The sequence below is a fragment of the Helicoverpa zea genome, chromosome 31 (assembly GCF_022581195.2).
Source record: "Helicoverpa zea isolate HzStark_Cry1AcR chromosome 31, ilHelZeax1.1, whole genome shotgun sequence".
Lineage (NCBI taxonomy): Eukaryota > Metazoa > Arthropoda > Insecta > Lepidoptera > Noctuidae > Helicoverpa > Helicoverpa zea.
Window position 1 is genome coordinate 15,038,766 of NC_061482.1, and position 118,868 is coordinate 15,157,633.

A 118,868-nucleotide genomic window follows, 5' to 3' on the forward strand; every position below is an offset into this window, starting at 1 on the left:
GTTGCTAGCTTTGGTTTGATGTTGTTAAGATGTTTATTTTTTACACGCTTAAATTAGCTTCACTCGTAACTATGTATGTAAGAAAATCTTGGAATCTTAATTTGACCCACTTCCCGGTCTCCGGTTAGTAAAAACACGCTTTAAAAAAAAAACAGTTTGATGAATGAAAGCGTGGAGCGTCTTGTCCAAAAGGAGTAAAGATTAGATACCTAGGTACATAAACGGTCCACGCATTCTTTCATCAAACGTCACAAAACGTCGCGAGTAACCGCGCGTGTAATCTGCTAGTATGAAACCGTTCTTATGGATATCCATCTTTATTTAAGTTGTAGCAAAGCTAATTATAACTTGAGATATCAGTGATGTAGTTGGTTTTAGTGTTTGACTTTGAGAGTTGATTTAAAACTAGAAAGGCTGAATGTATTATCTACTTACCAAGATATAAATTACTTACAAACTTGTATTCCGTAGGTACTCGACAATATTTGGACCAGCGAATGCTACCCTCGACATTACGTTAAATATTAAAACTGGCTATATTAAAGGACAAGGGGCAAGTTGCATGGGATTTGGTACCTGGTCCAACAGTAACGTATGATATATCATTAGAAAGGTATTTACGTGAACAATAATAAAAACGATGAGGCTTGCCTCAATTAGCTGCCCGGTCCGAGTAAAGAAAGAAATTGAATCGACATAGAAATAAGTATGTTATCCATATCATTATGCAAATTCATTAAGAGGCGTATGCTGGCGTTGTAATCATTATAAACTCAGTTAATTGACATCTTAATTGTTTGTATTTGTACATGATACATTCTATTATAGATAACTAGCGTCCCGCCCCGGCTTCGCACGGGTTAACAGTATTTCCCCACTACTTAATGGAGGTAATTATACATTAATGGAGGTTACCTTACTCTTCAATCACTCTATCTATTTAAAAAAAACCGCATGAAAATCGGTTGCGTAGTTTTGAAAATTTAAGCGAACAAAGGGATACATTGACAAAAAAGCGACTTTATTTTATACTATGTAGTGATCTAAAGGTTGTAATAGTCTGTGGAGTCATACCAAGGAAACACAATCGTCATCTGATTTGACAAAAGTTCAAAACATTTTTATTCGTCTTTTTCAGAAGAAATTCATCAATAAGACATCTCCTCTTGAGGAGCAATATTGAATCGTAATATGTACTATGTTAACATCAACTGCGAATTCTCGTTGTGTTCCTAGGTCGTTACCAGTTTTATAATTATATTTACATTTACATATTTACAAAAATAAAAAAAGGGGAAAAATTCAAACTAGGTATGTCAAAATATTCACCAGTTTTATTGGTTACAGTTGGATTTAAGAATTACAGCTATGATAATGATTTATGAGCATTCTACATTATATTCTTCGTTGTCACACGAAATGGACAAGGATTTGGGACTATAAGACTATTTTTTTTATAGTCGTCATAGTAAACATTTTTTGCCTTGCCAAGACCTACGCAATGGTACTATAATTAACACTGTTGGACAGGGTACCAAAACGCCCATCGTCGTAGTTAGCAATAGGAGGATATACATAGGATTGTTACTGAAAATGTACGTAAATAATACATGCTTTAATAAATGTAATGATAATACATAACTAAAGGTGAACAATCTTGATTAGACTTTTTGAAAGTCTGTTTAAAAATAAAATATGACTGAACATCAATCTTTAAAACTATGATAAGATAAAGATAAAAGATAAACAATTAGTTCAAGTAGCATCAAGATTGTTTACATTTAATTAAGTGCTGTCTAACTGCGGATTTGTATAACCTATGTAGGTATCCATTGTTGAGCGTTTATAGAGTATTTTTGCCATTAATAAATAGTTATACAAAAAAGGATTTTTTGTTGTCGTTTTGTACGTACCTAAAGGCTCCGAAACTACTGAACCGAAAAAAAAAACAAAAATTCCTTCAGTGTTAGATATGTATCATAGACTAGGTACTCATTAACTTCAGCAGTTCTTCCACCTACCATCTCAATAAAGTTTCTCGACGGCTCTTCTCCCTGAGACCATTTTTTTGTATCCTTGTGCATATTCAGTGTGACGTTTCTTAGCTGCTTGCAAAGTCCTCTTTGAAATAAAAACATTACACTTTGACGTTGTAGGTAAAGAACCAACCTCTCAAGTATGAGTGCGTGGGTTCGATTCCAGGTCAGGCAAGTACCAATGCAACATTTCTAAGTCTGTATGTACTTTCTAAGTATATCTTGGACACCAATGGCTGATAAAAAGGTGAAGGAGAACATCTTGAGGAAACCTGGACTATTAAGTCTGAAATCACCAACCCGCATTGAGCAAGCTTGGTGTTTGACGCTCAATCCTTCTCCGTGTGAAAGAAGCCTGTGCCCAGCAGTGGGCGATAAAAAGGCTGTTGACTACCGTTTTTGCATGGTATAATGAGAGGGTTACGTAAGTATACGTTCGGAATGTACTAGCTGGCTGCAGCTCAATGTTCAACGACAAAATCGATGAGCAGCAGATGTGACTGAGTGCCAACACTCTGCTGTAACTGACGCAGTTACTCCACTCACACCTCGTTCGTGACTAGACCAGTATTTTTCATATTTAATACAGGAATAATCTATACAGGAATACTTTTTAACCAGTGAGCTTTCACAACTATAGTGAAACAAGTTTCCTAATTAGTATTAGTAGTAGTATTTTCATGGTCACGATGAAGCGACCGGTCACCACGATTATGTTGTACTACGGTTGTATTCTGTATATCAGGTGTATCTTACCTAATCACATTGAATCCTATATATATATACTTTATGATATTCCATGGAGAATTGTAAAAAAAAATTACCGAATCCATTGATTCTTTGTTAAAAGTTTTTTAAACTAATTATGCAGATCTATATCCTTCTCCCGTGTCTAAGCGACCTCCCCTCTAATTTGCAGCTCAAACGGTTCTGCTATTCTTGAGTTGAAATGTGTAACTAATATGACTTTCTTCTATATCTATACATACCTACATAAAGAGGCATATCATTTCTAAAAACCAGTAGGATTTCTCGTTATAGTAACTTCATTAAGATAGTTTCGTAGCACGCACTCATTTTGTCGTAGCGATTCGTAGCACGCTCGTAGCAAGATGGCTACAACGATATTGTCTATTACGATAATAGTTTTGAAGGTAATTATGGTGATATTCAAAATATGTATTTTTTATATTATTATCCTTAATAAATTAAAATGGATGGGCAATAAAATAAAACAATAATTCAATTTTAGAAAGTTTACTGCAGGTCGAAAAGGCATTGGGGGAACATTAAAGCAACCATACATCGAACCTGCGGCCTTACGGCGGCCGCGTATTTACTATTAACATCTTACTTACACTCCATACCGTATGCAATGTTGAGTGGGTCACACACCTTCACACTGGAAGTACCACAAAGTTGAACTCAAAGGGAATTTCAATAATTTTGAATACAGGGATCGATCTCAGATCGTGCCTTTGTTGCATGATATATGTTGCATAGTTATAGACTGCCTCGCCCCCCGATACACGATGAAACTTTACTCGACTTACAAACCAGTTCAAATACCACACCTCTCGGGTTTTACATCGCACCCAGCGGGCAAACAGTCGAACCCATTAAAATGTTAAACAAAAAACGCACAGTTTTGTGCCAAACAATTTTAAGTTTCCAAGCAAACTTATATCAAATTAAAAGTCTAATTTTTTGTTGTAAATTTTAAAGCCCTTGATTGCTACTGTATTGCTCTAGCAAAGGCTTTCAAAGAGTTTCTAACTCTAATAATAACGTTTATAGGCAGTGTGGCGCTGGCTGCAACATGCTATATCAACAAGGCTGGTACGCAAAGCTGATCACTTTAAAAACAAAACGTGGCAAGTCATTGTGTACATAGTAAAGTTCGCCTAACTTTTGTTACAGTAATTTACGGTACTTCCAGTTTAAATACATGCCATAATGTATATACATGATACATAATATAAACGTTAACTTGGATTAGTAAAAAACGGTCAACATTTTTGAAAAAGTCCTTTCGAAAAGGTTATATAACAAGTTATTTTGATCAATGATTTGAATAATGTGCCAATAAAGTGTGATATTTTTTATAATTTTATAATATTGTGTTCAAAATTGCATACGTTATCTACCTTCAACTACAATCTCGTATAGTAATAGTTATAATAGTCTTTAAACAGTAGGTATAAATATTTGAGTACTAATTGTTTCTATTATACTATATACGTCCGATATGCTGAGATTACGCGAATTATTGCATTCACTGTAGTAGATTTATCTTTTTTAGGCCTCAAGTTTTACTTTGTTGTATATAAAACTCCATAGAGTTATTTAAAATAGCGTATGCGCAGATAGTACGATTCGATTGGTACTACTGATCTATTTTGTGCACTGCCTTCATGGTCGGGAATGCAGGGAGTGGCCCATACGATTAAATCTGTCGAGAATAATTTTGACCTTTTTTATTGACTAGATATTTGATAATTTTATATATGACATCAATTTTTGTTTCCTCCTAGAGCGTTGTAGAACGTTATATCTACATCACACTGCACTCGTCAAATCGAGACGGCTGTTCTTAGGTCTCATACCCAGTAATGACAGTAGCTATTTACGATTTTTTTATATATTTAGTTCTAATGTAGTTTTTTCATCAAAATGTATTTATTTTAATTTAGATATACGATAGGTACGGGGCCACGACCTAATTTGATAGACATAAACTTACGAAAATGAAACATATTGTAATTTGAGTAAAGTGAAATTCAGATAATCCCAGCAGACGAACGAGTTAACTATCAATTCAGTTCTCTAAAGATAAAAGCAACACTTAATATTGTATTCGATATAGTGTAGGTAGTAATTGTAGGTATCACAAACAACTATAAGTTTGTAGTAAAGTTACAGTCAACATTATTAATCTGTGCATCATTTGATACAGTGATTATATTAAATCTACACAGAGTGCTACGTACCTCTCATTTTTTTGTATTTTTCAGCATTTTTTATTTCATGAAACGTGGTTCAACCCGTAAAAACAACGTTTAGCAACGATCTGTATTCGGAAACGAACAAGTCCTCGAACTCAGGCAGAAGAGGCGCAATCCAAAATGACTGTAATGACCTTCCGTTTTTACGGGTTTACAATAGAATGTATAACTAACAATTATATAGAATCATGATATATTTATTAAAATAACACAACACATGAATCACATCGTTAAACAGCTAATAACTACATGGTTAACATTTATCTACGTACGTTGATTAATCGTTTAAATTCAATATTAAATTGTGTAACTATTGTTAACATAATTAATGTTAAACATCTACGTGGTACATTCAGATGTAATAAACGTTTATATATTTGTCATATTCACCCAAATTTCCTAGAGCCAAAAGCTTTCCCTACGGTGATCTGACGCGACCACGTCTGCGTCTATTGCTGTTTATACTTTAAACCATTTCCAATAAGTATCAACCCCTGAAAGGAACATGTAGTTGTCAAGTGGTACAAAGCTGAAATTATTTGGCTTAAGAAACATGAAATGACTGTTACTGATCACGGAGGACATTCAATCATAATGAGGATCAACACGATGAGACAATTGTTATGATAAAATATTAAAACGGTAAACAACTTGAAGACTAAGTAGACCGTTTAGGTCATTATAAAACTACTCTACATAATATAAATTAAGGTGATATTTTCTAAATTTCGACTTAATGTGAGGCCGCTTTGAATTTTGCTTTACCTATACATACTCATAAATAGCTAGAGAGTGAGCCAAAAGCGGGAGAAATGAGTGTATTGTCTCATCACGAGTGTATAAGTATGAGGATGGGTTTGTGCTTCACACCCGACCGCTGCTTGATGTGATGCAGCGGGCGACCGGTGTCGGGGTCGCAGGTGAAGTCAACGAAAGAGAAGCTAGTAACACCCTGTATCTTCCTAATCCTACCGTCCGGCGAGGAACACCGACAAGCGCCGCCGCGTCACGTGCGCTGCGCGGGTGTTCCGCGCCGGAGCTTAGTTACACCGCCACGCGCGCGCTGCACTCGCCGACGGCGCGGGCCCGCGACCTGCAGGCTGCTGACCGTCGCCCAGTGAGCACGCTGCGTCACTCTAACATACGCCTCTAACATACCCTCTATTTGCAGGTACTAGAACGTGCTCCTGTACTTATTCATTAGTAATAAGTATATTAGCTATATACAGTACAATCTACATGTCCCGACCGTTCCTCTACGCATAACGGATCACCGACAATTTTATTCGTAAATTTTTAATTCCCAAGTTCCATTATAAATTCTTATAAACAATACAAAAATTTCACATCCAGATATACTAACATCAATAAACATTGGCTATTAAAACATCTAGTACAATTGATATTTTACTAGATAAATAAACATTTAGATCTAATTTAATATTTTAATAAATTTGAATATTTGGGATAGATCGCATAGAGGTAACATTTAGCGACACCATTGAAAACGAATATAGTGTGAATACACACATAAAAACATGTTCATCGAATAATTTGTAGATAGGATAATATAATACTGCGTTAGTAGACGCTCGCCGCGCGAGGAGAAGTCTGATAGCAGAGAAACGGTCTAATGTAGACGATCGAGTCGATCGGTGGTCGGCCGGCATCGTAAAGAGGATGCGCTGGCGACGAGTTAGGCCTTAAGCGTTGGACTCCTTGAGGTCGGTGAGCCGCGCCAGCTGCGCCGGCTCCAGCTCGTCGGGGATGGAGGCGCGGCCGCCGCGCGGCGCCGCGGGCGGCGACTGCGGCGCCGTGGGCGGGCCCGACGCCACCGACGCGCCGCCCGACTCGCCCTCCGACGCCGTGGAGCTGGACTGCGGGTGCGGCGCTGAGTCGGCCGGGCCCTCGTCCGAGTCGCGCAGGCACACCGCCGTCTGCTCCGACAGCGACGACTCGTCGTCCTCGTTCTCCTCGCGCTCGGCCTCTGGCAGCGCTTCGGCGTCCGCTTCGGCTTCGGCCTCGGTCTCTGGCGGAGGGAAGGGCTGGTCGGGCTCCTCCACCATGGGCGTGGCTGCGGTGATCACGATCTGTGCCACGCCCAGGCCGCAGTCTTCTGCGGTCTGTTCAATCTGCACTGCCTGGACCGGCTCCGGAATGTCCTATGGGGCGGAAAAACAACATAAGTGTCATAACACCACAAGAATGTACTTAGCAGAAAGGGAAGTTTGAAAGTTCCGGATCGTAGAGTACTCGATTTGAGAAAAGGCATTCCGATAGTGAATTCAACTCATGCATCGAAGCGACATGCTATGATGACGTGAGCTACAGAAAGTAAGTAGTTAAACTGGACAGTTGGTAAAGTAAGTTTAAACAAGAATCCGTTTCACTTATGATTCCTGGAATAGAGAGTAGTATAAGTGAAACATAAAACAAACAATAGCCACAAGCTACGAGTGTGAGCTCCAACAAGCAACAAGTAGGACATGTACATAAGGTAGAAAGGGATAGATTTGTATGATGGGCTCAAACCTCTTCCCAGCATTCACCGACCACTTCGTCGACTGAGGCATGAAAAAGAATTCACACTCAGTTAACACTAATACATAAACACATCAATGTAACAAGTTACAATACATCTAACAATATATTTCCTATGACATCAATAGATTACACCAAAAGCTACCAATATAAACTTTATGGCGTTTCTGTAATGAGTAATTAAATGTACTTGATTATTCACACAGTTCATAATTTTATTACCCCTAAATTATACATTATTCAAATATATCACAAGTTTTCACTGTGTAAGAATCTTTTCAATATCCCTGTGAAAGTTGTTTTACTGTTTACAATTATTAGTTGATGTAGCCTCCCCATGACAATGAGTAACTTACCGACGATAGTAACGGAAGGGGCCGCGAACTGCGTGCCGTAGTGCTCTTGCTGGTTCCTACTAAGCTCAAGGTTAAAGCTGAAGTCAGGCTGGCTGTCCATGGAGTCGCCGAGGTCGGGGGGCGGCGGCGGCGGCGGCGCGTCCGGGGGCGCTCCACCTTTGGTATTGTTGTTGTCATTCGCGATCTCTACGTACGAACACATATTTCAGCAACCAAGTGCAAATTTTGACATGCATGCCACCGCAGTGACCGAACCAATTCAAAGTACAAGTTGACACCGACACCTTCAAGTTTGATTTAATTGCTCTATTACTTCGTGAAGTCTTCAACTTATTAAAACAATCAGTGCGCGACTTTCAAAGTGCAGCGATTAAACTTAGTTTATGGAAGTTGTTTCTGAACGAGTCGATGCCAAGCTGCCGCAGTGCTGTACAATATTCTGTTTACATATAAAAGCGTTATTTACATTTTGAGAGAACATATTTTTTTAGGTTTTGTTGTCAAGTAAGGGGTTCCGTTGACACTTGAATCATGGACCTCTAATTTATGCTCATTTTCTTTGGAGCTATTAAAAAAAGGAGTATGGAGTAATACTTACACACTAACTCCAACATCCATTCATAAGAGCTTTTTTTTGCCCCATAACCAAAAAGCTCATCAAAGATTTCTAAACGCTTGACATGAAGTTCCAATTATCTGATAATTTTAGGCAAAATACTTAAAGTAATATATAGTATTTTTACAAATTCATAATTATTCTGAATCTCTATGTATATACATTAGTTATTTCGTGCAAACATGCAGTATCGTGACGATGTGGTGTCTGACCTAGCGACTAGCCGTGCAACATGCCAATTGGGAACTACACTGTACATCATATATCACTATTTCAGCACCTATACCACCAATAGTTGTTACCAATGTTTGCCATTAAACTATCTACTCATATTCACCAATATTTGTAGTCAATATTGGTGCTCAATCACCAACTATAACTAACGTAGGTGCTGAAAAAGCAATGATATTTTTTAACCCAATCCGCCAAAGCTACCATGTTTTCTATGGCACGTTTTATTTTAATTCAATCGTTTGAAAGGGGACAAGTTTACGATAATGTATGATATGCAATCGACTATAGCTTCTGAATTAATTAGTTGTAAATTTCACCCGCGATTGCTAAGTGCCTGTCACCTAAACCTCAGCTCATATTATAATCTTGCTGTTAAGCCTGTAGTCTGAACTAATAAAAAATATATTTGGCCCTGAACCCCCACTTTTCGTGTTGGCGGGTATCCTAATACAACATTTTTTCCACTATTTATTTGTACACTACACTTTGTAGGCGTGATTGATATACATATTGGTACCAAATTTCAGTTCTTTGGTGCTAACCATCACGGAAATTAAGCGCTGACGAACGGACGGACGTACTACAGAACCCTAAAAAATCAAAATCGGGTTACCCCTACAATGTAAAAAAAACTCACAGTACGAAAATTATATTTCATTTATAAAATTGGTTCAGATGTTTCTTAAACATTATCATTTTATTATGCCATCACTTATTTCGCAAAACGGCAATAAAGCAAAAAAAAACTTTCTTTAAAAGAGGTATTTCCATAATAATACTGCATTGTGTAATTTCCCGTAGGTACAAAAACAGATGAAAGCATATAATTACGTATGTATTTCCAAATGGAAAATAGAATGCAACCGTCAATTTGTGCGTCACATTTTACATGTCAAAGTTGGAACCTGAATATTTTATACGTTTTTGATTTATTGGTCATTTCTTGTTAGACTGACAGTCTACTGCGACGTTTTATGAATTCATTTTCAATGTTTTCCGTGATTGTAACTTAGGAACGGGATATTTGTTCAGTATTTCTCTTGTACCTACATGATTGTTCATTATTTTACCAAATTATTGTAGATTGCAAAGCAGCTATAGACTCTCTCAGATCTCAAGATCAAAATTTAAAAGTCTTCTATACAAGAAACCACGAACACTTGAAATAAGTGCTAAGAAATGTTCCTCCTTCATCCACTAACTCACATCTCGTAGTACCTGAATATCCACATTGACTTCCCACGCGGACCACTAGCTGCTTAACGCTAGAAACTTCAAGCTTAAGTCTTGGCCCTAGATTTAGGTCGTAGGCCCTACCACGGCCAAAGCCTATTGATTTATTTTATTTATGAGACGTAGCTTCACAGCTAAAGTACATTACATGAAATCATCATACCAAACATTACGCCAATTATGAAGTACGCAGATGTAACAAATTATACGAATTCGTGGAAAGAGTGACGGATATCAGGTATTATGCAGTATTATTTGATCAGCTGTATAAAGTTGTCCCCATTCACGTGGCTACAGTGTACACATGCTAGCGTGTGCTTACGGTCCTCTGCAGCCGCGGCCTCGGGCGGCGTGTGCGGCGGCGACGCGAACACGGGCGGGGCCGCAGTCAGCGGCGGCCATTCTTCGGCCCCGCTCAGAGGCTCGCCATTCTAGTTACGCGAATTTGTAGTTAACAACGGTTTTGTTGTGTATAAGGTTAAGGAATATATGACAATTTATTTATCCTCCAAACTGCTTATAAGGTAGGTGTCATTAAATGGCCCATTTAGAAGGCAATTAAAGAACACTGGGGTTTCCATTCTATTGAAAATCTCTTCGGGAGGTATGAAAAATAAACCAGTATCAGATCATGCAATAATGACTCTTAATACAGAGCCCAATAAACAAGGTAAGAACGATACAAAATAAAAAAAACTCAACAAGTACTTAAATAAAATTTATATTCTCCTACGACGAAAATATATTACATACTTACATAAAATTAAGAATAAAGAGAATAGGCTCGGAAAAAAATAAGGAGAACATAAAACGAAATGATAAAAATAAGGGTGTATTTGATTGTATATCAGCTGTTAGGACGGCCCACCTCATCGCACTCCTCGACAATGAGCGAGGGGAAGTTGCCCACCACGCCGTTGGCTTCTCCGCGCCACCAGCCGTCGTCCACGGCGTGAGCCTCGCGCGACAGGATGCGGATAATCTACGCATAGTTACAAACATTAATATTGTAGAAACGAGAGACCTGAAACACAAGTACGCGCATGTATGATTTGAATAGGTTGTTCGATGGCAAGAGTCAGTTTTATTATTTTAAAGACGGCTTTATAGTTATTGAATCTGCGTTGTTTGGATAAAATTTCGGTAAAATATTGACATCTCCTTCACGCTTACCTCATTATCTTAAGCATAACCTTCATTAAATTGTCTCACCTGTCCTTCCTCAAGATTCAACTCATCTGGGCATTCAGCATCATAATCATAAAGAGCGAAGCAATAGCCAAGTGTTGGCTGATCAGTTTTCGGCGTCACCACTTTCGAAGTCTCGGCAGTCGGCCATTCGGCGACGAAGCTTTCGGCCTGGGGCTGTTCTTCGGCCTTCGGTTCTTCGGTCTTAGCTACTGGGGCCGAGATCACAGAAATCTGGTCGGGAGACTGGACAACGTCAGCATCTTCTCCCTCCACGGTGTAATCAACCGATGAGAATGAAATCTGGGACACCAGGCCCGGAGCGCCTGAACTGGAGCATGGCTGGTTGTAGAAACAAATGGTACTTTTACTTTCAATTCCAAATTTAAAAAAAGAACTGACCAATTAGCCTTCATTCATTTAAAAATACCAGGTCAGTTTAAAAGAAATTATTCCTATAGTATAAGTAAGTATTGCTCTAGTAAATTCTAAACTTTAAATTAATTACATGTCCGTCAGTTAAAACGAAAAGAAAAACCCCAAAGCCTTGGAACACGGAATAGGGTTGATTGCATTTCATCGATTTTTATCGATATATGGTTAAGTAGCCTTCCATTGGGAATCCTAGCATTCGTTTAGGACAAGCTAGCTGTCACATGATTGTACCAGCACTCATATTATTATGACAGCAAAAATTGTGGGTAATTTTTTCTTCGTGTTACAAGTCATTTGCCATTCTCTTTAATGTCGCTGTGAAATGACCAGTTTACTTTGAGGCAAGACTAATATTGTTGTGACTAAGATGCAATTTATGGACAACTGACGAATGTAAAATACATACTTCAAATAATTTATTGCTTGATTAGAACTTAAACAACTCATTAAAAGACTTTGAAATAATCTACAACATTCTGAAGGCCGAAAAATATTTTCGTCACATCACTAATCTTGACCGTTTCATTATTTATCTATTACATAAAACCACGTCTTGCTTTTAGTAGTAAGTTTAATCCCTGTTCTATAATCTTGTAAATACGTCTATGTACTTTTAGTTATAATATTTTTTTTTCTTTTACTGTCATTGTCGAAGCATTAGAAATTATTCAGAATTCGATGACGTCATATTATTACCTGCTCACGGTCCACATCGAGATAGTTATGAGGTACGTATCCCTCTTCTCCACGGTAGTTCCTGGCCCGAAGCCAGCCGTCTCCGTCACCTTCGCCGACCACCTCCAGCTGCTCGCTCTCAATGATCGACAGTTCATCAGGGTTTTGGGCCTGATGTCAGAATAGTGTGTTCGAGTATTTGAAGTTTTATGAGGATAGTTAGCGATAGTAATGTGGTAAGTTCTCGTGACCTATTAATGTATTTTAAAGGCATTTTTATAAATTTATCGTGGTCGATTTTATTAAGAAAATAGAGTCAAAGCTATTAGCCCTGGTGATAACTAAGTATGTTTCGCGAATTTCATAAGTAGTTATTTTCTAAGACTTCCAAAGGTACAAGAGGTCGAGATTTGATAATATACCTACAGTATTTATCCTTTGAAAATATTGAAGAAACTGTAACTCAGAATAAAGCGAAGGAAAATACCAAGTTAATATCCCACAGTATAGCGAGGATAGTTCAAGCTATTCCCTGAAATAGCTTGCGTGATCGCGTTGTTTAAATTCAGAATTTTTTAAACGGAGTTAAAATTAGGTTCAGTAATCACGACGGCCGATCGGTTCCTGTTCCAGACTAAAATAGCGTGGTTATCTATCAGGCTTTTGTTCTAGCGCTGCCGGTGTAGCGACCCTCGCATACAAGGATAGGATCAGCATTTCCTCATTAACTAAACCGGTGAACCCTTTATGTATGAAACAATTGACGCCGTCTGTATAATAAGCTTATAGGAAATCGACCTCTTTGTTGACGAAATAAGGTCCTATTTTGTTTAAATACTTACGTTTATAACAATGATATCGTCGAAAATAACGAATACTAACACCGCCTACTTAGATTGGAATTTTGAGTATTAAAATAACTATCGTTGGAACCGATGAAGCTAAAAAACGTTTACAAACACATAAAGGAAAATAAACACGAGTTCTCTAACATTCTTTATTCAAAAAATATTCTGAGAATAAAATAGTGGAGCTCTACTTTTCGAAAAACCTTTTTAAAATATTGTTTTATTCATTATCATGATTTGTGACAAAGATAATGAAGTGTACAGTCTCGCCGGTGACCGGCATACGTACCGTGTATGAGTACAGAGCCGTGCATTTGTAGAGGGGAGCCGCCGGGGGCTCAACGGCCGACGCTTCGCCCCCAGTCTCCGGCTCGTCCCAGTTCACTTGAGTCGGATCATCCCAACCCACAGTCAGCTGCTCAATGCGCATGCGATCTTCTTCCAGCATTGCTAAGAAAATATTACATGTATGGTGGTGAAAATATTTAATGTTCTAAAATCGGATAAGCATGGTCGTCTTTTTACTCCTAGTTGCTATAACTTTATACAACAGTGAAATTGGGAAGTTGTCATTTCACCCTCTCGTTTAGTTTTCCAGTACCTCATACCATTGTGAGGCTAATGTCAAAATTCTATCTTCAGTAGACATATCAATAGATAGATCGGTTATTGAAGTGTTTAGTCTATACGACTTACCATCAACATCTTCATCATGTTCATCCTCGTTCTGGGAGCCCGAGGTTGTGCGCTGGTGGCTGCTGGAGGCCACGGCGGCTGATGCTGAAGTTCCCTCACCCTCGGTGTTGTCGCTGTCGTAGAACGAGTCAGAACTCGGCTGGTCCTGGGTTTAGCGTATCACGAATATTAGCTTTCAAATTCGTTCCAAGTTTAAATTGTTTTTTAAGGAATGCGACTGTCTTTTGTTTGTTTTAGAAAAAGTCAATACGTAGTCATTGAGTCACTGGCCACTTTAAAAAAGTTATGTAATTTTTGTGGTTAAGTTTCGAACCTCTGAAGTGGTAGGATAGAATTAAGTTGAATTATGTACCTTAGATTAAAAGGTAATGATAGCATTCTACGGAGATGCAGCTAAAACAAATAAAACTTAACGAAATTAAAATAAATTCTATATTAACGTTGATTAATGCAGTATGATGCCAAAATGCTATAGAAGCCATTGACTTTACAGGTAACTCGCCGAGCGGACTGATAAAGTAATTTCTGAAGAATAAAAAATAAAATAATATATGATTAAACTTATCGAAATAAAGAAATGAAAATTCGCCATGGATATAACCGCTTAGCATTTAAAATAAGCATTAGCTCAGACGATGAATAGCTACCTAACTTTTGAAGCTAAAAACCTAAAAGCTAAAACTTGTAGCACAGCCTATAATAATACTTTCCGGAAAGTAGCCCAGCAGCTGATAAATTATTTTAACTGTAAACGACAACTAAAACTTGGGCCTAAATGATAGATATGCAATATCAATTCATAAATATTAGGTTGCATTATGATAGAAGCGCGCGACCGACGCCGACGGATAACGCATCGGACAAATGCGTCAAGTCAAAGGTTCCAATCTAATAGATGATGATCAGACGAACAGTTGTTCTACAACCAAACTCAAAGTCATAATAAGATAAAACAAAAGAAACAGATTCGTCAATCTTCGGTAATACTCACGGCTGCGCCCGAAGCGTCGGTGCGAACGCTGAGCAAGCTGCTGCTTCTCGGCAAGGGTTCCTGGACAGCCAGCATGTCGACCTCCTTCAGCCACTCGTCCACAGGAGCCCCGCTCACGCGCAGACATTCGAGGCGCGACTCGTACTTGGCTTTCGAAATCTCCGACCGACGGATAGTAGCCCGCAACTCGTCCAAACGAACATCCAATTCGGGACCATTCGGATCATTCGGGTCCACCTTGTCCCAGAAAAGAGGCACAATATTAAATTTGGATACTATATACACTTTTTAAGACTCATGTTTCAATTTAAATTATTTAAAGACTTACGTTTTAATTAAAATGCATAAAATTAAATTGCATCCGAGTCGAAATGTTGAGCGAAAACGTAGTTAGCAAAAACTTAAATTGAAGCGGTAATTTTGGAGTTACTTTTAGAAGGCGAAAAATAAAAATAATATATTTTAATTTTAATTAAGATGTTATTCTAAATCGGGATTAAAAATATGCCATGAGCGGATTCTCAATCCGAAGAAGTATAGCCTGATAACCGCGCAGTAGGCGTGTGGGCCAAATTTGACGTACAGGACGAAAATCAGGCAATTATTCCGAGCAAAGTATGAATATCTCACCCGAAGCTTGGCCTTTAGCTGTTTGGCTAGAGTTAGGACTGCACCCATGGTAACACGTAATTAACGTATTTTTGAATAAATTTAGTTTAGTGGTGATGTTGTCCGCTAGAGTGACGGAGGAGATATGCACTGGGCGCTAGGGAGGGGTATCACAGGCCGCCTACTGACTACCAATGCTAAGGGTAATTGGACTGCATTAACTATTCATTATGCTTTACAGCGGCTCTGTATTGACTGTTTAACACACGATACTATTTGTTTCCTTCGTCTTTATCTTTTTAATTCTTTTTTCTTATAATTACTGTTGAAGATTATAATCAAGGTAGATTTTTTGTGCAATAATTCAAAATTTACTGTGCAACTTCGAGTTTTCCAGATTTCGGGAATCTTATCAAAATATTTTTTCAAGTGTAAATAAGTGTCAACAAATGAGATTTCCTTATTGAAAGGAAAACAAAAATTAGAGCCAACAGCACAATGTAATCTACCTAACACCTAAACAGAGCTGAGGTTGATTTAGCAAAAAAAAAAAATATTTTTCGAATTTTTAAATACTCATTTAAGGAGACAAAAATTTACAAAGGCAATTTACAAATAAAACACCCTAAATCAAATATCACCATATCATATAATATATCTATTCCTTATTCCTAATAACAGTTGCATTATTGATTAAAGACGTCTATCGACAAGGTTTCGATAAAATAAATTCATTCTCTAGTTTTACTATGTTCAATCAATGCTAGCATCGTCATCGTGGTCTGAGTAAGAACAGGTGATGTAACTAACCTTATTATTACTCTGTTATTTGCCGATTAATTTTGCAGAATATAATAACAGGGTGCCGGTCCGTTCATGCATTTGATTTAATATTATATTCATTTAACGTTGTATGTCCGGTTGCTTAAAGTCTAAGGGTGCGTTTAAACTACGTACTCTTTCTTTCCCCATTTATTGAAAAACCAAGAGAGAACAACGAAAGAGATCTGCGCCTGTTTGCAAACTGTATAGCCGTATGCAAATGTTACTCTCGCACTAGCTCTAGTTCAAATGCACCTTAATCAACTTTAGGCCAGCAATACACGTACCGCTTGAAGCAGTCAGAAGCGACAGCTTCAAGCTGTGGACTGCACAGTGAACTGCAGAGTTCTATTGACGCACATACACGAATCGCTCGAGCAATTGCAACTGATTAGGGCGGTTGACAGCTTGAAGCCGTCGCCCCTCACTGCTTCGAGCGGATTGTGTATTGCCGGCTTTAGACCTCAAAATGTGTGTGTTCTCACTTCCCACAACTCACCTTTTGTCCAGCATCACGCATAGCTTGGTAGACGTTCATCTTGCGAGTAGCGTCGCGCACTAGCGAGGTCACGCGCAAGACGCGCGTGGCCCAGCGCCGAGCCTCCTGGCCCAGAGTCTGCGCAACCGACTCGTGCTCGATCGTCACCGTGTCGATCGGATCGTTGTCACACGGCTCGAACTCGTACTGGGAACAAATGGTGGGGATTATCTTGTTGGCAGGAGCAAGATGTGGTTAAAATGTGTAGTTTTGATTTTGATCCCCATCGAAAATATCTACCACTTTCTGTCCAAATGCCGTTAAGCTGGCCAGTGCCTCTGTGAGTGTTTCTAAGACCATATCTGGCAAACTTACAGAATCAAATCCTAAAAGTTTGAACTTTCTCTAAAATAGGTAATGTACAGTAGTCTATTTGTCATAGAGTTTTTTTTCACAACCGATATTGACTCTGTAATTTTTTAGTTAAATGTCCTTTGCGATAATTTCAAAGCGCTTGCATTTATCGACAAAAGAGCAATTCAAAGGGAATCGTTAAATACTAAGGCAATTATTTTCAAAGTAACTACAGCCCGCGTCGGCGCTCGCGAAGGCGATATGATGGCAAAATTGCTAAACTTGCAATACCGTTCATGTATTCATAGTAAGGAAGAAACTTCTAATTGTGTTTGGATAGCCCCAGGATATGTGAGTGCCTTATTTTTCATGTATTCAGAATACAGAAGTACAAGTGTTATGTTTCTATTTATGTTTCTTTAAAATGTGTGTTATGTATGTAACGCTTAACATAAAGATAACTCTGTTGCTTGATCGCTGGGTGACCACTTGATAATTTGGAGTCTATCTATTGGCCCGACATCTTGGCTAAACATTACTGAATTCAAATATTCAATTCCATCGTCCAAAACGTCATTAAAATTAGGTAAGCCATCTCTAAGATTTTTAGCACAAAATCGTAAACACTTATGAATTCTGTAATCTGAGTAGTTATCCCACTTGATAAGTTTTTTTAACATCATCAATTTTCAATAAAAACAGACACGGACTTGTTACTTCATTGTATGTGTAGATAGTACTGTGGGAAAAGGTTACGAGCTTTTATATTATTGCGTTTTTTATTGATTTTAGCAATAAAGTGTCGTAACAGGTAATTTCATTTGTACTATCCTCGTCCTATTTAATATAACAATGTACAGGGCACAGTATAAGCCACTTTTGTCGTAAAAAGGCTATATTATTGGAAGCCACTCATAGTGGTTAAATGTTTGATTTAATTATGAGTCAATGGCTTGCGATATAAACAGGAAATATTCGAATAAGTTCCTCTTTAATCTACGTTTAAAAACGATGTTTATTTTTGAGCAGCGACCATCCAAAAACGTCACGAACCAACTAAGTGTTGCTGAAACTTCTCCAAGTACCAAAACTGTTCAAAAACCTCTGGAAAAGATTTGATAAATGTTACTTATTACCTGGATATGTTGCTTAAGCACTGGGTAGTACAAATACAGGCATTGTAGATTGTACTCCCTTGTCAATTGTTGTGCCTGATCCCTAATCTTTCCGAACGAGTGCTGAGTGGCCGAGCACGTCAGGAGTTCAGTGCGACCCATGAAGGTGAGGAACTCCGACACCTTCTCGTAGACTGCAGCCTCCATGCTCAGCATACAGTTCTGAAGCTCCACCAGGAAGTAGCGGTTCTGGGGAAGAACTTGTAATTTGGATCGGATGTGATGGTTCAAATACACAGTTACAGTTGCAGCCTTTTTATCGTCCCACTGCTGGGCACAGGCCTCCTCTCACACGGAGAAGGATTGAGCTACGCTTACTTGTAATTTAGATCGGATGTGATGGTTCAAATAATGATGTTAAATTAAGTCTTCAGTAAACCTCAGTAATCGGACTAGATCTTATCAAAAGAACATTTCTAATTAAATGTCAAGATTTAAGTCACTTGACTCCTGCGCAGACTCGAGATTATCGGAAACTATTTCTTTGAGAATAGATTAATTACCGACTTCTCGGAAGTCTTGGATAACCAATGCGAAAATCCAAGTAGCTTAGTGGTCCACATTATTTGAAAATCCATAAGAGTCCCTTCACTAACCTGATGTGCATTAGCAGCTGCGATGCTCAGAAGATAATCATTCCTTGCCCCGGTGGACTTCTCCTCAAGCTGATCACGACGTGAAGACACCTTCGCACTGTTCTTCTGCAGCGAAGTGATGGACTGGAAGAAGGAGCCTTTCTTCTTCTTCAATCTGCAAGAAAGTCAAGTTTAAGACAACTGTTTAAAGTTCAATAAAATACATTTGATAAAGTAGATCCTCGATTACTTATGGCGGTAGATACGAACGGTAGAATCCTGTCAAATACTCAATTGATCGGAATGAAAACAGTTAATCTCTTGCTTTTTTACTCTGAAAACAAGACAAATGCCTCTTTCAATTTATGAGATCCTGGAAGCAATCTGTGTTGTGGTACCATGACTATGAATACGAGTCCTGTACTGAATGAAGTGGGTACAAACCACGGGGAAGGAAAGATGAGCGGAGATGCCATAAGACAGGTAGGTCAGGCGCCTTCTTGTAGGATGGTAGGCGTGATTAATTACAAACGTTAGCATTCGCGTTGCTTATCAAATCAAGACGAATCTCTCACAGATTAGTAATGATGCATTGGTGATTTCATTTTTTTTTTAAATGAGCGGGTTTTGAAAAAGCGTTTGAGGACGGAGCAAAATAGGCGGACGGAGCAACATTTTGGCGCGCTACGTTCTTAGGAGATTGTGCGTTATGACATCTCCGCTAGTGGCTTTGTTCTCCATGGTACGGACAAACACATCGTTCCCGATGGAACAAGGACAGCTGTGTGCGTTTGGCTGGACTCCAAGTGCACTGCCGCAACAGGAAGGTCACTCATAGGAATCAATAGAACTTCCAACCTACATTCCTAGATTGGAGTCACGGGACAGTTTTTAACCTTTTTGTTTGGTCAAAACGGGAAAACCATCGGTAGGGTGTTGAAAAGCTATTGTTGGATAAAAAAACGTATTTAATCTGATGCCGAAAATGGTTTGAGCATTTGTCGAAAAGTATTTTTGTTTCAAAGAGTACGTTAACCGAATATTTTGTTAGTATCTTTCGTGTGACTGTGAAGTGGTCATCTGTGGTTATCTGTCAGACCATTTCATGAAGACCTAATAGAGACCTAATAAAGTTACAAAACTGCGCTGTCCCCAAATAAAATTGGGATAAGGGATGGGAGATGATGATGACGATCAAGTTACAAAACTCTGCGCTTGAGATTCCACCAGTCACAACAATTCAAAGTTAAAAAAACCCCGTTTTGTCATTAATGAGGCCAACCGTTTACAAGTTGGATACAACAGTGTTCAATGAAGCCTGATTGTTCAAACAGGAAGCTGCAGTTTAATAAAATATACGCAACATTTCCATCGGACACAATACGAAAACAATAAACAAATATAAAATCCCGTTATGTCCGCACAATGAACAAAACTTGTTTAAAGTTTATTACAAGCGCTTGTTCCACAAACAAGTTGACATCTACCTATTGTTATTTTACTTTTCAATTTTAAACATGTGTTTACTTGTATATTTAATTCTTTGATTACATTAAACATTAATATTTACTACTTGCAACCGAAAGGTGTCAACAAATTCCTCCCCTTAGCTATCAACCGGGACCCCAAAAGGCTGGCAGAATTTGTATTTAGGTCTTAACTTTTTAATATACGCTATAACCTAATTGTTAAAACTACTCGAAAGGAGTAAAAAGGGGATAGAAAACAGCGTTTTAAATAAAGTAAGAGTATTTCTCCTCCAAAAGGATATATTAGATTTTCCTAAAAATACTTTTTTAAACTACACATTACACAGATACATTAACATTGAATCCGAGTTTACAAACTGTTCATAGTTTGCGCAATGGGAGTCGACGTTGGGCTATAAATCGAGTGTTTAGTTGCGTTTTCATGGGCAGCCGCGGCTGAATAATGCGTGTAAATACAGGATAGTGCTTGTAAATGGACGGATAGTGACGGCCGATTTGGCTGAAATATCCATCTGCCCTATAGATTGAAACAGGTGCTCAATCTAACGTGCAAAGCTGAAGGATTATAGTTTTTTTTAATCCGCAAAATTGAGGTAGTTGGGAATGTAAAATGTTTGCGAGTTTAGTATTTTCAGAACTAAGAAGCTGGGAAAAAATACGTCAACTAGATGTTTTATAGGAGTAATTATTCACTTACTTTTCCTCGATATCCTTGGCTTTGTCGCGGACATCATGAGCGGTGTGCTCTTCATCAAAATACAGTTTCTTCGTTTTGTCAACATCCAGGACCGTATTTTGGAGCTCCTTGTGTGCTTGCGCCAGGGTATCAGTGCACTGAAACAAATAACAAAATGTTTATAAGTGTATATGGCCTTTGAGACACCACTTTATTTCGAACGTCCCTCAAGAAAACGGTGTCTTAAAGTTATTGGAGATTCTTCTCAAAAATGTATTCTTCTCCCACAGCCGTCTTGACTCTGCTCTTCTGTTGGCCGTAGAACTGGTTCCAAACACGTCGAGAAAGAAAAGAGCTTAAAGGTATAAGGCACTTTAAGGCTCAATTCCTTGGCGGCGCGTTCAGAACCAACCAGCACTGGGTCGGTCTTGAGTGTGGAGTAAAGGTTTCCAAACTTGATTTTTTCTTCAGCATCACTCTAGGTACGTAGAATGCGGTAACAGAGATAAACTGGCTTTCATGGTACACCAATTTTCATCACAATTAATATAATTTAAAATCTTAAAAAAAAAAATAGTTTTGGTATGGGCGTCATAACAGAAACGCTAAATTACAGTCACGAAAAAGTACAGACTAAACAGTCGGCCAACAGTTGACCCTGTGGGTGAAAAAAAATCTTTAAAATAAAATCGTGAATTTTTAATCATGGTCGTTGTTATGCGCCTCACCAATATATTTCCGTAATTTCAAGCGCCCGATCCAACTGTCGGTTCATTTTATCGTGGAATTGTATATTTATTATGTACATTTTTAAATTGGAGTAATCTTAGCAAAAAGGGCTTGCGTAAGGAAATGAAAAAACAAAGGAATCAATATTTTAAGAGCTTTCGAGACGTGAAGTATTGATTTTGATAACATTGTGTTTTTTTTTTCAGTTTTGGATGATTGAATTTCCCAGATCCTGGTAACACATTCGGTTGATTCGCAGTGATAAGAAAATTGAAGATATCCTAATTTTAATACCTGTGATTTTTAAGGAACATCAAAACGACATCGTGTAAAATGGAAAACATATTTTGAATAGAAAATGCATAGGTTGTATTAAACTACCAAAGCCATGTGAACACGTCATGTGTCAAGTTGTATTTTAAGGGCGTAATTACACACTTCGATAAACGGACGTATTAATCTACTAGTCAGGTCTTCGTTTAACTTCGAGACAGACGTACTAAAATCGCGCAAAAATGAGAAACCAAATTGCGTATCAAATTATCCAAAATTATAAAATGGCTCTTCAGAATGGTTTTCAGGCCTTGGGTCAGTTTTTCAACAACTCAGTTGTAAAATTGACACGCTATTGGAGAGGCGACAAATATTATCCAGAGGTTTTCGTTTAGACGAAAACATGTAGCGGGGTGAATAACCCTTGCATCAAGCACCGTAGATGTCATGAAGCAACTTCGACATCATGCCGTCGGAAGCGTTCCTGACCAAAACGTGTGGGAATTATAATTGCGAAAAATTATCGCTTTGGCAAGTGAAGTTCAAAATCATGTGTGCAAGTTTGGCGAGATACCAGGACATCAGGATACGACGAAAGGTCATACAAACACGATTCATGTTCTGCACAATATAATGAGAATTAGACTCATATAGAACAAAAACGTATGTATTTTATTTTGTAATCCTTTTGAACAAAAACTAGTGATCTATTACTAAAATCTGCTGATTGTTTTTGGTGAGCTACGCTGAAGCACAAATGCGTAGCAATTGCTACGAATGTGTAGTCTGTCAAGTGATGATGTTTTATTAGAATTCCTGTCAATATAAGTTTAGTTACAAATATCTTTTTATCAAGTATAGGTACAGACACATTATATTGAATGCAACACATGTTCCATTTATTCGCTGAGACATTTGAAAGAGACTGCAAGAATTCTTTGACAGTGTTTACGATAAAATATTTATTTCAAATGTGACTTTCTTGTAAAATAGTACTTTATTGTCACTTTCTATAAAGTGCATGGAAAACTTTTGTAAGAGTAATATTATATAAAGTGAGGTCTTATTTTCTGTGTGTTCTAAGATATTAAGTATCAAGTGTAACCTCAAGTGATAACGTACACCAAATTACGAAATAAAAAGTGGTGAGTAAAATGTACAAGCATATTTTAAAAGAGAATTTAGTTGAAGATTATCTATATTAAAATGACGGCAAAAGTGTATATGTCGCAGGGAAATTGGTTCAGTGAAGTGACAAAAAACATGTCAGTTCTTGTCTTGTGCCTGTAAGAAATTCCTTAATGTAATTCACGATGCCACAAATCAGCTACATGTTTTAATAAGTGATAATTACAAATAGGCATATCATCATCATCATCATCATCATGACAAATAGGCATATCATACGCAACTAAAATATTTTTTATTTTTAAAATAAATTTTTGGTCATTCTTTCAAAAAAAAAAAAAATTGTTCTGAGTAATGGTGATTTTTTATATCAATATTTCCTTGTATTACACACACCTGATTATCATTATTAGGCTGCGGGTTGTTCGAAAGAGTTACCGCGGCCTTGGTACATGAAAGGCCTATGACGGAACACGACGGTTTTTAGTCAGTAAGAGTCTGACACTCCCTCGCCGCTGCTAACCCACAGCGGGAGGGGTCATTTGATGATTTTTGAGGTCGTTAAAAAAAATATCATAATTATGTAGGTATATCTTACCAAATAAACCTTTAAAATATCAAAGCAAAATTATTTTTGTCATTTCACTGAACCAATTTAGGGATTTGTTCAATTCACTAGGTTTGTTTAGGGAAAAGATAAAATCGTGTTGTTATTTTAACATCCTCCGTGATTTGATGAAATCCCTTAGGGAATTGATCAAATCCCCGTTTTTATCATATCCCTGCGACATATACACCTGAGATTGATACCACCCTTTTACTATGTGCCATAATTTAGGGGGCTGAAAATATTCTTATACATAGGCAAGTCTTACAAAATGACAAATCTTACGAGCGTCGGCGGCATTCTTGGTAATTATATCTTTACGTTCTTTTTCTTTGATCTTGTGCCTGTCGACTGGTGAGGAAGGAGTGGCGCGAGCCCGTCAATGCTACCATAATGGCCTGAGCATTCTACTAGCATTGAAAAGCCCGCACGATCCTGCGCTGCAGCTGATGAATCTTCTTGATAAATGCTGATTATAGGACTCCACATTGTCACTTGGCAGTTGTTACGGGAAGCCAGAAGCCAGTAAGTCTAACACCAGTCTAACCAAGGGGTATTGGGTTGCCCAGGTAACTAGGTCAAGGAGGTCGGATAGAGCAGTCGCTCCTTGTAAAGCATTGGTACTCATCTGCATCCGGTTGGACAGGAAGACGACCCCAACATAGTTGGGAAAAGGACTCCACAACACAGTTTGTATCTTTGTACATATAACATCTTCGTTGGTTTACCATTTACTTATTTATTAACAACAACGAAAATAACATTAATGGCAATTGGATAATTAATTTCTTATATCACTAAACTAAACAGTATTATTGAAAACTTTACAAAGAGACATTATAAACCAAAACTTAAGTCAAAAAGTCCTATGATACCTGAAAGTTAGTGAGACAGCTTACATGCAACCAGAGATCCTCGAGCTGATAAACATTACACAAACACAAAAGCATCCTTGATTTTATTACATAAAAGTAAAACAAGCAGACATGAGTTTTTTTTAAAAACACTGTGTTATGTCAGACGTGTGTTTTTTTTGGAAAAATACACTTTGTTCCGTAGTCAATAGCGTACCTTTTTGGCTACATTGAGCTTATGCTGACGCAGAAACTTGGCTTCGTCGGCGATCTGCTGTTGGAACACCTCGACGGCGGCGAGGCGCGCGCGCGCAAGTTTCTCGTTCTCCTCCAGAACAGTGCGCCATACGTTCCACATATTCCTACGATAGAAACGACAGTCATTTAATCAAGATAATCACTACATTCTCTGCCCCTATATACCTATGTATGCTAGACTCTTTAAAACTACGCAACGGATTTTGATGCGGTTAAAGAGGCAGGTTTATAGTATAATGTCGTGGATTTAGTATCAGAATTGCACCAGTGCGACGCCGGGACGGGTCGCTAGTGATAATATATGATATAGCCTTGTCTTGGTAGGCAGGTATAATGAAGCGGTGTGATATTTTACGGAACAGTGCGATTGCCGTTTTTTTTGAACAATAGTAGGTATTTTGTTAAGGCTTATATTTCATAAGGGACCGCATTTCGCTGCGTGGGCCTAGTGGTGAAGGATACTTCTTTGGCCTACTTTTTTTTCTAAGTTATCTGAGCTAAATGTATATCGGACATCAATGACTGAGTAAATGAGAAGTAAGACACTTTGAGGAGGTGTCCTCTTTCAGTATTTTGAAGTCTCACATGCATAAAATTTGAGGGCTCCCGAATCTGAGTATTGAGAGAGAGAGAGATAAAGATAAAGAAGATCTGATGATGAGGATCTTTGTAGCCTTTAAAATATCTTCATAATATATTTTAGCTCTAAGTTATTCTGAAGACCAAAAATAAGGTGAGTAAACTGCTCCTGATGTGTGTGTTTGTAATTGTGAACCTTCTCTGACCTATTTACAGGTGTAAATAATGTTGAAGCTATACTAACAAAATTAAAGCGAAGCCTTAACCGCGAAATCTTTGACCGTGAAACTATAACAAGCAAAGCTACCGCTAAAATGACGGCAACATTCGCACAAAGCTTTCGCCAGCATTTTGTTAACTGCACAAAAAAGATTCATTCATACTTTTTAACCCTTTTCGTCAAACCAGATAACTTTGTAGATTTCAGTACTGCCAGAATCAGGGCATCAATTGTGAAATAGAATTAACAGTACTCTACTATCGTGGACGCGTTATTACTTGCTAGAACAAAGGGAACTGTAACCTAATTTTTCAGAGCATTCATGCTGCAATATGCAAGGGATTTTCGCCTTAAATGAGTACAGATTTCAGTGTCATATGGTTGAGTTTTCTATGCATGTTTTCTGTGGACGGTGTTGATAGGAAATTGTTAATCTGGACCTTTGACTTTGTGGCTGTGTTTGTACAAAACTGCGGGAGTGGGGTCGTTTTTATGTTACTATCATGGTCGCTAGCGATGCCGCTACCAGTTTGCGGTATATATTTTATCCACGAATTGTTGGGAGTAGAACCCTGAATTAGATATAGTTATTCTATCAGAACCAACCTATTTTAAAAAGTATTTCTTTACATAGCACTTCGCATGTTGTCGCTAGCTTTCGCATTTGCTTCTTATACTTATAAAATATGTTACCTTTGGTAAGCTTTGGTAACAGAAATAAATTTTTACATATTATAGTGATAACAAAGGTTGTTTTGGCATTATTTCAGCACGAACTCTGAAATTAAGTAAGTGTTTGTGGACAAAACATTTTTAAGTTTATTTAGCATAATATATATAAATATATAAAATTTCCATACTTAGTAAAAATTACTATCCTATTTAAAAAATAAATCTAACAAAACATTATTCCACGTAGACTGTAATACTCAACTAAATTTAAACTCCCATGAAAAGACTTTACATTCCCGTGTTTAAAACAATGAAACTGTCAGCGGAATTCCTGCAACAGTTCAACAGTTTTACGTACGGCTTTATTATTTTATTTAAATACACATAATCAGCTTATGTTCCCCCATGGGAGGGGAACCCGGCTTATGTAACATGTATTATATGACACGCCATTGTCACAATTGTACTCATTAAGCTCATAGAAATTCCAGGTATTCATTATAACGTACGTACGGTTCAAATACTTAATTAATTATAAGCCCGAATTGTATTTGTTATGTTGTTTTGATTTGAGCTCACTGATTTGAGGGTACGTTTTGAATGCTGGCTGCCGACTGCAACTGCCGACGGCATATGCTACGACTGCATGAAGTCGGCAGCAGCTGCACGACTGGTTTGTACTTATTTATTTATTTATTTATTTATCCAACCTTATCACTAACATTACAGATATAATCCAATGCGTTAGTGAGGCACTTTTCTTACAAAATTAAACACATTCAGGTAACAAAAAGAAAAAAGAAACACAAGATACACATTTACACCAAATAAAATTAAAAATTATAACAATAAAATAATGAATTTAAAGAATAAAAACAAAAGTACTATAAAACTAATCTAGGTAACATAATATAAATAAAATTATCTTTGCGAGTTCACTGAACCGGCAAGAAAAAATGTCAATACTTTTCTGGATTTCGTTAATAGTACGGATCGCTCGCGTGAGAGGCGTTTTGGCCAGAAGGTTGGTCCTGGCGGTCGGCACTGCCAGCAGTGGCGGGCGCCGTCGCCTCTCCACATAGCGGTCCGGCACACTGAGACACAAGTACCGTAGTACTCCGGGATTGTGCTCCTTGCCACGGAGTAATTTAATTAAATACAGTATCAGTGTAAATTCCCGCCGCACCTTCAGCTGGTTGTACCCGACCATACCCAGCACGAACAATGTGGGGTACATTAGCGGGTACAGCGGATACACCCCGTACAGCCTCCAGTACAAGTGGCGCGTGAACTTGTTCTGCACGCGCTCCAGCATGCAGCATTATGTATTTATATGAAACCGTTTGGGTCGAAGCGGCAGCAGCACCTGTAGTCGCCCTTAGATTTCGATTGTTTTCATGCAGCGTGTAACTTTAAGAAGTATTTTAAACACTGTATAAGAGTTAAATGGAGGATTAGAAAAAAAACATTATTATTTCAAGCTCCTTAATCCACACCATAACCATAAGTTTTTCTACGATAAAAGAGTACTCTTCAATTCCGTAACGTCCACGGACTTAAAAACCCGGACTTCATCTTGTTGACCGATCCCGGATCTCTGCGGATAGTTAAAGCTTTTAACCTTTTTAACTCTGTTTCGATATCGGATCTAGTGTTCATTTCCACGAAGTTTCAATAAAACTCGTCTCACGGTACTTAGTGAATAAGTAAATGGAAAGCTTAGTGGATGCAGCGGTGTCGGATTTCCCCGTGAATTCTCAAATGTTTTAAAGCCCGTGGGCGGTCACTTTAATTCCGAGATTTGGTTTCTAATTAGTGTAATGTAACGAATGCACTTCGGATAGGAATGAGATAGTGTGCTCGCACATACACTAACTAATTAGTTACTTAACTTAGTATCTTATGTCTTCGCCTGAGAGTATGTTTTGGCTTGTTATCTTGGCACCACAATCATTAATTTGGCATCCTGGGTTGCAAGTATGAGTTACTGTGTGATGGTATTTTCTAAGTAAAAGTTTGGCGTCTACATAGGTTGGTTCTTGGTTAAAAATGATAGCATGGCTAGTAACCGGGTTAATTGGGACTCAAAGGTTATTTATGTCATTGCAACGTTGCGGGCACAGGTCGTAATTCAAGGGAGGTGAAGATCGTTGCAGGTGACAAAGCTTCCAGAAGATTCCATTAGATGCTGCCCTTGTTATACACCGCACCCACATTTGTGATTAATACTTTTATTAACATGTATATGTAACATGGTTTTGAACCCTTATCTTGTCGTTCGCGACTCAATCCTGCTCAAAGCTTACCTACATGTGTAAATAAATCATCAATTCTATTAAATCTATCAAATATTACAAACGTAACGTTTGGGTTCAGATGTTTGTTGATCAACCATGATTTAACTTAGCAGTAATATTGCTTGTATATCTGAATAACATATGAATCTAGACACACGGCAGTGTATCCGCCAAGTTCGAGCAAAAAAAGCGACACACCGGCCGTGGGTTATATTACACGAACCATTTCGGGCCAAATTCGACCCCCCTGTAACTCAAAATCTATTTTATTTACGCATATCAAATTCTATATCTATGCAAGTTTTAATAGAAAATTAAATACTTGATTCATTGCGTTTAGTAGGTTTATAACAAGGTGTATGAAAACTTTCCAAGTAACATCATTAAAAAGTAACTATTTTTAACTGAGGTATGTGTATGGAACTTGGTACTTATTCAGATCTCACTTCTTTTATAGGCGAAGCATTCCCATATTATCGAACTTGGCAGTCTTTCACATTTTTGTTTTGGGTGGGTTACTTTTTCATTAAGGTGCAACAGTGATCAAAAGCTAGTCAAAAAATGGTTACCCAAATGCACTGCTTTTCGGTAGTTATTTTCTGTAAAGAATTTAAGCAAAACGTTGTTTTGCGCCAAAATGTCCCTCTACTTCCCGCTTTGTAGAAATTGTTTTAACGTAAATATTAACAATTCTGAATTCAATTATGATATTCTCCTTGGCGGGTCCAGTTTCATATTTAACTTACAAACAACTGTTTGCACTGGTTAACTAAATATTAATTGCATGGAAGCAAAATGTAATATTATATTTCTGTGTTTTGGCGAAACGTATTTCATATGTAAACATTATTATAATCAGTTTTGAAATACACAAAAGTATTTTGATGTGAAGTTCTCGTTTCTGGTGCAATTATACGTAGTTTTGTATAACTTCCTCGGTATTTTATTTAAATAGAGTCGGGTAATGTGTTAAAGCAGGAATAATTTATTTGTTTATTTTCTTGCCGAAAAAACAATCTTACAATGTATACACATTTCATAACAGTTAAAAGAATATTTAAAAAAAAAGTGATGAAACATGTAGTGTGGAATACTGTGTAAATATAAGTTTGCAATGTTGTCGATAAAATATGGAGATTTAGGGGAGAAAATGAAACGTTACTTCATGAAACCATACTATTGCACAAACCTATGTCCGTGTCTACTTATTTGTTTTAATGTATTTCAATCCTAGGTGGTTTATTTGGTTATTACATGGTGAAACTAATCATCAATAAATTCAATGATTTGAAATTTTAAATAATGCATAGCAAACGTTTTTCAAACAATGTTACCACAAATATTTAACGGTAATTATTCACCATTTCACCATACTTAACATGTAAATTATTATTAGGACAAAACATTATAAACTGTAAGCGTTATAATATTAATGAATACATTTATCGCATGACTGAATTAATAGTGATAGGTAGTATGTATTTATTTTCAATAAAACCTGTTTATTTAGTTTTCCAACATGTAATTAAAATAAATGCATGTAAAACTTCTATTTAAGCATGAACTTCTGGGAAAATTATGTTTAGCTAGCATGCGATGGTGTAAACAGTTGTAATACTCAGTCATTAGTCTGTTATGAATTCTATGTAAGTAAAAAGTGTATCCAGGAAATCCCATGATTTTACAAAGGTTTACTTACACATACTTACAAAGTTTCAGTTTGTGAGTGTGTTTCACATCACATCACATCATCAGCCTATAGCAGTCCACTGCTGGACATAGGCCTCTCCAAGTGCACGCCACTGAGATCGAGTGTGAGTGTGTTTGTTCGTCCTTTATGCCCAAATGCATGAACTTATCAGGTAAATATTTACTTAATATCAGAATAACATAGGTAGGATGTTTTAATTCTGGCGCGTGAAATAGTTCCCTCAGGAAGCGAGTAAAAACGCTGACGGAAACTAGTAGTACTTAAATATATTACGATAGCAAAAATATGATTAAAATATTTATGTAAAATTCGTTCGCAAGTTTACTTTTAAAGGTTGCGGAATTAAGACAGCCGTGAAAGCGGTTCGCGGGGAATTCTCTGCTCACACGGAACTCGCGACTCATACCGACGCTGCCGCTCATACGATGCTTTTGTGACTGATGCTCATACCGAGGCTACACAGCCCGAGGCATCCGTGACGCGTGCCTCACAACGTCTCTACGAAGCTACGAACTAGGAAAAGATTATAAAATAAAATCCCGCGAGAAAAGAGATCGCGAGCAGCGGTGGCACGGATTAAATTGTCGATGTAAACTCGCTGCGAGAATTTTATGCCAGAAAATGTATCAGCAAATATTTATGACGGACGATGATAAATATTTTATAATGTCTTTCAAGTGTAATATTTTGCATCAGTTTTATATTCACTTAGTTCTTTTTTAACATTTTGATAAAATGGGACATTTATTTCAAGATTTCTCAACTCTCTTGTGAAAATTATTCAATTATCTTTAAATGGAGTATGGTAGCTTCTCTGTAATACGCTTCCTTACGTATCTACAAGATATCAACAGAATAACCATCACGTGTATAAAATACCGACATTGCCTTGTTCAAAATACCGAATACTATATCAATCACTGATACATACAATACATACCTGTCGCATGATGATGATGTGTCAAATCCAGACTCTTACATCGGTACATCTCAATGTCTGGCTTACCAGACAATCTTCATACGAATAATTGAATACACGAGCAAACCCAGGTGGAAACGATGCCATATCGAACGTAAACAATGATAAGCCTGTTGTCTGTTGTCAAATATGCGGAAATCACAAATCTGCAGCACAATGCCTGTCGTTCTGTTTGTCTGAACTAGCGGCTATTAGTAGAGAGCTTACTGGGATAATACGGAGATAACGAGTCTTTGTGTGTTTGTTCATATCTCTGTTCGTTAGTCTAGGAGTATAGCTGGACTTATGTGCAAGAGGCCTCTCTTGCACATAAGAGTTTTATGCCCTGGTCGGGAAGATATCGCTTTGTGGTTTTCGATAAACTTTCGGCCTGGATAATGGTACAAGTTGGTTATTGATACCCGAGCATCTAAGAGCATGTAAATGCCGGTAATGTGTCCAATCTCTCTCCGGTCGTCTCGTATTGCCGTCTTTTTGCTGGGCTGTTAGAGTGAGGGAATAGAGAGAGTACACCTGTGTCTGCGCAAATGTGCTTGTTCACTACAATTAACTCAGTACAGTCCGCGTATCTGGTTGATCTCTTCAGGGAGAACAGCCGCCGTGGCCGACACCGGGTGCCGTCGGTACCGATCGCCGTCGGACTAACCGTGTATGAATGATTTCATGAATATTTTGTGACAGCTCAATAGTATAAAATATCAAAAAAGAGAAGGTTATTCTATCTAAGAATATAAATGAATAATATATTACTTCAGTAGCTTTTACATCGCAGAAACATTTAATTACTGTGGCGATTTCAAATCGACAACGGTAGGAATTACAGTCTTCAATTATTAAAAACTTCTTATACCATTAACAGTTTATACTAACCATTATCTTAGGCTACAGGGATCAGAAAGATCTTAGTACCGAACTATATATAATTACTTCTATTTTCTGACCATCGACAAGAAATTTAACAAGATAGTACCAGACAAGTCATAAAAAATATTCTTTACTAGCTTCCACCAGACCTCACCTACTTCCTAAGAAAACTACTTCTCGTATAAGGATACTAAGTAGCCGCTATGTTATTCTGAGAGCTACATGAAAGTTCAAAATCAAATGTGTCAAACAGTTACAAGATTTCTTTTAAAATCAGGAACCAAGTAAAATATGAAACATAATGATTTATTAGTAAAGTTCACCCACAGCGTATATACATATACAACATGTAACGTAATTAACGCACACCCTCAAACACCCCAATTAGAATATTATGTTATAATCATAATACATACACTGAATTTTTAATTTAACATGTATATGCATTGTTATTTACTAAATTAGTTATACCAATTCTTGGAGAACTTTTTGGTCATACTACTACGAACGCAAATATCGCGCCGCGCGCCGCTCGACTCGACACAACATAACGAAACTACGGAAAAAGCCGACAATACACGAAGTCTTATTACTTTGAGTTACGGTCTATTTGAATTTGTTTTGACTGTACAAGGTTAATATGACAATAATTTCCGTAGTTTTAATTATTTTTGGGATAAAAAATTACCTATATTAAAAATGATATAAATCGATTCAGTAAACGATTCTGAACAAACTAGTTTCAGGATGTGCGTTAATTAAGTTGCATGTTGTATATACTTACACATACACAATACACAAAATCCTAGGTTCTATTCTAATACATATGCCAATTAAGGGCGACTGATAAACAGATAATACTGTTAACATATACGTTTGTTCTTATTTCTACTTATAAAGCATATCCTTGTTCCACATAGTTTGACTGTAAAGGCCAACTCCAATGACAAAGTCTGACATTTAATTTAAAATACACGAGTTGTTTTCAATTCTATAATAAAGGACGGCAGCTTTCAGACAAGAAAACTGAACTATATAGTTCTTATTTACTCTCAGTTATTTCTTAGGATTCTTCAGAATCCTTAGGGAAATATTTGATGTATGTAGAATAAAATTAAAATGAATAGAGAAATAATTATTTATTTTCCTAGGTTCTTCGTAATCTTAGAAATACTTTGTCCGTGAACAGTCGGCCGACAGTTGCTCCAACGGTAGACCAACATGTTTTTGATCAAAGTTTTCAGTCGGTCTGATTCCGGCCAAATATCCTGATCGTTGTTATGTACCTACTAATATTCCTCTTCATATTGATTTATGAGTTCAAATTAACTATCAGCCGACTAAAATTTTGCAGTGGGCGGATACTCTTAATGCTGAAATAATTTCTAGATACTTATACTAATAGATACTTTGATAAATTGTTATTAAGATGAACACGCATCTTGAGAAATCTACTTTACGTTACTAACAGCCAGTTTCTTCATCAAAAGTAAAAGCCAAAGTAAAAGTCAAAGTAATGTCTAAAGCAAAAGTAACGGTCAAATTCATTTTTTCTATTAGTTTTGCTGTCACTTTAGCCTTGAAAAAACGAATTTGACCGTTACTTTTACTTTAGACATTACTTTGACTTTTACTTTTGATGAAGAAACTGGCCGTAAGTAAAAAAATAACTATAAAACAATACAAAATCATGACAAACAATCACAATCGATTTAATTTCATTCATTCGATTTCGATTCGCATTACGTCAAAATAGACATACAAATCATATTTAAAACATAAAAAATTACACAGACATATTAAAAATATGTCAACAGCTTTGACAAAATAGGTATTCAATAAAACAAAACAAAACACAGTTTTAATTTTAGAACAGTAATTCGATTGGTAGCTGGGTAATTACATACGAATGCCATGCTTCGGGGAAGTCGAGCGGTCATAGACCCTAGCCATGCGTCATCGATAGGGTTATTTGACCCTACTACAAGTACATTTGAATGTAAGTTCCTATGTTTGTTTGTTACGAGTCAAGGGATTGTTGAAATGCCGATTACCGATAACCGATACCGATACCGATAGCCGAGTACCGATTTGTTAAATACTTTTTTGTTAACATCTGAAGACAGAAAATTATGGTTTGAAGTGTAAGTTTTTTTTTACAGCTACTTAATTCAGTATTTGCAGGTTCAACCGGCTAATCTTTCTATCATGCATTTGTCATCAATAACAAAGTTATTTTTTTTTAGAAGAAAGTTAGCCACTCTTTAAGTGTCTTATTTGGAAAACATACAAAACCTTTTCAAACTCAATGACTGAAACGTCGATATACCTAAATTCTAATAAATCAAAACCGTAATTAATACCAACTCATCACACAATCCAATAAATTCACAAACGTATTCGATTAGCTCCAAATCGAATTAACGTCATCGAGTAAGTATCGAGTACATGTAATATTCAATAACATCCCTAATTTTGATTACAGACCCATCCTTAATATTGGTATAAATACCAAAACCGTTGAACTGGTTAGGTTGGGAAGATGTACTCAAGAAATTGTTATAGGCAATTTTTTTAAGTAGCTTCTGAATTATATAGGAAGTCATCGAGAGTAGATAGTCATTCTTCCGCAAACCGACCGTCGGGATCTTAGGATGCGTCTACACGGTGCATGTAGTGCATGTAAGCTGCGTAAGTGCTTCAACATGCGCAAGCGACTTGCACCGTGTAGATGCACCCTTAATCTTATGATCGATCAACCTGTACGGATGTAACTTAGCCACCAGCTCCTTATGTGGTAACTAATTGTCATGGCCATGATTATTGAAATTGTCGTAATCAATATTGTGAACACAAATGGTCTTAAGCAGCAATCCAATAAAACTCATTATAACCAATATAACAGGCTTCATCTTGATGTATATTACAATGCTAATATCATCTATACTAAGTAAGGAAAGATATAGAGATGCCACAAAGAAGATAGGTCAGGCAACTTCTTGTAGGTCAAGCAAAGTAAGGTGATCAGTTACTAGAACTAACAAAGCGTTTGGGTTTCTTGTCAATTATAAAAAACCGTCAAAGATTGGTCTTGGTGATTTTATTTTGAAAATTATGGGCTGGTTCTAAGGAAAGCGTGTAATGGTGGAGCTAGTAATGTTCCTTGTCCAACAAACACCCACATTTTGGCGTGTTGCTTTCTTAGGAGTATTTGCATTATGACATCTCTGCTAGTCATTTTGTTCTCCGTGAATCGATATAACTGAGCTTGTCATAACCTATTACGAACTCGAGTGTCTCGATATTGCATATTTGTCATTAAGTCCTCAAGGGGCTTGGTTTGAGATGAGGCTGCCAAGCGTGAGTTGCGCAAAGTGGAATTCTAAGTACTAAGTACTTGCGTTCCGTGGAATCATGTTAAAGTTTACACTTAGGCGTTTAGTTATAACACCTTAAGTTCTAACGAGTTGTAGTTGTTTGAATTATTGTGAGACGTGAGCAGTTTTTATTAAATAATAATTAATACTACTTAGCATCCGCAAGCAGTCTCGTAAGTAAGCGTTCCCGTGTCTCAACAGGATTACGTACGCCCAGATAAAAGTAGCTTATAGAATTGCTCGATGAGAGAAACCTTTGGCACAGAAGGATTTTCACAAAAAAAAACTCTTCGGCTTTATAATTAGTTCAGATTTTTAGGCAGTTCATCGTGCATAAACTTGGGATACTCCAGCTGCATATTGAGCTCACCGTTGTCTAATATTAATTTCATAATTGGTTAATAATAGTCGTCAATCCCATTTTCAATTGTTTTTCTTTAGTTCGTATTAGGTTTATGTGGAACCCTCCGGTCAGTGGCACCGCTTTCAGAAATCGCTCCCAGGTCCTCTAAACTTTTCAGTTAGCAAGCCTCTCAGCTAAATGGCTCTTGCTTTTACTTAGTTCTAATTTAAACGTCAGAACTCAACGCAATTATAATTTCTAACTGACTCCTCAAAAAGGAGGAGGTTTGCAATTCGTCGTCATAGTTTTTAAAAGTTTTATTTTGACATTGCTAATACGTCGGAATTTCTTCTTTTATAACTTATACCTGTTTAATTTTTGGCATACACGGTCGGTTGCATAATTTAACTATAACTAACTATAATGATAAACAAACCACTCTCATACTTAATTACTGTGTATATATATTTTTACGCGGCTGGTAATGCCTTAGCTATCGTTATAGTTAAATAGTGCAACTCACTAGGAATACAATCACGTTACATAGCTAGTACCAAATCTATGGTTTCAATAATCCGAAGGGCTATTCCAGACTCGCATATTACAAGCGTCTAGATCATTTTAGGCAACGCGTATAGAAAAGGCACTTGTCAAAGTCATATCATAACTTTGACGTGCTCATAAGGTTCTATAAGCATAAGTTCCTATAACATACTATTCAAAATTAGAACAACCCACATGAAGATAACTACATTATTTATTTATAATTTTTGCACAATGTACACTGGCGGACTTAAGGTCTAAGGTAGAGAACGCCTAAGGTTGCGTCTACATATGGTGAATGTGCCGCGAATGCGCAGCTGAGCGCGTGCAATCACGGCAATGGTCTATGGTGGTTTAGTCTCTTTAACGCAAACTCACGCAAGGCTCGAACAAAAATGCACGTGTGTAGTTCGCGGACAGCTCGCGAACGTCCCGCGAGCTGCGCATTTACAGCGCATTCACCAGATGTGGACGCAACGAAAAAAAAACGCGTATGATGTATGTGGTGATGACTAAGGACATTATAGGCGTGAATAAAGCCCTAGTTCTGAACTCGCCCTAACCGCTTCTAATCCTGGATAGTGCCTACCTCAAAGCAGACTGTCACGTAGCTTAGACGCGAGAGCTAATAGTGTTGTGATCTAGATATCGACAGGTAAACCTTCTGACATAGACTAACCAGGGCTGGCGAGATCTGTCCTGTGTCGATAACGACGGCCTGTAGCGAGCAGAGACAATACACGTAGTATCAATTTGTCGCCGAGCTGTGTATGTAATGGCTAAGTATATTGAAATCTATTTGAAGATCCATTTTCACGGAATCTGTCATCAATCAAGAAAATATTAAAAAATACTATAAAAAGGCTTTCCTAATTCAGCATAAAGCTTAATTCAAAAAATCATTTTTATAATAAAGGTTGACTGAATGCTAATTCATTGGATAATTTACTTTAAGTTTACAATGCTGATCATCATAAAACGATAAGTTAAACACCTTATAGGTTTAAAAAATATGTCCTACATGTACTAAAAGTCGTTGAACCTATATCTACATATGTCTGCATCCATTAACATCATTGGTAAAGATGCGCCTGCATAGGTGCCTCATCATTTCCCGAGCCTTTTTCCCAACTGTGTTGGGGTCGGCTTTCAGTCTAGCCGGATGCGGCTGAGTACTAGTGATTTACAAGGAGCGACTGCCTATCTGACGTCCTCAAACCAGTTACCCGGGCACCCAATACGTCTCGGTAAGACTTGATTCACCTAGGTATGTACTTAAACCTCAAAAATGAAAAACAACTTAAACCAAAATAGTTCACGTGTGGGATTTTATTGACGTACTTCTGGCATAAACCTCCTTTGATAATAACTGTGTAAAGGAGAAGTACTAGCCGTGGGTTCACGTGGGTTTTCCCGAAGGTGGGGACTTGTTATGATGGGAAAAAACCTTTGCTAAATCAAGAAAATAAAGAATATTTTCTTAGATATTCTATTTTGTAAAATCATAACAAAGTTATTAGTATCTTTCCTAAGAATTCTATTTGTGGGTTAGTAGTGGGCGACGAAGAAACTAAGTCGCCTCGTGGAAAAATGGGACCTGATAATATCATAGAAACTAGCTTTTTAATACTATACGTTTATTTATATTGTTATGAAAACATTGTTATTTCTAAGAATATTCCCACGTCTAGCTCAATATTGGGTGCTTCACAAATTGTTTTTTTATTCAATAACTTATATATAAAATCGTATTGTGTATTTTTCTGCTAAATTATTTATTAATAACGTAATAATTACAAGGAACTACAGTGTATATCATTACTAATAAAAACTAGTAAGTTCCTTCCAGTAAGTACCTATCCTTAAATGCACTAACATAAAAACTCTATCAAACTACAATTTACAGTCAAAATATTTCCATTTTCAAAATATTCCAACTATTATTGCCAGCATTAAACCACACCAGATCAACATTCATTCATCGGAGGCATCCTACCGCGGAGTCCTAAAATTAGGACCAACTATGGACACACCACGGACTGGCCAATGATATCTGAATAATGAAAGCGTGGTCACCTGTAAATGGATATTTGTAGTTCCATTAGACTGGATCCGCATGTTCGATTGCTTTTCAAATCGGGAGATTTGAATTTAGAATAGAAGGCAAAGACTAAAATGTCTCTGGTTTTTTAAAAATAGGTCAGCTTTTGTGGGGAAATGTGTCAAATAATTTTACCTACTAATTGGAACTCGAGAGTATTTTTGAAATCCCTCATATCTTATGAAAGTCTGTTAAGTGAGGTAAGATTTAGATTTTACCAATTCTAGCGATAATAGTTTAAACGTAATGTTAACTAGATGAAAAACAAATGCGCAGAAAATAATGTTAAACAAAAATAGTTAGTACAAGAATGCCTAATGTTGGTTCATTTTATAAGTGCCTACGTTTTTTTTTCTCATTACCGAAACTTATTAAAATCTTCTCCATCTTCTCCAAAGTAATCAAAACTTATTATAAGTCAAAAGTCAGTTCAGAATTTCAAACTTATTTGTCTATGTTAGATAGTTTTGGCATTTTCAAAGGTTACCTAGTTCTGAAAGTATTCGGATTTTTACAATGTTAAAGTTTTGTATTGAGATAAATTGAAATGGAGATATATTGTAAGTTGGTTTTCAAGAATAGAAAATGTATGAGAAAATGCAAATGCATTGTTTCATATAATGATGTAACGCGTCCCAAAGGGGAGATATGTCTACCTTATCTTAATGCAAACTTATATTTTGTGACTTGAGGATAACATTTAAATTGCCACATTACAAATGTGGACTGTGGGCGACTTATCGGCAAGGAATTCTCTTTACATGGGTAAAGAGAGTTAGTCCAAATGGGCATAAAAATTGAATTAAGAAAATTAGCATTTAACTCTCAGCAAATAGAACTATTAGTTTAAAAATATCTTAAAAATAACGCTTAGAGGTCAAAATCTCTATTTAACATAAGTTAAAATTATAAATCCGAATTGTTTGTTTATTTGCAAAAATCTTTCATTGTTACATAGCCCATTTATCGCGTAAGACTTTTTATCCTGATAGCTAACGTAGTTTCTATAGCACGCGGCATGACTAGAACCAATTTTAAAATATATTTTCTTCAAAAATACACTTCGAAATAAAGTAAATTTCATAACAAACCAGAAATATGCGATGTAAATGCACAAATTCTGGCGTGACATTCACATTTCAAGCCGAATGCTCTGAACGTAACTTGCAGGCGAGAGGGCGGATATTAAAAATCGTTTCAACATCTCGCTCGTGATTTCCATTATCCTTTTGAAGATGCTTTTCTATAAATAAATATCATATTTGCAAGGTATATTTAAAGGAGCAATTTTTGTGACAGCCACACGATGAAGTTGTTTGTTTTGAACGTGGGAGTCTGTTATTTCATTTATAATTTATTTATTATTTGTTCTTAGCGGTACATTTTAATTTTCAATGACTTATACAATGTCCAACAAAACTATACATATAGTTTGTCTGTTGGATCAAAATGAATAAAATATTTTATGATACTATGAACTACATGTATTATAGTGTTTTTTTTATTAATTCATACATATACTTATATCATACAACATATACTTCTATTGTTTACAAGTTACAAAAAGTGTAATAGGTACCTCGGTGAATGCAGTATATTATCTTAACGTTCTCCTCAGTCAGTCGTTCTATCTCAGTCAAGGCCGGAGAACATTAAGTAAAGAATACGCTGCATTTTAAAGAACTAATAAAATATGCAAGTTTCCTTCATAAAAGTGAAACGGAGGAAGTTTAAGAGTGACGTGGCATCTCAGCCCTGAACTGAGATCAGCATTGTCGGTCACGGCCGAGCGCCGACCTCGCACTCATCAAACATCCGGAATTTTTCATGTCATCCCGATGCAAGGTTGTCGTTGTAATATCGAATATTTTTCAACGATTTTTAATACTTTTGAAGGCCAAATATCTTCGTGTCCTCCACGTGGAGGATACATTCAATAATTTTAATGCGAATTCTTGAAATGATTTCTTAGCAACTTTCTTAGCTTCCACTAGCAACGGTTTTTGAAGGTCATGAACATAATAACACATTTTCCAAACATCTTTCATGAATACAGAGACTTTTTGAGATAAAAAGATGCTACGCCATTTCGTAGCACGTGCTACGTGAATGCTACAAGCATGCTACGACTGGCATTAGTAGCGCCATCTAATAAAACGGGGCTGAACTAACTACACTCACGTACGTCTTGCATCGCATCATTCATTCATAAAGCTGTCTTGAAGAACCTTGCACACTAACGTAGAATGTCTTAAGACGCAAAATATTATGCTAATTATTATAGCAAATTCGCATTTGAATATAGAACCTGATACTGCTTTGAAAGCTTGATCTAGTGTTAGAACAGTTTCTTACATATTTCTTATAGTAGAAGGGTTATGAAAAGTGGTGAGAAGTCAAGTGTGTAATAACTCTAAGACCTAAGAATGACGTTAGGCTTAGTTCTAATGCAGTTGATTGAAGTGCTGTTTGATAGATGGCACTAGTCTGCACTACTGTATTTAAACTGAGAAGTTCGGTATAGCAAGGGTAAGGATACCATGAGGTGAAAAATTTGCAAATGCAAAATGATTGTGGATGCATGAAGAGTTTGAGGTAGACCGACGAAAAGATGGATGGATTTCTTAAGGTTGACATAAATGAGAAGGGATTGGATGTCAGTATGACGGTTAACTCGGAGGAATAAGAGTGGAGAATATATTGGGCCGACATCAAATAACTTGGCTACAAAGCAAGATGAAGCCTACATACTGGTTACATATAAATATTTAAATAAAAAAGAAGATCATGTAAATATCTGTCTCTCAATAATGTGACACATAATAAAAATATACCTTTTAAAATGCCTGTAACGTTAGAACTATAAGTAGTTGTGTTAGTTCATAAATAACAAAATAATCCAATGAATACTAATTGCGTTAGAAATAATATTACTTAATTAAGCAACGCACGATATTCCGACAAACGTGAGGAATTCACATCGAATGCCTTTTTAGGGTCAATGACCGATATGTGTAGGTGGCATGTGGCATATTCATATGTGGAAATTGTATAGTCTAGTACGTGGTATATTTTTGTTTAAAGGTTGTATCTACACGGTGCAAGTAGCTTGCGCATGTTAAGGTACATGCGCAGGTTACATGCATTTTAAAAACATGCGCGTCCAGCGACTCGCGTGCTCTTGTCACTTGCGCATGTTAACTTGCTCCAGCTACATGCACCGTGTAGATGCACCCTAACTTAATAGTGTATTCATTTATTTTGAGCGATTGTCAACTTGCTATTGGAATGATACACCATGATTACAAAGTGTGTTGAAGTATATCGTGGTTCTACGGTTCATGTACACACTTTTCTGATGGGCCAAATTATCAGACTGCGTGGCAGTACAAAGTCTCGTTTTTTTTTGTAGTTGAATTTTAAGGTCAGAGTAAATTTTCAGCAATTTCGTTTACAAAACATTCGCATATTAGCAAAGCGAAGCATTTGAGCAGCAGCTGAATTGACCATAGTTCTGCGCAAAGCGTATTTGACGCCTACATTGAATATTTATGATCAACAGAAAAACAACTTCGAATTTTGATAAAAAACTGACATTATTTACCACAAAATCCAATATACTTTCAAGAAATAACTCATATTAAATGGAAATCTATGCAATTTAAAGGACTCGCAAATAATATACGCCAGCATTCTGAACACACATTATACATATTTAATATACGAGTGAAATGCACGTGCTCAGATTCATTTCAGCTAATATAATTAAATACACCCAAAATTGAACTTTAAGTCGTTAGACCAGAGTTGGTTGTCGGATGACAAATCTTTCCCTTTTTGTTAAGTTGTAAACTTAGCACGAATAAACTAATTTAAAGGAAGGTTGTGTTAATGCGAGTGAAATTTTGAATTTTATTTGCTCGTTACTCTAATTTGAACTTAATTTAAATGCAAAGATAGAACAAATTAGAGTGTCACATTATAAAACATACGTGATTTAAGAATGTTAAATTATTATCTCGTCTAAAATTACTTACATTACCTTATAGTCAGTGTTCTTGTGCAGAGCACTCTTTCTTCACACTATTTGTATTTAACAATTGATATCATTTCTGAGTGTATTAGATAATGTTTGTTCAGAATAAAATAGTAAAGTCACTTCAAGTAGGGGCACGTTTACACCAAACGATTGAATGCTCATTCAATCCCTATTGATTAAATTATTTTAGGGAAAATAAGTAAGGTATGAACACCTGTTTACATAATAAAATGTAATAGAGACATTAAAATGATTTGAATGAAGCCTCATGTTATAGGATAATTACTCTAGTTTTCCATACGTTTGGTCAAAACACAATATAGAAATAGCCAGGTAAATCCAGATTCATTAAATGTCTCGTGTACCTACTAGATATTTTATTTAGACGATTATTCCAGAGGTTTAACTTACAATTAATACCTATATATATTCCAACAGTTAAATGTGTCTTTTCTTCCTAACCTAAAGGTACCTAAATACCTATTCATTCCGATAAGTAAGCAGTTTACAACTTTACACATATATCCTTACATTTAAATGTTTTTCTTCCTAACCTGACATGATCAGATAAGTTAGAACTTTAGTGAAGTACTCACCATTTCTCCTCCGCGCCATCCACCTTGATGTCAGGGATGTTCGGGATCTTCTTGTTGAGGTATGCTGAAGATATCTTCAGCAGTGCCTGTGGACAAAATATAGATTTATTTAGTAAGTTTATTAAGAAAATAAGAAGTAAAACCAACCTCTCAAGTAAGAGTTCAATTCCAGGTCCGGCAAGTACCAATGCAACTTTTCTAAGCGTGTATGTGCTTTCTAAGTATATCTTGGACACCAATGACTGTGTTCCGAATGGCACGTTAAACTGCAGGTCCTGGCTGTCATTGAACATCCTTGGCTGTCGTTACGGGTAGTCAGGAGCCAGTATTGGTTTGAACTGGTAATTGGGTTGAGGAAGTCAGTTATGCAGTCGCTCCTTGTAAAGCATTGGTACTTACCCGCATCCGGTTAGATTGGAAGCCGAACCCAACATAGTTGGGAAAAGGCTCAGCTAATGATAGTAAGTATATTGAACTGTCGGTAAAAAGGTTTGGTCATACTGAAATATATGTTGTGAAATATGTATATGTTTTGTTAATCCTAAGATATTATTTCTTCTTTAATTTCGGTTCATGGACTGTACAAAAAATGGTTCATCATAGTTTTGAAATTATTTTCCTTTATAAGGGTCTATATCTGCGTACTTTTAATTTAAATTGATGCACTAATCCTTGCATTAAAGCGCGACAGACAGCTTAAATTTGCATTTATAATATTATTAAGACTAGATATAGATAGATCGTGCAGTCAACACTTCACTGGTTTCCTTTGACGCGTCCCACGTACCCAGTGGAGCAAGTCTGGGAGAGCCTTTATCAATGCTGTGTGAAACCACTTTACACGCCAGACAGAAACTCCGTCAATGAACTAATTAACTATTTGTAGTTTGTGTAATCAGCTCATTATGTTCACACTTGTACCAATATATCGATATGTCTTGTAGGTATTGAAGACAGGAGGCCTACTGGTTTGGGTCTGTTAAAGGTTCCAGTAATTTAATAATTCTTGTACTTTTCTGGAGACTAAAAGAATGGTGACATTTTTAACCGACTTTTCAAGAAAAAGGTTCTCAATTAGACCGCTTATTTTTTGTGTGTTCGTGAATGTATCCATCGTTCATGCACAGATTTTCAAAACATAATTTTGTATATGTTGTGGGTGAGTTTACAAACATACAATCTCATATACACTAACTCCCATGCCAAGCAAACCCGTGACAACTGTATATGTATGTGTGACAATAATGTACCTACTGAGGTACATTATTCGAGACGTTGAATCACCACGCCATATACTTAACTGTTGTTTTGAAAACAGTACGACTTGGGTGGAGTACTTCCAAAGAGAGCTATTGTTACTGAAGCAATATTACAAAGACTGATTACAACTCAGTACTCAACAATATCTTTCTCTGTGTATATACCATGGAGAACGAAATGATTAGCGGAGATGTCATAAAACAAAATCTCTTTCGCAAAATCTAAAAACGTAGCGCGCCAAAATGCGGGTGTTCGGGAAACGCGGAACGTTATTCAATCAAGACCAATCTTTGCCTGATTGGTTTTGATTTGACAAGGAACCCAATTACTCATTAGTTCTAATAACTGATCATGCCTACGGTATGTTAAATGACCTACAAGAAGGCATCTACCTTCCTTATGGTATCTCCGCTACCCTTCCTTCCTCCGTGGTATACTCATTATACATATATCTCTATATACACAACATACTATTGATCTGTAATCACATTCATATTAAATCCGGTCTTCCTTTGTAAGGAAAAGATATTGTATTAGCTCATATCCAATTATTATTTGATTAGTAGGAGAACTACTTGTAGCTACTTACTAAAGGGTTCTGAGAATGTTATCATATTATTTGTGCGCGTCCCGTGGGAACTACTGCCCGTAAATAATGTAGGATTCTATAAATTTAAAAAATTGGTTAAACATTTTTGAGTTTATCCTTTACAAGCAAACAAACAAAGTTTTGATTTTATAATATTAGTATAGATAGATGTTTTATCTAACGAAAGCGGGTGGGTAATACTTGTGTGTGTAAATGTACGTGCACATTGTTTTTGTATGCGTAAGCTGCGTAAGCGTCGGGAGCGCTCAGTACTTAGTGGTCATGACGCCGAGTCATACAAAGATACGAACGATTAATCATTACCAGCCTTTTTAATGTACCGCTGCTGGGCACAGACTCTAGGCAAGATTGAGCGTAAGTCACCGCGCTCGCTTAAGGCTGATTACCAATTATAGTCTTTTTAAGTACATGCTTCTTCGACTATGTTTTTCTTTACCATTCAGAGGTGACATTGATGACCCGATGACATTTTTATGTACAGATAAGCAAAATGTAGGTACCTTAAACACCTGTTTTACACATACAGTTTTTAAAACAGTTTGTGTCATTCATACCCACGGCAAGGCGACGTATAACTTACATACATAGAACTTAACTTCTATATGCAGCGGAAGGAATCCTAACTAAAGTTACGACGCAGAGATTTATAAATAAGTTAAATAATTTCCCAGACTGCACGCAGACCTAAGGTTGTAATTATGAGATAAACGCGCAAGTATAATATCGCCTGACTTTAATGAGAATAAAATCTCTTCTAATTACTTAGGTGTGGAGCTATGTTTAATTTAATAGCAGAAATTCTCTTTGTAATAAAAATTAATAGCGGAGTAGGTAATTATAATATCGAATTGAGAAAAAAATCATAGAGGTATGTGTATAGTGGTGTAAAGTCGTCAGCGTCGTGAATACGCAAATGCGGGTTCGATTCCACTTATACTCTTTAAGTGTACCTTATATACTAGTACCTAATGAGCTTTGAAGCTACAAGTTGATTCAACCCATATATTCATAAAAGAAAATTGGAAGAGACGTATATCAGAAGCGTCGCCTTACTCCAATGAATTCTACAACGCGTAAATAAAATTCATGTACCTACAAATAAAAATGATGAACAAAAAAAAAAAAAATTTGGTAACGACATAACTAGTGGTCAGCCGTATGGTTTCTATTCATATTCACAACTCGTCGAGTACTATCCAGCCGATCTAAATGCCCGATGGTTTTTTAGGAAAATATTTGAAAGCTGGCTATCGTTGCTTGAATTGGCGACCATAGAATATTTTTTATTTGTGTAAAAGCTTTCATCCTTTAATTGGTCATCTCAGGTAAATTTTTGTGCCTTTTCTTCATGTAGACTGACTCAAGGAATAATTCGTTTTAAAAAATATTTCTTAAGTAAACCGTCAGTTGCACAAATTTATTTATTTATTTATTATTTATTTCTGACACTTTTTATCTTGTTGACAAAGCAATAGATTTAAGGAAGCTTTAACTTTAATGGAGCTTTGAGCAACTGATGGTATGTCCCTTAAATTAATATAGTCGGAATGAAAAATTTTTTTTTTACAGACTATTAATTGTCACTTGATCAATTAGAATTTATCGTCTGAATTTGTAACCAGCACCAGAATATTCAAAAATTATTCACGCGTTAAAATAAATAAAATATATTAAAAGTAAAATGCAACATATAAAATGCGAAGTGAACTTACTATGCATGCTCTAACATTGTGAGTCACTGTTCATTCGAGCTCGGAATCTCTCGGCACACTAACTTACAATATCAAAAAGTTTATAAGGAAACGCATGCTTGCGATTTAATCGCGCGTAATATGTGTATGACTTAATAAGATAAGTTTTTTTTTTATCTTTTCATTTTAGAGTTCCGTACTTCATCATCTCCCGAGCCTTTTTCCAACTATGTTGGGGTCCGCTTCCAGTCTAACCGGATCCAGCTGAGTACCAGTGCTTTAAAAGAAGCAACTGTCCATCTGACCTTCTCAACCCAGTTACCCGGGCAACCCTTTACCCCTTGGTTAGACTGGTGTCAGACTTACTGGCTTCTGACTACCCGTAACGACTGCCAAGGATGCTCAATGACAACAGGGACCTACAATATGCTTAGACACCAATGACCGATGTTAGAGTTCCGTACTTAAAAAAGAAATACGTACATTTTCGGTTGTTTGTACCCTGAAGAAATAAATGACTAAACTGATTTGAAAAATTATTTCACTGTTGGAAAGCTACACTCTTCCCGAGTAATATAGACTTTATTGTATTTGAGTACCGACTGTAGTCCTCACATCTCGCGAGTGAAACCGCGGAAAAGCAACTACTAGAGGTAAGATGAAAGATGATGTAATCGAATACCTCATCGATAAATCCCTATTTCCCAGATTACTAATTTCACGAAATTATGTAAGTAACTTCGAATGCGTTACTCATTATTACACCCAAAAGCCTCAATTCAGTAGAGGCTTTAGGGTAGGGCGCGGTTGGGCGACGGCCCAGAGCGCCGGACATAAGGGGCGCCGCAGGAGCCCCCAACCAATCCTTGATCAGAATTTTACTCCTATTTTTGTTTTAAATTTCATCAAAGATCGCAGCTTACAAGAACTGTATCCAAATGTATGGATAGCATCAGGGCCGCCTTAACCTATGGTGCATGGTGTGCGTATAACACGGGCGCCGCGGGCTCAGGGGCCCCGTGGTACGCTCCTGGACCAAAAATTTCAATTAATGTATTGTTATACAATGCCGGGCGCGTTAGATACTCTACTTTTATATCCCAAAACTCAAAAGTTTTCGCGGTTTCTTTGCTTTACACTTACATTTTTTTTCACATATAGCTACTTTTAATTTAATGTCCCAATACTCAAAAAAATTCGCGCTCCCTTCGCTCGCGGCTTCTTCACTTCACAGCCGGCTTTTATTATATATGTTAAGGACTTTTAGTGATCCAATCTCAAAAAAGCTTTTTCGGGCTTGCTTCACTTTATAGTTGTTTTTATTTTTCAAAATTTTTTTGTCTACCCTAGCAAAAAGATAGCGTTTTTAAGTCCTTTTATTAATTAGAAAGTAACTTCTAGTTTCTATTTATGGTACTACTTTAAGTCCCAAAATTTTAATTCATAGACGCCAACACCAACAAAGAGTTATCTACGTTTGGGCTACATTTTAAGTCATTTTTGTTTTGAGTTCTAAAATATATCGAAAAATTTCGCGCTCGCTTCGCTCGCGCAATCAGAACCTGGGTTCCCGTGTTTTTGCATTCACCAACCAGCAATAACTTATGTACGATTGGGCTACATTTTAGGTAATTTTTGCTTTGACTTCTTAACTATAAAAAAAAATTCGCGCTCGCATCGTTCGCGCAATCGGTAACTACATATGTCTCTGTTTTTCGTATGGGTTTGAATTGCAGTTGGGGGCGCCGTAGAAATCTCACTCAGGGCGTTAGTAGAGTTAAAGCCGGCACTGCCTCAATTGCAACAGTTGCAGTAAGTACGTGAGTAGCACAAGACTCGATACAACGATAGTTTGGAAACAGCTCGATTTGGTCGGCCCTCACTCAGGAAACTTCGACGTTTCTACCAACAAACACTTGGTGTTTGTTTCAAAGGAGCTTTGAATACTGCTTTATGAATAACTAGCTTCCAATCGCGGCTTCGCCCGAGTGGTGTGTTGATAAAAAGTAGCCTATGTGTTAATCCGGAGTATCACCTATCCACATACCAAATTTTAACCAAATCGGTCCAGCCGTTTTTGCTTGAAAGAATAACAAACATACATGCATACATTCTCACAAACTTTCACATTTACAATAAATAATTCACGCAGAAAATTGAAAAAAGTCTAACTATTTCTAATATTTATGTTAAAACTTTTCATTCACATTCAAACAAAATAATATACACAACCTAACCGTTGTTTATATTTATACAAACTATCACCAATTACCAATATCAAATACCAGGATAGCATACGCTAACAGGCGTCAAATATTTAGAAACGCAATGAACGTACCAAAAGCCGCAGGCTCGCATGCACTTCGCAATATCTAGGAATACAAACATGCGATATTTCGCCGACGTTTTCTACGTATTGGAAATTTCAAACACGTGGCAATGGGAGAATGTTCCGGGAACAGGAATATATGCGCTAAGGCAATTAGTGCACACGTGTAGACGTCACGAGTATGCTGTGCTGATTATTATTTACGCCAGTAATTCTGTAATTGCTGTGTATCTCGGGGAATAGTTTTGCTACGATATTTTCTTTTGTTTTATGTTATAGATATAGAAATGTTTTGTTTCGATAAAGGATTGGAAATATAAAAGTATTTTCTACATAAAATCATTTTCTAGTGAGAGTTTATGGAATTATAAGTCAGTAATAAATCTGTAATATCTGTAAGGACTGTCTATGTATTTTGATCATGCCCCGTAGTTTTTCTTTGCACTATCTAGGAGTATCGTAAATAAAAAATGTGATAATAATTTTTACTTAGTTTAGGTCAGCGAAAATACTCTTCAGTATACTTATAAAATTGTATCAGTGAGCAGAGACATCTTATTTCCTCAATCCTCTTACATCCACAAATCCTTATGTACTAAGTATAGTGTCAGCCTTTCAAGTGAGGCTGGCGTGTCAAAAGGCATTTAATCCGATCCGACTCCGACGGATTCTTGCGGTCACAAGCAAGAATATAATAAAATTTTCTTGTGTTGCAGTTAACAGGTTTGGTCCTAGGTATATATAATACCTTCTATTATTTTGAAACTATAGAAAAAGCGATTTTATTTTCATTCTGCCTTAGCGGGCCTGCTGGAAGAAATTTCTTAAGAAATAAGCAGACTTAATTCTTCATTTTTTTCTTACTAACATACACTTCTTATGCACAGCCAAACCTAAGCAGGTTTCATATGTGCATATAGGTTAGTAATATTTAAAAAAAGTTATATTTTAAACACAAAACAAGTTCTCAAAGTTGTGTAATAAACTGAAAAGTACTAGGCTATCATGACCGGCGAGGCGGTGTCTCGCAGCGCGTGCTCGCCGGGAGGCTAAAGGAAAACATTTTATATAAAATCGCTCTAAACATTTCAAGCAACTATGACAGGTGAGTTTAGCTCAAGTCTACTGTGCTTCAAGTAGTTTTATAAAATTGTTTTGTGTTAATTTTTTTAATATTTTTTTTTAAATACCACTAGAAATTTGTCTATTTACCAACTTTTCCACAGGTTATTTTCAAATTTAGTAATTAAACTCGTACTCTGCAATGCAAATTATGCACCAAGGACCATAGTAAAGCCATATAGAACTTTGTATAACGCAATCACGCCAAGTGACACTCAACTGAACAAAGTTGCAATACATGTCAGTCGAATATTACGTAGATCCAATTCGCGATGCTACGACAGAAACTTGCTACGGCTACGGCGTAGCTCGTAGGCGTGCTACGGGACAACTTGAAATTGGAACTCTGTTAGAACGTTTGTAACTGTCAACTTTTGATTTGCATACATTTTGTTGGTAATTGCGATCAGAAAATTATTGAAACCAGTTAAACATCCCAATTTATGTTATTTTTTGGGCAACCCGCACAATAATTTTGTCGAATGATTGAACTTTAAAATAGGTGTTTTTTTTTTTAATTGAAAAATATGGTATTACTTCAAACTAAGGTGTCGCGCTAGAATATTTCATATATTTAAATCATACTTTGACCTTCCCCTTCAGTTCTACGTACCACTCTACGAACTACTCATTTTTTTAAAATAAATTAATTCTTTTTTAAATTTATACCTCCATACCCTCTAATAAAAAACCTAGTAGGCTTGAAACGTTAGCTTCGGTTGAGGTGAACTAGCGTGAAACAATAGGAGTCTAAGAGGTCTGCGGGGAGTCTATAACAATGAACAATGTGTGGCTGCTCAGAAACAAATGCCTTACAAACGATACATTCCGTATTATTAGGCGCGATTTACTAAATAATTGTGGCATTGATTAACAGTATGGTCAATATAAAGAAAAGAAAGTCGTGTTAGATACGCATTTTATAACTCAAGAATGGCCAAACCATTTAAGCTGAAAATTAGAGGGGAGATAGCTTAGACCCGTGAAAAGGACATAGGTTTGTTTTTGTCACCATCTGGCTACGGGTAACAGTCATATCGGGACGCGGTTGAAAGCGCGAGTAGAAGCTATAGTTCGGCCATTCAGAGAATGCGTTCCTGACACGTCGCGATTGAACTGACGACGTAATAACATTCATTGATTATTGATATAATAATGTTGTTTTAATGCTCCTCAATTGTTAAAACGGTAAACAACCAGCAAAAATATTTTTATCGTAACTGCAACGCCATTGCAAAGTTACGTCGTCAGTTCAATCGCGACGTGTCAGGAACGCATTCTCTGAATGGCCGAACTATAGTTATCAATAAATAGACAGTTAAAGTGAAAAGTGAATATAAAAGTCAAATTTTTAGATGATTCACTGCTACCATGTTTTCGCGCATGAAGGTTGCAGTTTTGAGAACATTTCAGAAATGTTCAAAATGTTACAGTTTGCTAGACAGTGAGACCAGACAGGAATATATATTCGAGTCTGAACTGTGCGTCGCAGTGCCTTACGGCGGTGGAACTTCAGCTTAATCAGAATAGGTGATACTTTTCCACTTTCATTGATCATTATTGATATAATATATTTATTTGACTCGTATCGTAATTCGGGTGCCGCATATAAAATCAGAAATCAACAATCCTTTATCATACATGGTGATTCTCATTTATTCTTTAATAGTAGGGTCATAAAATAGCTCATTATTTTCCTAATATTTTAATTATTGCATCCAAAGAACACAGAGTTTTTCTTCGTTGATGTTAAACAACTTTTTTAGAAAACGAGTTTTTTAGCTAAGGCTATTTATAAAGCAGAGCATAGTTAAGGAATTCCGTGTCTATGAAGTAATGAATGCACCATACATACTCATAGCCAGAGATGTGGGAACTTTCAGCATTGTTCCTTCATTCTTGGCTAGACTGCGCTGCGCTTTTCAATCTGAAAATATTCTGTATGGGGAGGGAAACTTTTGAATATTTGCTCAAATTTATTTCTAATTTTTGTTAGCAATAAAAAAGGGATATAACTTTATGAGAAGCTAAGTTTTGGGCAGGTTTTTCCACCGAATCATTTAGTTTAGTTTTACCAAAACATTATTATTTGATTGAAACGTATTCTTACTGCATTCATTTGGAAATATCTTTAACAGCGATAAAGTGTAAAATATTTTTACAAGGATATGCATGACCGTATTGAAAGTGTAATGAAATTTAAGTTTGACTCTAATCTTAAGACGTTTACACCATAATTAAGCGTAAGTCAATAAATAGAGTGCAATATGACAACCGTGTTTTAATTAATGTGAAAACACACTACACTCGAACAATAACCAACTATTACAACCTTGACGTGAATGTTCACCAATATTTGTCTGTACCGGAATATTTTACACAAAACATATTAATAATAATGTTTATTCTCATAATATTTCCCAAATATGAAGTGTTCGTTTGACGTTTGATTGCGCACTTCAAATGTATTTGTGAATTTTATCGAAATTTCACCGAACAATTGTTACCACGATATTTTATCAAAGAGAATATTAATTAATTAAATTACTTGTTTTCCAGCGAATGCCACTAATAAATCATATCATGGACAACGGTTGGTTTATTGCGTATCATACTTAGCTTTATTTTAATTATGTGCTTCCAGGGTCAATTTTCGTTTTCAAATTAACATTTTAAATTCTGATGAACTGAGTTGACAGATTAATATCAGCTGATAGAAGAGTGTGGATGAAGGAAACTTGCTGCGCCGACCACAAATAAAGTTGGGATTAGGGCAGGAGGATGATGAAAAAGAGCTTGAGGCTAAGTCTGTCTATAAGTGGGTATACTGGAACCCTAGTTGGGAAAAGGCTAGGCAGATGATGATGGCTGAAGGATGACGATAATTTTAAATTACCTATCACTTTTTAGGACATGTGGGTTCTTACTAAAACATGCTTTGTGCTGAAAATCTCGAGTATGAAACGCTGGCTTTTCCATTTTTTATTCTTCATTCAATACATGATAATTACTCATGATTGAACGTGAATGAAAATGTCTACCTTCAACGCTACAGTTTTAGCTGGTCTATTTAAGCTCAATTAAAGCATCAATTGATCAAAGCCGCACGGGCTTTGTGTATAAATTTCTGCTATTCGAGTCCCGATTATGAGGTATTTGCATCGGAACTGAAACGGCAGTAATATATGCAGTCATCATTGTGGTATGTTGTGACCGCGGGCTAATTACGAAAGCTCTCGACATCGCGAGCGCCATTTTTGGCGATCGATTTGACAGTTTCATCATTTGACTGTCAAATTGATAGCGAAAATAGAAATAGAAGCGATGAGGAGTGCTGCCGAAATTGAGGATTTCAGTTAGGATTTAGTCATAGTTTCGTGATGGTACCTGCTGAGTGAATTGTGTGATTTATAATGTGCTGTCGGAAAGATAAGATTTTATCTAGGTTTATATAACCTTGTGAAAATCAAATCGAGTTCATCACATCAGGTTTTGGAACAATTTTTGCAAAGTTTATGTTCACTCAATTTGCCTATAATTACCACAAAATTGCTATCCATTTTTGAAACAAAATGAAGGGATATTTTAAAAGTGCCGAACATTATTCGACCAAAAGTCCGATTCGGTTACAATATTTGCTGAACAATCAAAGATCTCGATAAACAGGAACGTTCCTGAGGAACGTCAGTTCAGTTTAAAGTTAAAAGTACACGAATCAACACGTAATAATGTGTCAACATCCCATTTCCGAACAAACTCGATACCGATGTATCGATACGTATATCGATAAGTGTTGCAGTATCGAGTAGCTCAAGGCTATGTGATACATATGTACATGGATTGGCCGATCAAAAATTAAGCAACGCTTGGCGCGATCTCTCTCTTGGATCTCGTAAATCTTGGACAGTCGTTATACCTATAGGTACGGATAGTCAGAAGCCATAAAGTCTGACTCCCAAGGTACATTTTGGAACTGAGCTGTTGACTGCAACTGCAGACCATACGAGCTGTAGCTGCGCTATTGGTTTGTATGTAGGTATTTATATGAAATCGTTTTGGATCGAAGCAGCAGCAACACGTGCAGTCGCCCTCAGATATCGACCGCTTACATGCAGTTGCTGCACACTGCTCACTTCCAAAATGTAGCTGTAATTACAGTAACTGTACTGTAAGTACTGTAGTTGTACTCAGCCTGTTAAAAGTCTTGAGGAAATTAAATACGCAATCAATAATAAACACACATTAAACTGGTTCCTACCCGACTCGAACGCAGCAGGGAGAAGGCCAAAAGAAGAAACTATCGATACATAAATCGATAAACATTACAAGCTGTATCGAGTGATCGCACATCTAATTACAATCGAGCCGGAGACTGTCTCGATGCGATTGCTCTGTAATTGCAGGGAGAGTAAACATACATTGCACGTGCATTGTGTAAGTACTTGAACGTTCTGGAATTAGTTTGTTCAGCAACGGATTTTATATACGTCTAAGTTTCTAAGAATGTGATTTTTATATCTTTATGTATTTGCTTATGCTGGCAGTTGTTTTTAATGCATATTTGTTTTGTATATGTATATTATATTTATTCGGTGTGTTTATAGGGGTGAACTGGTACTTAGTGTATTTTAAAGCAAACTATTTCATCAATTGGCAATTTAAATAAAATTAACGTAATAAAACCTTTGCTGTGGAACAACTAAGTCTACAAAAAAAAAATTGAAAGTCTCAATTTTTCAGCAACTCACTGTTAATAATGTTCGTAATACGGATTTATTATACACATGCAGCAAATATTAAAAAAAAAAAACACTACGAGTGACATTCCAAACTTCCTTAATTCCAAGTTTCAGTCACAGAACGTGGAAAATGTTCGTCAAAAAGGATAGCGACGGCGCCGTGAAAACTTTGTAAACAGAACTAAACGAACCATGTTTAAAAATATGTTTTTTTTTCACGAACTCGTTAAAACATACAAACAAACTCGGTACATTTCTGTTAGAAGTTAGGCATTTCACGCCCTACCAATTTTTGTAAATCGATAAACAGTTTTTTGATAATATTACTCGTGAACTGAATTTCGGGTTAATTTGTGATACGGTTTTCATGTTTTTTGAAGATACGGGTAATTAAGTGATGGCTGACCTCCTCAACCTAGTTACCCGGGAAACCCGTTAGCCCTTGGTAAGACTGGTTGTCAGAACTTCTGGCTTCTAACTACCCGTAACGACTGCCAAAGGTGTTCAAATGACAGCTGAGAACAACTAGTTCATCGTGCCTTCCGAAACACGGAAGAACTCGTTATGACAAGATGGCCATCTATCCACGGACCGACCGCGCCATGCGTTGCTTAACCTTATACAACATATTACCTTATAGATCGATCTAACACTTTGACTAAACTACGGTCACTTCTAGGGTAATATACATATGTAATGTACATACCTATATCTGTCTCCCAAAAAATAATTATGTTAACAATCTGATGAAAAAAAAAACAAAACCACTTAAATAATTAACAATTAACAATTAACATGTTAATACTAAGTGAATACCATTAATTACCCTAAGTGGTATATAGTGCTATACAGTATCTAGTTATCGGTCCAATAATTTGACATATCTCCGACCTCGTCACGATAGATAATCAACCGATTAGACTATCCATTCAAAGCCATTGTAACATCTTAGTAGGTGCAACATGTACATACGTACCTATCTATACATACAGAGTGTGAATACCGAGTTTGCAAGTTAATGTTCTCAATACCTTATTTAACATGCAACTTAATTACGTAGCATTTACTTTTAGAACTGTTCAATTAATAAAGCTGTTTTCGGCTTTTGGAAAAGAATAAAAGGGAAAAGAAGTGTGAAGATCAAAATGAATGAATGAAAATATTCAAATTGTGTGTGAAATTATGTATTCTATATCTCCACGACGAACAATCGGTCGACCAAAAGTATGCCATTTACAGATACCCAAAATCTAGGCAAACTGATATTTTAAAGCAACATTTCAACATTCACTCTCAAAACACTGCACATTTCAAAGACCGAAAATTATTCCCTAAAATAGCAACGCGATTAATTAGTGCATGAAGCATGGGGGCCAGGAATTCCGAGGTAACCAGCTCAGCAGTCGTAATAATGACGAGCTCAGCACTGCTTCATTGTACCTCCAACATTTCACTTGAAATTCCACCGAATAACTACAGCTAAGGATGCATCTACACGGTGCAAGTAGCTTGCGCATGTTGAGGCACATGCGCAGGTTACATGCTTTTAAAATACGTGCGGGTCCAGCGACTCGCGCATGTACCAAAGCAAAATACCCACCCGCGTGCTCTTGTCACTTGCGCATGTTAACTTGCTCCAGCTACATGCACCGCGTAGACGCATCCTGACATTTAGAATGAATACCTACTGCGTATTTTGAATTACTGAAAATGTATCGGGAATGTATTTCAAAAAGGATTCGTCGGAAATTCTGTTATTCGCTGAATACACCGACATTACAATTCAACGTTAGAAATGCATTAACTGAAGTATTAGAATTCTGTTTTGCTTTCAGGTGAAGTAAAACCAAGTAGATATTTTATTAATTAGCTGAAACACAAAAGGCTTTGTTTACTATCTTTAATTGAATATGTCATGTCTCACATGTTTATGCGAACAAAAGTAAATTCAGTTAAGTTTAAATAGTTCTTTTATGGCCAGTTTTTTCATCAAAAGTTAAAGTTAAAGTAATGTCCAAAGTAAAAGTAACGGTCAAATACATTTTTTCAAGGCTAAGTGACAGCAAAACTAATAGAAAAATTGAATTTGACCGTTACTTTTACTTTAGACATTACTTTGACTTTTACTTTGGCTTTAACTTTTGATGAAGAAACTGGCTGTTAGAGTAGCAATGCTTGCAGGCAAATTATAAATTAACCACATATTTATAATACAGTGAACTAAAACAACCAAAAAGATCCGTACAAAAACAAAATCAAATTACTCCTAAGGTCAGTACAGAACCCTGAAATAACCGTAACAGGTAACACAGTTCTTCCTGTTTATTTTCTAAGTTTCGCAAAGCAAATTAGGTTGCTGTCAACTACCACCGTCACCAGCATTAAAGCAAGGAGTTTTAATTCAATATTCTCCGCTTTTTCCATGGAGAATTTCATGGGGAAGGTGGCTACCGCAAATTTACGCCGTGCAGTAAATGCATTAGCTTCGTGGAGCCCTCGCCAATGATTTGCACGGAATAAACGTCCCCCAAATGATTCAATAAACGCCCACAGGATTTACGCACGTGCGTTCTTAGTACGATTTAATCACGGTGCCAATATTTTTTACAGCAAAACCTTTAGCGATCAGATTTTAATTAGCATCTACCTACGTGCATTAAGGAAAACTGTCGAGTGTCGATTTTTTTTAGAAAAAGCGAAGTTGCTAAAATAGTTCAACCATTTATAAGGTTGGTTGAAAAGATAAGTAAGGCAGCCCACACAACTACCACGTACCAAGCAGTTTGTTGCACAATGTTTTTACACATGCAATTGTTTCAGTTTTGTTAAGAAAAAATCATTACCGTGCTGTAGTCGGAATGTTACCTGCCTAATTCTATTATTCAAATTCAGAAGAGCATTCAACAATTAGATATCGAACAAATCACTTTCCCAACCTTGGACATAAAACAGAGACAATACTTCTAGAATCTAGAACATTCTACTATATTAAGAGTTTGTCTATATATTTATATAAAACTCTATACTTACTCATATATGTATGTAGTCAACAAGAAGTATTGTCATTGCAGCGCTCGCGGTATAAAGGATCCGTCAGTAATATGTCTATTGTACCCGAATATAACAACGTGATGCATCATTAAGTTTTTTTTTTTTTTTTTTTTTTTTATTATCAAAAAATAAAAACATACAATTTTCTGTTACAATAGCACAAATAAACCACTGAGGTTTGTCCTTATGCTACGGAAATCGGATCTCAATACAATTGTTGACGAATTATACAATAAAGAATTACAGCACAATCAATGGTAAGTGTGTGAGAATTGAATAGACAAGTACATCACCACGTTCCAATCCCCATGTCATCCAACAGATGTTTTTTTAGAACAGATTTATAATTATTTTTTGTTATTTTATTTCGCAAATCAGAGGGTAGTTGATTAATTAACCGGGGAACCATATAGCAAGTAGTTCTTTCTCCGAACGTATTATCGGCTCGCACTGTACATAACTTGTTTTGAGCGATGCTTCTTGTGTATACAGAATGTTCTTTTTTTGTGAATAAGTATGAATTAAAAAACTGTTCCTTTAATAAATTCAATTTGAATTGGAGGTGGACTGGTAAAGTATTACAATGTTTAAAAAGGCCTAATTCATTATCTTTGTATCGTAATTTAGTTTTTGGTGACACTATTCTCTTTAATATTCGTAACTGAATTTTATAAATTTTGTTGAGGTGTGTGTTATAGGTACGACCATAACTGCTGAGGCAGTATTGAACATGTGACTCCGCCAATGAGTTGTATAGCATTAGTTTAACCTTATATGGAATACGTCTGGTAAGTATGGTGATATTTGCAAGGAACTGTCTCAATTTATTACAGACATGTTCAATATGGTTGGTCCAATTTATCTTGTCATCAATGTTAAGTCCCAGGTAGGTATGTGAGTCAGTTAGTTTAATAACAGGGCAACAACAAGATGAGACAGTGTGTAGGCAACTGTGTTCGTGAGCTGTTATATGACAGGTTAACGACTGTTTAAGGTAAGGCGACCTGATATGCATGAGTTTCGTTTTGTTGGGGTTAAGCACTAAACCATTGTCATGACACCACTTACTTAGTGTATTGAAGTCGGACTGTAGTAGCTTGCATGCTTTATTTGGGTCTTTGTCGGCCACCAATAAGCATGTGTCATCAGCAAACTGATAACAAGTACAATGTTCTAAGTAACTGTTCATGTCATTTACGTACGTCAAGAAGTGTAAAGGGCCGATTACTGATCCCTGTGCCGTTCCTTCAGTAGTGATAATAGTGTCACTACGTGTATTTTCGATTTTGACTTGAAAGCTACGGTCGCTAATGTAACTGTTACACCATTCTAGTAGAGGACCGCGTATACCACTAGTCTCAAGCTTGTTTAGGAGTTGTGTGTGGTTGAGGGTGTCAAACGCGCGAGAAAAATCTATGAATAGGGCTAGCACGTGATTTTTATTATTCATGTGTTCATTGACTTGATCGGTAAAGCTAGATAGCAATTCAGTAGTACCTTTACCACGTTGAAAGCCAAACTGATTACGGTGTATAACACCATGGTCACTATAAAACTTGTGGATTTGTTGACACACGTACTTTTCAACGATTTTATCTATTGTTGACAGAATAGTTATTGGTCGGTAATTGTTGAAGTCGTTGCGTTTACCTTTCTTGAAAATAGGTCTGACACAACCCTTTTTCAAAGATTTAGGGTACATACCTGTTCTAACACTAATGTTAACAAGGTTCGCTACTGCTACTGATATTTCTTTATTAATTACTTTTAGATCTGAGACTTTAATAGCGTCGTCGCCAGGAGCTTTATTGGAGTCAAGGTTTTTAATAATTTTCTGTATTTTATCAGTTGTGGCTTTCTGAAACATTATAGATGAATTTACGGGCTTACAGTCGTTCAATGGGTCTAATAATTTCAAATTACAATTCGGAATTATTTCTTTAACTGCTTTATCAAAACCCCGTGCAAAGCCATTTGTGATTGTCTTAATGCTTAATCCTTGTGCATCGAAAGCTTTCAATATCGCTTCATCGACTGATAACGTTACCCGGCCAAGCATTTGGTTTACAATTTGGTAGACTTTTTTTGTATTTTTAAAATTATGTTCTATGTTTTTTGTATAATATAAATTTCTACTTTTCTCCAATAACCTATGAACTTTATTTCTAGTTTTATTGTAATTTAATCTTATATGAACGTTTGTTGGATTGTTTTTCCACAATTGGAATAGTTCATCACGCTTGTCACAAAGGTTTTTAATATTTTTATTCATCCAAGGTACTCGAAATATTTTACGACGTTTCTTGCAAATACTCTCCGTATATGATTGGTTGCGTGCAGAGGTAAAAGATTTGCAAATAAAATTATAAATTTCATTTGAGGACTGCATATCATTTGTTAGAGTCCAATTAACCTTACTTAACTCGTTATAGAATTTATTATAGTCGATGCTGACTTTCGAAACATGCTGTATCTGTTTTAGAGCAGTATTATCTACGCAGGTAAGTATTACCGCACGATGATCGGCCAGTACGATGTTTAGCGCTGCCGAGTACGGGTCTAATGTGGGGAGACGAGCAAATATATGGTCAATACAAGTTTTCGTGATAAGATCTTGCTTTGTCTCAATTCTCGTGTAATCCGTGATTCCACACATCAATCCGCGCCCGTGCAGTGTTTCTAAATACGAGTTTTTATGAGATGACATGGATTTTAGGTCGATGTTTGTGTCCCCTACCAAAATAAGATTAGTTTTTGAATCAAACTGAGAGATGTACCTGCCTAATTCATTTACAAAGGTTGTTTTATTCGAAACTGGTGGTTTGTATATGGAACACAATACAATGTCTTGATTACGTCCTATTTTCAAAATTCCTGTTAAATGTTCAAAAGTAAAACTTTTGTATTGGATCGGAGTAAACTTTAAATAATCTTTTACGTACACAATTATTCCGCCACCTTTTTTATTCGCTCGAAGTTGTGAATATGTATTGTAGGTAGGTATATTATACAACTGAACAATGTTATCAGATATTCCAGCCTCCGTGAGTACAATGATATCTATAGGAATTGGGCAGTTATGAATGATTTGCAGTAGTTTTACAAAGTTTTTAATTAATGATCGGATATTTATATGTATACAAGAGAAATTTAGATTTTTTGTGGAAGGTAACTGTTTAAAAAAAGAGTCTAACGAATTACAATCAATAATTTCTTTAATATGAAGTTCTTCCATAGAGAGTACTAAAATGTAGTTTGCAAAGGGAGGGATATAGAAAACTTAAATGCTAATGGGGCTGATTATTATGATTACTTACGATTTATTTTCTTTTTTAATTTGATCGATATCTTGTACAGACTGGATAACATATGTTTTACTATTATCGTTTTTTTTTACATATACTTTTCCGTCTTTACACCATATATACTGAAATGATTCACGTAGTTGTTGCTTATATAGTATTGTATAGAAGAGTCTTGAAATGCTTTGAGAGTGCTTCTCTAATGTAGATACGTTTATGAGCTCTGTCTTCGGCGACGTCTTGGAATATTTGTCCCACCGTCATGTTCTTTTTTTTGCTAGCAGCGATCCATTGATTTCGTGCGTTCTTCGATTTCATTTCGGCAACGATTGTACAGGGTTTGTCTTTGTTGCCGGGGATTCGATACGAGAACTGAATGTCTTGAACATCTAATTCAAGTTTTGTGCCAACAGTTGCTAGTACATCAGGAACATCGGGTGGTGAAATTTCAGGTAAGCCGGCTACTTCTAGTGTTAACGAGAGCGTATTCTGTTCAATTTGTTTTATATCCTGTTCTAGTACAGCAACTCGGAGTTCCAAGTTCTTGTTTTTGTTGTGAAGGTCTTTGTTTTTATTTTCAAGTTCTTTGATTCGAGTGTCTTGGTGTTTAACGGACTTTTCCATAGAATCTATTTGCTCACTTAGGAATTGTAGTGAGGACTGTAGGCCACTTATCTCTTCGCGAAAGGTTTTCTTTAGTTCTCGCGATATGTCTTGTGCCAGTTTGCGAGGGTCAAAAGTGGCCTTCGCATTAACGACGTGGTCAGAATCAGAATCCTCTTCGCCTTCGTCATCGGGAACGAGAAAAGATGACCTACGTGACAAGTTTAGCATACAGTCTTCACAGCTCCATTCTATACCTGTAGAGTTGCGTAGGGTGTTCAGCTGCTTGTTGGACAACTTTGCGCAGGCTGAGTCAGCATGGACTGTTTTGTTGCATCTACTGCACTCTAATCCTGGCGCCTTTTTCGTAATATTCTTCTTACACACAGCACATTTACTTAAAACCATATTGTAAGTAGGTGGGTAGATTAATTATTATAATTACGAGAGTGACACACAACCGTTCGTAACAACTGCTCGAGCCGGAATGATTTCTGATTTCGTATGTAAGTATTAACTTACATACGAAATCAGAAACTTGAACGTACTTCTAATTTATAATATGAATTGTAAGAGTGAAATAGACGTTTGTAAAATGTTTAGCCTAATTCAGTATAGGTTTAGAATAAACCAAACATTCTTTAAAATATTAGACATAAATTACATCGTCTTAACGAGCTAATTTCTTTGATAATACGGACCAAAAAGGCTTACGACTGCATTATAAGCACCATTTTTTTCACTCACAACCCCAAGCGCGTCCCGACGGAACTACTTCCCGTATCTATTTACATTAAAAAGTAACTTGTGATAAAAACTATTTTACTGGCCAGTTTCATCAAAATCCAATAATATACTTCCATTGCATTTTTTTTTTACTTTAACATTCCTCCATTCCTAACCCAAACATTATAGTTCGGCCATTCAGAGAATGCGTTCCTGACACGTCGCGATTGAACTGACGACGTAACTTTGCAATGGCGTTGCAGTTACGATAAAAATATTTTTGCTGGTTGTTTACCGTTTTAACAATTGAGGAGCATTAAAACAACATTATTATATCAATAATCAATGAATGTTATTACGTCGTCAGTTCAATCGCGACGTGTCAGGAACGCATTCTCTGAATGGCCGAACTATAGAAACAGATATAATCTCCCTCACACTGAAACATTCCTTTTATTCACCACAAAATATAATAACAGACAGAATAACGTAATATCGCATAGAAGTGTCTCGTCCGCGGCCTGTTTCTGAGCGAATCCCTGAAATTCCAGCTAAGCTTTCCTTCATAATATACTTTGTAATGTCGGTACCTTTCAAACGGAAATGCATTCGTGTTATATTTGCTACGAATAAACTTGCAATTTTAACTCAAATTGTATTTTGAAGTGACAGTGTTTTCTAGCTTCAACTTTGTAGCTGTTTCAATGGAATTATATTCTAGTTTTTAGTAGTTTGTTTTAGGTAATAATTTGTTTGTGAAACGATTTTCTGATTGTATCTTTTTTTGTACACATAGTATCATAATCACCAGCCTTTCATTGTTGAACTGAAGAGATCAGGCCTCTTTCCATAGAGGTTTGAGCGTATATCATCACGGTTGCTTAAGGTGAAAAGGCGATTTCAGCCTTAAAAGTCCAGTAGAGGAAGTTTTTTTCCTTCACTTTAATTCAGTCAGTATATCCAAGATGCAGCACGAGCAGTTCGCTCGGGACGTGGATGCATAGGGACAGATTAAATAAAAAAATATAATAATAATCATCTATTATATATAACTTAGGGCTGTTTATGAATAAAAATCTCTATTTTAACTGCAGACTTATTATCATAACAAGCCAAATTTATCAGAAATAACCGAATTAAAACCCACGTAGCTACCCACTCTTATATATAACAATCAAGCCAATCAAGGTAGGTACAGGTAAAATTAGAAACATAATACACATATCGTCTAGACAGCGACGCGTACATAATATATTGTAGACTAAAATAACTTTATATACTTGACTGACGCTAAAATTGTTGACGTTAATATGTAACGATGCGTGGGTTCATATTTATTGGACAAGGTGAATTTTGTACGTTGAACATGGATATGCTGAGATTTATATTATTTTGTTTCATTACACGCCTTTTTTGAAAGGTTAAGCTTAAGAGAAACGGACATTTTACAGTTATTTTTAATCAAATTAAAAATTGTGAGGTTTTTAATTCGATTTTCTTATGCTGTAGAAATAGGCATGTAATTATCCAAACTTCTTCTACAATTAACTGAGAATCCAGAACCCCATGTTCTGTAACTTATTCGATATAAATCAATATCTGATACTCAGGTGCCAATATCCAAACCTTCATTATAGTTCACAATGCATCAGTGGACAGAATAATATGGATCATCCGATATGACATTAGGGTGCGTCTACACGGTGCAAGTAGCTTGAGTATGTTGGGACACAAGCGCAGGTTACATGAATTTTAAAAACGTGTGGTATCAGCTACTCGCGCATGTACCAAAGCAGAATACCCACTCGCGTGCTCTTGTCACTTGTCACTTGCTCCAGCTGCATGCACCATGTAGACGCACCCTTAGATGGCTAAGGTGTACTGTATAGTTAGGTATATCTTATATCAATTAACAAGGATGATCAGTTGAGATGCGTGACAGCCAGATTAGATAGACGAACTAATTATAATTATGTACCTGCAAGGTCAGCGTGACCACTACTATTAATGAGCACTTAGTGCATTACACTCAAGCGTATCTATACTAATCTTGAGTACCTAATATTATTAACTAGCCGTTTCAAGCATTCGAAGAGGTACCTACATAATTTTGTGAAATTAGTAAGCTGGGAAATAGGAATAATTATTTTATTGATCAGGAATTCTATTATATCATCTTACTACTATTCCCGTGGTTTGTATACCTACTATCAGTTTATAATTCCCAAGATTGTTTATATATTTATTTGTAAGAAAAAAGAATACAATAAAGCTTCAAAAAATCAAAGAAAGACTTTCCGCATTTATCTTTTCTCAGGTTCTAAAGACTATACCAAACATTTAAATTAAGGATTTATTTTATACAATGTACACACTATACATATATACAAACTTAAACTACTTATTTTTACACAAAACTAAAAATAAAATACTATATAAAAAATATATATAAACATAAAACATAATATAAAAGAGCATCGATCAGGCGTCGAAGTATTCCTCCGCATCAGTGTCCTCCGGAAACGTGCCCAGAAGACTGGCTGCATTGCCACGTTGAATGGCAATGCTAATTCTTTGTCCAAAGAACAAGCCAGCCCTCTGGTCACGCGTAGCGTCGACAAGCCTTTTCGCGATGTCATTGTAAAGTAACCGCGAACTTATAGAATTACTTACTAGATGAATTATATACTTTTTTATACTTATTTATCTACGTAATAAACAATAATTGTTAGTAATCACCAGATGAATGAACCTGGTTGAAACTTTCACTTAATGTGAATGTGGGCGTTCCGATTGCTTGGTTCGTAGGCGTTATAATCAAGTAAAACAAGCATACAGTTCAGAGTGGAAATTCGATAAACATTGTAGGTACGTACTTAAATCATCGTATGTATTTTTGAAAACTGTTAAGCTAATTAGTTCCTAATGATAAGATTATTAAAGCTGCTTCCCTAAAATAACGTACGCTTAGGTCAAAAAACATCTGCAATCAGATCAGTTACAAGTTATGGTCAGTATTTATACACAAGTATGTTAAGATCTGACCGTTTTTTGGTGCAAGTGCTCTCAGTCAGTACAAAAAATGCTATCATCCCTTGAAGACCGACTGAGCTTTCAATTGCACATAGGCAAGCCGCGGTGGCCCTACACAAAAACACCGTATAAAAATAAGTGTAAAAACCGATAATTCTGTATCCTTTCACCGGCGATAGAACCGATTGGATGTCATCGCATTTTATCGGAGAAAAACATAAAATAGGTTTTAAAACTAAATCTTCAATCCCGGTCTATTTTCACTGTTCAACTTGTAAATAAGTTTATTGAAGTAAATTCAAGAGTTCCCGATCATTTTATTGCAAATTTCATACCTTTCACCTTTGAAATTCTTGAAGGAAACTGGATTTGTAAAATGTTAGGAGTTCCTCTTTTCTGTGGTAATGTAAGTGCTCGCCTATGTATGGAGGAACTTTTGTCAGAGTAGCTTAAGATTTTACATTTGAAATTTTTAAGTAAAGATTTAAAATAGAGGGGATTTGATTGAATTTTTGACGTAGAACTTAATCTTTCCTGTGGTTCTTGCTTAGGTACATAGGGTATGCAAGAACTTTGGTTCGTACATACCTTATGTAATGATGCAAGAACTTTGGTTAAAGTAGCTTAAGATTTTACATCAAAAATTTTAGATAAAAAGGATTTGATTCTATTTTGAAGCCTGGTAGAGCGCGTACGGTACTTTGTGTCCCTCTAGAGTACTTTTTTTTAAGTTGGCTAATCGGATTTCACTGCTAAGGCGGAAATGAAGTGGGTTCATAGATACTTGTTTTTTTTTTCATGAATAAAACCGACTATATTCACAATCAACAAATCATTTACTAAGCTTCTAACTATTACCTTTACCTAACAAAAAACCCAAAAATTAAACAAGATATACAGACATACATATCTTGTACCCTAGTACATACGGTCAGACACTCGGCATAACAACGCTCCCCGGCTTCGGTTACCATCTTTGGTATATCGACACCGTCGCTTTTAACGTTTCTTTTGTACAAAATACATGTACGCGTATATACGCATAATTGATGCTGAGGTTTTGTGTTTCCACTTTTCCAGCGAATTGTAGCCGGGTTTTTTTTTCATTTTTTGTATGGTTTTTGGAGTATTAGTTCGCTTCGGCTTTCTAGGTAGTTCTAATTGGTGATGGTGTTTTGTTTGACACCCTGGGGTATCATTGGTGTGATTACACTAGGGTGTAATTATACTAGTATGTAGGTAGTATAGTATAAAAGAGAGTTGACTAAAATACCGCAGCTGGAAGATCAGTTGCGATAAAATCTTCAGTTATATGAAAATACTATTAAATTTTTTTTTTAATTAAAATGTTCAATGCTTATAACTTCTTAACAATCATGATTACAATAAATTTTTATTCACGTATTTAAAAAACCTATAGAAAATTATAAAACTTCTACGAAGAAGAATATATAATTTCGAAAACTTTTTTCCCCTCTATTGTACTCTGAGGAAAAAATCTAACTTATTGAGTAACTATAAAGTCTACTTTTAACACGGAAAAGTACCTAAAAAGGGTAAAAAGTGAGAACGTGACTGAAAAATTTGGTTTTTTCATACAAAAACGTGCCACCAGTGCGTACCAGTGTTTGTTACCAAAACTTTTTTTGGTTGATTGTAGGTCTTCATGCTTTGTTCTTCATTTGAATATAAAAATTTCGAATAAAGGATTCATGCTTAAGTAGCGACACGACAAAATTTCGTTCAGTCTGATATGCTTTAATTGGTACTTACATAGTGTTAAAAGTTATTTTTTGCTTTTTATAGGGTTTAGCGTTTTTTAATTTCAGTGGATAGGCAGCCTTAGAAGTTGAAAAATAATTAAGCCATGACCACAAGTAAAAACTATGAAAACTTCAAGTATTCAAAACATTATCAGTAAGTAAGTATTGTTTCTCTTTAGAATAAAGTGTAGGAAAGAGTATGAAAAATAATTTAATAATTTGTAAAGACATTGTAAAGAGCGAATATAAAATTCATGTAAAATTATACAGAAAAGACAGCTGGCTTGTCTGTCCGAAGGCGCAAAAAAGCCACGTTTTACCTTTGCACTCTTTATATTAAAAAAAATAACGTGTCACCTTTGCCAGTTCCAAGAAAGTTTTTCACAATAAGTACTTTTTAAATATAATGCTTATATTTTCCTTTCCATTACCTTGTTGCAAATAAAATAACTGTGGCGCTTTTATTTTTTAATTTTCTCATCATGAAATGAACGTTAGAGAGTTTTTACTAAGCTTAATATTTGACAAAGAGTTTCTAAAGTAAAAAGGTTACGAGGCAAACTGTCTTTTGTTTTTATAAAAAAAAACTAGCCGTTTGTTTGATGTCTCATTATTTAATTATTAGAAAAGTTCTTAGAAAGGCTTTGTGTTCATTTATTTGAGTGCATTTCTTTTGTTCAGTGAAATAAGTGACTTTGCGAACTAGTTGGTGCAGTGGTCACAGAGAGGGTTTTAGGTTCAATTCCATTAACATCATTAGTATAATGAACATGTTTGTTGGATGTGGTCTGGACGTTAAAATCGTTTTTTTTTAAGTATATTTTTATAAAAGAGCCTGCAGTTCCATTATACGTCAATGTATTTACTACTCCTTTTCTCTGCCAAGAAAATGCACCCTGTAAAAAACTACTTGCTAATATTAATTATTAGCTTTTACGGTAGTTTCTTTCTTCAAAGTTAAGAGATGTAACATCATGTAATAGACTAATGGAACAACAAAAAACCTTTTAACATTTTTTTCTCATAAATATCTTACCGTATTTCTTTAGTAAAATTTTTCTTTAAGAATACAGGCAACTGCAATACAGGGCACTAATCTTCCTACATAATAAGAAAAAGCATCGACTACCTCGATAGTATGACAAGAGGAGACGAGACGAGCTTCATAGTGAAGCCAGTTTGTCTCTGATTGGATTGGCAAGGACTTCACATTGGATACTGTTCCCATAGACAGATTAAATGCGATTAAAAAGCGTCAGAGAAGAATCCTTGAGGAGAGCCGACTTAACTGATCTTCCTTTGATGCTGAGTAAGTATTGTGTGGGGTAACATAAAAGTGCTATATATAATACTAGCTGTTACTGAAATCCTCGCACATGGAAACATAGGTCAATTACAAAATTACATAAAGTTCTGTTTACCAGGCGTTTCCAACAACAGACAAATAAGATTGACAAACATATGCTATGAAAAACAGTTCAGAGGATCACACTTTCACTAAATATTGAATTCAGTTGTCATTTTTCCTTGAAAACAAAGCGTCAATCTTGCGTAAGAATTATTATAAACTTATGCAAGTCTCAAACCATGTTATTATGAATTAACTGCCTCGTTGGTCTAGCTGTCGCAAGTGCGGCTGCTGAGCACGAGGTTTCGGGTTCGATTCCCGAGTCGGGCCGAAATCGCTTTGTGGGTTTTAGAAGACTTTCACATAGCAGCCCGGAGCCTGGAAGGTGGTGATTGATACACCCGTGCATCGGAGAGCACGTAAATGTCGGTCCTGCGCCTGATCTCTTTCCGGTCGTGTCGGATTGCCGTCCCATCGGGCTATGAGAGTTAAGGAATAGTGAGTGCACCTGTGTCTGCGCAAATGCTCGTGCACTATAATATGTCCTGCGCAGTTGGCTAATCTCCTTACATGAGAACAGCCGCCGTAGCCGATAATCGGCTAGGAGAACATCATCATCATCATTATGAATCTACATAAGACGCAACAAATGCCATTAATTAAATACTATTACGACGCGCCGTAGATCCTTTAAGTAATCACACTGTTTGAACCGCGACTTTCACAAGGCAATTTAGAACATATTCACATATTACCGCACTTGCTATCGAAAACGCACCCTTAACTTTAGCAACATAAGGTTTAATTTTCGTTGCAGGGTGGTATGCGACGGGAGCAATATTTAATCTTATGATGAAGGAGCTTAATAATTGCGGATAGTTGATGGTAGACCATGCCGACAAAGTTTTACAACAGTGGGATGTACTCTGTGAACATTGTTGGAACATATTTTGTTTTTCATAATCCTTGTTTTGGATTTGGAATAGTTGGACGAGCCTTGTTTCATGAAGCGTTGGCATTTTTAGGCGATGTTCTCATGTTCCTGTCGAATGGGTGAAAACGTTATTTTGATTATTAAGGCTCCACTGTCACTTGGCTATCTTCTTTATAACAAAAATTAGTAAATTAGTAATCTATGATAGTCGTTATTTTTGCCTTTTTTATCGACATTGTCTTTTATACTCGATACTTATAAAGGTACGCCACCCTTCGTAGTGGCGAGTCCAAAATTAAAGCCCAAACCTATCTATATAAAACAGCATCTACAGTCGCAAAAATCAAATGCAGAATAAAGCAAAAACAACAGCCAAACGATATTCCAAAATTAAATTCTGTTTTAAAACATTTTACAATACATGTTTGATTCCATCTCAATTGAACGTCAATTCATACGAGCTCGGCCGAAACTCATCGTAAATGAGCTAATCACGTTCACTGAGGTATTAGGTACGAAAATAGACTTCTAAATTCAGGCTAGTACTTACCTAACTTTATAGGATGATGATATGATAGTATTTAGTATTATGTGGAGTTAACACCTAGGTATGAATATTATTGTAGGTAATTCTTTCACTACATAGGGAATATGTATTTATGAATTGTAATTTATACCAAAAATCATAATTACCTAAGTTGGTGAACAAAAATATACATAAGTACGTACCTCACAAATGTACTTAATTTACATCGCTAATTATAAGTCAATGAACTTATAAAAAAATATGTTTACCTTTCAAAGTATTCCTATATTTAATCACGTGTCAAACTTCTATGTGTTAGCTTTTTTGCAATAATAGCTCTGTAAAAGTCTTCCAACTACAATTAAATTAATATAAAGTGCATTTACAACTGGCATTTATCATTATATCGTGTTATATATATAGCCTCTTTGCATAATACCCCGAGGGCTCTTACAAACACCCACACACGCAAACCCACGCACACAGCTTCACCAGCCACGTGTAATGCAATTACTTTCGTGGACCGCATCAATATGTTCCAGCACATATTATGAAAAGCAAAAACACGTTGTTAAATTACTTTTGGAACCAAACTTCCCACACGTTTTAAAACGTTAATGTTATTCTTTGACGGTGTAAATTATATTAATGCATATCGCTGTAATCCTGAAAGCATGCACTAGTACTAGGTATTTTAATACAGTAACTGGCGGTTTCACTCACGTTCCGCAAAAATCACTTCCCGTAACCAGTTAAAAAGTAGCTTGTATCCATTTTCAATCTATCATAACATTTACCTGCTATCGGTAGTTAAATAACAAATATTGCCTTTTTACAAAAATAAGCATTTACAAGTATATTTTTTGTATCCACATCAGGAACGATAAGTACTGTAAATATTACAGTTCTCAAAGCTTTTGCTCTCCGAGTTAAATCAAAGGACTTTGTAGCTTTGCTATTTGATTTTGTATTTCTCTTTTTGATTTTTGTATTTGTATTGCTCCATAACTGCAATTATTTATTTTATTACTGTGTACTCAGTTTACTCATAAAAGTCCTTTGAAAATATCACGGAAAAGGTAAACACTAGCGAAACGGGATAAAGTAATGGGAACTTCTTTAAAGTAATTAAAAATATATCCTAGAATATTTTGATATTATTAAAGTTCCTCTGAAAAAAAAATATTGGCTCATTTGAATAAAGAGATTACTTTTTATGAGACCATAAAAACCTATTTTAATTACTTCACGTTTATTACTCAAGATAATTAACTCTAAAGTTAAATCCATATCAAGAATAAAACATCAACAAAAAACGGAGGCAAAAAATATTGTATTTTCCGTAAAAATGTTCCAGGTACACAGTGGTCACAATAAATTGCATTTGTCGGAACAAAATCGATAAAGTATTTGACAACTGCGATGCGACGGAATGGAAAATAAAACAGCATTATGCCGTTCAAAAAGCCGAGAGAAATACAGTTTTTATTGCAGTTCAGTCAATGGTACAATCAGATATCTAAGTATTAAATAATTATTTTTAGTGTTCAGCTTTTAAGCTTTGCAAATTAAAACTTGAATGTTTTTTACTACGTCACACCATTTCTGGGAGGGACTTTTGATTATAAAGACAATGTATATGCCACGGTATATGCAGACTAACACATACAAGTAAAGCTCACGCGCTTTTTGGAGATAAAACATAGATCTATGTCGGTTAACGTAAATAAAACTTTTCTTTTTGTAAAATTAGATTCGTAATATACTGTAAAACAAAATATACGCAAAAAATACGCCAACTTATATGGATACTTACACTTTTAGTACAAAAAAATGAGAACTCGGTTCAGTTTCTCAAGTACAAATCGATATGGAAAACAGGTAATTTGTCATCATAAATCGATATAAATGTCAACTGTTTACGGGTCCTGAGGGCTATTCGCGTCACGTCTCAAGGCACAAAATGTAGATGGACTTGTCTCAAAGTGTTTTTGTCACATTTAAATACAAATAGGAGAATTTAAGGTAGAAAAGAATTGTGTTTCTTGGTATATAACTTATTGGCATAGAGTTTTTTGTTAGGGTCTATAAAAAAAAAGCACACCGTGCAAAAAAATTTAAAAGTCTTTACTACGCTTACATCGTCAAATGTAGCTTAATTAAAGTTCAAAATACAAAAGACCTGCTATTCAATACATTAATTTCAACGAACTCAATCCTATGATTATCCTTCCACAAACCTGGAATAATCTCATCTTCCTTGTTATTCTAATTCGCCTTTTGGACATTTAGTCAATGTTTTTGCCTTTCCTTTTTCCTTACGCTATACTACCCTACCCACCTTCGAGTGTGTTGACCTTTTTAGGCCTATGTACAACTCCGGGGCCTTATTACTTCCATGCGAAAGAATCGGTTTGCAATTTTAGTGTATAAACAAAATTAAGGATCATCCTCTTTTTAGCATTTATACCTATAATTCTTCATAAACACTATATGTTCCGTTCAAAAATGTCCATTGAAGCATTTATAATTAACTCACAGTCAAAGTATGAAATTGTATTAAACATTGAAATGTTACCGTCCCGAAATCAACATTAAAAACTTATTTTTAAACTTCGTTGAGCAAAATACGAATGAGTTTTAATTGAAATCCATTGGGAAAATATCGGTTCAATTACTGGTTTAAAATTAAATTAAATACAATAAGTCTACCGTAATAATAACGTTGCTGATGCCTCGAAACAATATACCTTGGAATGCAAATAAATGAATATGATTAAATGTCATATGGCAGATACACGTGAAGTTACACACTAGCGAATTTACAGCTCGGTTTTTCAGAGCGAAAACTTATCACACAATTTACAAAACAAATAATTGTCGAATATACAAAAATTATTTTTATATAACCGAGCGGTAGGTTTTGCGAGTTTTGCTGCGAGTGGGAAAGCGGAGCGGAAAATCCGTCAGTGTGACAACGCTGTTTTAGACAGTGCAGATCATAAACCGCGACAATAACGAGCGGATTCCATCAAATCTAGGTAGTTTATGTTCTAGGTTAGAACAAAAAAAGCGCGCTTACTTTCAGTAACCGGTCATTGGGTACAACCAAGTCTCATATAAATGAATTTTCTATCATAATTTTGTCTTCTTAAAACACATCAATTAAGTCTTGAAGCCGGTCCTAATTAGAAGTCTAGGTAAAATAATAAAATTAACTATAGCTTATGAAGTGTAATATGATCCAACTGTCGAAGTGTCTCTATGTAAACCTATTGTTCTATTAACGTCACGCTTACGAGTATGGTAGGACATGACGTAGTCTTAGCATGTGTATTATAATGACCTTTGCAAGGCAACTGTTTTTTCATTGCATAGCTGGATAGATAAGCGATTATCCGTCAGTTTCACAAAGCTCCATTAAAGTTAAAGCTTCATAAACGATTTCTGACACTTTTTATCTTGTTGACAAAGAAAGAGTCAGCAATAGACTTAAAGAAGCTTTAACTTTAATGGGGCTTTGTGCAACTGACGGTTGGTTTTTATAATTATTTTAACAGTTGGTACAACGCGATGACCTCTGACCTTTAAGTGAGTACTAAAAACAATATTTTCCTCCGGTATCATTCAACTTAAACATATCTACGTAAGCTGACCTCGCCTTGCAACAAAATGTCTAATAATCCCTTGAGCCACGAAATATTTCTTTTATATCATTTTTAAAGTGTCAACTTCTGTGCTAGCCACTGACGGCTTTATTTTATCGCCAGAAATTGGATTAAATTGTCAATGGCTACTACCTCTTTGGTTTTAGTGAAATCTGGAATTGTTTTACTGAAATATTTTTTGTGAAAGGTGGCAATCTAATGATTTAGAATTTTAATCCTCACTGATATTCTAGATAGGTATAATCTGCTTTATAGAAAGTGGGACGGTCGAGCAGTAGTATTGGTAGGTTGTAAAGCGTGATTATGCCAATGCTCATGCCTGTAATTCTGTCATTATCTATAGTATAAAGTCATCAGTCATCATAAAGTTCACAAGTTTTGTTTTAGGTTAAGTGTTTTCAGAAATATTTTTCTTCTTGGAGAGTCGATAATTATAAGAAATATTTGGTTGCATAACAGTGCCGCACACGACTGGACTCTCGCCTACTGGATATCGATAGAGACCATTATCATCATCATCATCATCATCATCTCAGCCATAGGACGACACTGCTGAACATAGGCCTCCCCCTTAGATCTCCACAGATACCTGCTGGAGGCGACCTGCATTCTAAGACCGTTATACCTACCTGAATACCTAAGCGGCGCATTACTCTTCTTACCTGCACCCACTTACCTGCCTCACAGCTCACGATACAACCCCTTAGAACTTCAATACGTACCTCGGAGTAAGACTTCTCGATGGCTGACCGCTTGATGGTGTAGGTCCGCAAGTCTTCCAGCAGATCGCACTCATGCTGGTTCTTAGCGTGGAGCTTCGCGATCTGCTCTGTGTGCAGGTTTTTGAGAAATTTCGTATAGTTACTCTGCAACAAGGAAAAGATGCTGATGTTAAAAATGATGATGTGGAAAAGATGATGGTGTTAAATTGTGAGCTAGTATATGTTTGAGATGAAAAAGTAAAGAGACTTGTTGCACATTAAACTATCCTTAGAAACATCGCAAAGTGCAGTTTAAACTGTTAAATCTTTGAGGTATTCGTGAATCCATCCTATCCAACATTTCAGTCGGCGAACTCCGATCGTCGTATACTACGCATCTCTCAAGCCCCATTATTTTATTAGCAAAGTTGATTGATCCTAACGAAAAAATGCTTAAATTTAAACGCAAAAGTCCTAATTCCTTCACCATGAAATGTAGCTCGACAAATCTCTTAGTCACTACACATGTGAACATTCAAACCACATAATCTTCGACAGACACTATTCGATTAACAAAGTCAGGTAATTTATTTCATTTCACGGCGCACAAACGAGCCGAGGCCTCTTGTCTGCGGAGAAGTAAAACAATCCCCTTACTGAACAAAAGAAGTGGAGCATTGCAATTAGATAAATCACGACTTGATTGATCGTTACGGACAATCAATGGCTGTGCGATTGCTAATTTAATTTGTTACCGCTCAATGCTGTTGGAGATGCAAGGATCTTCTATTTTGGAACTTCGAAAAAAGAAGCTGCGTTCTTTAATTCTACAAAGGTATTCACAAAGTGGTGATGTAATTGTTATTATTCTACTGCCGTGTTTTTTTTTAGAAGTCACTTTTGATTTGGATGGCACTATAAACTGTAGATGCGACTATTTGAACAACTTTGGCAGTCGTTACGGGTAACCAGAAACCAGAAAGTCTGACAACCAGTCTTACTTGTTATTGGTTTACCCAGGTAAGTCCAGTCGCTCCTTACAAAGCACCGTTACTCAGCTGCACCCAGGTGAGACTGGAAGCCAACATAGTTCAGAAAAAGCTAAGCAGGTGATGATTTTACTACCACGCATTCGAAAAATAATCAAAGTGGAAAACTTTGAGTGTCACATACTTTCTCTAAAAGAAATTCATCATCATTATCATCTTCCTGCCCTGTTCCCAAGTCATTTGGGGTCGGCGCAACATGTCTTTTTCTTCCATTCCTCTCTGTCAGACGTCATACTTACATCCACTCCCTTCTGCTTCATGTCCTCTTTCAGGCAATCAATCCATCTTTTCCTCGGTCTACCTCTGCCTCTCCATCCTTCCACATTCATACTTAGCACACTCTTTGTAGCATGCGTTTCACACCGTCTCATCACATGCCCGTACCACGACAAACGCTGACCTCTCATTTTTTGTCACTGGCGCTACTTTCAGGCTTCCTCTGATATACTCATTCCTCACTTTGTCCATCCTTCTCTAAAAGAAATTGCCTAAGAATTATTCCAGATTTGAGTTGGAACCCAATACCTACAGACGAAAATATTTATGGAACATTTCTGCAAACTAACAATCCGGGAACTACCGTTCTCGGCATTATTAAGAGACTTGCAAAAGTCAAGTCGAAAACTCATCTTTACATCGCGTTCTCACATGGAAGTTCCTACTGTAAGTTATTGAATACCACCGTTTTACGGATCGGTGACAATATGCAGTTCTAAAACTCTGAAAAGGTACCTACTTTCACGCCATATTAGATATATCTCCCGAGCCTTTTCCCAACTACGTTGGGGTCGGCTTCCAGTCAAACCAGATGCAGCTGAGTACTAGTGTGCCACATTAAAAAGTGTTCTGGATAAATATGATGTCTAGAAGTAAATCTTAATGCTAGAATGCTAGAAGTAAGCTTAATGTCATCTTACTAACTCACGAAGGCCACGTTAGGTGAAAAAAGGTTAGGAAATGGACTTCCCATTAGGAGTATAAGGATTATATTCAGCATTTAGTTCTAAAAATAAGTTAGTAGTTGAAGTTGATCTTTAACATTTTGTATGAGGCATAGAATGTTCATTTATATCCTATACGGTTTCATTTAATTTTTAACTTAGGCCTTGAAATTCTAAAAACTCAATTAGTGTTATAAAAAAAGCCTATTTATGGTATTACAAATGTTAAAATACATCTATAGTTAATTCAAGTGAGCATTTCGTTGTTTCAAATCCTATTACACCAATCGACTTCATCTAACTAATACAACATAGATACTATAGATCCACCTAAAGCAGGAATATCTGCGCTTAGCACAACAATCTATTGATAATCCCGTCGAATTCTGACTAAATCTGATGCCTCGATGGTTCCTACCAACGTTCAGACATTATACGTCTAGACAGACACCCTTTGAGGCACTGAGCTAGGATAGAGATAAACATCTCTCTATAATACCTATCGACTAGGATCTTAGGACTAAAACCTCATTTGTACTGACTTGTCTTTGGTACTTGGAAGTGTTCTGAATTCGAATTCTGAGTTGTGCATTATCGTGGAAGAGGTATCGTGTTTTAAGGAAGCGGTGAAGTGTTGTGTGGGGTCGTGCATTTGATTACTGGTTGAGACAAAAAGTTAACGTTTAACATAGTTAATCACGAGCTGCTTGGTTTAAATATTTTCAAATTGTGTGAAATAATAATTAACTCATATACCTATAAATACAATTAATGAAGTCATCATCTCCTCGCTCGACCTCATATGAAAATATTTAGGCTGTTGGCGTAACATACAATACAACGTATGGGAAGAAAATGTAATATCGTCATTTAATGTCTTTGTAGCAACATAATGCCAAACTTGTACTACATTCAAAAGACCATTAAACACGGTATTCATAGTTTATATACGCGTACAGACAAAGATTGGCGACAGTGGTATTTACTCGACCTAAATTACTTCTCTCTCGGACAAAATGCATAAACTGGGGGTGCATTGTGACTCGCTTACGACTACCTACTGACTGCTAGGTATTTAAAATAAGTATGCTTTAATTAAAATTGAGCTGCAGCTCATAATAATTGTGTTCTAAATGTTAATGGCAAAATAAATGTAGGTACGGCCCTTATTTTGTATGAAAAAAAGCTGTAAAGCTTTTTGAGTAATAAATGGTGTAATTAACATATCTGGACATTATTTTATACACCTAAGTATTAGTTAAAGTAACGGTCAAATTCGTTTTTTCAAGGCTAAAGGACAGCAAAACTAATAGAAAAATTGAATTTAACCGTTACTTTTACTTTAGACATACTTTGACTTTTACTTTGGCTTTAACTTTTGATGAAGAAACTGGCTGTAAACGATGACACAAAAATTACTTATCTGATTTGACCCGCAAAATAGGCAAATTTGCATTACATGTACATAAAATATGTATGTAGGTACTCATCCTATAGGATATCTTCAATTCTTATTCTAAGAACGATCCACTGGCTCTTGAATTTCATCACCTGCCTATCCTTTTCCCAATTATGTTGGGGTCAGCTTCCAGTCTCTGGATGCAGCTGACTACCAGTATTTTACAAGGAGCGACTGCCTATCTGACCTCTTCAACTCAGTTACCCGAGCAACTTCATTATAAAATACCGCATGTGTGACATGGCTTTACATCACTCTTAAAAACCAAATGGCTGCTAAAATTTAACAGTATTAGGTCAAATAATATCTAAAGTGAGTTACAGGCTTGGTTTGGTCTCGGGTCTTGCAAGCGGTGGCGAGCTGGTACTTGAGCGAATTTCGACAAAGTTCTAAGTGTAACAAACTTGCATCGTCATGGCGCCTGGTTTAATCTGAGTTTGGCGATAATTGTTGCTGAAATTCGGTTAATATTTGGTGAAGAATTGTAGTGTTATAAGCGTTCGATTTAGAGTGGGCACATTTGGGGTTATAAATCAGTCATGAAGATGAATGGCAGTACGCACATAACAAAGATCAAGTATTTAGCCGGCATCAGACTGACAACACAGATTTTATTAAAAAAAAAATGACAACCAGTTTCGTCAGCAATGCGCATACTCTTGGTACTCTTGAGCATATGTACTTATCTACAGTTTTCTAGATTACATTCCATTAAATAATTCAAAACTATTTACAAACTCGTTTTATAGTCTCGTCACCAGTTCAGAAGAAGCAATTATAGTTGTTACTCCACTACATAAGTATAAAATGACAATCTAAAGTGAATCTGCAACGATATTACCTACGTAAGATCATTAAAATGGTCCTACGAAGTTTCTATTTATACTAGTATGTAAGTAGATAAGTAACACAATATAACAACGTTTAAGTTGTTCCCCAATACAATACAGTTATATGCACTCCTCGAAGTCACATGTCGGCCAACTTTTCTCATAAAACATGCGACTTTGTTTGACTTTAAAATTTCGTCCTGTCGCACGAAATTGCTGACTTACGTCTTACGTAACTCATCCTCGTAGCAAATAAATGATATTACAAGAAATATTTTTAGAATCGTTTAAAGAACTTTAGAGTTGAATGAGTTAGTCTTAAAATAGTCTATTCAATTTCACATAAAGAGCTATACTTGGCATAATAGGAACCTAAATATAGACAGCTCTCGACGTCAGAAGAACTTAATTTCATGTTGATGAAATTAATTTTCTATTATTATCTTTTTATTTACGGAACAGAGAAGTGGTTTACAAATAACCAACTCTTAAAGGGTTTCGCCCTTATCCCGTGGTTTGCCCAAAACGAAAGAATATTGTTTTAAGGTGGACTTGTGCATCAAGATATAAACAATATTGTTATTTCCTGTTTGCAATACATTACAGCTAATAGAGTTTATTAGATGTTTGTTTTTTTTTCTATATTTACAAAAGCATTGAGTGAGTCAAGTATCACTTTCTGAGTATTTCTGACCCAACACAAAATCTCAGAAAATGCAAGCAATTATTCTCGAAGTCCTTCTATGGGATTTGCTGAAAGTATAAAAAATACACGTGGATGAATTCTCCGAAAAACTAGCACTAACATTGTTTTAACAATACTCTTTACTTGCAGCTAATCCCGTCAGGTATCCTATAGTAAACTAAAAAGATTAGTCACTAACGCATTCATTTGAAATTCCTTTTCAGTATCCATTAGTATGTTATACCGACTTAGTCGCACCATATTAAGATTAGCCGGTAGCTGCAACGCTAGGATACAAAGGACTTTAGTCACTTTGTCAGTGCCAATAGTATTGGCTTTTGTTTATACTTGGTAATCCCATATTCTGGAACCATGGCTAATGCTTCAGGACTCAGGACGTCTAACTCATTCAGCCTCTAGCAAAATGGAATTAACGGTGGACAATGTGCAGGACTGTCTGTGATTTTTTGTAGCAAAAACGATTTTATTTTACAGATTATGTAGCAGTGTTTATCTTTGTGAAGCATAGTGAGGGTTCATTATGATGGAGATTGCCAAATAAAAAACATTAAGTGCCATTCAACAAAGTTCTGATCTATTCTCTCCATATGACAGCATCATTTGAAAAATTATCCTCACGAAAGATTCTAAAACTAATTCTTCACAAACTTCATGATAAAACTGTAATTCTAACTCATTTGTAGAGCTGAGCTATCCTCTGAATTTGACAAAGAAAGCAAACGTCATTAAAGTAAAGCTTAGTTAAAATTTAATTCCTATCCCAAAATCATAGTCTCACACAGTCCTAAATTATGAAGTGTGACGTAAATTCCCGGATAGTGAGGAACAATGCCTCAGGTCACGGTAGAACGGCTCTCAATACATTTTATAATCGGCTTTGTCTTCCATAGAGGTTTTAGCCTGGCTGAGAGTCCAACGTGACTGCCAAAACTGTGGTCAATGCGATAGCCAGAGTCGATGGTTAGATACATAAGAATCAAATATCTTCTAAATATCTTTAATAGTATGAGAGCACCACCCCCGCACACTAAAGGCTAAACAATAGGTACGCTGACAGTTGACCCGATGGTTGGTAAACATTTTTTTTTTTCAAGAAAATCTTGATTCCAATAAAGTTTTCAGTCGCCCTCTCAGATCAGATCCTTGTAATGTGCGTACCACCATTCATCTTCATAGCACTTTTGTAGCGTGCAGGTTCTCTAAAGAATATAGACTGCACCTTTCTTATTGCAGAATTCAACACAAATGTTATTCCATTATCTCAACTTTAATTGAATTATATCAAACTTTTTAATATCACAAATATCTCCGATCTCTAACAGCAGGCAAAATAAACCGATTAAAGAAACTCATTTCCATTCGCAGATTATTAACAGATTACGTCAAACAAATCCGTCCAATAAACTGGAATACTACAAACAAACAAATGAAATGAGACATTTTCCATAATCCGAAAAGCGGCTCAAAGTAATACTAATTGATACATTGCGTTCTATGTTCAATTATGTGATTGGTACGTGAGCTTTATTCCAGCGATGTACACCAATCCTTGTGTTGCTGATTTAATATCCTAATGGAACCAATGCCCGCACCTAGTATTAGTTACAAAGTAATCCTTTGATACCCGCATAAAGCTGTATTGGAAAAGGATTTGTTAATATCCTAGTGTTTACTCTTATAATACTGTTGATGTGGCTTCTCTAACCCGTGCCTGGATGTAATATATTTTTAATGCATTAATTAATTGACATTGTCAATATTCTTTCAGAAAAATAAAGAAAAACAGAGTGGAAAACATACATTTTTGGCTTTCATATCAAAGACGAAAATTAAGATTTATATCCTCTAAAATACCTGAATCAATACTTAACTGTTGCAGGTAAATAGATATGTCAAATGCAATCAATTAAAATTAGCCGTAATGTAGGTAGCTTTTACATAATGTAAGTAAGTTACCTATTGCGCTTAGTACGTAGTTCCTTCAGTAAGCCGAAACCACTTGCCGGAGACAATAGTTTTTTTTTTTTAATTTATAGTCGTAACTTACCGATCAATTGATTTATAAATACATAACGTAATGAAAATAAAAAAAAATAGAATAGCTCGATCCCATTATATTTCCTAGCTCCTTTTTTATACACTTTTATTATCCAAGCTTCGAAACAAAAACGAACTAATTTGATAAATTATTAAATCTGTACCAATCCGCTTGTTATGAAAAACGAATAAAATACCAAACGCAATAATTGTGAAAGCAATTTTTTTGCTTCCATTTGCAACGGTATACTCCGGCTAATTGACAATTATTGGATATTTTGTTAGAGCCAGCAATTTTATCAATAATTCTAGTATCTATGATGGTTTAGTTAGAGGTTTTCGTTGTTAGAGGAAGAATTTATAAGTGCTTTGAGTTTTTGAAATGTTTTTTTTTCTATTGTATAAGAACATTTTAATCGACAGTGGTAATTTTTATTGTTTCATTGCAGGGAAGAAGCTCTTCGAATAAAGAGAAGGAATGAGCATTGAAGTAAATAAGTACGTACTTGTGGAGTAATTGTGATTAAAAACCAAAAATGTAGTACCACAGCATTAATTTCAATACATTTTCAAATGTTAGGAAAGGCCATATTTGCTCAGTCTACTTCAGAGTTTACCCTCCAAGCAATATAAGTTTTTGGTCTGGATAAAATTTGAGCAAAAGATTAACCTGTGGAAATTGACGAGCAAGGACTTTCAAGTCCTGACGCTGTATTAAAAACTGATATTTGATGGCAGTCTGGTATTTCATATGTTCAAGACATACTAATAGTAAACTTAATACTCTTTTTTTTATTAACATCCCAAATGCTACACAGGTGGTACATTTAGTCTAGAAACAATATGGAGTCTATAGGAGAAGTTATAAAAAATAACTAAGTAATTAAAAAGTTGAAAAAAAATCTTAACTTGCTAAAATTGTAACCCAAATGTCATATAAAGTATGGATGTATGTGCCTATCTATGTCAGTTTGTTACTCTCACAAGCAAAAACTACAGGATGACTTTTAATTGAATTTTAAACGAACAAATATTTTAAGATATAATTTTTCATTATCGCATGAAACCGGGACATGTCCACGGAAGAAATTCTCTATATTTTATTATTGAACGAAGAATGCATTCGAAGTAATATCAGTAATACCACTGAGGAATCTTTGCGATTCGAAAAGGAAGCACTTCGAATAAATAAACAGGACTTGCTTTTAATTAAAAGAAAATTAAATAAATAAAACCTTTTTTTTTTTTTTTTTTTTGGTTGGTCCATAACTACTTAGATTGTGTTTAACTAGCACACTGTCACAACTAGTGTACAGATACAAGAATTTAACTAAAAAAATAGAAGTAATCTTTACAATTATCTTTCAGGTAAATTGTTAAATTTTTAGGGATATTTATAGTATAATTTTTTCAGGTAAATTGGATACTTTTTCAGGTAAAATAATACCAGTCTGAACTATTATTAGGTATTTTTGAGCTTTTTGTCTACATAATTTGAAATTTCCCCGAAATTTCTTGAAAAAATCCTTGAAATTTCTTTTGAGATTTCTATTAAATGTCGTGAATAAGTTAATTAAAATGGGCACCATGTTCAAAATTTTAACAACACAATCTTTTTACTGCCACAAATTCACGGCTTGCCTGTGTAGGTATCGACATGTATTTAAGCACAAGTGTTCGTTACTTAGCCTGAAGATCAAAGGATTAATCAAGTAGCCAGCTATCAAAGGATCGCTTAGCTGCTGACTACATCAAGCCAATAGTGCTGTACTCTATAGTGTTATCGATATCGATAAGCTGTTGGTTTTGATATGCTCTTGCTATAATACACTTTACAAGCTTAGACTTAAAGTTCGCAGGTATATTCTTTGATGACATTTGGCTAAGATTTAAAAAAGTTACATTAAATACCTACAATATGAAGATCTGAAATAACAGATTTCGTAAAATCGTAATAGACTTGATTAAAACGTCAATTTATGACATTTAAATAAAGTTAGAAAAAGTGACGTCTGTAAATTATTTGCAGGAGAAAGTTATATCTAAGCGGGTGCGTATAGTGATAGAGATAAGATAAAGGAAAAACCTTTAGTGTAAGTGCGAAGTTTTATGTCAAAATACAAGCAAATAAATAAATATCGCGACACTTTCACACACGGCGCTTACGGTATTTATCACACGGTATTATGAGCATATGAGGCATTATGAGTATTCACGGTATTTATGAGCTTGTGTTTTGGGTGTTAACATATCTGATAATGACAAATACATATACCTACTTATAAACACACTATGGAACCAAAACCACAGACACAAATGTCGACCGTACCGGGAATCTAACCCGGGACCATCAGTTCGGCATCATCATGGTCACCATCACCATTGCACGAACGAGTTGATCAAGTCGCAGTGAATTGTGCAATTTACTTCGCATAGAGAATAACTATAAATAATAAAGCTTCAAGTATTAAAAGATACAAGTTATTTTAAACTGTAGCCACAATAGAACTTAGTGTGATAAGGTCGTAAGTGAGTTCCATTGACGCCTCCTGATCAATGAACCGGCTCGCTCGTAAATATTGAAAACTTAATACTTCGATGTCGAGGAAAACTATTCAATAGCTGTTCTTTTTAATGTGTTTTTAATAAAAAAGATAAATAAGGGCGGTCAATATTGTACTTGATTCTTAAGTTATATTAATCGGTAAAGTAAAAGTTAATTTGACTAATAATAAATACAAAATGAGGTTTAATATTTTGATAAAAAGTCTTTTTATATCTTGAATATAGATTTTACATTTCTTATCATAATAGTGTTCAAACATTATTTTCTAAGGTAAGTATCTATAGGCTATTTAGTAAAAGGTTACAAATATAGACTAGTCAATATCATCTTCAAAGCATAGAGCTTTTTCAATGCTTTCATCAAAACAATGGCCGTCCATTCTCTCATTCCATTCTCTCTGATACCTAATACTTTCACATAATGCGTCCAGCCTTCAGAATACAGAGGTTTTAATGCATTTATACCTATTTTCTAACCACCTACACCTTTTATGGCAAAACTTATTAACTGTCTCAAATAATGTCATAACGATTGTCTACGCCTATGTGCAAGTATAAGATTATTTTGACTCACGCCAAAAACATTTTTATTTTAAAATGTGACTTTATCTTTTTACTAAATTTTAACTTCGTCTACATGAAATTTTTACGTCTTGCATGTATACGAATTACGTTAACTTTCTACATAATTTGTGTACGTCTAAGATTGTTGTTACATGGTTTTCTATTCTATATTCCACTACATTTTAGTACAAAATCTCGCTGCCAAAGATTTACCTTTGAACGATTTGCGTGAAAGCAAGCAAACAGACCTACTTTCACATTCAGGTAAACTAAGGATTATTTAGCAACATTAATTCCCGCCCAATTCTGTCAGTCACATAGAGTTTTGACACTTACGTCGATAACCAGCTGTCAAAATTCAGTAGAGGTGACGTCATTGAGTTGTGCCGTCGCAACGAGCAATTTATTCCCTGCATTTGTTCCAATTGTACCCAGAATACATCACTTTCACGTCACGGCTTTTACGAAACTATTTTTCGACAGCGCATTCAATCAAAGCCTGGCCCACCTTTGTTTTAAAAGGAATATTTTACACTAAAGGAAAGGTCAGGCGTTCTATCAGATTGTGACACGGATGAATTTCGACAAAAAATCAAACAAAAAAAGACGAAATAACTACCTTTCATCCTCGTATATTCTCTCCGCTCTGTGTGTGGAAACTAAACATTGTGATGCAAGAACAGGGAGATCAAAGAATTCAATATAAGCAATATACGGTACCTAGCTATTCGAACTAGAAAACTTTTTTTTTTTTGTATATATGATTACAAAACGCAGCGTATATTCAGCAACGTTTACCCAACTTAATGCAATACACAAAACCATTTCATTAACCTCGCTCTTTAAGTTAGAAATATATTTTATATGTTAGAAACATGCAAAAGCAAATTAAATAAAAGGACTAAAGATTTTACGGGTACTCTTGTTTTCACGGTAATCTGAATATGCAACTAGATTCTGGTATTTACAAACGTGATCGTATGTATTTGTTCGACGACCATGCAAATCCTCTGGTCGTGATCCCACACTCCATATACTTTTCAAAACAAAACATTCCTGGTACTAGACTGAATCTATAACACTTTTAACACGTGATTTTGAAGTGGAAACTTGATAAATATTCATGTTTTTATTACGAAATATTTTATTTCGTGAAAAATTAAATTCACTGGAAATATTGCACTTAAAATGAATACAGTCCATTTGTATCAAATTCCAAATTGTACGAATTTATTTTGCAGCAAAATTTTAAACTACGTCGAATTGTAAAAAAAAACATGTACATAGCCAGGTATTGGCTGCGTGCATGTTTTCCGTGATCGAAAATTCTTGGAATATTTAAAAAAAAATAGAGGTAACTCGATTACATTCGTCTGAGTTTCGAGCTCCGTGTTTCTCTTGTTTTTATTTTACCAACGTTTTTAAAAAGCTACGTTGGTGTTTTTATATGAATTTTGTATTTTTACATGAAAATATTTTACGTATTTCGTCTAGTTTTGTAGGTACTCTGAAAACCGAGTAAATAACCAGTATTCCTTTTTAGGATAAATAAAATAACGAATTTGAATTTTCAGGGAGTTTAGAGGTGTAACATTATTTTTGAATTTAAAATAATTGCATCCGTCTCCGAGTCGTTGTCAGAAAGATCTGTACTGTACTTGTTTATGCTAACTGTAATGAGAACTCGACTGCGAGCATTCGGGTAGTAGCTTTTTAAATTAACTGCTAACTATAGACTAACTGCTACCAGGACTCTTTGATCTAAAACTTGTTTGTGGGTATGACAACCAGTTTGTTTCTATCCTTCTAACTAATTTACCCTGCATCAGATTTTTGGTTTCGAGGTCACACTAGTGGATTTTTGTTAAAGAGTGGATTTTTGTCACTGACTGTTTTTGTTGCAGCTGCCAGTTCTGTCAGTCAGTACAAAAAATGCTGTTTTCTTTAGAAAATTAATAGCTGTCAACTGCACGAAAAACGTTATCGCACGGTGTTAAAAAAAAATACAATTGTTTGATTAACATTCACAGACGGACCCGGTTTTCGGTTTGTAAGCAAGCAATGTCGCTCGGAAAAACCGAGCAGAAAATCCGCCAGTGTGAAGATGCTGTATTAATTAGTTTTCATTAAACTAATGAAGTTTATTTACTTTATGGTAGATGAGAGTTTTATATATATACAAGGTGTTGATTTGCATTTGTGCCATAGTTCAGGAGGAGGACATACAATACGTAAATAATCGATTGGAATTACAGTAGATGGGAAATAACTAATATGCACTGCTTTTTTTGTCATTGTAATGTCGTGGTATTTCCAAAGTAATCCAATTTTATGAATGAAATTTATGAGTGATCGTTGCGTATGCTTTGTGTTTGCGTTTGTGTGAGGGTGCAGCACGGTTTTAACGCCAGTAACATACGCGCAGAGTTTAAATAAGGCTAGATGACATTTACGGAAATCCGAAAAAAAATTAAAGAAAAAAAATTACGTACCAATTTTTTTATTGATTTGGGTCGAGAATCATTAGCATAATTACCTCCTTGAATATGGCACGGATGCAAATCAACAGCTTGTATATATATTTATTGTGTATATTTATTGTGTAAATTATTTCTTGGAGATAGTCGTACATCGCTAAGTTTCAGATCGTAATATTCTATCGACCTCATTCGCTGGCCGTGAATCCAGTCGCGAGGGCATTGTACCTCAGTTCAATCATTGATGAACTGAACTTTACACGTATGATACAATAACGAATGTTTGCTTCTCATTATTGGAAACTTCGATGTGAGGTGAATAATTTATTCTTGGTTTTGATATTTTGAAATAAGACTACTTACGGTATAAGGGTTTCAAGTAAAATAATCCTGACGCCATAGAGTATGATGCTTCAAAGCTTTCACACAAAGATTTTTCCTCGCATAGAAAAACCGAGCGTTCAACGTTTACGCGCCAAATAATTAGCGGCAATAATCTGTTTTTTGCAAAAGTTATCAATTGTTTGCTCCTTACGAGTCCAGCGTTGTCGCTCGGGAAAACCGAGTGGAAAATCCGCCAGTGTGAGTGTGTAACTTGAAAACAAAATGAGAATTTGCTCGTTTTCTTGTAAACTATAATAAATGTAGGCAACCATATCAATCACGTGAAGTAAATACATATATTTGGAGGAATTTGTGTGATATCTCGCTAGAGAGGCCTCGGCCTAGTCCCTTGGGTTTTATTGCCTATATTTATGGCTAGACCCTTTGTTTGTGCTAAATACCCTTACAAGTTATGTTTGCGCTTATTTTTGTATTGGAATCGCTATTTGTAACGATTGCTTTTGTTTTTTTATTCAAATACAATTCATAGGCAATTACCTATGCATGAAGAAAACATGCTGCGCCGACCTCAAATAAAATCAATATAAGTGCGGGAGGATGATGATGATAATGATGTTAATATGTTTTTTAAAAGTGTCAATAAAATAAACTATAGGTACTGTAGTAAAGTCATTTTTTTTATCCTACTGCTGTAGTGGAAAGACCTACCAAAGAAGCTGCCAGTATTACCAGCTCACTTAACTATGGTTATCCGATACCCAAACCATATAAACTCAATTAAAAACCACTCTTAATTCTACAGGCCGATAATTCAATTTCGTATATCAATTAATTTCAATTTTAAATACTCGAACCTACTCAATAACGTCACTGCAATATGCTGATAGGTGAGATCGTATGATACAAGTCCCGTTGACCAAATAAAACGTGCATTTTCTCTTAAGAGCGCGCACACACTACAAACTTTTAGTCGGACGATAGATGATTTGGGCTCATAAATCAGTATCAAGATGAATGGAAGTATACACGTAACAACTACCAGGTATTTGTTTGGTATCAGACCGACTAAAAATTTTGATTGACCGACCGATTACCATCAGGTCGACTGATTAGACACCAGTGTGCGCGCAGCCTTAATGTGAGTCATTAAATTATGTGATGTGACTACGAATCATAAAATTACATATTAAATTATATTATTACCTATACATTAATTTGGTTCTGTAAGTATAGTAGCCCAAAAATATTAGGTGTGTTATGGACTTTTCAACCTATTTTTATTTCTTGGGCTCGTTGGCAAAATTGACAATAGTATGTAAAAAATCGAAGTACCTATTTTATTTTAAAAGAATATAATTTAAATGTCTGTCCGAATTTGACACCTGCTTCGAGTACTAAACTATTGATATAAAACCTCTATAATATTTAGGTACGTGTAATTTAATGGGCCTAATTAAGATATCACTTTCGGGTACCGCTGTCAATTATTATTTAATTGAATTTCGTAGTCAATTAACAGTTAAAATATTAATATTAATTTAAGTACAGCATTTATAAAACATTTGTAAGGTAGTTGTATAATTATAGACTGACAACTTTTGGAAGAATTTCAATAAATACAATTTTATACAAACCACGTTTTAACATCACCAATATCATTTTCACATCGGTGATTAATTATTGAAACAATGTCTGAAATAATCTGTACAAAGATTAAACTTGAAGCTCACTCGAAAATTCATCGAAATTTGATCAGTAAAAACAACTGATGAAATGATCGAAGTAAACCTTAATCGATACCTGTAAAACAATGCACATTTAAAAATATTCGACTAATTGGAGCCACTCGAGTATCGAATTATGCTATAGTTTTCGTTCCACGAAAAATAAAATCCATGCTTTTCTGAATTGTTTTAAAATATCAGAGGTATTGTACTGAAGCTGTATTTTGTAATAAAATGCGCGCAATTTAACAGATTAAGCTTAAAGCTTGTATCGATCATACCGTGGCATCACATATTGTTGTGTTGCTATGGGGTTTTGTGATGTTGTATAACTAAAACTATGTACGATTTTTTAATAACTAAAATCTCAGCAATGTAATTTTATTCGGTCTGAAATGTAACCACAACTCCAAAAAACCGATTAGCAATTATTTCGAATTTCTACTTTAAACTACTTCACAAAAATGTAGCTAAAATATTTCTCAAACCTAATCCATCACTCTAAAAACTGCTTAAAAGAACTTTTACTAATTCAAGGAAAAGCTCTAACGACGCTTTCAAAACTACGAGCAAACTCAAAAAGCACAACTTAAATGCAACATGCACTAATTATCGTCGTTAAATTAATTACAAAAATCATTTGTTGCGCTTTCAAGATGGCGGGCAGTCAGAAGCGAACTCCCAGCAATCTATCTTGGAAGAAAAAAATGAACTAAAATCCACTGACGCAGTTTCTACTGTTTTGAAAAGTACCATCAGGAAGGATTCTATTGTATACGTCTGAGCTTGCAAAAGGACTTTTATTTCTTCAAATAGCTATTATTATGTGCTTAGCTCGGGAAATACTTCTTTTATGTTCACTACAGTTGTTCTGTAGTCAGTAGTATTAGGTTTAAAGTTGCTCTAGAATGCTTAAGACTGTAAAAAGAATTCTCTATCAGAAAAACAAACAACTTCAAAATTACAACGAACTTAATTTCCGATGCAACCCACAAAGGTAGATTTCAATTACTGAACTATTCAATTTTCTGAGATCTGAAGAACAAACTACGAGGGCTTGTATTCACAAAAGATCATTAGCTAAGAATATCGTGTTACGTTCTACGCAGAAGTAGGAAAATCGCGGAAAGTTCCAGACTTCGCTGCGAAGCTAAGAGTTCATTATTTGTTCTGTTTGATAGCGCCTAGCCGGGTTGTATTACAACATTATCCGTCAGCACTGAAGCCTTATTGTAAAACTTTGATAAGTTAATAAATAGTTTACTGCGAAGTCTCTATTACATACATCTCTGTTAGATTACTTCTGAACTTCAGCATGGATAAATAAATCTAATAATGAGATATTACTTTTAACTATAGGTACATACCTACTACCCAGAGATGAGGGTTTTATCAAAATATGCCTCCCTAAAAAGCTTCGATTTGACAATACATATATGATGCTAGCAATTTTACAATGTTTCTCGAAACGATTTTCTTTTTTTTTAAGCAATGATAAAGACAATTCCAACGTCTTAATGTATGTGTCTAACCATGAGGTCTCAAATACATGCATTTGGCAGAGTTTTGTCACCAAAACTAATTAACTGATTGAAGTGTTTGGTACACAGATAGTCCATATTCTGAGAAAGAACACAGGCTACTTTTTGGTACAGCCAGGGACCTGGGAGGAACCGATAGATAGCGATAATAAAAAAAAACCTTGTTCATGTTATGCTTATTATTAAGACTTTTAAAATCTATCAGAGTATTGAACAACAAGTAACAATAACGTTATAAAGTTCGAGCCGACATCTTTACTAACTCTCAGTGCACTAGAAAGATATAAAAGAAATAATGCTGTTTCTTGGAAACTGACCTAAATAATACTTTGATACGGATTTACTGCGCTGTATTTTTCTTATATTCTTTTACAATATATAAAGATCTTTTGTATCTCTATTTGATATCAAATAAAAGATTTTTATAATATCCTTTTTCAAATTCTTCTTTCATATTATGCTTTTATAAGAATATTTCTAAGAATTTCAAAACCTAAAAGTCGACAAGATAAAGTATCCTGCAAAACGTAATAGGGAGTTTCAAATGGAAAATAAGAAACAGTAAGTACTTACTTAATTTTAAGAAAAAAATTATATCGTGTTAAAACATTGGTACTCACTCTAAATCTCAATTTATTAATAACCCTAGACTCCAAAATTATTCTCCGTAAATCCTCACTCATTTTACCCGACTGCACAAAACGGGTTACTTTTCAAGCACAACTTTCGTTCCACGTTAGATTTGCAATAGAACTGACCTACGCGACCGAGAGCGTCTCAGAGCAAAAACGTCGTAACTGCATTGTTACACTTCATTCGATAATAGTGTAATTTAGACGAGTTTGCTTTGCGAACATGTCCGACCAATTTGTGATACATATCTATTGTAATATTAACCTGTCGACATGTAGGATAAGTGATTGAATAATGGCACCCGCTGTACGACCAAAAAAACTGTCTCGAGACCAACTTTTCATAATAGACTGCGAATAAAATGCTTGGAAATTATGATATTTCTCTCTAAGCCAAACAAATATGCTATTGAGACCTGAATCAATAAACCACTTGTGTGTTAATTTCAAAATCACATAATTGAAAAGAAAATATCTATACTTTTTATATAATATTTACGTATGTATGAAAAGTAAGAGGAAGTAGTCGAAAAGACTACTAATTAAGATGTATAAGTAATAATTCATTTGAAATGTCAGAAAGTTAAGTCGTAAAGTTTTTATGAATAAAGGGGTTATTTTTACAGAAGCACAGGACTTATAGGGGTGCCAGCGCCCCTCCCAGGGGACTGAATATCGATCGGTCTAATTATTGTTACTCTATGGAGCTGCCGAAAAGAATGAAGGAAGGGACTGTTATTAAGAGCAATCATGGCCTTAAATTGATGCTACAAGAGTAATCTATTTACTAGACAATGGTCTAGACCATTTTACAACAAATCAATTAATTACATAATTTATGTATTAAAGCTAGTCTATGTTTACCAATTTCGATTATTAAAGAAAGAATTCGGCAATGTGTCATCACGCCTTTTTTTTCAAGCGTCATTCGAAATCAGAACTGTAAATCACAAACAGAATCCCCAAAAATCTCGCTCTCGTCAACTTTGAATATCGAACGAATCTATTTACTCTTGACATTGTCTCGGTATTTCGGGTTACATTCGGGGAAATTCGGCAACGCTCGGATTTCAGTCAACCTGTCTGCGGTGACCGGGCTCCGACAGCAAACGGTAAAATTAAATATGGAAACTTTCGATGTCAAGTTTGAGGTTGCAGCCACAAATAGTTGGCATTGTGTCGCTAAAATTTTGCCTATTTTAAGTTGAAGCCGGCCTAGACTCCACGTGTTTATTTACGATTTGAGATGCACGAGGTGTCAACATGTTATGCATCTAGTCTATAGTTATCATCGGTGTTTTAAATGTAGCTTAGACTAAATGTTCTCTGTGGCATAGACTACCTGTCATAAAGATGAGGTTATAATTATAGTTATAATATGACACAATATCTGTCTAGCCTTTTGTTCTCCCACATGTTGAAAGTGAAAATCTGTGGACTCACATTTTGAAGAACCATTGAAAAAAATGTGCTTTAAAATTCGGCTGTCATTTGAATATCTTTGGCAGTTATGGGTAGTCAGAAGCCAGATAATCTGACAAAAAGTCTTACCAATGGGGTTTTGGATTCCAGGTAGGCAGTTGCTCTTTGTAAAATACTAGTACTCAGCTGCATCCAGTTACACTGGGAGCCGACCCCAATAGTTGGGAAATGGCTAAATGGCAGATGATAAAAAACGCTTTAAAAAAACTTTTGTAGTCTATATCGATCGGTATTATGACATTATGTACCCATGTGTTATCTTCAACGTTGAGTATAAAATTACAGAAAATTGTACGTTTCCTTTATCGTGGGAAACGTGAAAGCTTGAGTACTTATTATACATATGTATATCATCTATTTTCTTTTCCTTCTATGAGTCTCAAAGTCAAGGCCTAATTGAAGCTGAAAGGTATGAATAAAATATTAACTTCTTTTGTTTTTTTTTCTCAAATTATACTCGTGGTACATTTAAGGCTTTATACACATAGTACAATATCAGCGAATTTTCTTCCTCCATTTGTATCAAGACCTACCTTTTTAAAAATATATATATAAAGTGCGCTACGTCACAACCGGAGAAGGATCCGCTAGTGACCCGGGAATTGAACTCGAGACCCTGTAATAGTGCTTGCCACTAACAGATCAACAATCAACGAAAAACTAAAAATCTTTACTAATTCTATAAATGCAAAATTAACTCTATGAGTCTGTAGCACTTTCATACAAAAACTACCGCAAAGATTAAATGTTTGTACACAGATAGAGCCCAAGAAAGAACATAAGCCATTTTTTTTTTCGTTTTCTCGATTAGATGATGGGGTCATTGGATCATAATATAGAAAAAAACATTAATTTGACGATAAGTTCCAATCAAGTATAAACTTAGTTACTTTGTAATAAGTACGAATATTGGTTATGCCGCTGTCTTATCATAAGCTGTTTACACTTGAAGAATGGAAGCATCCAGACACTTGAGCATTTCTTCAGATGGCATTTACTAGGACCTACTTCGATGGAGTACCATGCCACTTCAATAGCTCCGTACCTAAGTACCATTTGATAGGAATGAAATAATATTCGAGATAAGTTAAAGTAGTTTGTTTCTTTATATTTTGATTAGTAGCTAATTAAAGTATTAAGACACTATTGGTCCTTTTATTTGATTGTTGGTTAAAAATTAAAATCTGTGATCACTAGAACTATTTTTGGCGCAAACGGGTAAAAATATCTACTTCTCAGGACTCCTATGGCGAGACCTAAAAATACGGAGTTATTTGACATCATGTTTTTTCAAACGACTTATAAAGCTTATGAAGTTAATTATAGACAACAGTGTAAGTATACATTTTTTCTTGACACTCATAAACAAACTAGTGTATATACAGTAACACGCAAATCAGTGTTTGTCATCATAGTAGGTACAGGTACCAGGGGACTGACGTCGTTTGCCCACGAGTCGTGACAACGAGCTTGTCAATGTTTGCTCTTCAACCATATGACACCAGGCTGTCATTGCTTTAGTAGCCTGAAGAGGGGCTCGTGGCTAGTGACAACCGCATACGTCGATCGAAGGTAAAGCAACGCTTGACACGGTCAGCCAGTGGATGGGTTGATCATCTATGTTGTAGATAACGGGTAAAAAGTATCATAAATGCTCAATCGCTCGACGATTGAACATTACCGAGTGACAGCGATGAGAACCAATTGTTTGATTCTGTTTAATAAACACCTAAACACCAACCAGTTTTAGGTGTTTTTTATAAATATGTGTATATATTTTGTTAATTGTTAAACCCGAATCAATAATTACCATTAGTTAAAGGATGTAGGGACAGAGAAAGCGACTTTGTTTTATACTATGTAGTGATAAGTATATAAGTATAGAGTAGTATGCACCTATGGATTTCAAGTGATCACTTAACAAACCAATAAGCGTAAAATGTTTTTATTACACTCCACAAGAAATGTAGATGCAACCTTTATGTAATGAAACCTTGCAATAAATATGATGCTGTATTTCTATGAAAATACTTTATTTGCTCCGTCTCGACCCAGTAAATATGAAATTGGATGCACTTTTGTGGAGCTTTCAAAAGATTGTGGCGAACGTGCGAAAGAAGTATGAAGACCTTAAATGCGTTTTATATGACATTATTGTTAGATGAAATTGCTATTTCAAATGGAGTGGAAACTTGGTATAATATTGTTTTTTTGATGATAACATCCATACAATGTACTTGGCCCTTATGATTGACACTTAGATAAATAAAATAGTTGCTGGACTGTCAGTGAAATAAGTAATCACAGAATTTTGTTATAAATATATGTTCCAATCGCGAAAGTTTTAAAATATTTGTTTTAAATAACCCCATCTTAATCAGTTCATCCATTTAACACTACTACAGAAAACCGTCCCTTCCTTGGAATCCCTAACCAACAGAATCCGTATAAATCTTGAACTTAGCCAATAAGGTTGTACGTTTTAATTAATGCTTTTTGCAACTGTCTGAAAGTAAAATACGGTGTCACATATCCTCTTACTGCAGATTCCCATCCATGGGTTTTTTTTTGCGAGCATAAGCTAATTTCAATATTCAATCTCCAGCCGAAAAACCACCGATAGATCTGTTACTAAAATCCGCAGTAGGTATGAATTATAAATAATTAATGTCTGATTGTCGAAAACTGTTGGAATCAAATAAAACTTATTTTATTTTATGTTATTTTGTACGTTTGGAAGTAAATTGTTCGCTACAAATGCCGATCAAACGCGTGAAAGAACATACACAGTCGAACAGATATGCGATGAATTTATTTTAGTAAAACTCCACACAAACCATTAGTACCAGAAATAAAACCACCATTTTGCATACTGAAATATTTCCAACTAAGATAGATTTTTATTTCCCGGTTTCTCTTCGAGGAAAGAAGGAATAATAAAGAAAGAAAGAAGTTAAGTATGTCTATCTTCATTTTGTCTTATACGTTTTTAATTATCGAAAGAGTCTCGCTAGGAGCTATTCTCGGTCCTACATGTGAATCCGATATTGGCATAATGAACTTTATTTAAAATTAAGCCAGACCATCTAGAATGTCAATTTTAGATTCCAGTTTTAAAATGGAAAAAATTAAACCTAAAGGTTTTTTCCGTGTCTCATGTCTGTGGTTTTAACGACCGCAATTATCTTTATTTATTTATAGAAAGTTAATTTTACAGCTAAAGTGTGGAAAACCACTTTAAGTAAAGCTTCATTACTTAGACTATCGTGAAATATCGATTCGGAGTTTGTGTTTTTTCTTTTTTTTTTATAATTTTCATAGACCAAATATTATACGCAACAATAAATATAATACGACATAGTCATCTTAAATCAAGGCAGTTATCATACTTCCTATCTTATTTATTCTATAAACTGCTTGCCAACAAAACTTGGAATTATTTTCAAAAGGTCAACTTGATCGCAGTTACGATAAACGACGCAATTTTTCTCACAAAATAATCTCAAAGTATTTAAAGACTTTAAAATGAATATACAAAGTTTCTTTGTTATTATGATAACAGTCGATCTCCTCAAAGTTTCATCATCTAATTGATAAGGACACAAGCTATTAGCAATTACAACCGAAGGAGCTACCTCCCGCATCCGAATAATAGGTATGTGCCCTGTCTCATGCATTATTCAAAATTAGTTCAATGGTTTTGGCGTGAAAACCGGACAGACAGTCAGAGTTACCATCTCATTTATCATCATTTTCAATAAGCAGAACAGGAATTATTATGATCAATCACAATGGCACATATTATACAAAGTTCCCAAAATAGTTGCATGAGCACTCCATTTGCATAAACTGGAATGAAGATAGACAATTGCCATTTGCTTTCCAAATTGACGAATGATATGTAACGAGATAATTTTAGTAACTTCCCGTGTGGACGTTGATGAGGATTTGTTAAATGAACCTTTCTACTGTAATCCATATGCTGCATATACGTTTTTTATTTTCTTTAATTTGTAATTTTGTATCGGTGGTCGAGTACCCGAAAGACGTACGCATAGCAATACACTGACCGCATATTTTCTAAAACCATAACGTGTCACATGAAATACCAACACCATAATGTAAGTATCCAGCCATGGCGTAATATAAACTCTTTTACCAGTAAGAGAGAGTTTCGATGAAGACAAATTTGTCGTAAAAGTTGTAAGTCCAATTTAATAAGGACATGCTCTATCTTATTAAGAACTGAGCACAGAAATCTCCGTCGCATCGCAGTTACTGAGAAATGACTAATATAGGAATAGCTCAGCACAAAGACCTAAGTCTAGGTATAGAAAATAACAAGAAATTAACGTCAAAGCAGGATTCTTATAAAAATACTTCGCTTAATTATAGCGTCAGCTGAACGAACGTTGCATTTTTGAAAAATAATAAAATTCCCATGTTATTCTGCAAAAAGGGTACCTAATATAAGTAAAATTCTTTATAAAATCTAAACCTCTTTTAATTTAATGTCTAAAGTAAAGAATCTTTGGAATGACTGTTGAAGAATACGTATGACTCTAAGATAATAAAGGTAGTTATTTTCTCATTTCATTTAATTTAGTTTGCTTTGTAACTATTATCTACATTCTAATGAAAAAATATTTCATACAAGATGTAATCTAATAGAAGGAAAGAATCACATTTTTCCGACTCAGGCATGGCACAATGTGAAAACCAGTTCTAAATTCAAAAGTATTTTTGTTTTTAACTGTCAACTTATGAAAAGAGGACACACTACTCCCCACAATCTAATTCATTTGAACCGGTTTACTGCTTTCTCATAAGTTATATTGTGTCACACGAAAACCAACTCTAAAATGACATTACAAGGTATATTTTTATACTGAGGACAAATTGGATTACGTGATCCAGTTCAGACCAAGTATTGTAAATTCATGGCCTAATCACACTCGCCTTCAGTCACAAATATTTTTAAAAAAGGAATTCTAACTTTCTGGTCACGAATCAAACCACATACTAAAATTATTGTGACATTTTTGTGACGATGCAGATTATAATGCATATTTTATATCAAACTTAGAGTGTCCGCACACTATAAACTTTTAGTCGGCCGATTGTTTGTAGCCCATAAATCAGTGTGAAGATAAATAGTAGTAAGCAAATCACATTACAGAGATCAGGTATTTAACCGTTATCAGAACTACTGAAAACTGTGATTGGAATCAAGATTTTCTTTTAAAACAATTGCCTACCATCGGGTCAACTGTCGGCCGACTTTTAAGTCTGCGGTGTACGCGCACATAGATATTTAAAATTTGATTTTCGACCACAGAATTAGATAGTTCATAGAGGTGAAAAATTTAAAAGGAGGTTTTAAAATCGACTTTGCATACGTCTAGACTTGTAGTGAGGTATGTCACTAACCCTAGTTAATATGTTTCCAAGTAAGGCCAAGTCTTTTAATAGCTACCTTGTAGAAAATAAGCGATGTCATGTGCATCCTTATGTTCACATAGTGCAGCGCATTGTTGCAGTTAACTTCAGATAAATTGAAATGATGTAGTTATTTTCTATCTTTAACTTTGAGAACTTTTAAAATGCTTTTTTGAAATCTTTATTGATTACTTTGTCTTATATACACAGTAAAGTCCGTATTTTTTTTTCAAAATCTTTTATCACTTTCAAAACCCTCCTGAGTTATGTAGGTAGGAGAGTTACTAGGTTCAATTATTTCTCCAGTACCCAGCTTGCAAGAGCTTATATGGATAAAAACACTCTTCACCGAACTTAAGTCTTAGTTTATCTAAAATAACGAGATCTCCAGGCACTCTTAAGATCGAACCTAGATAACAAAGTTAAAAAACACTAACAAGAAAAGTATGAAAAATATTCTCAGCTCATTTTCCTCTTATCCTACGCTTTATAATGTGAAACTAAATTGAAACTCTTTTTCACTTTTAATAGCAAATATCGTGCATTACTCAGGCTCTAACAAAATAATATGGATCCTTCAGGAATTACATATAACAGTGCTAAGCCTCTTGGGACACATATTTTTCGTACCAGACTTCATACTCAACATACATTAGCTTATGTGCTGCTAAAAATGTATATTTATATGCAAATAAAAGAGTCATAAAGCTATGGAGGGTTTAGATATTTTTAGGATTTGGTAAACAATATTTTTGTTAACCGGTCAACTGCGTCTCGGACTTGTAAATGAAAGATTACGTTGCTTCTAATCCATGATGATCTTTTGGCGGTAAATAAATACAAATCTAAAAATAAATGATAAAAAAAATGCAAATCCTATAACATCTCTACATATTACTGTTCATTAGAATTAGTCCGATGAAAAATAGACAGACGACAAGCATACATAGAAGGGACCCCTTAGGCCCCGGAACACTGAAGCGTTGAAATATTAACCAACAGAATTGATTTCATTGACTTTTTAGAATTTTATAAAAAAAACCCCCGACCCAAAAAAAGCACGCAATTATTATGACAAAAGGTTAAAAACGCTAAACCCTATAAAAAGCAAAAAATAACTTTTCCTGTCCCCCGACACGTCAAAATTTAGTTTAGTCTGACATGCTTTAGTTGGTACTTACGTAGTGTTAAAAGTTAGTTTTTGCTTTTTATAGGGTTTAGCGTTTTTACCCTTTTGTCATAATAATTGCGTGCTTTTTTTGGGTCGGGGGTTTTTTTTAATTTATAATTTAATTTTATTTCATGCTTTTTGAAGGAGCTCCTTAATTTTTCCTTCTTTCATTTAATTTCTTTTATTTTAAGATGGGGTCGCTATATGCGATCTCGGCCAAAAGAAGCTGTTTAACAATCCTCATGACAAACCAGCTCTGGGAGAATTGCACAGATCGAGAAACAACAAAGATTAACCTTTGGTCATTCTAGATTTTCAGCAAAAATATAAATCGGTTTATCCGTTTCATTCCGGCATTCCAGGGTTTCATCCGCCACATCCCATTTCCAGCATCAGGTTCTCGTCAATCGGAAACATGAAGAGAACTCGTCAAGACAAATTCAACGAGCCCAAACTCGATGGGTTTACTAAACGGCAGTTCAGGGTTACGTCTCCTATCTTCGTGTCCTAACAGCAGACCAGCTCAGTGGTTCCAGAAGACTTTAGTATTTCAAATTTCAGATCTCACATATGCTTGCAAGTAAACTGAGCGTGTAACATTCCTATCACACCTAACAAACGAGCTGATGACCTTGAAGACCTGAACCGATTTCCACCAAACATAGCTAAGAACACTCCCGAATGACATTCCTTTCAAACAAAAAAAACCGCATTACAATCGGATCATCCGTTTGGGAGCTACGATGCCACATACACACACACACACACACACAGACACGTCAAACTTATAACACCCCGTCGTTTTTGCGTCGGGGGTTAAAAATGCTATTACCTACTTTATATTCGTTCACTTTTCTGCGCTGCAGCCAGGGCCTCAAAAGACAGAAAACCTTAAAAGTCTTAAAAGTCTTATAAAACTTAAAAATAAAACGAATGTGACATAGTTACACAACTTATTCTACAATTTTATTCTGCGTCACAGATGATGTTTATTTCAGAAACTATGTACTATATAACGCTGTGCACTTGAAACGACAAAAGACATACTTTAAAAGAATGCTTGTCTACCTTCATTACGGAAGAAGTTGAAATATATTTTGTTTTTAAAATCTCGACGCAACAAGAGTGATGTTGTAAGTTAGACCGTTATGTTCTGTGACACCGCACCTATCTTTTAAATAGATTAATCGAGATTTAATGCGGTTTTGAAGTATCACTTAGAGCGCCCTGCATACTGAACACTAAAAAGTCGGCCGACAGTAAACACAAAACGATGGTTACCAAATATTCTATTAAAGAAAATTTTGATTCCAATCAAAGGTATCAAAGGTTTCAGTCGTTTTGATATCGGCTGAATACCAGATATTTTTGTTATGCGTATTATTAAATAATAAGAAGTAAAGGTATTTTTTTTTTTTAAATAATACTCTTTCATACAGTCGCAAGAATTAAACGGTATACTATGAAGGCGACACGAGGAAAATTAAGAAGTTTAACCTAACGCTTGCATTTAATAGAGGCAGATACAAGTTTCACAGTCAGATGAATTTATGCACTACAATTGTCTAAAGGAACATTGTAGTAGTATAATCTTAGAAGAAACTTTTATTTAATTACTTCTTGTTGCACATGATTAGTGAAGAAGTGTATGCAACTGCAAAAACAAATAGCATTTTCCGTATAAGAGCATGATTTTTCAATCACCATATAACTTTGATCTGAAGAATATGTTAGAAGCTTTGACAGCTTTTTACAGAAAAATTGTGAAACCGCCATATTTAGTACTCAGGAAGAAGCTATCCGATCGAAAAGAAAATCCTACACACATTTTATTCGCTCGCATCAGTATCGAGTCCGTAATCGATACAGCCATTAAAATATCGAGCTACAAATCAGTAAAACGTATCGTGTCGAGTCGTGCGTTAATAGGAACCAAGCAAGCGGGAACGTGCGGTATTGCAGCTAACATCATGTGGGGCCAGGAAAGCAGCGTGAGGGCCAGTAAACTGGCGGAGAGTGATGTGTATCTGACTATCCTTTTCCCAACCATGTTGAGGTCGGCTTATGATAATCTATACGATGCAGCTACCCTGTTACCCTGGCAACCCAATACCTCTTGGGAGGACTGGTTGTCAGATTTTCGGGCTTCTGACTACCCGTAAAGACTGCCGAGGATGTTCAAATGATAGCCGATAGCGACGTGCAAGATAACCTGCAAGAAAGGTCATAAAACCAGATATAAACGTTTACTGTGAAATACGGTTTTATGAATCATCATGTCTCGAAGGACGTTGGTTTTATTAATTCAAACTTCTTAAGGTTTTAGAATTTGTCTCACCGCCTTCTGGCATCTACCTTAAAACGAGTTTTATCTTTGCATATTGGGTTGAAATGTATTTTCAGAAAAGACCTACATATCCCAAATAATTTGTGGCCCCAGATTTAGCGGTGAGAGTCGCGGATTCGTGAAGCTGCGGTCTATCACGTCACATGTTGCGGTCGGCAGTGGATGCGGCCAGCTTTGTTTCATCTTGCTTTATATAATCCTATGCAGTTTTCGTTGGTGTAGCTTTAAGTCATATCTTTTAAAACGGTACCTCGTGTTATGATATTTAGTGGAATAGAGACATTCAATTCTGAGATTCCTTGTATGCAAGTCTTAACTTTTTTTGCAAACAAAGGTATATTATAGTATGTTTCTCATAAATATTAACCTAAGTCCACAATTTTCCTTACAAATCAGCCTGTACTCAATAATATTACATTGCATCGTCTACTGAATGTCTTGTTTATTACAAAATTCCTGCCATACCGGGCTATACGGCTTAATTGCTAATGACAGCTGAATCCTAAAGCAGCTACATATATGTACATATATACTCATACATACGTACAACATAGGTCTAGACAAGTACGAGCATATCCGACAATAATCCGTGCCAATCTGATTATGGTATGAAAGTAAGGGCTTCTTCACACCTACCACAACCACACCTCAGCCACAAACACACCACAACCACGCCATGTGACGACAACGCCACCACCGGCGGCGGCACCGCGGCCTCATCGCCACGACATGGATAAAGAAGGATAGCAACAACAATCTTTCCTCCATGACTATGTCAAGCCGCGTTTCCTCTACGGAGAATATCTGCACATGACCACATAGATACCACAACGCAACGACAGCGACAACGCAACTGTAAAACGCCGCTGCGACACTAATCACACGTAGCCACAGCTTGACAACATTTTGTCGCTACGACGTGGTGTGGTTGTGGGACGTGTGAAGAAGCCCTAAGAGCGATGACCGAGGTACATCGGCAGGCTATGTGGCGATTGAAGGATTACGCTCGTGAACCGAACCCCGGTATCTTGGTGACGAGACGTGCTTACCAATTCTCTTAAGGATAAGAATGTGAGCGACTTTGCAAATGACGTTATGAAAGTATAAGCTGTTTTTTTTTCTTTAGAACCCGTAGTCTAACTATGAATCAGGATTCGAAGCTTATCGAATAAGACGTGAAATTGACAATTCGTTTTAATCATTGGTGATTAACAAAATTGCCTTCTCCAAGTTGAAAGTTGAACTTCACCGAAAAGAAAAATCGAATCTCAGCGGAGAGGAAATTATTAACAATTCTTTTTTATTTAGAACGGGAATGTTATCTCCTGACAAACCAAACCACATATGTATTAAAAAAACCGGCCAAGTGCGAGTCAGACTCGCGCACGAAGGGTTCCGTACCATTATTTATAAAACTGACAAAAAAATCACGTTTATTGTATAGGAGCCCCACAAAATATTTATTTAATTCTAGTTTTCAGTATTTGTTATAGCGGCAACAAAAATATATCATCTGCAGCTCTCTAACTGTCACGGTTCATGAGATACAGATGCCTGGTGACAGACGGACGGACGGACAGAGGAGCGAAAACAATAGGGTCCCGTTTTACCCTACAAAACCCTGTGTACGGAACCCTAAAAAATATTAAAGTCTTTTTTCGGTAATAGTTTTCAGTTCAAAGTAAAAACTGTTTTACTGCCCTGTCTTCAAATCATCACACACAACAAAATTATATAATAATTCACAAGTTCGCCTCCATGCAGGCCGGCACCCGGCAGTACATGTATTCATCAAACATGTCAGTTATCTATCGGATCTATTACCCTATGCACTCTCCTAGCGTTTCCTTGCCTTCTCCCTTTCCATTGTATCTAGTACTGGAAGCTAGCACTGGAAGCTAGTACTGTATGGTAGTACTGGAAGCTAGTACTGTATGCTAGTACTGGAAGCTAGTACTGGAAGCTAGTACTGTATGCTAGTACTGGAAGCTAGTACTGGAAGCTAGTACGCTGAGCTAGTACTCCCCGCTAGTGCCACTGGCCACTGCAAGCCGGCACTGCATTGTGTTCGAAATTAGTAGCTTACGATAACCTGCAGGTATTATATAGATAGGTAATTGATATCAGCTTAGTCTAGATTTAGACTGAGTTTAGGCGTTATAGAATCCGAGTTAATTAACGTTTGATTAAAGTTTGTTATTAGTTATGTTATGAGTGCAAAGGCCACCATTGATGAATAATATACCGCTCGGAAACGTGAACTTTTAAGTCTCAAGCAAATACCCAACAACCTTGAGCAAGCGATTTGACTTACAAAGTTCTTGAAAATCGAAGTGTACTTAAGTACTAGACTGATTTATATCAAAACTCTTAAGAGTATTATATGTTTTTTAAGCAAGGATGTACCTTTATACTGCAGTTGTAGGTTTAATCATCCATTAAGCGCTAGTCTGTCAAGAATTTTCTCAGCCGCCCAACATTCTCTGACGTGGAATTGTGACCAGTGGTACAAAGGTACCGTAGAGGACACGGCTTAACGTCCCACGCACGAGGGCTTAGCACCGCCAACTATCAGACTCTGAGCAGCTTTGTGGAAATTTCTTAAAACCCACAACGTGTTTTCAACCCGACCAGAGAACCGAACCTGAAACCGCAGGCTGTAATACCTATTCTTTGTACCTGCATCATGTGAAATGTCGTCATCAATAAAATTGAACGATTGTTTTTCTCGTGCCGATAGTAATGTGTAAATAATTCGTATTTAAACCCCAAATATTTATCGGAAATTAACCCGTGAAATGTTTATTCCCACAATTGGTAAATGCTGAAAATACACAATAATACGAAGTATACATTTGTAAATAAAGAATAAAGTTCATGGCCTCACGAGGTATGTACAAAATTGACATCATTACTTTAATTGGAGATCAATTTTCTGCTTTAGTTTATATCATTTTGATATTATTACGACTTGTCCTTTTCAATGTGAATAGAAAATATATTTCTGTTGAATAAACGAATAACATTATTTTGTATTTTCTTTTATTTTATTAGGATAAGTTTAATTATAGCGGCGGCAACGCTGACTTGAAAGCGCCCTCAGCCGAGGTACCTTATTGCAGTATATCTTCCCTATTATCAAGTAGTTATGCAGTGTATCATTACTGGACAGTGACGGATTGACGAGCATGGAAAAGTGCAACCACAGCCGTTCAGTGACTGCACTTTCCACTCTTTAAAATGACATTACCCGTCCACCATTATAAATTCAATAGTCTGGCTTGAACCGCCAATAACTACAGAATTATGTGCCATTACTGCTTGTTTCTAGATAAAATATTAACGTAAATATCACGTTTGTATGATGCGCTTGTAATTTTATTGGAAAATCCCTACTTATTTACGTAAGAATTGTGAATGTTGAATGAAGTTGGAATTGTTCCGTTGAAGTTTCGAAATAAACTTTGTATTTCCTTTTACATTTTTTTCATCTGTTTGGTATGTTTAATTTATTGTCTTCTATCAAAATATCTAGGAGCTTAAGTTCCTAGTTACCTTATGATATGAGATAGAGCAACTAGTATACCATGAATTGTAGCCATCCATCCAGAAGAGGGACGAAAGCTCTACTGGACCTACCTACTTTCTTATATATATTTTATAACCATCCCGATAATCTTAGTAGCATCTTTTTTGCCCAATATTACAAAAAACGTCTTATTAATTCTTTAAGGTTTTTTTTAAATATCTTTTCTTGTTTAGAACTACATTGTCTACGTATTTAATGCGCAGAGAACACGAATGGCGCCAGGGGCCGTAGCTAGTACAAGTGTACGTATTTGTCCAAGCTCCTTACTGTTGTTATTTATGTTCAGTTAATGTATGTTCAGTTTATTTACTTATTATATGAAAGTTTGGCTGAATAGAGGGACTCGTTAATAGTTAATATCGGTCGACAGCTTTGTGGAACTTCTAATTCCATTATGTTCCATGAGCTAAATTAGAATTACCAACGTCACTCCTAATCTAGCTTAGGGAATATTGTTTATGTATAGGAGATTCATAAACTTTGTAAAGGGAATCTCTTGGTATGACAATGTCAAGTCCTATCTTTCTTTCCTCCGTGGTCATTTCCAATTGAGCAAATAACTATCAAAATTTTATAGATACGTGGACATATTTATAATTCATCAGATAAAAAAAAAACGAAAATAAAAATCTCCCATAAAACTCTCGATTGAAAATAAATTAGACGAAATGTACCAAAAAATAAATGTAAATACTGACACAAAATGGATTGTTATCACGATAACAAATGGTATCGGTTTATAAAACAACGAAAGCTTCGTGAAAGTTATTCTCAGAACAAAACCCAATGAGGTATTAAATCTCCAAAAATTGTGGCACGTTTCATTCACGGAACACACGCGGTTTAGGGAACGTCACGCCGATGCGGATACATTGTATCCTTATTCTATTCTCATATAAAATACCAAGATATTCTCCTTTCAGAATTACGCATACAAGTGTCGTGCACAAGTTTTTATTTATAAATTAATTCTGTTCACATGTTTACCATCGCTACGGCCTGTTTATATGAGATTAGGCATTTATTGATTAAATTCTCACAGCCTACGCTTGGTATTTATTCGGAACGATTTTGCATTACCAGACTCATTACACAACTTCCAAGATAGCGTAAACTTTAAATTCAAGACCGATTTATGTTGCTTCAAAATTTATAGAAGCCGATGCCCTCGGTAATTAAAATAAAAACATAACACTAAAGTTATATAATTTCGTAGTAACACGCGACGAGAAATTGACGCGGTGAGGAAAGTACTTAATTCACAGTTGTGCCGCACTTTAGTAAAGTTTGTGGAGGCTTTGTGAGGAGTCGGTGAGGGTCGTGAGGCCATGGGGTCGGACACTTACCTTCCGCGGTGGCGGCTGCATGTTGTCGCTGGTCGCCGGACCGTCGGCGACTGAGTGTCGGGAGCACGACTAGGAGCGGATCGATGCCGCCGCACGGACGCGTCTCCACCCTCTGCCGCGGCCGTCTGCTCGCCCTCCGAGACTACGCCGCGCATGCCCCTACCACCCGAACCTTGCCATATCCACCCCACGCGTTTATGCTTTATTCCTTTTTTAATTTTCAAACATTACTCTCATTAAGGAAAAAATAAAAAATATTTTTTATTTGCTATTTTTATTCTAAGTTGGCGTTGAAAACGCGTTATGTGACGGAGTTAGTAAGCTCGCTACATATTCGTAGCGTCCCTTCCCTAGCACGTAGCGCGTAGCATCACTCGTAGTCGGCGATTCGATCCCGTTGTCAAGACAACCCCAAAAGGCTGGGGTTTGACAGGAGTCACCACTCTATTTTGACCCCTTATTTTTCGACACTGAAACGCTTTAACATAAAACGCAATATTTTACGTAACTGTCTAAAGTTCAATCCAAAATATAACCTCCAAAATATTACTAATATAATATGCTGACAAGATAATGATAACTTAATAAACATAAAACTCGTATAGTTCACGTTATAAATACTAAATGCGCGTGCACTCGCACACCCCTAACTTGTAAACACGACGCCCGTCATTAATGACATAAGTCTGTTTCGAAACATAGGTTATAAATTCAGTAGCTTTGCCTGCAAGAAACAATTTATTTTACCTTTAACTAGTTTATTATTTACTCTGTGTAACATACACTGCAGGGGAAAAGCATACACAGAAATTCACGGTTTTTTTCGTTGTAAAAATGTCGTCAATGTTTTGAAATTTGACAGTAGTTATCGATTTTTGATTTGTGACCCAGTAGCCAACATTTGACTGTCAAATGTGTAACCTCATTACAAGTACAGAGTGGAAGTTTCTGATTTCGCGTTACCAGAATGATATTTCGTGGAATCGCAATGATCGCTCGGCGAACGTTGTGGTTCCATGAATGACGGAATGATAGGGCTGAGCGTTGATTAATTATTTTTAAATAAAGTACGTAGTTTATGAAAATGTATTATATAGTAATAATATTCAGCGTGTTGGCATCAACCCCAAGTTCGCCTTCCAAAAATCCGGGACTCTGTAGTCCCGTGGTCGGTTAGAGACATATAAGTAAGAGGAGTTTAAATGATTTCTTTCTACGTAACTATATGAAGAAGAAAATTAGAAATTTCGCATTCGATAAATGTCAATTTTGAAATTCTCTGCGTGTTGGTTTAAAACGACAAATTTAAAAAAATATATATATTTACTATTTCATTCCTAAATTGAAACTTTCAAGTGTATAAAGAAAAGGTCTACTTCTACTTACCCCTCTGTACTCAACTGTTATTGATCACAATAAAAAATAAGAATAGGTGAGCTTAAACAAGTTGAATATATATGTCCCCTACATATTTTATGAATTTTAAAGTAAAACACGTTTAGAAAAAACGCAAAAACTTTAACTCTGGTAATAAATATCCATACTACGCAGGATAACATGCTATATAATATATTTTTCTCGCGGTTCCACCCGCATACCGAGAGAGCAATTCCCGCATTCGGATAAAAAAGAGCTTAGACTCATTACTACATATTCTGTGTACCACATTTTACCGTAAAATAAGCATTTAATCGTCGTATTTATCGTTTTAATTAATAATTTACAAATCAAATACAGTTTTCTATTTTATCCGTACTTCGTTCATGATTACAGTAAACCATGTTATGTAGTAAACTGGGTTTTTTTAACGACGTCAAAAATCATCAAATGACCCCTCCCGCTTTGGGTTAGCAGCGGTGAGAGAGTGTCAGACTCTTACTGGTGAAAACCGTCGTGTTCCGTCGTAGGCCTTTTAGGTACCAGGGCCCCGGTAACTCTTTCGAACAATGCCGCAGCCCCGGAGTAAACTGAGTTCAAATAGCTTTGTTGTACAAACATGTACAATGTTTTCAGGGGACCTGGCTTGTACTTATTTGTACATTGTTAGAGTACCCGCGTCCCGTATGAACTACTGGCCATACCAAGATAAAATATAACCTATTAGTAGGATGTTACTTGGGAACAGTGTAGCTTTCCAACACTGAAAGAAATTTTCAAATCGTTCTAGTACTTTCGCAGCATTTCAAAGATACATACAAACAAACAAACAAAAAATCTTAACTGTTTATTTACTAGCTTCCGCCTGCGACTTCATTTGCGTGGAATAGTGACTTTCGGCAGATTTTTGGTTTTACCCACATAGTTCACGATCTCGCAGAATCTCTTCAAAAATGAAATGTGGAAGGTATATTTTGTAGGGAACATGAACCATAGCGCGATCTTTCGATTTCGATCCCAACGGGTCTATTTAGGTATCTATACTCCGTTCGGGCATTTTCTTTGTACTAAAAGTTTTATTATATTGATATTATTTTATTCGTACCTTTTTACTATTTATTTACTTTTCCCGATGAATTAAAACAATAACATGAATCGAATTGATGCCGACTTTTGACCAATAACTGTACATATGTCGGGAATATATTTTATTTTTACTGTGCCATATTTATTTATTTTGTTAGAATTCCTGCGGTTTCATCGACTGCAGAGAACTACGCCTCGCTCCAAGTTTGAGTCAGTCAACTCTTTTTAGGGTTTCATACCTCAATAGGAAAAAGGTAGCCTTACAAGATTACTTTGTTTTCCCTCCGTTCGTCTAGCTTCTTTATTTCAGATTTTTTTGAGGTAGGAAAAAAAGAGGTAGCAAAAAGCATATTTAGACATTGTCCATTGCACCTTTCTGACGCGATTATTTTATTACTTACAATAAAAGGTTACTGATAGTCAGAAGCCAGAAAGTCTGACAGCTTACCAGGGGGTGCCGGGTTGCCCGGGTTCTGGATTGTAGAGGACCGCTAGGCAGCCGCTCCATGTAAAACACTGGTCCTCAGCTGTATCCGGTGAATATTGGAAGCCGGCCCCAACATAGTTGAAACAAGGCTAGGCAGATGATAATGATGTACGAAACCATCGCACTTAACAGGTTATTTTAATTTAGATTAACCCATAACTTGAAAAGCATCTAGAGCTTTACATAGGTATTTGACTGTCAGTCTTACAAAAAAGGTCTTCTGGATTGTACTATGTTTTATCAAAATGAGTATAGCAATTTTGTCACGATTGTGAACAAAATCGGATCAGATAATTTATTACTATCTGTGCTTGATCACTAAGAGTACACGCGCACTATATATATAGGCCCATAGCTTGCTTGGGCTTATAAATCAGTATGAAGATGGATAGAAGTACACACGAAAATACCTATAACGATTAGGTATTTGCACGATTCACAAAAAAAAAACTTTTTGCAACCACGGCACGGGGCCAAAAGTCTACCGTATGCGCGTATTCTTAGGTTAAGAAGATACAAATATAAATTCGTATATCTAATGTCCAGCCTTAAAGGTTTTTCTATTGCGAAAAAACACAGCAACATTGTCAACAGTGAAATTTAGATTCATTACGTTGAATCAAGCTGGATGTCTGCAAAAATTGCATGTATTTGTTCCGTGAACCACGAACCACTTTTGTGTACTCAGAATTCTACAAATGCTATTATGTGCTTAAAATAGAAACTGTTGAGTACCTACAGAACATTGGACAGAGATGTCTAAAAAGTACTTACTAATGTTCTTTTATATATGTTTTATGTTTATATATATTTTGTATATAGTATTTTATTTTTAGATTTATATAAAGATAAGTAGTTTAAGTTTGTATATATAGTGTGTACATTACATAAAATAAAATTACAGTATTCTTACTAAATAATTGTACCTAACACTTACCTTCATTTAAAGGAATAAAATAAATAAGAATCCTTTTTTGGTGGTTTGTTTGTACAAAAAACGCTCCGAAACTAAAGAACCGATTCGAATTTTTTGTTCACTGTTGGAAAGGCTAACATATATAAGCTATATTTGGTCCCGGTACGGGCAGCAGGTGCAACCGTGGATACAGCTAGTTTGTTACAATGTAAAAGACAGTTATGTCCAAAACTACTGTACCCGGAGTGTTGAACTCCATCATCATTGCCTTTAGCCGACTAGTCTGTTATGGTCCACTCCCAGTATAACCGGAAGCAGTTGAGAACCAGTGATATACATGGATCGACTGCCTATCTAACTTACCTACCCAGTTACCCGATTCACTCGATACCCCTTGGTAAGACTGGTTGTCAGACTTTCTGGCTTCTGATAACCAGTAACGGCTATAATCTCCTCAAGCCACAGAAAACAGCACTTCACTCTCCTACTGAGTAGTGAATCTACTGATATTAGTAATTATAACTCCGTTCCAGTAACTAATTATTATGTTGTCGCACAAAAACGTCGCTAAAACTCGACGGACACTAAACTCAAGAGGTACGTTTATTTATGCCACACATACCTACAATGAACCTACAATTAAGTAGAATACATTGTGTGTGGTATGTTCTGGTTTTTTAACTCTTAAAAATACCTTGTTTGTTTTTACATAATTTTCAGATAATATCTGCGTCTCAGAAGACACGATAAACTGGTGGGTCCCAGCTGTCATTTGAACATCTTTGGTTGTCGTTACGGGTAGTCAGAAGCCAGAAAGTCTTACCAAAGGGTATTGGGTTGCCCGTGTTACTGATGTGAGGAAGTCAAATAGGCAGTTGCTTCTTGTAAGCTCTGGTACTCAGCTTCATCCGGTTTGACTGGAAGCCAACCCCAACAGAGTTTGAAAAAGGCTAGGCAGATGACATAATTTCTCAGACGTAAGAAGTTTCCCAGACATACCTATTTATTATTTTTGTTAACACGCCTGATTCTCCTAATATATTATATCATGTATGATCGAGTATTTGAACAATGCCGCTTACCTTTTCGGACACAGTTCTAATGCTACGCGTGTTCAATTGTTTTTTGCTCTTTTTATATATAACCCGGACATTGCGGTCCTTAGCTTTCGAGCTAGTTGTCCTTCTGTTTATTCACTCACATGCACTACTGTTGATTACACAAGTGCATCAATAATGCACTTGCGGCCGGCTTGCCGTGGCCACGTAGAAACAATGGCGAACGTACAAAATACCTTATTTAGTCATGATGGAAATGGAATCACTAATACTAGGGCTACTCAATAATTGTGCATTGCCCTGTAATATGGAATGAGGAGAAATTACATGCCTATATTTAGTTTTCTAGGAACATCAATTGGTTAAAAATGCTGCCTTTATTTCACTGTAGCAATTGCAAACTTTTACGGTCGATAGATAGTTTGGGCTCATAATTGAGTATCAATTACGCAAATTACAAAGATCAGGTATTTAGCCGGTATCAGACCGACTAAAAGTTTCGATTGAAATCAAGATTTTCTTTTTAAAAAATCGCAGCCGTCAGCCAGGTAGGTGCGTTAAATTGAACTGTCAACTCAGTTGACGCAATGGTCACCATGCCAGACTGACAAAGAGTGTTCAGGATTCCACTTACTTTATAAACATTTGACTGATAACTTTTAACAAGTCTTGCTAGTATTTATTTCACTGAAGTATGTACTTATATAGAAATTTTTCTGCAAAAATAAACTAGCGTTGTCTTCGTACTTTCAAAGTCACATGTCAACTGTTTTTTTTGGTATCTTCATTGAATTTACCGTACAAAAGTGCAACAAAAATTTTGTGGAACAATAGGCTAACCTCTGTGGCCTGCACTCCGTTAAGTAACTTTGCATAGCTGTGACACAATACAAAGCCACTTTGACGTAGTTTTTAATATTCCTACAAAATTGTGGCGTTCACTTCTAACCGCGTTTATAAAATGGAAAAACTAAAAATGCACCGCAATGTTTTAAACATTTACAGTAGTTTTCTCAAACAAACACTCGTCGCGTAAGTAATGTTACGTTTTTATGAATCTTAAAAATTAATCAAAACAACCACAAACATTGTTTAGAATTTTCTATCTACACGAACTATGTGTTGTAGTTCTGTATGCTTAATTTGCATTGATTGATAAAAAAATAAAATAAAAATGTACAATGACGTATTGTTATCGAAAAAACTTACTAACACCTTTTTATTCATGTATTTCGTCATATTTAACATTCAGGCAATGATATCCATAAAGTGAAAAATTATATCACATCATTTTACCTGATTCTAAAATTAGGATTATTATTTGAAAGCCATGAAGCTTATGTCAAACTATAAGGGTCTATGTCAGAAGAAGTTAATTCACTGAATATCTTCTTGTTACAAATCTGCGTTACGTTTTAATTAGGGATGTGCACAGTTCATGCTACGTCGTAGCAGCGTAGCTTATTGTCGTAGTAAAATTAAATTCATAGCACATGTATTTTCTTTCATAACAAAGTTTTCCAATAATAAACCCAAAATCATTTATTGAAACTTGGCTCCAAAACAAAAACGACAAAAGACAGCCCTCTAACCTTCACAATTCATATTATTCAATCAAACTGAAAATATTTTTAAGGGCCAACTAAAAATTACTATTCTAATTAAAGTCAACAAATATAAGAAGAATTCTTCAAAGTGTCCATTTCTTGTTACCGCAGAACTGACGAACTTACGGAACTTTTTTATAAGAACTTACAAACTCACTCTGCACTCAAACGTTTAATTATTGCACTGCAAAACTAGAACACTTGCCGCCACCTGAGACGTTTTCTGCGTCATGGCCCAACAAAAAATATTTTTAATCTCAACAGTATAAGTTGTCAGTTAATAATGTGGAAATAAAGGACGATGGGCGTTTTGGTACCCTGTCCAACAGTGTTGATTCTAGTACCATTGCGTAGGTCTTGGCAAGCCAAAAAATGTTTACTATGACGACTAGTCCCAATTCCTTGTCCATTTCGCGTGACATCGACTAATAGAATGTATAATGTTCATAAATCATCAACGTAGATGTAGTTCTTAAATCCAACTGTATTGAATAAAAACTGGTAAAGTAACAAAAAAACAAGAATTTGGCCTTCTTAGAATGTTTGCCTGCCCACTGCTTTAAAAAAAGTCTGTGCGCAAACCTTAGCAGTTCACGCAGAATATAGCATATGTATTTGATGAAAGTCTTTCAGTATTTACAATCAATTAATGTTTAATGATTATCGTGTTTTAATAACAGGTTTTTTTTATTTCATATAATGTGTAGGTACATGGAAGCCAGTATGTTTAAAGATAGTATGCAACTAAAATGATTAGTTGTGTTTTCAGAAATGTTTTGAACTTTTGTCAAATCAGATGACGATTGTGTTTCCGTAGTATGACTCCATAGACTATTACAACCTTTAGATTATAATAGAGTGTATCTCAAACAATTTAAGATGTATATTAACTGAGTTTAAAATTATTATACTGACGACATATGCCTCTTAATGAATTTGCATATATGGATGACATACTTGTTTCTATGTCGATTTAATTTTTATCGTTACTCGGATCGGACAGCTAATTGAGGCAAGCCCCATAGTTTTTATTATTGTTCACGTAAATACCTTTCTAATGATATATCATACGTTACTGTTGGAGCGGGTACCAAATCCCATACAAAGTGCCCATTGTCCATATGCTAATTGTTGAGGTATAAGAAGATATGTTATGCAGAACATCATTGTCTGCCTAACCTCTTCTTAGATTCAGGTGAGCCACAAAACTAGTCAGTGGGGCGCACCAAAGCCAAAGCCTGCCGGGGCTGCGGGATTGATCGAAAGAGTTACCGCGGCCCTGGTACACGATGGGCTTAAGAAGGAACATGGTGGGTAAATCCCATAAAAAAGTAACTAAACAGGTACTTGTCAAGATTAATAAGCACCTGAAATGTGCGTTTGACCACTTATACACAACCCGTCGAACAGCTAGTGCAATAATAATGTAATGTAAATATTAATTAAATGATAAATAAAATTAAATATGGCTTAGAAACCACTGTAGCAACGATTGCCAAGCTATTGTACGTACCCAGATATTTAAACGACGGGCAAATAAAAAGCAACAGTAAGGTTTACTTACATTAACTCTCGGCCTTTTATGTGCACTACCATATTTGTTTTCATAGTAGCTCATTGTGAATACTATGTATTAAAAGAACAAATGTTATTTCTTAAAAGCACATCTACACGACACATTTGAACGGGAAAACATCACTTTATTTTTATGTAGGTAGATAAAAAAATGGCACTAACACATTATCGGCATCATTGATAAATATAACTGTAGTTAATATGTAGTTAAACGTTAGTCACAGTTATATCAACGTCTTCACTGCTGCAGGCATTTTCGATACTGAAGCTATTTATCTAACTGATAATCTGATATAATGTGTTTATAGCATTATGATTTCTTTTAGCAAAGATTACGCGCACGGCCTCGTTAGTTCTTGTTTCTGAAAGATAAACGATCGTTGAGCGTTTGAACGATAACTGATTTATTAATGTTGATAATAATGTGTTACCGGGCTGTCCTTGTTTACGTCCAGCCTAGTTTCATGTGTTTAGCTGGGAATTTTTGGTGACGTATAATTTTATCTTAGGGAAAATTGTAAACTAAATAATGGTAATGGTATGTAATGCCGTCCTCTCCGATTATCGAAAACGGTATTTTTTTATATAATGAGATCAGCCAGCTACGCAGAACATATTATGTCCGTTTTTATGCAAAATGGAACCACTCGACAAATTTCATTTTTTACTTTTTTTGAAGAATACTAATGTAAAAGTGGTCTAAATTCTTATACAAAATTTTAATATACCTTCTTTCCAAGGGGGAAATCATGTGGTTCTTTTTTGTATAAGAATTTAGACCACTTTTACATTAGTATTCTTCAAAAAAAGTAAAAAATGAAATTTGTCGAGTGGTTCCATTTTGCATAAAAACGGACATATTATAGTGCACAAGCATTTGCGCAGATAGAGATGCACACTCTCTGTTAATTCATTCTCACAGCTCGATGGGACGGTAATCCAACACGGTCGTGCTTCTCCGATGCACGGGTGTATCAATCACCAATTTCGAGGTTCCATGCTAGTTTGTAAAATCTTCTAAAATCCACAATTTCTTTCAGCAAGTCTCTAACCTCGTGCACAGCAGTCGCGCTAACGACAACTAGACCAACAAAGCAGTTACACACAGTCATATCAACTGAATGCTAATAACAAGTTTCGTCGATAATTTTGTACCTAACTTCGAACATATTCTGTATGCAGCAGGACTTAATTGAATCATTATTTGTTCTTGAATAATAAACAACCTTGGCGCGAGGCAAGGGAAAAACAATTACATTTCTATTTTCATACTTGCTTCAGTTACAATATGATTTTTTATTTGCATTTTAATTTCCTATGCCACGTGTTAGAAGCTTTCTTCAAAGCTGGTTCCAATATAGCTTGGTAACTTAACTTCATTCTGGATACCCCAGAACGTCAGATCCATTAAATCAGCATTAAAACTGCTTAGCGTTTTCCCAACTATGTTGGGGTCGGCTTCCAGCCAAAGGAACACGACGGTTTTTAGTCAGCAAGAGTCTGACACTCCGTCACCGCTGGTAACCCATAGCGGGAGGGGTCATTTGATGATTTTTGACGTCGTTAAAAAAAAAAAGCTGAGTATCAGTATCTTACAAGGGACGCCTGCCTATCTGACCTCCTCAATCCAGTTACTCGGGCAACCAATACCTTGGTAAGACTGATCAGACTAACGGATCAGATCCAAGCATTACTAAAAGTTGTTAAAACAAAAATTAACGAAACCATGTTTACTAAGGCATTATCTGTTAATTAAGTAAAATCATTTCTGTGCTTTGTAGCTAGATCGAAGTAATTCCATAGCAGTTGGGATTCTCTGAAGTAAGTATTAAAATACTAGTGTTTTCTGCAATGTTAAAGTATTTTAGATGGATGGGTAGGTACTAAATATACATGTTATGTTACCTATACTAACACTATAAACAGGAAATAATTTTTGTTTGTTTGTAGGCTCCCAAACTACTGAACAGATTTAAAAAAAAAATCTTTCACTGTTGGTAAGCTACATATACACCCCAAGAAACATAGGTTATATTTTATTTCGGTAAGGACAGTACTTCCCACGGGACTCGGGTGAATCCCCCGGGGATTAAAAAAAAGGGAAAAAGGCTAGGGCCAAATAATATCATCTCCATGTCACTCTCACTGACAAATACTAGTAGATCCAATAAACGTCTTGTATGTTTGTGTGCATGTTTGCTCCTCTTAAACGCAAAAAACTCATAGATGCATGGATTTTGATGAAACTTAGCAGTTATATAACTTACTAGCCGTTTTCCCGCGGTTTCACCCGCGTCCCGTGGTAACTACTGCCCGTACCGGGATAAAATATAGCCTATGTTACTCGTGGATAATGTAGCTTTCGAATGGTGAAAGAATTTTTAAAAACGGTCCAGTAGTTTTTGAGCCTATTCATTACAACCAAACAAACAAACAAAGTTTTCCCCTTTATAATATTAGTATAGAATAGATGTATCAGAATAACATGTAGGTAGGCTTTTTGTCTATGTGCAGTGGATGTGCCCTAGGGAAGCGGATGCATCCGCGGGTGGATGCTAGTAAAGTAGGTATATTATTAGACAGTGAGTTGGTACCTACAATGAATGTAGGTACCAAAATCGTCTACGTATTCTTTAGTAATTTTTACAAGATTTCAAACTTTTGCAGCTAAGTATTGGTAGATGTTTACAGGAGTTGAGCATAAATTATTTCCAGAATATCATCGAGACAGGAAATTATCGAGTTGCTCTAAATATCTGGTCCAGTACATTTACTTACATCCTTATCAGTAAATTGAATCATCGGCCGGCACCATTATCATTCAGCAGGAGAATATTGGTATTACATGTAAATGCTGTAAAGTGTGCTGCTCTGACCTCTATCTGCCGTACATCAAAAGATTTTGTCTTGTATCCTGCGAACCTATACATATATTTAGCCGTAGGTATATTCGCTTCGTCTACATTGCCTTTAGTACAACATCCTTTACACAGATGGAGTTGTTAGCCATATGCTACTCCGGTTTGATCGCCAGCAACTACTTACCTACCACCTGAAACCTGGCTTGAAACATTACCCTCCCCGCCCGCGTCCGATAATCGGCGACCGATTTTTTGTAGGAGAAAATTAGAACACGCTGATGAGTGCAACACACGCTTCATACAAAAGGTCGGTCAGAAAATTCAAGTCAGAACATGACATCCTACAAAAAATCGGCCCGATTATGTCGATTATATTATTTATGTCTGTATAAGAACAATATCCAATTATGGCTTGTATCGTTTCAAACGGCTCTGAATCGCAACATTGTCTATTGTAGATATTAATTTACCTACAAATAACCACCAAGTGCTTGGTGATACTTACAGAACTGTTGAAGAGTATAGTTATCGGCACGGATAGTGAGCTCTCGGCGGAAGAGTGGGGATCGCTTTGACCAATAAATCACTTCTGCGCAGGTGAAGGTCAGGGCTCAATATCCTTGCCGATGATTATAGGTTGCGTCAATGTCTGATAATAAAACGTATACCTGAACACATAACCGAAAAATTTGGTATATTTATAGACAGACCTAATAAAATGAATAATGGAGAACATACAGGAACGAATTTTATCCAGTGCGCAAACTTTGTCAACTTATAGTTAAATAAGTTTTATAGATACGTATATTTTTATTTTGTCGTGTTTTGGTACAAGAAAGAAAGGTTATTGATATCGAAAGATGTTTATTTTGTAACCGATTGTACGGTCACAGTCGTCATAGTAGGCACGGCGGCAACGCGAAACCGGTTTACTGACGCGACCGCTGCTCCAAGTGCGTAAGAATAGTTGGTATCCATATTTTGCTGATTTTAGAGCGGACAAAAGAATGAAAAATTTTTTTTACTGGTAATGCAGATATGTTCTGTT

The 118,868-nt window shown here is 35.9% G+C and overlaps 1 protein-coding gene across 1 annotated transcript; it reads right to left on the reverse strand.

The window, feature by feature from the left end:
- Positions 1–3,277: 3,277 nt before the first annotated feature.
- On the reverse strand, positions 3,278–115,101 carry LOC124645026 (protein nervous wreck-like). Its single transcript, XM_047184765.1, has 18 exons — positions 114,949–115,101; positions 74,631–74,774; positions 43,204–43,289; positions 24,842–24,986; positions 21,055–21,191; positions 18,889–19,042; positions 18,254–18,481; positions 16,785–16,970; positions 14,855–15,091; positions 13,864–14,008; positions 13,457–13,617; positions 12,341–12,490; positions 11,234–11,551; positions 10,890–11,003; positions 10,344–10,452; positions 7,939–8,094; positions 7,574–7,605; positions 3,278–7,203 (listed from the first exon to the last, which is right to left on the reverse strand). Exons 1-18 carry the CDS (start codon positions 115,000–115,002, stop codon positions 6,745–6,747), a joined length of 3,015 nt encoding a protein of 1,004 aa, XP_047040721.1. The 5' UTR covers positions 115,003–115,101; the 3' UTR covers positions 3,278–6,744.
- Positions 115,102–118,868: the final 3,767 nt, after the last annotated feature.

Excerpts from the sequence above, each read along its gene's own strand:
- LOC124645026 (XM_047184765.1), bottom strand. The coding sequence starts at position 115,002 with ATGAGCTACTATGAAAACAAATATGGTAGTGCACATAAAAGGCCGAGA. Across the intron at positions 19,043-21,054 it reads GCCAAGGATATCGAGGAAAA|ATTGAAGAAGAAGAAAGGCT; the intron begins GTAAGTGAATAA and ends ACTTTCTTGCAG. Across the intron at positions 8,095-10,343 it reads GGCCGCGGCTGCAGAGGACC|GTGGAGCGCCCCCGGACGCG; the intron begins GTAAGCACACGC and ends ACAATACCAAAG.